This window comes from Hydra vulgaris, chromosome 15 (assembly GCF_038396675.1).
Source record: "Hydra vulgaris chromosome 15, alternate assembly HydraT2T_AEP".
NCBI classification, from domain to species: Eukaryota; Metazoa; Cnidaria; class Hydrozoa; order Anthoathecata; family Hydridae; genus Hydra; species Hydra vulgaris.
Genome location: NC_088934.1, coordinates 41,388,845 through 41,533,023, shown reverse-complemented (window position 1 = coordinate 41,533,023; position 144,179 = coordinate 41,388,845). Strand labels below are relative to the sequence as shown.

Genomic DNA, 144,179 nt, shown 5'->3' with positions numbered 1-144,179 from the left:
TATTTAGTACCCAGATCAGATTCGGCAAAAAGTTATTTGCTCTAATACATGAACAAGAAAAAAGATCTCGCTTAATCATAGTTTTAACACTATCACGATTTTTTTAAAGTTATTTTATATTTTACGCAACTCCGTAACCGCGAATAATGAAAAAGCGTGACAAAAATTTGAATTTACAGAAAAATAAAGTATGATACACTTTAATAGCAATATAATATTTCTCCTTAGGCGGCCGCCTAATGTGCAGTACTGTAAATCTGCCCCTGCCTCCTTTTATATTTATATGAAGACCATAATGGAAAAAACGGCAGAGTCACATTTTTATAATTTTTCAGTTATGGCCCTTGGGGAATAAAGCATTGAAAAATGCTTCTTTTAAGCCAAGTTTCAAATGAAAAAACCGACATAGTCTATGGTAAAATGGAATAAGAAAATATGGTATACAATGGAAAAAACAGCAGTGTCCACCAGTGACAAGGAAAGAAAAGGCAAGGTCCATATAATAACGTTATATGTGACTCTGCCGTTTTGATTTCCATTGTGATCTTCATATATTTAATTATTTCATAATTATTATTTGCTACACTTAATGGCTTTTTTATTTTAAATTAATACTTTTTGAGCACGTAAACACCTATGCCTCCGCCTTTTTTATTGCTTCCTCGTGGTTGGCTAATTAGTTTGTAATTTGCCAAACTATAATTAGAATTCAACTCTAGAGGACATTCTGAATCACGCCAAGTCTCTGACAGAGATATGACGTCGAACGTGTAATTTATAATAGATAGAAATTCTTTAAACTTTTCAAAATTTTGCCGCATGCTTCTTATGTTTAAGTGTAATATAGAAAGTAAATTTAAATCTTTTTTGATTTTAAATTCATAAGGATCAAAATAGGGTGTTTTTATTAAGCTCATTTGAGTTCCAGTACACAAGCTCATTTGAGTAACCAGTACACAAAGAATCTATACTAAAACAAAATGGCTGACTACGATGCTACACCTATTGTTACAGACAAGCCAAAAAAGAGAAAGAAAAATGGCAGTAAAAAAGACATAGCAAAGAAACAGAGGTTGTCATCTCATGTAACTGGCCCTGACTGTAAATGTATAAGACTTAAATGCTTTCAAACAGTCAAAGAAGAGAATAGAGCCTTGCTCCTCGAGTCATTCAATGCATTACCAACAAAGGATGCTCAGGTGAGTTCTTCTTTTAAGTTTTAAATTAAACTCTTTAAATATAGTTCTAGACTATTTTTTTATTTATAATACTAGCTCTAGATTTAGGTCTAGACCTAGATACATAATTTTAATGCACCTGTTATTCCACCATGAACATGTTGATTAAATAAGACAAAGAGTTTCTTATTCTCATTTTCTATCAAATTTAGTTAGGTCTAGAATAGCTAGACCTGTACATCTGAATCATAACCATGGTAGACATCTGGTTGTATTACTGTGTTATGATACCCAAGGCTGGTATTGTATGTTTAATAGGCATTTTTAACTTAGTTTTTTAGTGGGGTGGACCCAATATCACAGTTTATTGTTCTATTTGAACGCAGCATACCAACAAGCCTAGACGTCTATCTAATAAAAAAAAACTTCTTTATAAAATCGATAATTCCATTATGTTCAACTATCTATAGACAATTCTTGATAAAATCGATCATTCTATTATGTTCAACTTTCTGAGTAGGTCCTAGCACAAAGCAGTGAAATTTATTAATTCTAACAAAGTAGGTAGGCTTATATATTTTTAAATTTTATAAAAATGCTTGTGTTTCCAAAGATGTGTGACCGGTTGCGTTAATAATCTTATATTGCTTCTTTTTACAGGATTCCTATCTTGCTTCACTGATCACAGTCGCGGAGATTAGCCGAAAAAGACCTCGAAAGGAAGAGCCTAAAAGTGCAAACAGTCACAGCTATCACTATAAAGTATTCCTGAAGAGTACAGATGATGTTGACCCAGATTCATTTGCCTATGTTTGCTTTCAAGCCTTCATCTCCATCTTTGGAATTAAGAAAGGGAGACTTGAGACTATCAAGAGAAGTCTTGCTACTACAGGTAATTTATCCTATTAGCAATAGTTTTTTGTTTCAGTTTGTGGAATAAAAAAGCTATTTTTTCTTATCATAGTTAATGTAAAAAAAATGCACATTTTTCTATAATCCTTTCTTGTCTATATAATAATATTTTTCAATATTTAAAAAGAAATGTTGAAATTCATAAAGAGTGCTGTTATTCTCTGAACATGTATTTTTATAACTTTTTTTTAATTTTTTTTTAATTTTTTTTTACTCACCCCAGGTCTGCCTCCTGTTGATGGACGAGGAAAGCATGGCAGTCATCACAAAATATCTGATGAAGTGCGGCAGAGAATAAGAGACCACATCTCTTCGTTTAGGGGTCGGCAGTCTCATTACTCACAAGAGAAGACGAGACGGCTGTACCTGCCAGAAGAACTCAGCATCTCCAAGATGTTTGATTTATATCAAGAGAAGTGGCCAGGAGACAGTTTAGTGTATGAGTCATACAGGCTTATATTCAACAACGATTTTAACATTGGCTTTGGGTACCCAAGAACCGACACTTGCTCAGCCTGCGACCAGTTCTTGGCAAAAATAGAAATTGCTACAAAGACTCTTGAATCAGACCCAACAAATGAAGTCCTCATAAGGGACCTGAAGCAGTTAAAATTTCAAAAAGATCTCCACCAGCGAAAGGCTGACACATTCTACCGGAAAAAAAGAGACGCTAAGCGAAGGGCCAAGATTACACCTCATCTTGAGGCCTTTACGTTTGACTACCAAAAAAATGTCAACCTACCCAAAAAGTCCACCAATGACTTTTACTACAACAAAAAGCTCACATACCAATCATTTAACATTCACCAACTATCAACTGATGATGTTTTTCTTTACTGCTATGATGAGACTGTCGCTAGGAAAGGTTCAGATGAGGTGGCTTCTTTCCTGTATGACCACATCACAACCAAGGTCAGCGAAGAGGTTACTCACCTTGAACTATTCTGCGATTCCTGCTCAGGACAGAATAAGAACTTTACCCTGATTCGGTTTTTAGATTATATGGTGCACCATAGAAAAAGGTTTACCTCAGTGACAGTGACATTCCCTGAGCGCGGACATTCTTATATGGAGTGTGACAGGGACATGGGTCCAGTAAATACAAAGTCTAGTGCTAGTGTTCCAGAAGACTGGATAAAAATATTTAGTGAAGCACGAAAACATCCTACACCATTTAACGTGACTGATGTTAAACAGGATCTGGTCAAAAACTTCTCCGGCTTTCTAAGGCCATTGTATAAGAAAGACTGCCCGTTCCCCACGCGCCCCATTCGGGAAATGGTTTTTAACAAGGATGAAGGTCCAGGGACCGTTTGTCACAGAGACTCATGGAACGGTATTTTCTTGAAAACAAACATCATTGTTCCAACGAGAAAAAACAATTTTTCAGTATGCACAGCAGTGCCAGTAGCTTTGTATGAAGACAGACTGGCTATATCAGCTGCAAAGTACAAAGACCTCCAAGTCCTCAAAAAATTTACCACCAATGAGGCATTCTATGATGCTCTGCCGTATGACGATAAAGTTGAAGATGAGGGTCAAGACCAGTGAATGTTCATGCATTTTTTATTTTTTTATTTGTTTAAAATAAAATTTTTTTAAAATTTAATGGTTTTATATAGTTATTTCTTATGTGTTACAATAGAAAAACAGGCAAAGTCCTAATCAACGGAAAAAACAGCAGAGTCCAATCTGAACACATTTTGAAAAAACAAAATTTTCCATGAGCTAACATGATTCTCAGAATATTTATTTGTTAAAATTTGATGCTTAAATGGATGACCTTCCCTTGAAAATTAAAAGAATTGACAGTTTCTCACATAATTTGTAATAAAAAGGTTTCAAACCTTTAATTTAGGTTTTCTCAAAATGTGAAAAATGTGACTCTGCTGTTTTTTCCATTGTGCTCTTCATATGATTGTCGGAAGCAATTTAAATAACTTCCTGAATAATTCAGTTACCCAAACTTGCCCCGTTATCCCTAAACGTTGTCCCTAAATGTCCATAAACATCAAGCTTTGACTATGCTTATTTTTCTACCATTTTTAGTTTAACTAAAGTTATTGATCTTTTTTTTTGTCTAGTAATAAAATCATAACTTTATTTTAGGACATAAACATGGAGTTATAATTCGGATCAAATAAACTATCAATTATCATAGAAAAAACTAAATGGACGCTATTTCATCCAAAATCGCCAAAAAGAATTATGCCAAATGATATGCCTCTAATATATATTGACGATACTCAAATAAAACAATCAAAAGTTTCACTTTGCATTGATTTTCTCATCGACAAAAATCTCAAAGGGATAAATTCTATTGAAACCTTGGGCAACAAAGTTTCAAAAAATATTGAAATATTATACAAAGCTATAAGTTTTGTAAATTAACACACATCAATTCAACTTTATCGCTCACTTATCAAATATCGCAATTGCTTCAATTGCAATATTTGCACGAAGTCTAACTTGTCTAATAAACTTTAAAGATTGTATATTTATGACAAACCTCCTTTATTCGAAATGAACCCCTTGATATATATCAACTAAATGTTTTGAAAACTAAACCCTTATATCTTTTCAAAATTTATAAGCAAAAAAGTCCAAAAACAAATTTAACCTGAGAAACAATTTTTAGAATAATAAGAATTAATCATTATCCAAAGAATTTTATATGTTTTGAATTATGTTTTATGTTTTGAATTATGTTTTATGTTTTGAATTATGTTTTAAATTAAATTTTTATGTTATAAATTATTTATGTTTATTCAAAACAGTTTTGGTTCAAAAAAAAATTCAACTGAACATGCAATGGTTAAAATAGTCAATCAAATAACAAACGCATTAAGCACTAATCACTTTACATAAGGAGTTTTGTTCAATCTGTCAAAAGATATTGATACTGTAAAACACATACTAATAAAAAAATTTGAATACTATGGAGTAAAAAATAATGATTTACTCTGGTTGAAAAATTATTTGACTGATAGAAAGCAATATAAACAGTATAAACAAAAACAAACATTTCCGTATGCCGTCATTCGTGGGGTTCTCTGAGACTAAAATTTTAGAACCGTTATTATTCCTAGTGTACATAAATGATTTAAATTTAGCAACTAAGTTGTATTCTTTTTGAAGATGATATTGATTTTCATATTTCCCACAGAGATATTAAAACACTTTTTGAAACGCAAACGAACAGTTGAAACCATGGCCTTCTAGAAATACAGGCCTTGACATCGCGCCGAAATTTTTATTGACTGGAGGCCGAGCGAAGCGCTAATAAGTAATGTGGATGCGAACAAGGAGAGCAAAAAACTATAATAGTAACAATATATAAGAGCTGTCTTAAAATTAAAACTACAATAAAGTTAATAAACTATAATATACTTCTTATATTATATAGTAACATTTAAATTAAAACTCATTTTCATGACAGTTTTAAAACCTTTTGCCTGGACTCCTTGGAGCATCTTAGAGATTTTATTATTGCTAGATTTTTTATAAATATATTTGCTAAAGTGCGGCAATGTCGGTCATAAATACCAAATTGAAACTTGTTTGATACAGATAAGAATTGCTTCCTCAAAAATGTTTGACAAAATTCATCTGATAACTGCTCAAATAAAACCAAACAAAATATGCACCATTGAACAATATTGTCAAACGGAATAACAAGACCTCCTTTATTCAAGTTATCAATGTAGGCACCACATTTTTTATAATAAAATTGTGTATCAGTATAATCATAGCCATTTTTTCTTTGAACATAACCAGCAATATATATAATTTAAAGTAATGATTCTGCTTGAATTTTATCCTCGAGTTCTGGTAAGTTATCAAAATTTTCGCACTCCTGCTTGTTTAAACTTCTAAAACAGTTTTTACAGGAATGACCATTGGTACAATTATCAAAACTATCCATTTCTAACTGTAAAGAAAGTTTTGCATGTTGGATTCTAACTTTTTGTATGACAGATTGAGCAGTAATAAAATAGGTTTTCCCAGAACCCTGGCGAAGCTTGCTAAAAGTTTTTTCTAATGGATCAGTTCTGAACCACCCCAGGATAACATAATCATTTCCACAATCCAAAAGATATCTTGCAATGTTGACTAACCCCCTACACACATGAGAAATACATTCAGAGGCATCTTTTGTAAGCTGCTTAATACGTTTTGCACCTGATTTTTTCATTTTTTCAACCATCTCTGCCACATCTAATAAGAATAGCAGGCTTGTTTCTGTGTGTGATCTTATAACTACACGGAACTCATCTTTATAACGAATATCTGCTCCAACACCTTTCACATTACAAATTTTCTAAAACTTCACAAATATAGAAATAAATTTGATGGTGCCAATTACTTCATCTTTTTTAATGGATGGATGATTTTTATGTGCAGCAACCATTTCATCACAGAAAACTCGTAAACAAGTGTCAACCTTCTGTTGCTCAATTAGTCTTGGAGAGATGGAAAGTTCATTTAATTTGCTAAGTTTCAAAAGATTAGCAGATTCCAACTAATAAAGATTTACTTAATCACTCCATTTTGCTACATGTTTGTTACCTTTAAACTCAAAAACTAATTCTCCGCTTTTTTCAGTTAACCAATTATTACGAACACACTTCATGACATGAACATAATCAAACAACAAAAATGTGTTTCATTATCTCCGCACCAAGGTTTTTTTTCAATTTTGTTCATCATTTTAAACAACTTTTGATTTACTCTATTTCTATCAGTAATAATTGACAACAGTTTTGCATTGGATTGATTGTTAATTGTTTCAATAATTGGTTTGCATTGTTTAAAAAGAAAATCAGAATCTAAGTGACTAAATGGAATCATTTTTACTAAAAACTCTGGTCCACCAAATAAATATTTTACCATTATAGCCAACATTGTTTTGGCAAGAACACCAGGTTGATCAGCAGAATTTCCAAATAATACACCACCATGATAAGTTAATGTGGATTTAATATAAACGTCATCAACCAGCAAAATACATTTACGTTGTGTATTTTCAATACTCATCATAACATTTTTCAAAAATTCCTGACTATCTTGTGATCCAACTTTTGAAGTGATTCTTGTCAAAGTTCTAATACTGGATAATTTATAATCATTAGAAATTTGGCTGTACAGAGACCTAGATATAGCAAAATATTCAAATGCTCAAGTAATTAAATCAGGAGAGTAAGTAAATTTACCAACTTTCTTTTGAGACATACAGTCCATATGTTCGAGTAATACATTTTTTTTATGGCAAACATCTTATTTTTTAAGTAACGTATGATTTCATCAAAAACTGACCAATGCTTACAACATGATGATGTTGACATTAAAATGGGAATACTGCAAGATGACCCAAGATGAAATGAAGTTAATGGTAAATCCCTATTAATGATAACTAAAAACTTTGGAATACCACATATAAATTCTTTTGACTGAATGTAAACATTATCATTATTGTCATTTATGTTGTATACAATAAGATCATTATTATGCAAGAGTCTCTCTTTTATGCTATCAAATCGAAAAAAATCATGTTCTCTAAAGCTATCTAGTTCATCTGATGTTGTATTTCTTATACTGGACGATGACAATTTTGTTGTTCTGGGTTTAGAAAAAGGTAAGCTAAGACAGCTAGCTAGTATGTTGGAAAAGACAGTTGGTGGTTCTGTATGACGTTTTTTTCCACGATAAAATATAAAAGATTTGCAGTCTACAGGCCAAGAAGTCAGCACACTACTGTGTATTTATTTACAATCAGATTTTTTCTTGGGATAGCTTTTATTCACTTTTCTTTTTCGTATTCATCACAAGGAAATCGATAAGCGGACACCTTCTTAGTTGATGACGCATAAGCACTATTACAGCATGGAACACAACATTTTCGAGGCATAATTTATAACTTTTTGTTAGATAAATATGTTGCACTTTACAAAAAGATTAACCTTTAAACTGCCATTTTTTCGTTGTAGATTAAATAACGCTACACAGTCGCTAAAAATTTGTGTTTATACAAATCACATTTGATTATAACCATCGCAAAACATAAATATTTCATTCCATGTAAATCTTTCCATTGAGAATCTGCCTCCAGTCAAAAAATATTTTATCGCGATGTCAAGGCCTGTATTTCTAGAAGGCCATGGATGAAACGCAAACGCACAGTTGAAAAGCAAACGAACAGTTGAAACCCAAACGAACAGTTGGGCAAAGTTTTTTAAGTAATAATTTTTCTCTAAATGCGGATAAAATTAAATTTATTTTATTCCATATAGTAAATATATCAGAAACTATTCTCATAAAACTGCTAAACCTAACAATCAATAACGTTAAATGAATATTAATATTTGTTAAACTTTGTAAAACTTCGACTATTCGCTATTCGACTTGTTTAAAATTTGGTGAAATTTAACGGACTTTGCCGGTGCTTACATAATTTGTAGAACTAAAATATTTCAAAACAATAAACCTTTCAAAAATTTGTATTTCTGTATTCTTCATTGGAATTTATTTAATATTGCATGGGCAAGAGCAAATCATACAAATTTAAATAAATTGTGCAGTAAACAAAAACAGCGTGCAGAATAATATTTGGAGCTGATAGAACTGTACCTTGAAATCATACTTGGTGCATTAAATTTCTATGAAATCAATATACACCAAGTTTTAATGCTTACTTATGAAACAAAGATGCTAGCATATTCAATTAGGGGATTGAAACGGTGAGCAACATTTGGGCCAAGCTAAGTTTCGCTTACCGTTTAATGCATGGTCCATGCATGGCAGCCGTTTTTTTTGGCCGACGTTTAACCGTTACTTCGCCATTGCTTATTTGTACATTACTTTTTGTTCATCTTGTTTGTTTTTCACATATTATTATTAATGACCAATACTTAAACAAAAGCGAGAATTAAACTTAAGAGAAACCTCAATAAAAAACCGGAAGGTTTAGATGAAATAAGTCGACGTTTACCTACCTAAAAAATGGATTATACTTCATAAAAATTGAATTTAGGCTTTTTAACACAATAAAGTCTCCTTCAGTTTAGCAATAGGCTAAAAACTAATAAATAGTTTGTATTTTAATAAAAGTTCATTAACATCCATTTTATATATGGGATGTAAGGAACTTGTTTTACAAATTTCGGCCGGAACCAGATTAAACGGAATTATTAATAAAAAAAATCCAGCCTATACAACAAATATGTTGAAAGGAGATAATTTGACGCAAAGTTAAAAAGTCTTTAAAAAAAGCCACTAAACCGAAAAAATCAAAAGTAATTGCAGTTCAGTTCACTTAAAAATTTTAATTACAGTATTTTGGTGTTTGCAAAGAAACACTACATAAATCATTTTTTAAAATAAACTAATTTTAACAATAAACAACTTTGTTATTTAGGCTGATTTGGCGCTTAACCATCCATATTATATTCTGCCTTGAATATTACAAAATATTCTAGGCTTAGCGTCTGCATACATACAGTATTGTAAAACTTTTACCACACACATGCTTCACATTTATATGAATCGATGTATACAAAAACGTTCTAAGTCATAAAAACTATTTTTTCGGGGAACGAGAAAAAACTTATTAAATCCAAAATTATTACTTTAATAAATTCAAAAAAAAAATCTGGGTGCTATTTGATATCTTTAAATATTAGATTTGTTAAAAATATATCAAAATTTGTGATATATATATATGTGTTATACATAGTTAAAGTTGTCTGACTTAAAAATAGTTTTTATGACTAAGAACGTTTTTGTATACATCGATTTATATGCTAGGCATATTATCCTAACATAGCAGTATAGATAGTGCTAATTCCTAGCCAACCAATAATGGTTTTAAGCTTTTAATATCAGCTTCATATGCATCAAATTTAAGAAGGACGATCGCGAAGAAATTTCTTACTTGCTATGAGTCAGTGGAGTAGAGGAGAAGATTATTGGAGTAGCAGATAAAAAGATTAAAAAATAAATAAATTGTTTTATGGTTATAGGGAATAGGTAAGTTCGAAAATAAGGAAGCAATGTTAAAATAGTGAAATTGTAACAAGGTTACAATTTCACTATTTAATTAGTAAAATTATATATCTTCATATATATAGTATAGCAAGAAAACTATTATCTGTCTAATCAGAGAGACTATTTTATGAGGCAGGTAACGTTTTTGATGAAAAATTGTTGGGCTGTTGCCCAAAACTAAAGAGTAACTCTTATTTTTGCACCATAATATCTCGAATACAAGATTCTGTTATTAAATTCATATTTCAATTTTTAAATTAGATTTTTATAGAATCAAATTTTATTCTTCAACGAGTCTAGTTAAATACGGTGCATATCATGTTTTAAAAATATATAAGTCATATATGAAAAGTTTGGATTTAATTTTATTGGTTACATAATTGATTATGGCATATATCTATCTATCTATCTATTTATCTATCTATTTATCTATCTATTTATCTATCTATTTATCTATCTATTTATCTATCTATTTATCTATCTATATATCTATTTATCTATCCATTTATCTATCTATTTATCTATCTATTTATCTATCTATTTATCTATCTATTTATCTATCTGTTTATCTATCTATTTATCTATCTATCTATTTATCTATCTATTTATCTATCTATTTATCTATCTATTTATCTATCTATTTATCTATCTATTTATCTATCTATCTATTTATCTATCTATCTGTCTATCTATCTACCTATCTATCTATCAATCTTTATATCTATCTATCTATTTATTATCTATCTATCTATTTATCTATCTATCTATTTATCTATCTATCTATTTATCTATCTTTCTATCTACCTATCTATCTATATATATATATATATATATATATATATATATATATATATATATATATATATATATATATATATATATATAAAATATATAATATGTTTATATATAATAGTTTTATATACAAATACTGAATAATAAATAAATACTAACTTTAAAAAAGATAGAAATACTAAAATAAACAAAAACATATAATACTGAATAATAATTAAACAATACCTTTCAAAAAACGATCAATAAATATGTTCAACCTAATATCATAATAATGGTTATAATATAATAAAATTTACTTCAATATAATATAATCATAAATATAAGTTATAATATTATTTTTAAATTTTTTCAAAAATGAATATCTTATTATTTTATAAGTTGTGTTGAAAGAATGTTGATTTATAATTAATTTGATAATTAATAAATAAAGTTAATTAATAGTCTATATATTTTCTTAACCCACTCTATTTTATTCATCAATTTTTACATCTATTATATGTTTTTAACTTTTTTTTCTTAATAAAATGCTTTATGCTTTCATAAGGGATTGTCCATAAGTTATATAACACAAAAAAAACATAAGTAGGAGATATTAAGCTCTTTTACGCAGCGATTTTCATTAAACTCAATGGGCTATTTTGATTTTTTATTTAAAATAAGACTGTGCGAGGGAAAACTTTTGATCGTCCTTGTTTTTTTTATTGTGAAAGTTTGCGTTACGTAATTTCTGGACGATCCCTACTAAATGCAACTAAGGCATGGAACAAAAAAGTCGTAAAAAAAAAAGCCGATAATTTTAAACAAATCCTATTGGTTGTTAGTGGCAAACCGAACAACTTTTTATTTATTCGTATTTAATTTGTATGTAACAAAGAATTCGTAAATAATGGCAAAATATTTTAAACAACCAAAGCGTCTGTTCCACCCCGAGTTTGGTTTTTACGCAGAGCCTGGCTTGGGGTGCCGATCTCGGGGTAGGTACCCCGAGTTTGACACGCATACCCCAAATATGGATATTGAAAGTTTTTAAAATAATTATTTTTGCGGATATTGAAAGTTTTAACAGTAATTATTTTTTTGGATTGCTGATTTTTTTAAAAAATCTTTTTTTACGGTCCGTATATAAATTAAATGAAATTATTTCTGATTATTAAGGTACACATTTGTGATATATTAATTATTAAAAATACAGATACTTATTGTCGATGCCCTTTATCAAAAGGCTTTATCTCTAAGAATTTTAAACAAAATACATTATGACAAACTTATGTCAATGTTTCGGACCAACATTTGTCCGTGACTGCTTTTTATGTAGAGTTGAATTGATATAATAATAAAGTTATAATAAGAAAATGCTCAACTTTAGTATCATATTAGTTTTTGACCACTTTTTATTGAAACTTCCAGTAAATTGCCTGCATTCTTTACGCGCTCTTGATGAATTGTTACTTTCTACCGAGGAGGGAAACTATTAAGCTCAATATACGAAAAGTAAGCGCGATAAGGGGTCGTCCATAGAGTACTTTCGCAAATAGGGGGAGGAAGGGGGTCAAAAAACAGCGTACTTAAGCGTATGGGGGATGAAATATAAAAGTACGTAGGCAGTATTTATATTGTTATTATTGTTTGTTTTTCAATTATAACATACAATACTCAATGGTTTTTAAGTTTGAATAAATACCACGTTCTTTTTAAAATAATAGTATAATATCTAAAATAAATTTTAAAAATAATTTGAGAGGTTCTTTATTATTCTTATAATTTTTATTTTAATGATGGTGAGGTGTGTGATTGTGGGGGTAGGGTATCTAATAAATTGGATGCTTAGCCCGGGCATCATGAAGTCTCTGTGCACCTCTGTTAGGACACATCACTAGCGCTATACACAGGAAGTGTATAGCGCTAGCTGTATATAATAGGGCGCTATTATAATATATATTAGCTGTATATTATAGCACCCTATTACATTATGCTGTATTTTAAAAACAAGCGAATACGTTTATTTGGCACCTCAACGTATCCCCTAGATTTTTTAGACCTTTATACTAAGGGGAACTTAGAAGTATCAATTTTCAAAATTTTCGGCATACTTACTTTTTGGACGACCCCTAAAGAGAGCGCAAAAGCGAAAGGTTTTCCTACTGACAAATAGAACAGATTTAAACTGGAATGCGAATTCTTTATGAAAACGATATCTATTGCATATTACTATTGCATTATGAAAACGATAAATAGTCAAGTACATTAAATTATTGGAAAATATCTATTTAATATTGTGAAAACAGTTTATCAAGTTTAGTAATATTTAATAGAATGCAGATTTTAAATTTTTAAACTTTTATAACCTTAAGCACCATCAAGTTAAAACAATAATATTAAATTGTTATATTTAAAGATTAACACATTAAACCATTTTGTTTAAATTGTATTTTCTTGCAGCATATTGTTGGAGGGCAATTACTGTATTTAACTTCAAATGCTTATAAACACTAATAATTAATAACACCAACTCATCACCAACATCTATGTGGATATCTATCATCTTATCTTGACGTGTAATATCCCCATATGCAAATGAAAAATCTCGCGCGTCTTTGATGGCATCGTCTGAAGCTAGATATTGAGTAATATCGACATTATGAAGCATTTTTTTAAGTGGTTCAAAAATGAATTCTTTTCTTCAAATGTAATGGACAATTCAGTCGCTAAAAGTGCAGCAAATTAAAGGAATAAATATTTTTTATTATGATGTTTATGATGTAAAAGTCATTTATACAAAAAGCATAAATTAAATAAATATAAAAGAAAATACAAAAACATTGCCATACACATACAAGGCAATATGCTGTATTAAAAAAAAGTCAAGAAAAAACAAAAAAAGCCAAGAAAAAACAAAAAGCATGTTCATAAAACTTTTCACAATAATATTTTCGCTATTATAATAAATAAATATTATAAATACTATTTAAACTATAAATAACTCACTATTTGAAATTTTCACATTTGAGACTGGGTCATTACCGCTTAACCCTATAAGCCCCCGTAAATCAGTTTGATTTATATATTGTTCATACAAAATAGTAAAATCTAATTTTCTATCAATGGGTAAAATAAAAAAGTTCAAAGCTCCAGAAAATAATTGGTCTAAGGTTTCATTTGACTTATTTTCACTCTGTACTGACAAATAGGGGTTGTTGTTTTTGCAATTTTGTGTTTTCCTTTATGACATCGTGAAACACATGGTATTCCAACTTCAAAGCATCGACAGTGCTTGATTTGGCAAGCTTTTTTACATCGACAAAAAACTACTTTATTAGTGATTTCATTCAAAACCGCTTCACGCAAGCTAACAGTGGCATCACTTTTAACTTTGACAATATTAGTGTATGGCATCAAGTGGGTGGCAGTAAATCTCTTTTCAAGAATTCCATATGATGTCATCAATCTATAGGTTGGATTTTTCCCAAACAACTTATAAAGAACAACACATGGTAAACGCAACATATCTGAAGAGTTACGCAATGCTTTGGTATAGCCACACTAACATGATCACCTTTTTTAAAAACTACAACTATTATATTGTTTTGTTTATTGCACTTTTTAACCATGAGTTTTGCATTTTTTTCAAGATTACATGCTCTTTCATGACGATGGTTCATGCGAATTGGACAAGTTATCTAAAAACACAACATGATATAATATGATATTTTAAAAAACTTACTATTTTTATAAGTATTTGACATACTATGTAAATAAATATAATGTCAACCAATTTGAATAAAGTAAATTAATTCACAACTATTTTAAAAAGTCTTTTAAAAACTTTTTTATTGTACCTTCATTCTGTCTTTTGTATCTTCTTCAGACTCATAGTGGTACGAAAAGTCAACGATATCACAGTCTTCTCCGTGAGTAAGAGTGTTATCACTTAAGCCACCTTGATAAAAAAAATAAAGAAATAAAGAAGACCAAAAATGAACATAAATTTTGTTAATAATAATAAAGCATATTGTATATTGAGTATAAAATATTTCTAAATATTTGAAAACAAAAAATTCATTTGAAGACATGAAAACTGAAAGTTTTAATGGTTGTCAAAAATTTTTGTTTGACAATATTAATTAAAACAACAAATAATAATTAAGTAAACAGTAAGTTACCTTCAATGTCTTTAGTAGTTCCGCTGCATTCTGGAGTTTCACTTACTACCTGTACTACCTCTATCACCTACAATATAAATAACATGATACATTTTTCTAATTAAAATAAAAAATTTCTAATAAAAATATAAACATGATAAATTTTTTAAATATAAATATAAACATGATACATTTTTCTAATTAAAATGTACAATTGCTGGTCTAATTTAAATGTACAACATTTTTATTTTTAATATAACAAACATTACATTTTCATTTTTAATATAATAAACATTACATTTTCATTTTAAAATCTAATATTTTTAATCCTACACTACCTTCAATGTTATTGTAAGTTCCGCTGCATTCTGTCAATTGTACTACTGTCAGCAACATCTAGACAATAACAAAACTTTCAGATATTTATAGTCAAAATAAATAAAACAAGAAATATGTTGTAAAATAAACTTGCACACACAAAAAAAAGAAATTTCAACTAACTTATTTGATTATAAAATGAAAAAACTAATCCAGGTTTTTTATTATACAACCAACAGTTTTGTGACAGAAATGACAATAAATGATAAAAAAAATGAAAGTCGTTTTCATCCTGCTATATTGCAAAAAATGACTTTCATAGAAAAAGTCTTTAAAATAATAAATAGGTTTTGATAGGATTGACATTCAACTCATCTTAATTTTACCTTGTTCAGGATTCTCAGTTATGTTTGAAACATCGTCTTCATTAACCTCTTTACCCTCTAAAGAGAATTGTCGATTTGGTTTTTGGCCAAACACAATCTCAAAAGGTGTTGTTTTTATACTTCTTACATATGTAGTATTCATAACATCTTTAACATTTAGTTAGAATTTTAGGGAAAAAAAAAATTATTTTTTCCCATGTTCTTACAGTAAATTATTGTCAAAATGATAATAAAATATGTTATATGAAAAAATGCTACCATTGTAGTGGCAATAAAACTATTTAACTTTGAGCAATAGCTTTTCATTTTTGAAAAAAACTTGAATTTAAAATAAACTTACATTAAATTTCAACCAACCATTCTGACCAATTACTTTGACCAGAATCATATTCACGTGAAGAAATTAATCGTTCTATGGTAAAGTTGCCCAACTTAAGCAACCCTTGACTTTGGGAGTGTTTTGGTGAACCATTTATAATTTGGGTTTTCCCAGGCCATAATAATAAAAGTGATTTTATTAAATCGTTTACAAATTCATCCCCATTGTCACTATGTAAAATTGCTGGTAAACCAAAGTAACTCAGCACAAATCTTTAAGATAGTTTGCTGTTTCTACAGCTGTTTTATTTCTCATGGGAAACAAAATATGAAATTTACTGAAATGATCAACAACATGACCAATATATCTGAATTCATTATCTGGCTTAGATTCCATTGCAATCAAATCAATCTAAATATATTTAATATGTAAATATAATACAAATTAATTGCATTAAAAATAGTCTACCTTAATTAATAGCAGAATAACATACAAAAATTTAAATGATTATATTCATTTAAAATAATCATGGTTAGAAATTCAAAGTAAAAAACCGACTATACTTGAAGACGTTGTAAAAAACGAGTAGAAAATATTGGTTGTAATGCTTTTTTTAACTGTCTTTTATTTAAATTGCAAGTTGGGCAGAAACTGATAAAAATTTCAACAGCCTTTCTTGCAAATTTTGCGTAACCCTCAATAATCTATAAAAGATAAGTTTATTCATTTATAGAGCAAGCCCCTACAATGAAAACTGAATCTTTAAAATACGGAAAAATATAATAATATTTTGGGTAGTTAGTATTTATTTGAAGCAAGATAAAATTAGTACGATATCTAATATTCCACACATAAAAAAAGTAATTTACTTTTTATATTCTGATACCCATGGTATATTTACTAAATATACCATGGTTATCGCAAAAGGAAAACATTAGACATAAAAAAATATCAGTAAGTTACTAGTACTTTCTTATGAGTTTTTAATGCCCCAAGATGCAGACCATTCTGGCAATGTGCAATATTAATAGCAGAGAAAACATCTTTAGTACTCACTACACGACCGTAGTTTCCAAATGGCGACGATTCTCGCAAATTAATCTAAATAAATTTAATTAAATATTTATTAAAACTTTAAAACCAATTTAAAAAGACTTTAAATATACTATACATATATAATATTAATAAAAGTATATACCATATAATAATACACATTTACTTTTAAACCTACTACATAATGCACAGAAAAGCTAGTTTTGTTCAAAAGTATAGGCTAAAATCTATTCAAAGTTTCACACTGTATTAAGTAGCTGTAATATAACTAAAAGCATAAAATGTGCAGTATTGTCTGTTTACTTTGATTGTATTCTGACAGATCGAGAAGTATATGCAAATTGAGTATACTGTAAAACTTAAAACTTTGTGTCACAATATAAAATAGTATCATAAATTTGTTGTTGATGGAAAACAAATTTATGCGATAAATTTATATAGAAGATAAAGTCTACCTCTGTATTACATTTAGTTGGAGCACATAAAATATCTTTTAAACTAAAGGGTGGGTAATCAATTAGTTTAAATTTGTTTGACTTGATTCTTCGTTGAATATTCCGTGAAACAATATATTCAGTTTTTTCATCAGTTTTATCTTTCAAATATTTGATAATGGAAGTATATTCATACTCTGATAAAATAGAGCTGTTTGACTTGTTGTTAAGTCTTAAAACATTCAGGATTCATTTTTAGTTTGTCCTATGAATAATATGACTACAAAAATTAGACATAGACTTTATGATACAAATACAAATTTCAAATGATTATTTTTATAATATATCTAAAATTATAATATAATAAACGATATTTTAAATCGTGAAATATTTTTAAAATCATTATCTCTTGTGCATTTGCGTTTTGAAGGAGTAAAACTAATTTAAAAGCTCACTTCAAACAAAATTCTAAATATCTATTCACATTAAAAAGTCACTCAACCATGGCCGCCTGTACTAACAGGCCTCGTAAAAGCATACAGTTCATGTTCCGAGATCAGATCATCCAAATATGGTAATAATATGATGTCTTTCAAAAATTATTCGAATAACTCGATCATGAAAACTCCTCATTATTAAATTTTAAATCGTGGTAGTAGAATTTTTATTGTGTATCATTTTACTTCAAAATATACATAATTAGACTTCTAAAATTTTAAAGGCGGTTTATATTGAATATCGATATTAAGTAAGTTATTTTATATTATATAATCTTTTTACGAAACCATTTTTATTTCTTTTCTACCTAAGTTATACATTGAGTGATTATATGGGCTGGGCACTCAATCTAAATATGTGTATATATCTGCCTATATATATATATATATATATATATATATATATATATATATACATATATATATATATATATATATATATACGTATATATATATATATATATATATATATATATATATATATATATATATATATATATATATATATATATATATATATATATATATATATATATAATAGCCCATATATCACTCACTGGCCTACTAGAAAGCCAAGCCAAAAGCTGCTAATCACATAACAAATATGCCTAGAAATTCTTTACTGGTTATTTGAAGTAAAATATTTTCGGCTTTGTCTTAAAATAATAAGTTATATTCAAATAAATGACAAATTTACATCATGTAAATAAAGCTATATTGATTAAATTAACAAAACATTAAAAAAACTATATTGATAAAACTACATTAACTAAAAAGGTTTGAATTTGCTTTATTCATGATTTGTTAATAAATATTTTAAATACAAAGTTTCTTCAGATTTGCAAAGACTTTTGATATCTTCTAAAACTTTTACTGCTTGTTCGGCACAAATGTAAGATCTTTGCATATTTATAGGCAAAAGAATATCACACCAAAACTTTATGAATGCTTCAATAGCCTTTGGATGATCTTTAATGGCTTCCTCCAATTCTTTACCATTTTCAAGGTTAAACATTTGGTTCGAAAACCAGATATCTGGCCATTTTCCACTAACAAGTTTAACTGCCATCTCAATTTGTTGTCTGTCTGAAGGAATTAGTATATAAGCAAGTAGTAAATAAATTGCCTGGGAGTTTTGATTGGGGGATCTAGATTGGCTAATATTTGGTAAACTTTTAAAATTAACCTTTAGAAATTTATTTTCATTCCAAAAGTATTTCACTACATTAATCAGATGCTTCAAAAACTGCATGTAATCTCTCCATTTCAGATTATTCTCCTTTAATTGTGCACTACTATTGTTAAAGTTTAATGTAAAATAGTCATATTTACTACGTATTGGTTCAACAAAATAATATGAAAATATATGTGAATTGGTATTACCTTCGAAAAAGTCATCCAGACATAACTTTAATAATCGATTTAATTTATGATGTTGACAAGCAACATAGAGAGGTTTCTAAAAGTCAACACACTTAAAATGTATCAATCTCTTTATCACACCACTTATTTTCCCAGTGTTAATATTTGTAGTGTCTGTCAGGATCGTTTTTATAGATCTCCATAAATTATATTAATTCAAAAGTTCTAGAAGTCTTTCAAAAAATCTTTGACTTTCCATTCTTCAATACCATTGGCTTTAGCCTATCCTCTATTTTATTGTTCTTTATTACGACAACATGATGTTCCACCCCTGGTATCTTTTTTCCATCAAAATGTAAAGACCAATTCTCAACCTTCAATTCTTTTCTAAATTTATTTTGTAACTTTTTACCTTCCCTGATGACTGCCATATAGATTGCTGGTTGAGTTGGTGCAGGAAGATTGACACCAGCCATCTGAAGTTGTTGAAATATTGTGGCAGCTTTTTGTGAACTTAGCTTTGCTTGACAAACTAATTTAACAGCCTGGACTTTCCTCTGTTTAATTTTTTTGATTAATAATATTTATTGAAAGTTCATAATTACTGCCAAAAGTAGTAATGAGTCAGTAAGTGACAACACTTACTGACTCATTACTACTTTTGTGTTCCTCTCTGTATTAATTCCAAATTAAAGTTGATGGCATCAATGGAACGTTTTCTTTTTTAATTTTCTTTGAAGGATGTATTTTTTTAGGATCATCAAGCTTCATTGTACTATATCCAACTCTACCAGATGTCCAAAGTTGCTTTCTAATAAAGACTTTTTTCTTCAGAATGTAACCAAAGTTCTTTTTCTTTTGTTATATCTAATAAACCATCAACTACCTGGTTTTTTTATTTCTATTTGTCTCTTTTTAATTAATTTTTCTATCATCCTTGGCAATGATCTTTTATCACTTGTTGGAAAATTCAAATTAGCCCAAAGTTCGAAACATTCATCTGAAATTTTCTTTATTAGTACTTTCACATTTTTACAGTCTGATGCCAAGCTGGTGTAACACTAAATTTCACTACAAAAACAAAACAAACAAGTTTTCCCTTGCAGAGCATTAAGTTCAATCAAAAAAAATATATATATATATATATGTAATAGGGTGGCTCTTAAAACAACATTTTTGAAAAAAACCTGTTCCTACCCCTTTACTTTGTTCTATATAATACTAAAATACTAGGTTTAAAGTTTTTTTGAGCAAAAAATTATTTTAGGGGTAGCTCAAGTCCCTAAAATTTTGAAAATAAAAGTTCTTCTAAAGTATGTCAACCTGGTACTCAAAAGAAGCGAAATTATATAAAAACTTTAAAAATAATAATCAATTTACAAAAAAATAACTTTTTTCTTAAATAAATGCATAAAAACTATTGTTTTTAAGCTGAAAATAAAAAAAGTCATTATTTTCAAGTTTTAAAAAAATAGTTTTTTTAAACATGCTTTTTTTGTAAAGTGATTACTGTTTTTGAAGTATTTATATAATTTCGCTTCTTTTTAGTACCAGGTTGACATACTTTAGAAGAACTTTTATTTTCAAAATTTTAGGGACCAGTCAAATTTTTAAGGGTCTTGAGCTACCCCTAAAATAATTTTTTGTTAAAAAAAATTTTAAACCTAGTGTTTTAGTATTATATAGAACAAAGTAAAGGGGTAGGAACAGGTTTTTTTCAAAAATGTTGTTTTAAGAGCCGCCCTAATATGTAACTCCTGTTATATTGGCAAGACATCAAAACTGATTATGACTAGTATTTAATTAAAACTTTTTCACTATGAAAAAATTTGTCATTTTTTTAAGATGTTTATTTTTTACGTATTCATCATCTCATTTATTATGCAAAGTACTTATAATGCGATGCAATTGTTGTGTTAAAAACTAATATTTTAGTTAATTTGTTAGTATATCTAACTATTTAATGCTGATATTGTGTTTTTTAACCTTTTTTTGGGGCTCTATAATAAGTATTTTCTTTATAATTCAATAAATCATCTATTACTGACCAAAATATTTGACTTTAGATTGCACAGTATTTTTCACACAGTTCAAATACCATTCCACCCAATACAATATTTTATTAGGGAAAGCTTAAGTTAATTACATTTATTATTCTTCTGCAGCATTGAATGAAGTACTTTAAAGGTTCCCATCTATCAATTAATGGATATAGCAATATGATTATATGTAAAATAAACATTAAATGTTTTTTACATATAATCATAATGCTAATATCTATATATAAGCTTAGATTTTGTAAAAAAATCAAAATTTTATTAGAAAATTTAGAGTTGAATGGAATAAAATTACCTTTTTTAACTAAAAATGGAAAAAGTTAATTTTTATGATAATAATTCCAAATAAAAATCCTAATAACTTTTTTCTAAAATGATAGTTTTTTTTTTAATTTTTATATAATTTCTAAGTATTAAATAATTTTCAAAACCCAACATGACATACTTTTGAAATACTTTTTTTATATAATATGAGGGACCTGGTAAGCATTCAAGGATCTGATGCTCCCCCTAAATAAAAAAATTTTTATACAAGTTTAACAAAGTTGTTTGTGAGAACCAATAAAATGTTTCAAGAATATGAACAGATATTTTTTAGAATATAGGGGGCAGATGTCACACTCTAATATATCAGCCCTGGGCATTAGGAAAAATGAGGTCAGCAATTAACTACCAGGGATATGGTTCAGATTGAACTCGGAACTTTTTGCTTATAAGACAAGCGGTCTAACACTATACCACTACTGTATATAAATATATATTTGGGTAAAAAAAAATGTATTTTAAAAACATCTGCTTTTAACCCTAAAATGAAAAAAAGCTACGAGCTTTTTTTATTTAGGGGTTGTCAAATGCTGACCCTGGATCTGAGGGCTGATATATATAAATATATATGTATATATATATATATATATATACACACACACAAATATAAATATGTATATAAATATATATATATATATATATATATATATATATAAATATATAAATATATATATATATACACACACAAATATAAATGTGTATATATATATATATACACACACAAATATAAATGTGTATATATATATATATATATATATATATATATATATATATATATATATATATATATATATATATATATATATATATATATATACAACCCTCAGAATTAGGAAAAACGAGAGAGGTCTGCATCAGGTCGACATAGAAATGAGGTAGGCATTTTCTGTCGACCTCAAAAACTTTTAGGTTGGAAGTTAGGTCAGCATTGCCAAATGTCAACCTTAATTCTGAGAGTTATATATATATATATATATATATATATATATATATTATTGTATTAAAATATATTTAAAAAATAGTTATATGCTGCCTTTTTTATTGAAATCAATTCATACATATATATATATATATATATATATATATATATATATATATATATATATATATATATATATATATATATATATATATATATATATATATATATATATTATTGTATTAAAATATATTTAAAAAAAAGTTATATGCTGCCTTTTTTATTGAAATCAAGTCATATATATATATATATATATATATATATATATATATATATATATATATATATATATATATATATATATATATATATATATATATATATATATATATATATATATATACATATATATATATATATATATATATATATATATATATATATATATATATATATATATATATATATATATATATATATATATATATATTTATTAGAGTGACACAAAATGTGTAAAAAAAAATTAAAAAAAACCCGCATTACATTTTCCGGTTCAATCAAACTTAAAGACTCTACAAAAAAAATTTCTGATTCCTAAGTGATCAGGAAGAGCTACATGTAAATTGGACAAATTTTACGTTCCAAGCATTTTTTATTTCTTCACTTTATTTTATTATCTTTATTTTATTATCTGCAAACACTATTTGAAGGCTAAAAAGTTTGTAACTAAAACACTAGAACTAGAGATTTTCCCCAGGTATGTAACAGTTTTTCCATGCATACACTTTTTTTTAAAGGATATTAAACAAAAATAACAATGTTTTAGGAATGATTATAAGCATCTTGTTGAATATTTGGCATATTACATGAACGTTATATCTGAGAAATTAAATAATTTTCACATCTTTCAGCCTGGCGCCTGTTGCAATGCAAGGTTTATGGCCAATACAATATACTTTTTAATGCTTGATATGACATCCACAGTCATTGAATATCTGACTCCTGAAAAGAAACATGGTCGCAAGGGTAGCATTTATTGTTGCTATTTATTATGGATCTGCCTTTCTTAAATCAGGCAAAGCAGAGCATGCCGTTCTAAATGATTTTAATGCATTTAAAATTGCTGAAACAATTAAAACAAAATGGGATTATGAAGTTGGAAACTCACTTCATAAAAGCATGAGTAACCACACTTGGTATTTTTCTCCTTAAGTTGTCATACCATCGCTAGGTGATCCTCATAAGAACGCAGATGCTAAGCGTTTATTCATTGAGAAGTTTTTAAAATTTCCAGTTCCTAAGATATCAGAAATTTCGGTAGAAGCTCCATCAGCTGTTATTGTTTCCAGTGATTGTAGATTAGAGGACTTAATTACAAAAGAGAGTTGGTTTTTTTAAATACTCACAGGTCTTACCGAATCTGTTCAAGAGTGATGTACTTCAAGCGATTTCTTAGCGCTAGATTCATACAAACATTTCACTCAGTTAGTTCGCAATCTTAGTATGACTAACAACTGCGCAGAAAGAAATATTAGCTCAATTGAAAATTTTGTTCACACTTCCCACAATAAGGATCTGAGACAGAAAATTCTTTCAGTAGTAAGGGATCATAGAAAACTAATTACAAAAGATATGTCGCTTAAGGAACTGGTAAACCTGAAACCTAGAGTTGAAAAATTAATGTAAAATAATATCCATAAACATACTATAAACAGTGTTTTATTTTTTCTTAGATCAAACAAAACTATAGCTATAAACATATTTTAACCTCAATTTCTTATAAAATTGTCATCTTCTTAAAAAAAAGTCTTTTTTTAAAAGTGGGGTGTGGGGGCATGTGCCCCCCCCCCCTAAAATTATTAGATCACATTTCATTATTTTGTCCAATTCTCAGGGCCCACGACACTCTGTGTTGCCGGCCCTGAGAGTTGGAAAATTAATGTAAAATAATAGTTAACTGTAAGATACTACAGTGTTTTTTTTTCTTCTTAGATCAAAGATCAAACAAGAATTTAGTTATAAACACATTTTAACCCGTAAAAATAACATAAAGTTCAGGCAATCCTCAATATTTGAAAACTTACATGTAGCACTTCCAACAAAGAAAATTAAATAAAATTTTGTATTTAGGCTAACTGAATGTTGTAGAACAGGTTAAGCAACTGCGGTTTTTGATTTTCTAAAAATTTCATTTTTCGATCCTAATTTGTGTCACCCTAATAAATATATATATATATATATATATATATATATATATATATATATATATATATATATATATATATATATATATATATATATATATATATATATTTATATATAAATTAGTAGAAACACTCATCTAATTTTTTCTTTCTTCTACACAGTGTTTCTTCATCAGTAGGTTCATCAGGAAGAATTCTTCCTGATAAACCTACCGATGCAGAAACACTGTTTAGAAGAAAGAAAAAATTAGATAACTGTTTTTACTAATTTATTATAGCTCTGTTCTTTAAGAACATTGAGCACTCTGTTTGTAGAATACACTAACATAATTTATGTATTTATATATATATATATATATATATTTATATATATATATATATATATAAATAATACGTAGTAGTACACATACGTACACATACATACGTAGTATATACACAATATATATATATTTATATATATATATATATATATATATATATATATATATATATATATATATATATATATATATATATATATATATATATATATATATATATATATACACACACACTATATATACTTGAGATTTGTAATTCATGTTTTTCAATTACCAAATTAAATTTACCACATTTAACCCTTTCATCAGCCATAATCTCTTTATGCCATCTCTATATCACTAATGGTAGCACTATGTTGCTCTTCATCCATTACATCAAAGGTGCCTGTTAAGAACATAACTTGTTCTTAACAGACAGCTTGATTTACGACTACTTTACCACCTGTACATTCACCTTATTATTTACAAACCAGAAAAAAAAAAAATTATATAATAAAGTTTACACAATAAAAGTGACCTTATCTCATATGGTAACTCCTTTGTATCAAATTTCATTTTTTCACTTCATTTTTCCTTAATTTGAGGGCTGTATGTATGTATATATATATATATATATATATATATATATATATATATATATATATATATATATATATACATATAAATATATATATATATATATATATATATATATATATATATACATACATATATATATATATATATATATATATATATATATATATATATATATATATATATATATATATATATATATACATGAATACATATAAATATATATAAAAATATATATATATAAATATATATAATATATATATATATATATATATATATATATATATATAAATATATATAATATATATAAATATATATAATATATATAATATATATATATATATATATATATATATATATTTATATATATATATATATATATATATATTATATTGTGTGTATATATATATATATATATATATATATATATATATATATATATATATATGTGCAGAATGCATGATAATATGTATAAGTTTTACCTTTTGTGTCTTCATCTTTTTTTACATTAAAATCCACACTATATTTATCTTCCACTGGAATCTGAATATAATAATGATGCAATGATCAATTTATTGAAGTTTTATTTAGCAAAATTATATATCATCTATCTCAAAAAGCAAGGTAAAGTTATGCAAATAATAAAATTATTCAAAAAAAATTTTTAACAAGTAAATCAACACACAAAATACACTCATTTTAAAGAGCTAAAATTACATGATAATAATTATACTGAATAATAATGAAATAACTAAATAATTAATGTATTATTAACAAATTTTATCAATATAATTAAATAATAATACCACATGATCAATTATAGTCTGGCTAATTTTATTACTATTATCTTGAACGGCAAATATATTAATTGGATTATTGAGTTCCATTGTTAACAATATGAATTGTTAGTAGAAAATAATTAAAGATTAGTGTCAAACTAAAAATAAAAAGTAAAAAAATTATTAAAATAATTTTAAAAATTCTCTTTCAAAACCTAAATACATTATAATAGTTGATATTAATAGAATATCAAAAATTAATTATAACATCATAAGTATTATGAGAACTTGATTTAATTCAGTTATATAATGTTTGGAAAATCTATACAAACTGTTAACCTCTGTGACTGTAATTGAATTTCGGTATCCTAAGTTAGGATTCCTAACAATATCAACTATTATCAATATATTTAAATATTTAGAATAGCAATAAAGTTTATTGAAATTATGAACACGCAAATATTTAAATATATTAATAATAGTTGACATTGTTAGGATACCAAAAATTAATTATAACTTCATAGGTTTACAATATTATACATTATACCTGCACACCAACATGCGTCTTGCATACAAGAGCCTCTATTTACTTTTCTTTATTTTTCAAAACCAACCACTGCTTCTTCAAGAGGCACAGAGTGGTTTAGAAAAGTAATGTGGAAAATACTATAACATTGATTTTCGAATATCAAATGCCTAAAAAAACAAATATACATACTTTACTTGTAATCCTTATCGAAAGTATATCTTCTTGCTTTATACAGTAGGCTTTACCAGAAGTAGATAAATAATTATTTGGTAGATTATATTACATTTATCAACCTTTGTCAACAACTCGCGTGATAGACTCGCAAAACGAATTCGTTACGTAACTTCATTACCTTAAATGGATGATCCAATCTCGGAACATGAACACTCTCAAAGTGTTAATCGGGGTCTGGGGCTGGGGGCCATCAAAAAACAACAACAACTGCGGTAGTGGTGTAGTGGTAAAGCGCTCGCTTCATAAGCGAGAGGTTCCGAGTTCGATCCCCACCACGTCCCTGGTAGTACCGCGCTCAACTTGTTTCTCCGCGCAGCGGCCTTGTTCGTCAAGGTTCGTGTTTCGGAGTTGTAGAGTTGAGAGAGGGTTATAACCACTATTAAGTAGCCTCCTCATCTGTAGTGGCCTTCTTGGCCTTGAGGAGGTGAATAACAAAAAAAAAAAAAAAACTAAAGAAAAGTTTATGATTGCATGAACTTTTGCATGTAAAAAGCCATTTACATTTAGTATGCATGAACTATAGCTAGTTTTTTTTTATCTAACTAAATAAATAAGACCAATTTATAAATAACAAGTTGACACAAAAGTAAAAAAAAAGCATTCCCTAGCTATAAAGCTTTATCTACATAAACAAAACCTAGTAAAACATTCCCTAGCTATAAGGTGCTAAAAATCATACAAAATCCCATAGTCATTGATTGAACATATACATAGAAAATATAGGAAATATATCAAGGTGGCTACACCCAAAAAAAAACCTAGGTATATTTTAAAGAGCAAAAGTATAAATTGAATAGATTTAGTCAAAGTGTAAGTAACAGCAAGATTGTAGCAATTTTTAAAAAAACTCGCAAGCTATGAATTAAAGCTATAATTTTTACCAAAATCACATAATAAGTAAAAAATACACAAAACATATATGTAACATAAAAGTTGTTAAAAAATCGATAGGTTTACTTTGAAAGTTTCAAAATCTTTTGTTGTGGCTCTTTGGACGACCTTGGTGCATAGTTTTTTAAAAAAATGTTTGAAAGTGAAAGAACATACTTTCTTTCCATATTAAAGTTAAAAGACTCTGATATCAACATTAGTATATTGCAGAGTGACTTTCGGCAGACTTTACTAACAATTTCATGAAATAATATATAAGAGAAAATAGTCCACTGACAAACATTGTCATTTGGTATCTTCAAACCTCCACGATTTATTTCTACAGTATAATCACCAAATTCTCCATAGTAAAATTTAGCTTCATCTTGCTCTTCCACTTCATTTCGCACAATATATCCAGCAATATATACTAATCCTGCTTTTGTATCTATTTGCAAACTCTTTTCTAAATCAGGCAAATTGTCAAATATATCAATAGCATTACTGCTAAGAAAGTATCCACATTTTTGGCAGTTATGTCCACTTTCTGCAGATAAAGAATCAATATCTATACCAATATGGAGACTTAATTTTGCTCTTTGAATTTTAACTTTTTCTATGACATTTTGCACATTGATAAAATATGTGCCTCCAGATCCTAGTCGAAGTTTTCCAAATATTTTTTCTAGTGGGTCAGTTGTAAATTTTCCCAGTATTACATACTTAAAAGAATATTGTAACAAAAATTTAGTAATGGCTACTAAACCACGACATGTATGAGCTAAAGCTGCACCTGTATCTCTGGTCAACTGAAATTCTAAAGTTGATATAACTGCTCTGTCTGATCACAAAAGATTTGTAGGCAAGAAGAACACTTTTTGTCTCTCAATAGGTTTTGGTGCAACAGACACACTTATAAGTTTAGACAATTTTACAATGCTATTTCCTTCGAGTTTGAACAAGCTTAAGATACTAGACCAGCATGCATATTTCGTTTTCCCATCATATTCATAACGTAACTTTCGACTTTTTCTGTGATCCAGTTATTACGACCAGATTTAAGTAAATGTACAAAGTCATCACAAGAATATATTGTCTTTAGTCAACCATGGATCAACACAATCAAACTTTTTAAATAGTGCTTGGTTTACTTGATTATTGTCGCATATTAGGGCTACAGGTACCCCTCTAGCGCTCTTTATTCCTTCGAAGACAAATTGAGTTTGTTCAAAAAGAAATTTAGAATCAAGCTCACCAACTGGTAAAATTCTGCACAGATATTGCAGCCCCCCATAAAGTGACACTAACATAAAACTTAAAACAGTTGTTGCTAAAGAGTCTGGTTTTTTTACTGCTTTACTAAAGACTGAGCCAGCATGATAAGTAAGCGATGATTTAACATAGACTTCATCAATTAAAAGTATACACTTTTTTTGCATTTCATTGTCAAGCTTTGAAAAAACTGAGTTTAAAAACTCTATATTGTCCATTGCAGAATCCAGTTTTGAAGTTAGCTTTGTTAAGAGGGAATACTTGGAAGTTCGAAATCTTCCCTTAATCTTTTATATAATGATCTTGAAATCGCAAAATAATCAAACGTTCTAACAATAGTTTCTGTGCTGTATTTTTTCTTCCCAATTGTAGTAGAGCTCATTCCATGGATGAGCTGTAAAAGATTCATAATTTTTCTGCTTTTTGTTAAGTTATTCAAATAAATTAATAGCTTCTTGTAATTTCGAGCAAGATTCAATTATGAAAATCCTATTTTAAGATAGAGATGCAGTTTTATACTAACTCCACAAAAGTATCCCTCAAAAGTAAGATCATTCTTAATCCTAAGCATAAATCTGACAATCGAAGAGTTTTATTCAAAGTCTGTTGACTGAATGATTAGCAAATGTTCACCAGCAAAATACCAAATTACATCAACTACACCACAATCAATTTCTTTATTTTGTAGCTTCTGATGTAATGATTTAAAACATGAAATCTTATCAGCAGCTAAAAACATATCAAGTTCATCGGCTATAATGTTCCGGACAGATGAATATGCTTTAAAAGTTGTTCTCTATGGTGGTGGAAAAGTAGGTATCAAACTAGGCTTGACACGTGAAAACTGATGGAGGATCGCGAGGCCTTTTATGGCCAAATTTGGTAACTGTTGGATATGCAGGTGGAAAGTTTCTTTCGCAAACAACTGTATCTGGGCTGTCAGGTACATTATCTCGTGGAATGGCATTCATCCAACGATTATATTCTTTATTTTTAAAACTTTTTCTTTAAAAAAATTTAATTTTATTTTTAACTTTATTTTTAAAACTTTTTCTTTAAAGAAATTTATTTTAACTTTATTTTTAAATTTATTTTAACTTTATTTTAACTTTATTTTTAAATTAATTTATATTTAAATTTATTTTAACTTTATTTTAACTTTATTTTTAAATTAATTTATATTTAAATTTATTTTAACTTTATTTTTAAATTAATTTATATTTAAATTTATTTTAACTTTATTTTTAAAACTTTTCCTTTAAAGAAATTTAATTAAAAAATAATTAAATAAAATTAAAACTTTTTCTTTATTTTGCTTATTGTAATTACCATTACAGTTTGTCACGCAACATTTACTAGGCGTTCTTAATAGATTTTAGATTCAAACAAGATAATATTATACTTTATTTGAAAATTAACCAAGATATCGCTAGAACTAACAAAATAAGCTTAAGAGTATTGGATTAGCACCAGCCCTAGACCTTGATTAACGCGTTCACGAGGCCTGTATTGCAGACGGCCATGCACTTAACCCAAGTGAAACATGACCTACCCCGCGTTTCAACGAAAAACCGCACTCTGGATGAAACATTACTCCAAGCCCAGCTTCGTTTAAAAACAGACTTAAGGTGGAACACGTCTGTTATAACAGTTTTGCAGGAGATATATCAATATAACAATAAATGAAAAGTAACTTATGTTACTTTTAAATTATTGTTGTAAAAATAAAAGAAACCAAATGTCAATTAAAGTTTATTACTGATATAAAAACGAAACGAGTTTGAAAATAAAAGTAATTTGTTTATAAAGTTTACCGCCTTTGTTTTTTAATTGTTTACGCTTTCTGAATGGATAATTCCGTGTCAAAACAACAACAAAAATTCAAAAAAATAACCCACTATCTCTAAATGACTTAATTTTTGCAACGAAGATACTTAACTACACTAAAAAGAACTCCCCAAAGTTGTTTTAAACAAATGTTACTAAGTTTTGAATTGAAATTCAAAACTTAGTAACATTTTTACTTATCACGCTCCCCTAGCAACGCCCTTAGTTGTTACCTTAACTATATTATTTCATAATTTGAAATTTTCCACATATTATTAGATGCTAAACCATAAAATTATACTAAGAAATAATAATTTTTTATATTTGTTAATAAGTCAATAAGAGTAAATCGGCGTTTTTAATAAAATTTAAAAGTAAACATGCTTACTTTAAGAAGAATTACAGAAAAGGTTATGATCTATATATTTCCAAACTTCATATTCTTAAAGTATATATAAATATCTAAAAAAAAACAAACAAAATAACTGAGCTTTTATTTGACTTACTAATCTCAAAAATTTAATTTTCATTTTTGGTTGAAAGTATATTGAGATTGAGACAGAAGATTGATTGGTATTTATGTTTAGGCACAGCCAGAAAATAAGAGTTCTCACTTATGTGTAAAACTACAATATGCATATTTAATGAACTCAATTAAAAATATTTAAATATTAAAAACAGGTATATTCACTCCGAGCTAGTCAAAAAAATAAAAGGTATTTTCACTTAGGTGTAAAACTGCAATATCCATGACATGCATGTACATAAATAAACTCAATTTTAAATATCAAAATGCATTAACTCTTTGAATTCCGTGTTTTTATGAATTGACAAATCTTTATACAAATTAGTGAACTATAAATATTTTTTTGTTTTTCTTTGAACTGTAAAACAAAACAAAACTAGGTAATTTTTTTTTAACAAACGAAATATATTGTCATATAAATGTCATAGACATACACAAACTATCGATTCTAAGTAATAATTGATAAAAAGAAGCAAGCAACTGTCTTTCAAGATTCAAGGGCCATATTGGTACATAAATTTAAATTCCACATCAACTTTGCACATCACCGTGCACCTCACAATTTTTAAACACGTAAGTCAAACTAGGCATAGTGTCATCACTGCATCTTAAATTCATTTTGACATACAGGAATAAATTCCTGAAAGTCTCTTGTTCCTGGTATTGTTTTTACATTTTTATATTGTTCAGATTGTAATAATCTTGTTTCAACCAAACTTTCACTTGAAATAAAAATAAAGTTTATACCTTTGATGTTGTTAGTGCAATATGTAAACATATCAGGTGAGTTCAACATTTGATTTGTAGAAATTCTCTGCAAACTAGCATTAGCTACAAGCCGTTTAACTGTTCCTCCTATTCCATCACAAGGTTGCTTTCCATAGCTGGTTGCAAAGAAAACCCATTTTGCATCTATTCCAAAGTCTGATTTATGCTGACATAGGTTAAAAATGTTTTTGCAGTTTTTATATTGAGATGAACAGCCATTAGAAAAGTAGATCATAATTACAATGCTGGGTATCTTTTGCTTCAGATTATTGATAATCGATTTTTGTACCTCGTAAACCGTTGGTACATCATAATTGTTATCATCTGATATAATGCAATATGAAGTGGAATGCAACACTTGATTTTCTTTATAGTACACAACTACTGGATGAAGTGTGCACTGAAGATTATTCCAACCTTGCACTTCATCCTGCACAACAAAACTATAGTTTTCTACAAAATTTCCTAGAATTATTGCACTATTTGATGGCGTTTCTTCTTTATGATTTTTTAAATATTTAGATTGGCATTTAGAGATATATGAATGGGCTGTTAGCTTGACTAGTTTTTCCATCACCATATTTACATAATCTGGTATGCTTACAAGCTGTATAACTAAATCTGATCTATCAGTAGTAACCCATTGGTTAAATTCGATAGTATCTTCTTCCTCAAACTGCCCTATTAGTTTGAATAGCTTTTCTCCTAATTTAGATGTATTTTTTGGACATTGTGTACATCAATTTAACATTCATTCTTTGTTTTGCATATCACAAACAAATTTATATAGTTCATGGTAATCAATTTTAATGGGTAGGAGAATTAACTTAATGTTTTGATGGTAGATACAAACGCACACAGAATGGGTTCCTGATGAGTTTGGCAAAACACACCATTTAGGTCTTAAAACACAAATTTTGGAAAAACCTAACTTTACATGTGGATATAGAATTTTAAATGAGACAAATAACTCTTTTAGGCTTGATAAAAGTAGTCGCTTTTGCATGTGGACTTTTCAACTAACACTTACAAAATCCTTTTGACAGGCATCTGGCGAAAGTTTTCACCATCCTCATTAAATTTTTCACTAAAGAATTCATTTGATCAGGCAGCATTTTACCTTGTTTTGTTTGTGGAACTACAAGAACTCCTTTTTTGCTAAAGAGCTAGATTTTATTATTATATACTTTGAAACACCAAAATACTCACTAGCTGCTTCAATTGACCATTCTTGTCGGCACAAATTCAATACTTGAATTTTGTCCCTAAATGAACAGCATTTTTCAAGTTTATCTTTTATCAAAACTAACAATTTTTTGAACTGAACAATTTTTTTTTTTAAATCAAGAATATATTCATTATCGAAAACTTCAACTTCTGTCAATGGAATTTTCAAAGAACTTGATAACTTTTCTTTGAAAACAGTTGTAATGGTTTTAATTTTTTTTTCCCAATACTCATACAATTTGCAAATGGCTTTCCATGAAGCTTGACTGGTGACACACCAATTATACTGAGACAATTGGAAAGTTCTTGTCTGTTTTTATTTATATCAGCTTCTTGTTGAACGTTAAATACGTTTTCTTTATTTATACTTTCATTTGTGTAATCACCAGCAATATCAATGTTATCAGTATTAATTTCAGTGGAAACTTTTAATTTAACTAAGCAATTTGTACAAATATTTTGACCAGGTACAAAATTGAACATGTTGTTTAAAGCTATGGTCTTTAACGTGACTTCTCTGAGAGATGCTAAATTAAAAGATATAACTTAATCAAATAAAATGTGCCTAGTATTAATAAATATAAAGAACATAAAACTATGACAAAGTAACATTTATAAAAAAAATTTATGACAAGCCTTACTAACCTTTGCACGGTCTTTTGTGAACTAACAGCGGATCACAGCATTTACTCTGAAACACAGGGAACTTCTCAAGATAGAACTTTTGATGATGAAAGCATAAGTCAATAATCAAAACAGGAGAAACACCAGACCTCAGCGCAACTAAATTTTGCTCATCTGGAGCTAAATCTTGAAAAAATTTATTCCAATGTGGTTTGTAAATGTTAACTTGTGACAATTTGATTTTAAAATCAATCCAACTGAGCATTGTGATGTTCCAGCCATTATAAAAATATTTAATTTCAATATTTTATTTTTCTAAAACCAACATTAAATAATATTTTCTCACATGAGTATTATAATCAAAACTCAAATGTTAGAACCAACTGCTCCATTTAATTAATCAAAGAAGAAACCAGAAATACATTTTTATTTTAAACTAAATAAGTGTAATCGTACCTATGATTACACTTATTTAGTTTAAAATAAAAATGAATTTCTGGTTTCTTGTTTAATTAATTAAATGGAGGAGTTGGTTTTAACATTTGAGTATTAATAATAATACTTATGTGAGAAATTATTATCTTTTTGTGAGAAATTATTTTAGTTATAATCTCTATATGGAGATTATAACCAAAACGGTAAATAAAAATGCAAAAATAAAAATGCAAAATTAAAACAATAATAAAATAGATATGTGCATTAAAAAACAGTGAAATAATTTTTGCTTCTTACAGGTATTTATATATAAACTATTATTGTAAAGATTTAAAATGAATAGATGAATACCTTTTCTGCAATACACGATTTGCGAAATTGGATAGTTGACATGCGCATTGACATTGGATAGTTGACATGTTTTGGGAGGTAAACAAACATTTAACCGAAGTAAACAAGCAATGATGTTCTTCTAATTTTTTGTATTAATTAGTAAAGTATCGACTATTGATAACGCTTTTTTCCAATTTTTGTTGTTTATTCGTGGAAAAGGATATTTAAGAATGTCGGAAACAGTATTAAATGATCCTGAGGATGCTACACCTTTAATCAAAATGACATTGGAAGATTTTAAAATTATGTCTATTGAAGCACTTCAAGTATTTTTGTCGTTAAGAAAAAAATCATCTGAAGGTGATCACGAAACTTTAGTATATAGGTAATTATTTTTTCATCTATTTAATTGGTATTCAAATAAATGACAAATTGATTATCAAATATATATATGATTAACAGATTTTCATATTCTCATCATATATTAACATATTTTCAATAATTATAATTATTGAAAATATGTTAATATAAAAAATATATGTTATGTTAGGAAATATATTTTAAAGAAATTGTTTATTATATAATCAATAAATATTGATAATATGATTTCTAATATTAGTTTATATATTTTTTAGAGCTATGGCATCGTGGGAAGAAAAGGTTCCTGTCAACATTGAAGCAGAAGAGCATCATAGAATGTCATTAAATGAATACAAGAAGAAACTTATTGTTGATGGACACGTCATGCCAGATCCTTTATCATTAAAAAAAAAAGAATGGATAAGCGAATCTCAAAATGGTATGTTAAAATGGCCTCCTGTTTATTACAACGATATTTCTAACTACCTCCAAAAAATAAACACTTCAAGCGATCTTTTACACAGATTAGACTGTGAATATAAAGAAGGCAAAGGTTTTCGTTATTTTAAATGTGACTTTGTGAAAGAAATATTTTGGTCAGGTATAGACAAAGACTCAAAATTTTGCATGCTTAAAACTAGAGTTACTCCTTCACAAAAAACTTCTGATCAACAATATAATGTATGGGCAATAGTAAAAAAAGACAACCCAGGGGGTTATATTGCCAGTGCATATTGCTCATGTACAGCAGGCCTTCTGGGAAGTTGTAATCATGTTGTAGCTTTGCTTTTTAGAGTAGAAGCAGCAGTTTCAACGGGAGTAACAAAACCGACATGTACCGATAAACTTTGCTCATGGAACGTACCAAAAACAAATAAAAAAATTTTAGAACTAAAACCTTTACGTGAACTGGTATTTGTGAAAGACCATTACAGAAAAAGGTGTCATAAAGAAGATGCTATTGCAAACAAGAAAAAATTTAATGCTTTTTTACCATCTTACAAAGAACAAGATTTAGAATTAAAAAATCATGAAAAAATTAAAAAAACACTATATGATGCAATTAAAGAACATGCGCCAAACAGTCGCTTTGTCGAGTTGATAGAATGTACCCAGAAACGTTCAAATTTGCAATCATTCACAGAACTTCCACCTAACATATTAAATGTTGCAAAAGAATTTATTTGGAACAATGACCTAGAAGTTAAATCTAACATAGATATATTTACACAAAAAATAAAATTGACTAGTGATCAAATATCTTCAATATATGTGCAAAGAAAACAACAATCAAGTTCTACTACATGGTTTGACCAGCGCCAAGGTAGGCTTACAGCATCTAAATTTCATAAAATTTACACAAAAGTAAACACAATTCAAACAAAAGAAGTATATGACTTGAGAAAGATTTTTGATGAAATTTTGGGACAAAAAACATTTGAGACTATTTCTACCAAACATGGTATTGCAATGGAGCCACATGCAAAAACTGAAGTTACTAAAATTTTGAAAAAAAATCATAAAAATTTTAAAACTTTCAATCCTGGAATGACAATTGACCTTAAATATCCTTATATATCAGTATCTCCAGATTTAGAAACTTTTTGTGATTGCTGTGGAAATGGGATAATAGAAATCAAATGTCCTCATTCCATTTGTGAAACAAAACCTTCAGTTGAAAACCTAGATTACTTAGTTGAAAAAAATGGCATTGTGAGTTTAAAGCCATATCACACATATTACACACAAATTCAAGGCCAAATGGCAGTAAAGAACGTTCAAATAGGTTGGTTTTTTGTTTACACTCACCATGGACATTATTTAGAAAAAATTAACTTTGACTTCATTTACTGGAATAAAATTATTAAGAACTTAATTTACTTTTGGGAAAACCATTTGGCGATTCGAATTTTGAAAGGCACCGATCAAAATTCTGCCATCAAATCAGATTGTGCTGAAAACATTGCTGTGAAATCAATTAATACCACTATTACTGGTTTAGAAATTATTCCAATAAAAAAAAATAACAAGAAAAAAACATTAAAAAAATCTAAAACTAAAGTATTGTTATATCTGTGTGATGTATGCCATGAAAACTGTGAAGACGATGCTAAATCTTTCGATAAAAATTCTATCGCATGTTCGTTGTGTTCAAGATGGTATCATTTTAAATGTGTGGGTATACTGTTTAAATCTGACATTCCTAAAAAAAATAAACAATGGCTTTGCCGCATATGCGCCTAGTCGAAAACACCACAAGAAATTTATCAATCAGCAAATATTGGTGGTAATAAGTTGCACAATGCGGAACATATTAGAACAATATCATCTATAGAAGAAATTAATTTGATCGGAAGTTCATTTGCAAGAATCTTAAATGTTTTTAATTGTCTTATTACTTGTTCCACGAGGATTCTAAGATTAGCTATTTGCTTAGTTTTTTTTATTTCTGATGGTAGCATTTGATATAAACCTCTTTTTCCAGGTGGTACATACAATGTTATGTTACGCGTCAAACATTCACTTTGAATGTTAAAGCCTTTGTCAGCCATAACATAAGAAAATTGTGGTACCAAATCAAGAAACTGTGAATCTATTGTCAATTTTTTATCGGAAATTGATCCTGGGTATGAACTCGATACAAAGTTAATAAATGAATTAGGTGTGATACTGACTAATACTTTTATTGTGTTATGATGTTTGTATTCAGACCAAGTCAACTTTTGCAAGTCAGGATTTTTGGGTGTTTCTATAAATAATTCTGTTGCATCAATAATTGAATGTATATCTTTGATATGATCAAATCGTTTTGGTCTTGTAAAATTTAATGCTCCTTTATCAGGAATAAAAATTAAATGGTGTAAAACAGAAGCTAATCCTTTAACCCATGTTACAAATATGCGACTTGCTAGAGAAACCGATATATTGAATCTATGAGATAAATCTTTTTCTGTTAACGCTAACCTTATTTTCATTAAAGTTAGTAACATTTCATCTTTAGTGCATAACTTAGTTTTTGCTCCAAGTTTATTAGGAAACTTTTTAAATTTTCTGTTTATTATTGATTTTGTATAAGAGCCATTCCATTTTCTTCTTATGACTGGAAACACAATATTGTGTATGGCATTGAAAATTTCTTTATTTTGAATACCGGTGTAAAATAAAACATTTTCATCTGTATCCAATATTTTTCGATAAAATTTTTGGGATTCATATTTGGCTAGTTTTCTACGCAAAATTTTATTATTTTCTAGAAGCAGTTTATTTTTATTTACAAGCTCATCTAGAAGTTTATTTTTGTTACTAAGCTCATTTAGCAGTTTATTTTTATTGGTAAGTTTTTTATTGTTTTCTGTCAAAAATGAATCAATATTCCCATTATTTTTTACTGTAATAGTGTCTACGTTAAGCTTGTGCAATATTTCTGAATCATAATTTACTTTCTTTTGTGCTGGCTCATTTTGATTACTTTCCGGTAACAAAGTCACACCCTCAGGAATTTCATATATATTTTCAATTTTATTAAAGTCTATTGATTTAAAAGGCATTTTTCTTTTACAGCTATACGAAAGCGAATCTATTGGCACTAATCTTTGAATTCTTTGAGAAGCATCATATCCAAGATTCAATGTTGGGTAGTCTATACTTGATTTATTTAAAAAATGCTGAGAACAAACTCTGGATTTTGCACCAGGACTCCAAACCTTTTTATTATTTTCCCTATTGATGAGCAGTTTCCATACATTTCTTCTATCCAGCTCTTTTTTTTTTGTTGGAAAGGTATGCAACCTAAAAAAAAATTAATATTATTTTAGCTGTAAAAAATATTGTTGGCTAGCAACAATATATTAAAGATTTCGTTTTATTTTAAATTAGATATGTAATAATGTAAATATTTTAACAAGTAATGTTCTTATGTTTTAAAAGCTTTCGCAATCATATATTTTCTAAAGAGTAAATAACAAAAAAATATATATATACTTTTACCTGAACGGCGCTTCACAAGAACATTTAGGATCATCCCTACACACCCCATGTTCTTCACAAATAGCTTCGTTCCATTTTATTAACTTATATTGACCATTAGAACATCCTTTTACCGCACAATGAGTCGACATTTTACATTAGCTTTCTCAACTAAACTTGGATTATTGTTTTGTTTACCTCCCAAATTTTTGCGCATGACATTTGTAAATACTTGCGCATGTCAACTATCCAATTTCGCAAATCGTGTATTAATCTTAAACTAGTGTTGCTGTAAACGTATGGTTAGTGTAACTGTGTATACTTTAGCATTTTAGTGTTGCTATAGACGTTGCTAAGAGCGCGGAGATTAAAAAGTGTAAAAAATCTCAAACTTCAAAGACCCAAAACTCTTAAAATAATGAGATTGGCTCAAAATTATTTTTGATTATTCCTAACGACACTATTAACTGAATTTGTGCCAAAAATCAAGTATTTCTGGGATGGTGGGTTATTTCGACGCGTTGTTTTGACATATGGAATTACCCGAATATTCAAGATGGCCGAATAAGTACCGAGTATTTCAAAAAACGATACTAAATACCGAAAACAAATTCTTGAAGGGAGCTAAAATTTATGATTATTTATGCAAAAACAACTTTAGTTGAAGAATTAACACTACCATAGTTTATCTGAATCTAACGTGACATTATTGTTAAACATACTCATTTAGGTGTAGTATTGAAAATAATAACTTCAATTTTCATAAAAAGTGGTTTTTCACAGATAATTTTCCCAAATAATGTCTGATTAGAAATTTACAAGTTACATTCATTGAAAACAAACACCAATACATGCTTTTATGAAAAAATCAAATCCATAGAATTATCTATAGTCAAGCCCCGAGGTACTTTATGTTGAAAATTACATCTTTTCTACATAAAACTACGCTTGACAATTTGATAAAGTCGCATTACTTTTAACAGATTATAATAGTAGTTAAAATAATCTTTCCATACGTAGCAAATATGTCATACTTTTTGATGAAAAAACTTGCATATATTGTAATTGAAAAAACTTATATTTTTATTCGGAAAAACGTATACCACGCCTAAGTTGCATTGAGTAACAGATTATTCTTTTTATGTCACAGATCCGTAGCAACCGGGGGGTCAGCAGGGGCATATGCCCCCCAATAATTTTTCAAATAAAAAATTTTGAAGTAAGTTTTTAGAAAAAAGCAAACAATTACAAATTAAGATATAAAAGGAAAAAAAGGATAGAAAAGACCTAGTTTGTTATCCATATTTTTAGCGTAAGCTCTTTCGACAAATATTTGTGACCTATTACTATTTGACCTACCCAGTATAATTGCCCCCTCCCCCAACAGTGGCAGAGTGGGGCCCAGGGCTATAAAAAGAAAAAAAAAAGTTTCTAGCACTGCCCAAAATATAATTTTTGTTCCTTTGGGCCTGCGTTATAACATGCTTATGTAAAACATCTATATTTATGATGAATATTTGTTGTTTATTTTAAATTGTTTTGTTATTGTTAATGTTGAATTTAAACCTTTTCGTTGTTGATGTTAAAAACTAAACAAGAATAAGATGTTGCGGACCGGAAAAATGGTATGTTTGTAACCACAGAGAACAACCGAAACAAAAAAATATGATAAAGGATCGTCTATAAATTACGCAACGCTAAATTTATTTAAAAATCAGATGTAGGAGATCTTAGGCTAATCTACGCGACGATAATCATTAAAACTCAATAGGCTGTTTAGAATTTTTATTTAATTTAAGGCTCTGCGGGGGAAAACCTTAAATCGTTTTTGTTTTGTTTATAAGTGCAATTTAGCATTAGTTAATTTATGGACAATCCCTAATTTGCATTGAGCGCGTTAAGTTTGCAGAGTTATAAATCAAATATGCACATCTTTTAAAATGCCGCGTCAATAAAATTATTCACTATTTTATATACTGTCAAACATACTTTGTTATTTTCGGCAAATATTAACATCTAAGTAAACAAATTCACTTTTGTTAACAAACATAAAGATTGAGAAGTTTTTTACAGTTGATATTAGAAGTACTAATTTACAAATGATGTTAGAGATTCAAAAGTTATTTTCATTTTAAAATTCTTTATTAACAAAACCGTAGTTTAAAATCAAATGGAGGAAGATAGTGTTCGCAACAAATTCGATGATTTAAAGGGTGATTTTTGTTGCTATTATATAAATAGACAACATTTTAAACATTGTTTGACAAAACCATTTCATTTTTTTAGTTCAAAAACTTCCCCAAGAAGTGTTGAATACGCTTGCATATGAATTACCCAATGACTGGAGAAAGCTTGCTCGTAGATTGGATATTGGCGATGAAAAAATTGATTGTGTATTAAGTGAGTTTGCTACTGCCTTTGAACAAACCTATCAAAGTCTAAACAGTTGGATTAGAAAGTATCCTAACAAAGTATGGAAAGATATTAAAGATGGATTGGTTTATTGTGAAAGAAGCGATGTAATTGTTAAATGCAAAGGAAGTAAGTTGTTCTTATTTATTATAATGAATAAAATTATCACGTGTTTTTATCGCATGAGATATATATAAATAATCGCTTAAATATAATAAAATAAATAACACATATGAGTAGTATGAAATAACGTCATATGAAAAGTTAAAACTGTGACTTAATCATAAACTTTTTAATTAAGTGTAAGTAGCTTCAAGTATGTTCTTTCAAAGTAGATTTGTTAGTAAGTAAGTTCATGGAGTTTTTTTGTAAACTGCAAAAAATGCCACGCTAAATTGTCTAATAAAGCTGCCATTAGGGTGGTCCATTTTAAACTTTTTTTGTTGTCTCCAATAAGCTTGATACCACGCTCTGCAATATCGTTGGCACAAGAAAGATTGCTTACAAATTTTTTTGCGGCGTTAAAGTCCTCGAATTTGTTCCAATGTTCTGATGGAAGGTTTAGCCATTCTTGGGGACTGTTTAATTTTAATAAATGAAAAAGAAACCATGACTTTTCGCCAATAAAAGACAATAAAAAGGTTTTTCTTCAATGCGCCAAATAATCATCGGGTCTTCGGTTTATATGAAGTAAATACTTTACGTCTTGGAAAGTTTATAAGTTTCTGACCCATCATAGTCTTTTCTGTATAACTCATAGAGTCGTCGAACAAGGAAAAGACTACTAGCTCCTCAGATAAGTATTCAAGCTGTCTTTCAAAAGCTTCATGGTTTTCTCTGCACTTTCAAGGTCGATTGATTTAAATTTCCTTATTATTTAAAAGAAATGCAGGTTATTAGCTGGAGCAGCAGAAGTAATAGCAGATTGAAGAAAGTACTTTGCGTAAAAATCTATCTAGCCATCCTCTCAACCTTTCTTGTTTCTTCATCAGTAAGTTCAAAAGTAAGAGATAGTAAAAAGATTTATGTAGAATAAATGGCTTTTGACATCCACCTTGCATGATGATCAGAACCAGCATACCAAATGCAGAAACCTCTTTTAATATGTAATAATATATAATAGCATTGGATGTTGCTTTTATAAAGAGCTCTGGAATATGATGTCTACATTCATGTCGGAGTAGAGAACCACCAATTTGCTTTTCAATTAGAATTGCAGCTTCATTATATGCTCCGCTGTTTACATATGTTGTATCATAGACAAGTGCAACAACAGATGCTTTTAATTGCCATTTATCAACTAGATTCATCACTGAACAAGATTGGGTTTGACCAGTTCCGTCAGCAATTTTAGGAGGTGGCCCTGCATACACAGCAAGTTGCTCTTCCTTTTTTCCAGTAGCTTGCTTGAAAGTTTTTCCATCCCAATAAATTTTCAAATATTCAGGTGGAATCCAAGTTTCTTCAATAAATTTAGCTTCTTCAATTCTGTTAGCTAATCTTGCGCTATGAACTGATGATTTAGACAGTGTAACATCATTCAAAACTGCTCCACCTAATGCTAAAGTCTTTCAAAAAATAAGTAGCTGTTGTCTATCACTAATACCGGATCCATTAGCAACTGTACACATTTCTTTTAATAGTTCTTTTTTTGAATTTTTCATCGTTATCGCTGATTTGCAATAGGGTTTTGTTTTCTTTTTCACTGAAAATTTTTTATCTCTTTCATCTTCTTCCAAAATATCTGAAGAAAATTCATCGCCCTCGTTGATTTCATTATTATCAGTAATTGCTAAACATTTGAGTTGCTGTTTCCTAATATGAAGGAATTCTTTTCTTTTCTTTCTTTCCTGATACTGCAGTTTGATGTAGCGTTGTCGCTCTTTTTCAGCAAGTATTTTGAACTCCAGCCATTGAACCCTCTTGAGGAAACTTTGTTGGTTTTTGAGAAATTCCCAATCAATAAGCCACTCACCGTTACTAGAGTGTTTCAGCAATGTATATGTGTCTGTATGTGATATATCAAACACATTGTCTAGTTTAATTGTAAAAGATAAAGCTTTTTGCTTTACTTTTCTTTCTTGTCTTCTGCATTGTTTCAGTGTTTCATTTTCTTTTACCAAACGGTCAATCTGATCAACACAGTCCTTCTTGTTATGCTTCGTTGGAATACGAGCTGGTAACCAAAAGTTTTCAATAATTTTGCTAATTAGATGATTTGCAATAAGTCTTGTTTCTTTTTGAGGATTGTTTTCTCTCTCAAAAAGATATTTTTTCAATATAGCTCTATTCGATGGTAGCTTTCCTCCTTTAAAATTTTTTAAGGAAAAGCCAACAATCCAATGATTTAAAGGAGAAGAACGCCTGCTTTTTTTTATCGGCAATATTTTTTGTTTATAGCAACAGCTGGGATATGTATGGAATGTAGAGAATGTTTTTTTCCTGATCTAAATACTGACTCTTTTGCATCAATAGATACATTACTTCCAAAACGTTTACTAGGTCTACCAATCTTCTTTAGTATGGGAGCCATTGCCTTGGTTTAATACAAGACTGAAGCTTGTAATATAAGCGTTGTTATTGACTATACGTTTAGATATATACTTTGCATCCTTAAAATGATACAGAACAAGGTTCATTTAAAACGTTGTAAATTAAACTTATAAACGTTGCGGCATGTTTTTAAGAACTATTGTCGTCTTAAGAGAATTAAGACTTAATGGCTTCATTAAATGCAATTTCACATTATTAAATTCTTAATGGAACGAAAGTATTGATATTATAATGTTTGAAATGTATTGGAATAAGAGTAACTTAACTGAATTATGTTACGCAATATCTGTGGTGTTTTAAAACAAATCTCTTGTAGGATAAGTACAATAAGTCGTAAATTAATAAGTTTTTGTAGAATTATTCCTTAGTGATTGTTAAATAAATTGTGTGAACCCCATTAGGAAAAAAAAAACAGCTTGTTGGTAAAAATTTTATACAACACTTGCGCAATCCTTTACTTGAACTTCCAATGCCTTATGGGGGATGTAAAAGTTGTTCTAATTTTAAAAATTTTTGGTATTTAGCGTTTTTAGACAAAATGTCATGACTGGTAAAAACCCCAGTTAAAATTTCAAAAACAGTTTAAATTGGACCACTCCAAGCTGCCATATCATAAAGCCCAATTTAACTCGCGATATTAGGAATTAAAATGTCACGCGACCTTTAGATATTAGGTTTGGCGTCACATTTATAAATAAAGTAGTCACGAGACTTTTAGCTAATTAGGCATGGCGTGAAATTTATAAATAAACTGGCATTTTTAAATAAGTGCGGCGTGACGTTTAAATTTTTCATTTGTCACGAGACTTCTAAAATACTATCATGTTGCATGTCGCCAAGCCCGATTTTTTACGCCACAGTTTGGGAAATTAAATATTGCGCGCTAAATTGGGCATGGTGACATAAGACATGATAGTGTTTTAGATGTCCCGTGACAAATAAAAAATATAAATGTCACGCCATGCTTAATTGAAGACCTTGGAATAAAAACCTCAAATGTCATAAACGATCTTTTTTTTCAGGAGAGCATTTAAACTGAATTTCATGGTTCCACAAATATATATGACTATCTTTTAAATGTCAAATCATAGAACCACATTTTGCGCACTGAATAAGTATAAATAATATTATTATTTAAGTATGCATAATTAAATATTGATTAAAAAGTTAATGTGACATTTAAGGTTTTTCCAAAAGATTTGGACTTTTGCTGTTTTTGCTTTAAAATACGGAGAAATTTCACTATAAAAGGAGAAATAAAAACAACAAAATTGATCATTTTTTTTTTCTTTTAGTTTATAAAGTGGAAAAAAAAGATCTTATGAATATTTGTTACTTTTTTAAGTAATAAAAAAAATAAAAATAAAAATAATTAAAAGATAAAAGCATGAAATACAAGACATTATAACTAAACTGAAATAATATATTAAAAATACTGTCTCAATTAAATATGAATTTTAATTTATATCAGTTAATCTGATATTTAACAGTTTAACAGTTTCAAAATAAGAAGAAACAACAACACTTCACTACACTTCAGAAGACTTTGCATATTTTTAAACAAACCTTACTAGTGCAAGGAAATGGTAATTACAAGACATAATGCTGAATTAGCCCTAAAACTCTTCCAAACGATCTTCGGTGCGATAGGTCTATAATATAATAAAAAGCGATAAGTTTACAAGAAAAAATATTAAAATTAGAAGCACGTGTAGCGAAGTATTATGCCGATGACCATTGCTTTTACTTTCTCTTTGTCAAAAAATATTACTTTTCCTCCTAAAATAAATTTCCTTTCAGGTAGAAATATTATCGTCGGCCTCAAATTTTGCTAAAAAGTGAAATTAGGTTCATCTATCTTAACAACATAACATTGCAAAAATAAGTATTAAATTATAAAATTAATAAAAAGAAACAACTTTTCCTTAAACTTATACACGCAATAATAATAATTGGACACCACACCCCTATTCTGTTAGTGTTAATGCCCTCCCAGTGGGCATGTGTCGTCCAGGAGACTTCCTTTGGACGTGTCACGGATGTCTAGACAACTGTGAAACGTCCGACGGTCGTACCCAAGACAATGACGCATGCCAACTCGATTGTCAGGTAGTGTTCTTGTGTAATTGTATTAGAACAGACGGAATATCTATACCAGGATACAACTTTTAAAAAACTTGTGATAATCTATCTAAAGCTGCTTCTTCAGTAATTATGATTATTCTTTCAAATTAGTCCAAGATCTAAAAATGTTGTAACGCATATGAATAACAATTTGTTAAAAGTGCGCAAATAAAACATTTATTCACGAAATAAAAAACCCTCATTCTCATAAAACTTTCTAAAATTAATTTCATTGTAGGGTTTAATGTTTTGTAGTGTGTTTAGGGTTTCCTAGGGTTTTGGACAATGGTTTTTAGTGCAGAGTATCTAGGGGATTGCACTTTTAACGGGAGTTTAGGGTAGGTGTGTACCGTTTGAGTAAGGGTGGTGGCTCAAGTTTCAATGTTTCATGGTAGTTTTATTCATAAGTGCAGGACATCATATAACAAGCTATATTAAAACAAGTTTTAAAAATATTTGTGTTTTATTCATATACTCACAAATAAAAGAAATGTTCTGGCTAACACCCGTCTTCCCCAAGGGTGAGGGGTGGGACCACATATGCGGTCATGTGTTCAAACTGATTTTGATACATTTCTTTATCTGCACTTATTTAAAAAAAAGTGATTATAAATCTATATTAGAGTCAATGTGTCAATATTATAGAAATTATTTGCTAACAATTTCTGAATGTAACAGGTGCTCTTAGTGTTTAGAATATGGCAGAGAACAGTTCATATTCTTACTAAACAACGAGTGTATTTGATATTAAGAACTTTTATATCTAAGCAAACTAACATTCAAAAATATTGCATTAATACTAAATTACACCTTATTAAGTTGAAAGATTACTACATATATCCAACAGCATCTGTAGAGCAGTCTAAGATCATTTGTATACATTTGTCCAATGTCATCTGCATTTTATTTTTACTCTAACATTATCTGCCCAATATCATTTGGAAATTTAATGACCCCAGAAAATATCTTTAGGAAGCTGTAACTACATTTGGTAATTTCCCCCAAGTCCAATAACAATTGAAAGAATTTTCTCCAGATGATACTACATCCGAAAAAATCCGTATATAAAACTCCATCTGGTTAAAATAATGTATTTACATTGAATATTTTTTTCCATCTGTAAATATATCTAAAAATAACCATATGTGAAACTGAATCTGGTTAAAATAATGCATTTACATTGAATATTTTTTTCCAGATGTAAATATATCTAAAAATAACCACATATGAAACTGAATCTGGTTAAAATAATGCATTTATATTGAACATTTTTTTTCCGGATGTAACTTTATCTGAAAAAAGCCATAAAAAGTTTTTGACGTCGACAAAAAATCATTGACATTGTTTTTATGGTTTAAGGTAACCTTTTTCTGTGATATTTTTTTTGCCAACCTGATGCCAACAGTTTGAGGTCAGCAATTTATTGCCGACCTCATTTTATTCAATTCCGAGGGTTGCTTGACATAAATAAAAAGACGGAACTACATCTGTCAAATTCACAGCTGTACAAATCTAGTTATTCTTGACTTTATTGAGAAGATGTAACTACATCTGTAGTAATTAGTTTTACACAGATGTTATTAGTCGTTAATAAAATTTCAGATGTTGTTGGGCAGATGTTTTTAATGCTCATTGTATCTACAGATGTAGCTACATGTCATTTTATATACAGATGTTATTTGACAGATGTTTTTAAACCAAGCAAAAACTGATGTTGTTACCCTGACCCTATATATATACATATATATAAAACAAGAGAGAGAGATTCAAAGATAGATATGTATATTTAATATATTTGTTTTTATTTATGTTTACATTTACTTTTGTTAACATTTAATAGAAATCTCACAAAGATTTTTTTTATTCCTTAAGATATTTACGCTGTGATAAAAATGGCATCTGCTTATAGCGAGTTTACTATCTAAAAGTCTACTTCAGCATTCCAATAATTTGGATTGAACTGAACCCGGTGGTCAGTTAGCAAACAATTATTGAAAATATGATACAACCTCGGATACAACTGGCAATTTATTCAATCATTTATATCAATGCTTTGATTTGATTTTAGCAAAGTTTTCTATTTAAAATATGAAGTTCCTGGCAAAACATAACAATGTTTTGAGTTAATCAAGTTGGCCGTTAAATTTTAAAACTGGCTTCAGCGCATTTTTTATAAAGTACATAGCACAGCGACTCTTGTTTATTAAACCTCTTTAGTAGCAAAACTGAAGCTGTAACACAAATAGTCTTATAAAGTTTTTTTAATTAATAATAATAATTATGATTCCCAATTCCGAATGATATCAATATACACAACAGCATTGTGTAAAGCTAATCATTATCATAGTGTATAACATTGTTATAAGAGCCAAAATTACTCAATTATATAATATAAAGTAAAACTTGTTGCAAGGAAAGATTTACCTTTTGATTTAGGCGTGAACAATCTATCATCTAAAAACTACTGGCTTAAATTTTAACATATGTAATTTTTAATGCTTCATGCATTTTAGTCACAGATAAACCTCAATAAAATTAATTGTGAGAACACCTTTAGCTTTCACGCAAATACTTTCACAAAGTATATGTTTGAAAAAATAAAGAAGAAATTGTACGTGGGTGACGGGTGTAAAGCATACGTAAGCCATGTATTTAGCATTTTACTTTATAAGATGGCAATTGAGATACCACCCATGTCCACCATATATGGAGATACCACCCATGGAGATACCACACTACGAGATAGCCATGGAGATAGTACATCATGTACCAATCGAGATACGACCCATGTCTGGCTATAAATTGTATACATATCTTCGTGAGAACTCTAACCCTATCCCTAAAGTGAGGTGTAAACTAAAACTGTCATAATTTTTTTTTTAAACAAATAAAGTTTTAAGAAAAAATGGAAATTTACTACTATAAAAACTACTAATTTATAAAGTTATAAATTGTAGTTTGTATAACAAGTAAAAAACAAAAGTTCAAACCAACTGCCTTAATATTCTCCATTAAGGTTGTCTACTCTGAAAGTTAAAAAGGATGTATACTCTTCAAGATAAAAAAGGTGTCTACACTTTAAGGTAAACCCACTAAGATACTGAAGTTAACATTTTAGTATGAGTAGTTTTTTCAAATTTAGACACTTAAAAGCTGCTTCAAACAATATGGATTTATTTTTAATAAATGAAACGTATAAAAGTTCATACTATAATAATAAATGGGCATGAAATTTTAACACAAAAACATTTTAAACTAAAATCAGAAAGTACAGATTTATGGTGAAGCTTATTTTTAGTTTAATGAGCTATTTATCACAAAACCATCTTATGCTGTCACAGAAGTAACACTATAGAAATTGAAGTTTTTTTTAATTGGATTTATTTTTCCGAATTTGGTGAGGCTACTACAAACCTTGATGAAAAAATTTTTTGTATAAAGGGTTGATAAAATGTTATTATAATTTTGAAGTAAAATTCATGTTACATCCGTTTAAATTAAATTTAAAAGATATATTTAAAACAATAATTTTAAAATAATATAAAGAATTCATTTGTTAGTGAATATATATTTATGCATGTACTTTTGTGTACTTTTTGTGTCTATAAAATTTTTAAGTTACTGTAAATTAATAATATATTTAATTATAAGTAGTATTTTTATAAGTTAAAAACATCACGTGGAAAGTATAAATATATAAATAGATATTGTATGATTGGTCATACTGATGAAAATTTGTTTAAGAAAGCGTGTCACACAGAAGAAGTAGATTTTGCACTGATGAAATATCAGGAAGATGATGTGGCCTCACTGTTTAAACAGTGATGCTATTTCCCTAACCCTAACCATAAACCTGATTAATTGGTCAGTTGTGACCAATCAGGATATGTTCCACAAGATGTTTGTTTGCAAAAGTTACACATTTTACAAAATCTGATCAAAAAAAAAAAAAAAAACTATTCCAGATACAAATAATTCAGTGCCCTTAAAAAATAATGGCACAGCATGTTTTTTTTGAAAAAAAGTCATAAAACTCAATATTTTGTTTTCTGTTTTTTCAAACAACTAATGCAGTTTAACCTTCAATAAAGCAATACAAAAAAGTTAATTAAACTGTTAAAATTAAATTAAAAGAAACTAAATGCCATTGTGTTAAAAATTTAAATGTTTCACTTTCTGCAACAATCAAATTTAGTTTATTTAAAAAAATATATATTTTTAAAAATAAACTAAAATTGATCGTAGCATGAAGTTTGTTTTAACATTTGGCGTTCTATGTTAGATTCTTAATATATTTGCACTACTTTAATAAATAAAATTAAACAAAAATAAAAATTGAAGTCGGGCACTCAAATTAACAATAGGTCAAAGAGAAATTATAATAGAGTTATATTCTTTTGATTCTGCAAATACCGGAATTCAATCATCAATTAGTCACTCATAATTATAGTGTTTTAGAATTTATTTTTAGTTATACCATTTGCTTATCAGTTAAAGCTCTTCCTTTTGGGAAAAATTCGTACAAAAAGCTCGTACAATTTGGAAAAAACTTGTGTGAGAAAAATGCACCATTCAGATTGATCTTTGATAAATATTTCCAAAGAATTTGGATGTAGATCTACAGATCTACAAATTTTTAAACTGTAGATCCACATGTTATGTCTTGAGTTTTTTGTCTCGAAATTTAATTAGCAACAAGTTGAAATATGAAAGATAGCAAAAAGTAACAGAAAAAGAAGATTGATTGATTGTAAGGAAAATGATGAAGAACCGTAGAATATCAACCAGTCAGATAAAATTTAAGACTTGAAAAGTTATCAATACGATTGTTACTAGAAGGTAGATGAAGAGTTTACTTCAGAGTGAAAAATAAAAAAAGCTTTTTATAAACAAGAAAAATCCTGTTCAGGGACTAAAATGTAAACAATTAGATACAATAATCAATTTTGCCTATTTTTTTCCAAAAAATTAAATTTTCCAATTTCAATTGTTTTTTACCGGTTTTGTGGTTTTGTTTAAAGTCCAACAGTTTTGTTTACTTTTTTTTATTAATAATGCAAACATTCTGTTATAGAAGTTATTATTTGACATATTAAATATAAAATTTCAATAAAATTGAGAAAAATATTAAATTTATGTGCTATTTATAATAAAAAATTATGTTGACCTATTTTTTTGAAGACACTATAGTATAGTATATAAATTAACAGCTTTCTTACTTTTAAGTTAGTATTCAATGGAGGAAAATATGTATTCAATTGACTGAGTAAGTGGTGTGACAGTGTGAGCATTATTGATGGTCAGAGCAGTGTTAAGGAGAGGCAAAAATTCCTAAAATCACTTCAATAAAAAAAAAAATTTAAATAACATTTTTAGTTTCGTTACATTTTTAAATATTCTGTAATTTAATTATCTTTAGATCATATTTGTATAAAATGATTTGTGTATTAGTGTTAGTTATAGAATTTGGTAGAATGTTTATCTAATTCAAAAATATAAAAACTTACATTTACTGCTGTCATGGCATTTTAAGATGACCAGGACACCTTTACAAATAATATTTTTAATTTATTTTTTAAACTTGTTTTGATCAAATAAAAAAATCATTTTATAAGCTTACAGAAACATCAGCTAGCTTAAGAGATAAAGGTATGGAGAATCATAATCATAATCACGAGGCTTATTGCTGTGAACCTATAAAAAATTAATAAAGGGATATTCGTTTTGGCGCTATTTTATCACAACAGAAATAACACTCATATTCGAAAGCACGATTGCCTGTCTCTTCAGACGTTTAAATTTTTTTAGTCCACATTTCCTCCTTTTTCTGTCAAAAAGATTGATTTGGTATCTTTAAATAATAGTTAACCATGTATAATTTAAATGCATACTAACATATATATTCTAGGTATTAGTTATATGTATTACCTGAAATATACAAAAAAAATAAAATTGGAGTTATAAAAAAATAAACTCTAATCACTTATGTATATTAAAAATATATATATATATATATATAATCTAAAAATTATAATTATATAATAATTATAATATAAAAATATCTATCAAACAATTACCACAATTACAACTTTTTAATTAATAAAATGTAAATCAGCAGAAAATATGTTGAGTTAAAAAAAACTATATTTTTATGGGACTTTATGCATGTAACTTTAAATATAAACATAATGCCTAGAAAAATTTTTTTTAATACATTTTACACATGCATTTTTTTACAAAGTCATGATATTTCCATTAAAAACTATATCTGTAACAAAAGAAGTAACACACACTATTCCAGAAGAGGTGAGGTATATTTTGTCTAGTGAATGTGAAGATAAATAAAAATACTTATTGCAAAATGGAGATTAATAGAGGCATTAGCCTTGAAAACTGAATTACTGTTTACACAATTGCTGCACTGTTTGAAACAATTGGTATTTGAATTAATGCTCTTTTTAACATAAACTTCTTGAAATGAAATAAGGACCAAAAGTCAAGTGGGTCAAAGTATTTTACAAAATTGAGTTTGTTTATAAGTTAAGTTAGTAAAACTCAAGTTTTACAAATTTGAGCTTGTAAAATACCTTGATAAAAACAACTGCAAACATGAGTTATAATTTTAATGATAGGTATAGTTGTAATTAATCATTGTGAAAGAGTGCACAATGGAAAGATAAAATTTGGTTTAGTTTAAATTCATAGAGAAAAACAACCTGTTGCCATGTTGGATAAGGCATAAAGTGGACTTCTAAATACAAATGCAATTTTGATAAACCACAGTTAAAGTGGTTTGTCGAGCAGTTCAAGAAAAAACTAGTTGATAAATCAAATTAATAAAGAGATGGATTAATAGATGGAAAATGGTTGGTCGAAACCATGTGAAAAAAATGAAAAAATAGTGATAAAAGTTATTTTGTGTGGTAGGAATTGTTTGCAAAAGAGCTGAAAAAATGTAATGCTGCACGAGTGTTGTGTTTGCAACTATTAAGAAATGAATAGAACGAAGTTTGATGGAAACGTGGCAGTGTCATTTCAAAGTCACAAGATAATGAAAAATAAAAAAGAAAACGACAGAGACTTTTTGAATATATGCGGACACTTCATCAGACTATATCCTGTTGGAAGCTTGCTCAGATTTGACTGCAGTTTTAAAAAACCTCTTAGTTATGAAAATTTTTGGGACAATCTAATCTCAAATTAAGCACAGTCATATTGCGCCGTTTAGAAATTAGTGATCATGTCAGAGAAATGGGTGCTGAAGGGATTCAAATATGTATAAATGTGGATACATCAAAAAATGGGACTGCTGAGCGTAACCACTGCACATTAAAATATACTGCAAGGGCACAAATATATCCGCTACAAACGGTATTTTTGTTTAATGCAATACCATCGATTCGAACGCAAGAATAGTTTACACCTGCTTCTCTGAAAATAAGTATATCTGATGTCTATCAATTCAAGGGGGAATAACATAGAATTACGTGGTAGATCAAAACAGGTTACGGTACTTATAGAACTAAATGACAGGATAATGCTTGTTCCATTGACATTTATTTGGAAAACTGGTAGTTTAACCGATATACTCAAAAAAATAAATATTAAAACGGATGGTTTACTAAGACATGTGCGAGACGTGAGAAGAGCTCTTGCATCAAATTTACAAAGTTTTCATAATAAAATTAGTATTGGTGTAGAAAATGACAGCGATGAAAATAAATCTGAAGATTAAGGTATTTTAACGGTAAAGGCTGAGAAATCAAAGAGAAAGTTGGCGAGAGAAAAAGTGAAATGGTTTAAGTGTCACTGATAATTAATTACCATTAGTGAGACTGATGATCAGAGAATAGAAGAAGTCGATATATTTAGGTGAAACAACATAAGAACTTAAACCTTGGTGAAACATAAATAGCTAACCCGAATGAACTATTATCAGTTAAATTCTAAAACTAAATTAAGAAATAAATTATAAAAATATTAACTTCTAAAAATAAAACAAAATTTACTCCAAAAATTTATTTATACTCGATAAGATTAAATAAAGATAGTTTGCAGAATATTGCAATTAATGGAAATTTTTAGATATAAAATTTCTAAAATTTTGTCACCCTGCGCCTCAGATGTGAAAGCAAAAAGTAAAAACAATTGAAATAATATTGTTTAACCTCAACTTATACTATAAGATATTAAATTTCATACATTACCCTCTAAAGTGGCACACGATGTCAATCCAAAGTTGGACTTTTGATAGGTTGATTGACATTTGATAGCATTATCAACCAGCTAGAACTAACGTCGTAATAAAGTTAGTTACAATAACGTTATTTTTCATCGGAACATCGACATTGTAAAAACGTTTATAACGCTAAAGATTTTGTTCTATAGTTCGACAAGGTAAATATTTGTGTCAAAAAAAATATATTTTATTATAGGTTTTTTTGGTCTTTGAGATAGCTAACTTCCAAACATGGAGCAAACACCAAACATTTATATGTTTATACTTATATCAAATAAGGATGCTTTGCAAAAAATTGCGATGATTGGAGGCTGGGAACAAAAAAGCCCCAAAATTTGTGGCCCACCTGCCCCAAACGTGAGAGCAACAAATTGATGAAATATTTTTTATACTATTCTCAACTAGACTTATATTCATCGATAAATTTTAAATTTCATAGTAAAATATTTTAGCTTTCAAAAATCATGACCATACAAAGTTTAAACCCGCCTCAATTTGAAAGGGTTGTAAATTTTATATAGTCATTATTTTTGAACGCTGAAAGATAACACTATGAAACTTAAAATTTATCGATGAATATAAGTCTAGTTGAGAATAATACAAAAAATATTTCATCAACTTGTTGCTCTCACGTTTGGAGCAGATGGGTCACAAATTTTGGGGCTTTTTTGTTCCCAGCCTCTAACCATCGCAATTTTTTTGCAAAGCATCCTTATTTGACATAAGTATAAACATATAAATGTTTGGCGTTTGCTCCATGTTTGGAAGTTAGCTATCTCAAAGACCAAAAAAAGCTGGTTCCGGCTCTATATATACTTTAAATAAACAAAGTTCTTTAAGATTACCTAACAGCTAGAGTCGTCATTTACCCTTATTAAAACGTAGCGCGTGATCTCTCTCGTGAATTATTGGTATTAGCTCATTATTAAATCTCGGTATAAAATGTAATTATGAACTCCTTAATAAAGGTAGATGGAATAAAGAATTGTAGAAAAAACCTTACAATGTTTATTTATTGCATGGAAAAATTCTTGAACTATCGAGTTTCTTGAATATATAAATTTTATATAGAAATATAATATCATATGATAGTTAACAGTTTTAACTTTCTAGAAAAACATAATTTTTTATATAAATGTTCTTCAACAAAGTATAATTGCATAATTGCAAATATTTTTATACCTAGAATGAGTATGCAGCATAGAGGAAAGTGCAAAGTATACAAAAGCGTGTGGACGGGATGCAAGTCCGACAGAAGGCATTTTTTATATTTGATAATATGTCTTTGGTCAGACTCGAGTTTTACTAATATTTTTTTTTAAATCAATGCCAACAGATATACACGAGGAACAGGAAACTTTTCATTGCCCATAAAAAAAAGTCTCGAATTTTTTTATTGTATACCTTGGCCCTTACTTATATAACACTGTTATAACAAAATAATAACTCAAAATAAAGAACTTACTAAATTGGATAATCTTATTGTTATGAGGAAAAAACTTCATAATTACAGGAACCAATTTTATCGAGACTCCAAGTTATTTGCGTGTTTTATAAAAAAAAAATACATATAATTTTGTTACTTTATAAATTTTTAGTTTGTTTTATATTCTATGAAATAGATTATAAAACAACAATGGTATTCGATAAAAATGTTTTTCTTAGTCTACTGCAAGTTTTCTAACAACTATATTATTTTATTATAACTATATATATATATATATATATATATATATATATATATATATATATATATATATATATATATATATATATATATATATATATATATATATATATATATATATATATATAACAACCACGAGCAAATCCCAAGCAACCCAATGGTGTGACGGATTTACATTTATATTTTAAACACATGGGTAAATAACCAGCACTTTATATTAAAAGTTAAGAATTTCTATTAAATTAGTTATTTTAACCCGCTGTATAACGTGTGTGCATAACAGGACTTTTAACTTTTTTTAGGAGTTGTGAATATGGGTTTAACTATTATTAGTATTATTATTATAATTTTCTTCAACAGAAGTTTGACTTCTATGAGCCGAGTTTCTGAAAACACCCCCCTACAGCATACCACCTTGGAAGAGAACGAATTCATTTGTCATAATTGTTTTCAAACTCGTTGACTGAATTAGAAGCAATTAATGGCTTTACTCGATATTGAAAAAAATTGGATCTTCCACTGTTTTTAGTAACTTCTTGTTCAATTTTATGCCTTGCACAACGAAAACTACCTGCAGCACCATCACATGTCAAAGAAATTGCTCGTCTACATTCTTGATGCTAGTTAACTCTGTTAAAGTTTTTATAAGTTCTATAAAATTGAATTAGATCACTTCTTGATTTACGTTTAGCTAATGAGCTGAAATTAAGATTTTTTAGACGTGATTTATAGTTCACGTTGCGCAATTGCGGAACATATTTGGTTGCCCTACGTTGAACTGATTCTAACTTTTTAATGTCCTTTTGTAGGAAACGGCTCCATACTGTTCCACAGTACTTCAATATAGGGCTCACATGCGCTGTATAAAGCTTCACGAACATACTTGAATTCTATTTTTAAAGTTTTTCCACGGATATCAAGTTTTAAAGTTCTTTTAAGTATCTCAAGCAAAGAGTTTTCTTTAAGAGTAACTTTACTTATGTGCTTTAACCATTTGAGTTAATTATTAATTAAAATACCCAATCTTCTCTAGACGGATGCAGTTTCGAGAGTTATGCGACTACTATATGTATCCAACATGGTCAGGGGATGTCAAATTCTGACAAACCTCCGTGAAACATCAGAAGCTTGTATTCATTTATGCTAAACTGCATGCGGAAAGTCTTGATCAATCCCACAATAATATAATCGCATTATTTTTTTCATTATTTTTCTAACTGCTGAGGTGATGAAAATAGACCTTTTATTTCCAGGATCAGAAAGATTACCTTTTTTTAGATATAAGCGTTATACTTGCATATTTCCACCCAGATGGCACTTGCTCAGAAATCAAAAATCATAGTTTCACTCTCAAACTTTAATACTGCGTCAGCCACAAGCTTTTTGACTAGACAATTTTGTTTGTTGTAAGGCTCGAATATTATCTTTAAACTTACTAGAATCACAGCATAACTTCATAAATAGTGTAAATTTTCATTTTTGTAACTTAAAATGGTTTAATTCTTCTAGTAAAGCCATTTTAAGTTACGCTTCTTTAAGATAAAATACATATTGAACTTAGGAATGTGCTATTCGATAAAAAAATGTAGGTGTCTATGAACAATTCAAAGCTTTCGTCTGTTGATTTATTTGAGAATAAGTTTGCCATTTGGTTTCTTTTTGCCTCTAATTGGTTGAATTATAGTTACCTTTGTTATAGATATAATTTACTCCGTGTAGTTTGAAGTTCTATTCGATGTATAAATATGAAATCCTATAAGATTGAATTGTGAAGTTATTTTTTCTGAGTGCATTCAAGTGAAGGACCAAATTTAACATTATAAGTACAATCAGGGTAATCTGATAGCACTAGGTCAAGCGTATTATTAATAAAAGTTGGTTTGGTGACGAACTGTGAAAGGAACAATCATTGACAGTAAAGAAAAGTTGACTAGACTGTATACCATTTTTACATTGGCCACCAAAAACACTCCACCTGATATCACTATTATAAAAATCACAAACAACTAGAACATTTGTAAATTTTCAACAACCAGTTAGAGCTTTAGCGCATATGATTGACTTATCGATTTGTAAATTAGAAAAAAACAAAAAAAATCATAAAATTCCACAATTTGCCAACTAGAAAAAAATAGTATAAGTCAAGTTACGCCAAATAAATTCATCTAAAAAATGGTTTTAATTTGCCGACTAAATGTACAAAAAGGTCCCAAATGATTAATTTTTAAGAATGGTTTGGCTTACACCATCCTTTCTTTTCCATTGCGCCGGCGCTGATTAGAACGATTTGAATAATATTTAGAAAATATACAGATAACATTTTGAAATTATACCTTATTATTGGAATTAATTTAGAAATAATTGAGGTTGACAACATCTTTCATTATGGAAAACCCAAATAAATACAATATTAAAAATCTGATTTTAAGAAACACGAGTTTGAGAATTAACCGTTAAAACAAAACATTTACAATATTGTTCTTATTTTTGGTTTGAGGTTTTCATAAAAAAATTCACTTATATATGAATTCTCAAGAACTTAATAAACTCATTACTTTAAATTTTATATTTAAAATTTAAATTATATATTCGCTTTACTTCAAAGCTTTTAAATAACAAAATATTGTTAATTTATTAATCGTAAATTAGTTTTATTTCGCTCTTGTTAATAAAATAAGTTTATGTTATAGAATTGTTTTTAAATACAATGTTTTGTGTCCAACCCTCTATGGGAACTTTCCATCCACGTAACAAAGAACTTAATGAAATACATCGTTATTTAGTCGAGGAACAAGATACAAAAAAGCCTTTAGTATTATGCGGAATGTCTGGTGTTGGAAAGACGCAAATAGCCAGAAAATATTGTCAAGAACATAGGAAGTTTTATGAAAACATTATATGGATAGACGCAGCATTTGGAAAAATAAGAACTTCAGTGGAACTCCTTTATCAAAAACTAGATTTTATTGTTTAAATTTCAAAAAAACGTACGAAAAATAATTTTTTTGATATTAATGCAGCTATTGAAAAAATACATAACTATTTTAAAAACGAAAACACTTTGTACATATTTGACAGCATTAACAATGAAACGGTTAGGAACTTTAAAATGTACATTTCAACGAAACCGAAGTCTTTTACTTTGATCACCACTCAATGGAGAACGTGGTCAAATAACGTAAATCTGATGTCGGTAGATGTTTTTTCTCCTGAAGAAGCTTTAGTTTATATTAAAAACAACATTAGTACAAATTCAGACGAAAAGTTAATAGAATTAATAAAAGAGCTTGGTTTTCATCCTTTTGCTATCACTCAGGCAATAAAATATATAAACTCACACTCAGTTACAATTGAAAAATATTTAGATCGATATAGATTGCATCCCGTACAAATATTAGATGATGATAAATTTCCAACCGAAGAAGAATCGATGTCTGCTGTGCGAGCTATCAATTTAGTTTTATCAAAATTAGACAATGATGAAAGAAATACATTAAAATTACTGAACTGTTTATCACATTGTGATGGTGAAAATATCAGCAAACATTTTATAGTCCAAATCTCAAAATACATTGCAATAAAAGATGAATACTTGATTGATGACGCAATTAGATTACTGGTCAGTTATTCCTTATTAGATTGTTATGACAATGAAAAATATTCAATGCACGATCTCACACAGCTGTCATGTAAATATTTTCAAAGTAAGAATTCCAGTACAAAAACATTCTCCAATCTAATGGAAAATTATTTTAGTTTTGAGTTGAAAAATATAAACGATCACGCTGAATTTGGAAAAGATTTTGTTTTTCATTTTCTTCACATGTTTCGAAAAAATAGAAAAAGTATGACAGAATCCTTTCACCGCTCATCAAGTGTTATATATGTTTTTTTAACAAGTAAAGATTTATTTCAAGAATTAATTAAAATACTAAAAGCTATTCAAAGTTTTAATAAAAAAGCTTATGGAGAAAATAATGAACTAACTCTTGATACAGATTGTCATATCGCAACCTGTTTAAGCGAAATGGGAAAACATAACGAAGCTTTAGAAATTTATTATTCTGTTGATAAAATAAAATCTAAAATTTTAGGTATCAACCATCTGTCCACAATGGGTACAAAACATAATATCGCAATCTGTTTGAGCAATATAGGAAAATATAACAAAGCTTTAGAAATTTTTTATTCTGTTGATAAAATAAAAACTGAACTTTTAGGCATCAACCATCCGTCAACTATTGCTACAAAACATAATATCGCAAACTGTTTGAGCGATATGAGAAAATGTAATGAAGCTTTAGAAATTTATTATTCTGTTGAAAAAGTACAAACTGAAATTTTAGGTATCAAGCATCTGTCAACATTGAAAACAAAACATAATATCGCAATCTGTTTAAGCGATATAGGAAAATATGACGAAGCTTTAGAAATATTTTATTTTGTTGATAAAATAAAAACTGAAATTTTAGGTATCAACCATCCGTCAACAATTAAAACAAAACGTAATAACGCAAAATGTTTGAGCGATATAGGAAAATATAACGAAGCATTAGAAACTTATTATTCTGTTGCTAAAATACAAACTGAAATTTTAGGTATCAACCATCCATCAACAATGGATACAAAACATAGTATCGCAACCTGTTTGCTGGAAATGAGAAAATATAACGAAGCTTTAGACATTTATTATTCTGTTGATAGAATACAAACTAAAGTTTTAGGTATCAACCATCCGACAACAATTAGTACAAAAAATGATATCGCAATCTGTTTGAGCTATAAAGGAAAATATAACGAAGCTTTAGAAATTTTTTATTCTGTTGATAAAATACAAACTGAAGTGTTTGGCATCAACTATCCATCAACAATGGATACAAAACATAATATCGCAACCTGTTTGAGGGAAAATGGAAAATATAACGAAGCTTTAGACATTTATTATTCTGTTGATAGAATACAAACTAAAGTTTTAGGTATCAACCATCCGACAACAATTAGTACAAAAAATGATATCGCAATCTGTTTGAGCTATAAAGGAAAATATAACGAAGCTTTAGAAATTTTTTATTCTGTTGCTAAGATACAAACTGAAATTTTAGGTATCAACCACCCATCAACAATGGATACAAAACATAGTATCGCAACCTGTTTGCTGGAAATGAGAAAATATAACGAAACTTTAGTCATTTATTGTTCTGTTGATAAACTATAAACTGAAATTTTAGGTATCAAGCATCCGTCAGCAATTGGTACAAAACAAAATATCGCAAACTGTTTAAGAGAATCGGGAAAATATAACGAAGCTTTAAAAATTTATTATTCTGTTGATAAAATTAAAAGTGATTTTTTTGGTATCAACCATCCGTCAACAATTGGTACATAACATAATATCGCAAAATGTTTGAGCGAAATGGGAAGAAGCAACGAAGCTTTAGAAGTTTATTATTATGTTGATAAAATAATAACTCAAACTTTAGGTATCAACCATCCGTCAACATTGCGTACAAAAAATAATATCGCATGCTGTTTGAGCAAAATGGGAAAATATAACGAAGCGTTAGAAATTTATTATTCTGTTGATAAAATCCAAACTGAAATTTTAGGTATCAATCATCTGTCAATAATCTGTACAAAACATAATATCGCAAACTGTTTGCGCGAAATGGGAAAATATAACGAAGCTTTACAAATTTATTATTCTGTTGATAAAATAAGAACTGAAATTTTAGGCATCAACCATCCTTCAACAATTAGTACCAAGCATAATATTGCAAACTGTTTAAGCATAATGGGAAAATATAACGAAGCTTTAGAAATTTATTATTCTGTTGATAAAATAAGAATTGAAATTTTAGGTATCAACCATCCGTAAGCAATGGATACAAAACATAATATCGCATACTTTTAGAGTGAAATGTGAAAATGTAACGAAGTTTTAGAAATTTTTTATTCTGTTGATAAAATACAAACTGAAATTTTAGGTATCAACCATCCGTCAACAATGAAAACAAAAAATAATATTGCGTAGAAAGAAAAATAGAATTAGTTAACCTTTTTAGTTTTGATTATATTTGAATACATAACATGACTGTTTTACTTATTATAAGCAGTTTATTTAAAGTACTTCTTTGTTTACTGAGTATTATATGTTATATACTAAATCTATTAATTTATTAGTCTTGATTCACATAGAACGGAGATTTGTTTTATTTTAAACTGCATATTGATATTTCTAGAGAAACTTATTTGTTAATTATTTTAAGACTTTTGTTACTTCTTTTTTTTTTGATTAATTTTTGTATTATGCATAGCTATATACTTGTTAAAGGAATTAAGTGAATTAATAACTAAAATGATTCAAGTGTTAAGATTTTTCTAAGTAGTGAGTATATCTTTATATTATAGAACATTCCGAAATAACATTGTTATCACGCTTTAAATTCTCATGATAATACTTTCTATGGAAAAAACATTTAATTTTAAAAACTGTTGATTAACTTTTTTTCATTTATTGTTATTTTGTGAATCATAAAATTATAAATTTCATTTGTTGAATTATTTAAATAAGCAATTTGTTTATTAATAGGACGCGAATGTTAGAAGGGAGATTTTAACATTAATAATTCCATAAACATAATTCCTAGGTTTAAAACTGGTATATTAAAATGCACATGAAAAGGTCTTTTGTTTTATTGATTCACTCTGCCAATTTTTTCAAACACATACTTAAAAAAAGCAACCCAAATTTATTTAATTTTATAAGGGTTACATTCTAAAAACAAGGAAAGTTTGAAATCCTAAATTATGTTTTTTAATAGCATATATCGCTATATTTTTAGCTAGATGGTAGAGTTTTTTTTTTGAAAACATTCTTAATACTGTTTGTTAGAATATTTTTTGTCCCTCATAGTATTGTACAGTATTAGTTAATCAATGGCTTTAAAATTATTACAAAGAAACCGGAAACAAATAATTTTTAATATAAATTAAATTGTTGACAATGAATTTCGTGATAGTATTAATTATTGAAATGGGTAAGAAAACCTTCAAGCAATTTTATCAAAAGGCAATAAAATTAATTTCTTTCAAACTGACATAACTGCTTTGCACTTATGTCAGTTCGCACTTATGTCAACTCGCACTTAAGCCAGTTCGCACTTACGCCAGTTGCACTTATGCCAGTTCTCAATCATAAAAATTCTTGCCTCTTAATTCGTCCCCGTAAAAGATGTCATTAAATATAATACAAACAAATTGGAAAAATAAAGATAATGAACTCCAACATGGATTTTCAATAATAAATGAACACTAAGCAAAATAAAAAAATTTGAAATTATTTAAAAACTGTTTTTAGCTAATACGATTAAGAAAATAGTGCTAAGAAGTCTTTGTATATAAAAAAAATATATGCAATATAATATTTTGGATACCACTGGGTATTTCTTTGATGTTTTGGTTATTGAAAATATTTATTTTAGTTTTGATTTGAAACTATTTATGTTTGCAAGCGTTTTGGTGCTGTTTATGATTGTTATACTTTATAGTTAAAAGTGTCTAACGTGATAGAAATCTTGATAAAAAAACTTGCTAAAAAGTGTGATAGAAAACTTGGTGAAAAAACTTGGTAAAAAGTGCTTTAGCATGAATATAATTATTATTTACATATCTAGCATGATATTTGTGCTCTGTTTTTCAAATAGCATTTTAAAATTATTTTAGATTGTATCGTTATTAATTTCGTGCATAAAAGTTCGATTTTCATATTTATTGGTGAACGTTCAGAATTTATTAGAATAATAAATAGTAGTTGTGGATGTGAGAGTCGCTCTGCGCTTGGTATTATTCTAATGGCATGTTTTGTTTGTTGAATAGTTTTTTCGATTTTGTTTTTGTTTATTTTTATTTTATGAGCTTTTCTCAAACTTAAAGATTTTTTTTCTTAATTGGCATTTGGTTTCTAAATTTTCTGGATATGCAGAGAGTTTAAATAGGGGTGTGCTGTCAAAACCAAATTTTGTGCCAAAATTCTATGCCACGTTTCTTAAGTTTGTTTTGAGTTTGCGTGTGGAAGAAATTTGTTGAAAACCTTTTTAGAATTTCATATCAACATATTTTCATATCAATATGTTTTTAAAGATTATTACATGTGAAATACAAGTACAAATATCAAGTAATTTTAAAAACTAGAATAGTTGAACTTTATTACTGTGTGGTTTATAAATATATTGATTAGTTTTATCGCTGTGTTAATTACTGTCAAAAATTTGGTTGTACTTTTGTTGTACTATTTGGATGAACATAATGTCGAAATTATGGACGAATCCTTTTCTAACTTATCTTTCATTTTAATTTTTCATTTAGGCATTTGCCATACTTCACTGAATTTCTATTTGTCACAGGCACTCTATTTAGATTAAATGAAAAAAAATTGGAAAGTCGAGTAACTGAAGGTTTAAAGTGCTATTTAATTCATATCTTGTTTAAAATATGAAAATTTTGAAATTTATTTTAATATAAAGTCAATTAACTATTTCAAATGTTTCCTTGTATTATTTTAAATTTTAGTTTAAGTTAATAAATGTAAACTTTATCTTAGCTAAAGATGATCCTAAATTTCCTGGTTGTTGCTTTTAGGAAATGCAACAACAAATAAACCTCAAGATCATCTGTACATACCATTTATAGTTTAATTAAATAAAAAATATGTATTGTAATTTAAATATTGTATATTAAATATTTTTTATACAATACTTACTCATATTTTCTATTTCTATAAATAAGTATAATTACATATTTTTATTTAATAAATAAATAGATGTTTATAATAAATATGTATAACTACATATTTTTATTTCATGTACATCTTGAAGTTGCCATCAATGAGAGTTGCAAATTATATGGAAATAACTGCATGGCAACCTTGATTATTCTGGCTATAAGCAAAATGAGATATTAAGTTGTAAAAGGTAATCCACCAGGTTTTACAAATTTTTTAGACAATAACAAATTACCACGAGGTAGTATTCCAAGGTATTATTGAAACCAGCTTTGTGTTCTTTTCCGTACTTGTATTATTTTAATTAGGAATTGCAGCCACTTTAAACAATATCTTACAACTGGAACAGTAAAGTGTAAATGTTTACAAGAACTCTTCGAAAAGTATTTTTTAGTACAACTGCAATCAAACAAATGTGTGTGCTCTCAGTATTTGGGAAACTTTTTACTTGACCATCGATGAAAATGTTTTATATAACGTCAGAGCATGCAACTTTTGACCATGTTGCTGGTATTCAGTTTGTGAAAAATGTTATTCAAAAAGCTCAAGCTTGCAAATCCAATCCAGCAGGGTTGTTTTGCAGACAGACTGATTTTTATAAAAATTGATTAAGCCAAACATTTTAGAACCAGTAATAAATTTATGCTCTATTGATGAAGAACTTCTTGATAAATGACTTCTGCATGTCTTATTACAGTGGAGGATATTTTAAATAGACAATATAATAGATATTTTTTCACTAACTGTTACAGACACATTTTAAGAGGAGACAGTTAGTGCAAGCTTCAGAGTATACAGTGTGAGGTATTATAAATAGTCAGGAATTATTAAGTATGTTTAGTGATGCCAAAGTATGTTTCCTTAATGCAACAATTTGCTATATCTCTTGCAAATTAAAACAAAAAAAAAAGACTTATCTAGACAGTTTAGACTTAAGTTTGAGAGAAAAGGTAGTTTAATAGCCAATTAATGTAGCACATAGAAGTAGATTTAGAAATCGACTGCATCATGGTAATATTCGAGCTGAGATTTCCCAAAGACGAGCCTCTGAGCGCAAAAAAATGGATGAAAAAGATAAAAGAAAATTAGTGAGCAAGCTATTAAAACTGAGTCTTAATGAAATTAAAAACTTATACAAACACTTGTCCAACAATCAACTATATGATTTAGATGATGTCGTGTTAAGGAGAATTCTCAGGAAAAAGCTATACCATAAATGGTACTATCAAAACACATGCAAACGTGTTTTGCATAACTGTATATTTTTGTATAAATGTGTTTTGTATAATAGAAAAAGATAATGAAAGAAAAAACCTGTATACTTTATATACACCATTTCTTATTAGAAAGATGATGAAACTGATATTGAAGTTCTTGACCATTGCATAAAAAAGTTACAGCTTGCTGCTGATGTTGTTTCTGAAGAGTTGCAATTTTATTATTTTGATAACACCACAAAGATATAGCTTTCACCTGTTTTAAATTTTAAAGTTTGTAGAAAAATTATTTTTTTTACGATAATAATATTTTTAAATTAAATAAACAGTTTATTATAGTTTCATATATTGCGATATTTTATTCTGCTCAAAAAAAGTACTGCAAGTGTTGTGACTTGCCATTACCATACTGCAAGTGTTGTGACTTGACAAAAAAAGTACTGCAATTGTTGTGACTTGCCAAAAACATGTTACAAATATTGTGACTTGTTAAAAACTTTTGATTGACGGCTCCGGCTTACCTTCACGAGGTTAATAATGATTATTAGAATATTTTCATTTATGGAATTTATTATTTTAATCATTTGCTTAAAGCCAAGACAATATTTGAAAAGAAACTTTAAAACAATCATGAATTGTTATTTTTTGACAATAATACCAGAATTATATTTTTATGTTCAGGACACCTTTTTTTATAGCTTTTTATAACTTTTGACTAATTGACATATAACAATTATAACAAATCTTTTATTAAAACTTTTTAAAAATAAAAAAACTTTAAAAAAATAGTATTAAAATTCTTTTATATATGTATATATATACTTTTGGATATATGACACTGTTATATAGCGTAAAATGTGTCTTGTGTTTTAAAGCAGTTACGTTGTTTTTTGTTTTTTTTTTATTATTGAAATTTTTATTGAAGTTGTTTGGCGATAAGACCAAATTTATCTTCTTCTTGCCCCAGCCATGTATTTATATAATTGTATTTTTGTAACACTTTTCTTTTATAGGCAAAATACGTAATTAATAATATTAAAAAAAAATTAAAAAAACTTTTTTTTTCTCCATTTTCTTAAGCTGGATTTTAATTAGTTTTTGTTGTTATCTTAGTATCTAGGTCATATAATTGAAACGAAAATATTACAAATAAAAAAAAAAAACTTCGTACTAGTAATTCGTGTAACTTCGGTACCTAAGTTTAACGAATTACTACTCGCTATTTGTTTTACTGAAACGCTAATCGCCGGTTCTTCTTAGCGGTGGCATCTTATCAAACATATTTAAAAAATAACTAAAGATATAAAGATATTGCCTGGATATTTGGAATCAAAGATGGTTATTTTAGAATTTAAAAATTTATTGAGCCTGCAGCCAAAAAAAATGTGTCGGTAAAAAAGGATTGAACTAGGTGACAAAAAATATCTGCATTTTTTATAGCAACAAATTACTTATACAATAGAGCATGAGGTTCTTATAAAAAAGATTAAAAGTTATGGAATCAGTTGTAATTTTCAAAAAATAATAGTTTTTAAAATTGCTAATATTTAAATCAATCGTAAACAGTTTGTGCAAATTGATGTTTCCTCCTCTATAAGTTTGCTAGATTAAGTATGTGGTATCCCCCAAGGGTCCTGACGAAGATCACTTTCTTTTTTCATTTATTTTATTATTTTTATAATGCCTCAAATTTAGTGATAGTAATGTTTTCAAGTAACATAGAAAAAACTAAATGGTAGGGTCCATTTCCCAAACAAAATTTATGCGAAAGAATATGCCTCTAATATATATTGACGATATTCAAATAAAAAAATAAAAAATTTTAATTTGTTTTAATACACTCATTGATGAAAATCTCTAAAAGAAAAATCATATTGAAACCTTCACAACGTAGTTGTAAAAAATATTGAAATATTATAAAAAACAAAATATTTTGTAAATAGGCATAAGTTCAACTTTATCGCACACTTATCCAATGCCATGCAAATTAAGCAAATATCACAATTGCTGCAATTGCGATATTTGTACGAAATCCAGCACGTTTAGTAAACTTTAAAAGTCGGTATACTTATAACAAACCTCCTTTATTCGAAATGAATCCCTTGACATTTATCAACTAAGTAGTTTGAAAATTAAATCCTTATATCTTTTTAAAACTTGTATCAAGTAAAGCCCAAAAACAAACTTGACCTGACAATTTTTAGAATTATAAAAGTTACTCATTTATTAAAAGAAATAATTTCAAAACAGTTTGGGTTCAAAAAAAAGTTTAACAGAATAATGCAATGGTTAAAATGGTCTATAAAATAACAAACGCATTAATGTACTAACTACTTAACATCAAACTTTTTAAGACAAGAAGATTTTCTTGATCTGTCAAAAGCTTTTGATACTGTAAACCGCATTAACTAGATTATTTCAGAGTAAAAACAATATCTTACTCTGGTTTAAAGGTTATTTGACCGATAGAAAGCGATTTACACACCTTGGGCAAAAACAAACATTTCAAGTATGGCGTGTCTTGTTGGGTTCCCTAAGACTCTATTTTGGGACCGTTATTATTTCTAGAGTACATAAATGATTTAATTTTAGCATTAGACATACTAAGTTGTATCCTTTTTGAAGATGATTTCAATCTTTTTTATTTCCACCGAGATATTAAAACACCTTTTGAAACAGCTAACAAACAGTTTAATAAAGTTTTATAAGTAATTAAAGTTCTCTAAATGCAGATAAAACGAAATTTATTTTATTCCATAAAGTAAATAAACCAAAAAGTATTCCCATTAAACAGCCAAATCTAATAATCATCAACATAAAACGAATAGTTAAGCTAATAATTAAAAACTTAATAATCATTAACATTAAACTATTTGTTAAACTTTGTAACGAATGTTAGTTTCGTAACCAACGAATATTAGCAATTCGAGTTTGGTTGGTGACGTTCAACAAAATTTGCTGGTGCTTACATAATATCTAGAACTAAAACATATCAAAACAATAAATCTTTCTAAACATTTTATTTCTGTTTATTCATTGAGATTTATTGTATTATTACATGGGCAAGTACAAATTATACAAAATTAAAGAAGATGTGCATTGAACAAAAACATGCGTACAGAATAATATTTGAAGCTGATAAAACTGTACCTTGATATCCTCTTCAGCGTATACTTGGTGCATTAAATTTTTATAAAATCAACCTTATACTAAGTTTTAGAGTTCATTTATGAAACAAAGATTTCTATTAGCGGATTGAAACAGTGAACAACACTTGGGCAAACCCGAATGTCGCTCGCCGTTAAATGTTTAGTTCAATTAGTAAGGTAAATCTATTTTTTTAATTGAACAGCCTGGTTTTCTTTGTTATTGATATTGTTTTTACGTAATACGCTATAAACTGATAAATAACTTGTATTTTAGTAAAAGATCATTTGGGATGTAACGGAACTATGACGATTTTTAAGTAACAGGCCGTGAAACGCAAAATTTTGAAAAAAATGTGGGGGCTGTTATTAACTTCTATAAAAAGGACAAGAAGGATTAAAAAATTCGGTTTGATTCTTTTATGTTTCTACTTTACTTACTCTGTTAAATCAGTAGTGAAAAAATGATGTGTTTATGGCTGTTCTACGAATGGCTGTTCTACGAATGGCTGTTCTACGAATGGCTGTTCTACGAATGGCTGTTCTACGAATGGCTGTTCTACGAATGGCTGTTCTACGAATGGCTGTTCTACGAGTGGCTGTTCTACAAATGGCTGTTCTACGAATGGCTGTTTAACGAATTACTTATTAGAGAAAAAAAATCAAACGAATCTAAAATGTCAGTTTATAGATTTCCAAGAGACGAAGAAGAGAAAAAATTTTGGATAAAATTCATTTCTAATCCATATTTAAAAGTGACAAGCAACACTGTAGGCTGTGAACTACACTGGCCCAAAAATTTTAAAAATGTTAAAGTAAAAGAAAGAGAAAGAGCAAAAAATCCACCATCAATTTGGTCCAATGTTCTTTTAAGTCAAAAAGCAACATCTATACTCTCTTTAATATTAACTAAACGTGCATTATCCTCTAGCCAAAATTTTTAGCACAAGCTAATTTTAACTACGACTTTTTTTGTGATACATTGTTAAATTAAAAACGCAATTTCATTTCAGATAGTAAACTTTCTGTACAATCCACAGACTTTATTAATTATGCAACACCAAAATTTCTCATTAAATTTCATAGCTATTTAAAGTTTGAATCATATTTCAATGGTGTGAAAAGAAAAGTACATACTAATGTGTCTAATGTTGTTAACACATGGTCTAAATTTGAAGAAATCTTTCGATATCTGAACGTTTTGAAACCAAACAGTGAAGAAATAGTAATGAATGAGCAAATTGATTCCCTGAACACAAGTATGTATAGTCTTAGTGTAATCATCAGAGCATTTGAGTATTTTGCTAACCCTCGTAAACTTTATAAAAAATTGGATAGTGATTTTAAACTACCTTTTATTCGAACATTGACACGCATTGACATCAGATTTTGATACTTCAAAAGTATCAAAATCTGATGATAATTTGTTTTTTTTAAAGTTTTTGATAATTTATGTGATGATCAAAAAACTTGTATTATTCTCCACAATGAGGTTTGTGTTAACAAAAATGCTTTTGTATTATGAAAGTGCTCTTTTTGGAAAAGCATTAGATAACCCAGATTCTCATTCAAAAACTGTTTTCGGTGTCATGATAACTTGTATATTTAGTGGACCTAAAATTCTTTTGAAAATGTTACCTATAAACAAATTAAGTTCTCAATTTTTATATGATCAAATTCATTTGACTGTAGAAGCAGTTAAATAGTCTAATGGCAATACAAAGGTAATTATATATGATTGAAATCAAACTAATCAAGCATTATTTTAAAAATTTGACACATTTCCTGAAAAACCTTGGTTAACCACCAATGGAATTTTTGTTGTTGTTTGACTTTGTCCACTTCATCAAAAACATCCGAAACATTTCGCTCATAGAAAAAGAAAAAAAAAACTAGTTTTTTATGAAAATGGTGTTAAGAAAGCAGCCTATTCGAGTCATTTAATAAAACTTTTTGAAGATGAATCTAATTGTCTAATAAAACTTTCTGATTAGAATGAAGTTTCTGTCCAACTGAGTCATATTAAATTTGTTTCTACCTGTCTAAAAGTGTTTTCTGAAAAAACATATAGCGCTCTACTTTATCATCCCAAAACGTATAAAGTAGTTAACACATAAAACAAAGCGGGGCATTTTACAGGGCATTCCGTAAATCATACATGTAGAGAAATTGTTAAGCTGATAAAAACATTATCAAGAGAAACACACGAATTTGTTATATTCTGTAAATTTAATACAGACCCACTTGAAAGGGAATTCAGCAAGTTAAGACAAGGATCTGGTTTTACATATTTTTTAAGTGTCTTACATATAATTGTAAAGTTCAATATTTTAAAACTTCACTTTTGTTGTCATATAACATTAATGAGTCAACTCTTGATGCAGAACACTCATGCCTATTTTGTCGATTTCTACTTGACGAATCTTCAGCTGCGGTCTTTAATAATTTACCAACACTAGAAAAAAGTATAACTGTTCAATCAAAGGTGTATATTGTTTATATTGCCGAATGTGTTTCGTAGTGAAGATTTGCTAAACGAAAATGAACTTTTAACAAAAGCAATAATTTATTTTGAAAAGCTTGGTCAATATCTAAAATCAGTCAATTGAGGTGGGTTAAAAGTTCCTTTTGATTATAGTGTTCAATTGGTTTTTTTCTCATTTGTTCTATTAACAATATTAGAGATAAAGTTTGTTGGACATCCCTGTGCAACATTTTTATGCTCATATCGGAGAATTACTCTTTTGAAATGGAAACAAAATCATGGTAATATACTGTCAAATACTTTTATCAAAAACCACTGCAAATTTTCCGCACCAAAATCAAACAAAGAATCTATATAATATAACGACAAATCAAACAAAGAAAATTTTAAAGTTGTCTTGTTAAATTGACAGTTATTCATTAACACTTTTGTCGTTATTTCTTTGTTTAAACTTATTAATTGATTTAAAGTTTATGTTTTATTATTTTAAAAGTTTTCCCAATTCCTTTATATCACTAAAATATATTCTTATTTAAAGGTGTAGCTACACTAACAGTGTTTTATTAAACTTTTATTTTTTTTCTGATATAAAATCTTTTTATTTCATTATTTAAGCAATTTTATGAATTGAAACAATAAAATAAAGTTTCTTAATAAAAAATTGAAAAGATTTATAAATTGTACAAACTTTTACGCATATACATAGACCTTGCATGTAAAGATTGCTGGGATAGACTATCTCTGAAAAACTTTTTTTCAGATAATAACTACATTGACCTTTTGTATCAAATTCAAAATTAGTTATATTCTTAATTTATAATTGTAGACCAAAATAAAAATATAAAAAGTAGCACAAAAAAACAGTTTAAATATATATTGAAATAGATGTTATTACTCATGGATTTTAACATATCCAATTTTAAATGATACTTGTAAACTAAAATTCAGTTATATAAGATGTCACAGAATGCATCAACGTTTTCTTCATTAACATAGTTACGGTTTTATCACTAATCTAATCTCAATCTTTAAATTTTTCTTTAACTGTTAATAAATTGTTATTAATTTTACTTTTATATACAAATAGGTTTTAAAGTATACAAATAAGTTTAAGTTGTTTAATTTATAATTTATATATTTATATATATATATATAATTATATATTATAATTTATTATTAAATTTATATATATATATATATATATATATATATAATATATATATATATATATATATATATATATATATATATATATATATATTTAAAAAATATCTATTTAAAAATATGCATACATTGAGGGCTTTAACAAAAACCATTGTTTTACATTTTAATGTTTTTTATATAATAAGCTTCAACATTCATAATCCTTGAATACTATATGATCTAAATTCGTAGTTTGTTGCCTTTGTCTTTCTTACACTAAGTTAGTTTTTTCGCCTTTATCAGTACTAGTAATATAATCTTGGGCACATCTGAACATCAAAATTCTGAAGTAATATTCATCTATATAGCAGTTTTTATAAAAAGCAAAAGGAGGCATGAACTTGGTGGTTAAATGATATTCCGCGATGCTCTCAGATACAATAGACCTTAAGACTTTTTGGAGTACCTAAAGAAATAGAAAAAAAAGTGATACTAATGAATAAAACATTTGGCTGATGATTACAGAGAAAAGGCTCGGTCATTTTGATAAGAAATAACATTGAAAAGAGTACAGTACTATTACAAAAGAAAACAAATAAACTACATAAAACTATATAAAGGTGAATGAGTGAGTTCCTAAACGGAAGCTCATAAAAGAATGGTAAAATAATTTAAATTTAATTTTACAACAAAGGATAATATTCATCAACACTGAGATCTAAAAATCAAACATTTAAGTTCAAGTTAATCTCACATGTAAGCAAGTCTCACAAGTAAGTAAATCTGGTGAGTTTCGAAAAAGGTGTGCTTTAACTGATAAAAATTTATTTTGAAGATCTAAAAAATTTTATTATACTTTTTATGTTTTAAATTATAAGAGAATTTGAATCAAATAATGCATGCTGGGATAGCACATGACACCTTAAACAATGAACTATACAGTAGCCTCAGTCCTGCAAAACAACTTAAATTTGTAACTACGAGCTTTTTAGTGGTTTTGACCATGTACATCAAAAGTACACTAACATAATCATCCACAGTCCATGCGCAACATTTTTAAAACAATGACAAATATTTGACAGCTGTTGATGAAATTTTTAAATTGCATTTTTTGCATTTTTTGTATTTTTGTGATCTATTGCAGAGTTTCAAACCTCAATAAGAGTTGGCCTGAAAACCATTTAACGAAGTTTTAGAGCTGTACCCTCATTTAGAGATTGCAGGTAGTGTTGCATAGCCATTATCAGGGAAGAACAAACATAAACCACGAGTATCATCCACCAGTATTCATCATTCTAGGTAGGAAATAATGTAACACAGGCTTAGATATACACAAATCTAATCGATGAATAAATGGCGCCAGTCTGGATTTACAGAATTTCTGTGCTTAAAATTGTACATAAAATTTTTAATTCAATTTATTCAAGCTAAATCAAATTTTCAGTTATTAATGCCCCAGTAGTGTTGTTTAATAAACAACACCTTAAAAATATACTTTTATTACTACTGCAGACTCAAACATCTCACTATTTAACTGTTTGATTTAAAAAAACACCTCACGATCTCACTGTTTTCATTCAATAAAACATCTCACTGTTTGATTCAACATATAATCGAAATCATTGTTTGATTCAGCGTATAATCGTAGTCATCAGTTCAATATGACGCCTCTAATTAAAAATTATTGAGTAATTATTGCGGAAAAAGTAACTGTTGTTTTAACATCTCACTGTTTGATTCAACATAACGTATAACCGTAGTCATCAGTTCAAAATGACGTCTGTAATCAAAAATAATTGAGCAATTATTGCGGATAAAATAATCGTTGTTTTAATTGTACAAATATTCATATGTTCCACAAATTGCCATTGAGTGGCAAGTACTCTGATCAAAAAGAAAAAACATTCCAAAATTCACCACCAATATTCTTCTTCTTCTTTGATATTCTGATGGTAAATAATATCAATTGTAAGGGTTGCAAATCAGGAGGTTTTACCCTATCCCGGGATTCCGAAATCAATTCCGGGATTAAAAAGCAGTATAACACCTACATAGTATTAAATAGAATAAAAACAGTGCATTTTTAACCAAAAATATGTTTATTAAATGAAGGCAGCTTATATTTAATAAATGTATTTTTGGTTTGGAGAAAAAGGTGATGAAGTTACATGTAAATGTGAAGGTTACATTATAAATGCTACATCAACACCTTTCATATTGTTGTTATAATCAACAACGCATATTGGCCTAAAAATTCTTTCCTTTGTCAAGCAATCAATAATGTGGCTTTCTACAAAATTGGCTGAATGTATTGTCGAAATAATTTGGACGGGTCTTTTGATCGCCAACATTGTGATAAAATGTTTTGCGGACGACAAAAGATAGAAAATCCGACAAGAAACATTTGATAGATGCTGAACAACATATTTAAGATTATATTATATAGATTATTTTATACTATATTTTACTTAAACGCTAATTCACGCATGCAACAGGCGCTAGAGCTTTATCCTTCTCTAAACTTAGAACAAATTATCCGATAGTAGTACTTTGGCTTATAGGTAATGTGGTTTGTCCTCCTCCGGCTAGTTCCCATTCAGATGCCACATTACCCGCAAAGACGATTTCAGCTCATTAAAGAGCATCATAACCCAATTTGCAGGCCAAGAGTAATTGATTTTGAGAAGAACGATGGAATTAGTGTGAAAAACAGAAGAAGTCAAGTCAGAATGATAGCATAGAGAAAGCGGACAGATATTGCGCAAGATGTTAGAACGTGTAGTTTTGACCCATAAGTTTATTTTTTATGGTTGTTTTTTTTCATAACTATATCACGGATTTAAATTAATAAAAAGGATTTTTTTACTTGTGACTTTTTTTTTTTTGAATGAGTTTTTTTTGTTTTTTCTTTTTATACCCATTATGCAATATCGTTACGCTTATTTGAGTTCCGGCTTAAAAAGTGTTAAATTAAGATGTAAATTAATGTTAAGAAATTATGTTAGAAATAAGGAAATATATTATGTTTTATATGATTTGAATTGCAACATAATGAAGCACAACGCGTCCAAAGTGTTATGAAAAGTCCAGCGGAAGAAAATGTCTGGCCAGCCTTGACACTTGTCGGTTTCAAGGTCATTAGAAATAAATAGCTCTTCTAAATAATTGCCACGCGTACAAACGTTTTCAAGTAGTGTCATTTCTTTTTGAACTTTTGATAACAATGTTTTATGCATAAATGATTGTATTGGTGATTGTCCTTTTTTAATAACACAATGAATATCCTTTTCAATACTTAATGGACTATTTACTGACTCAGGTACTGTTTCAGGTTCCTCAATCAAATTCAGCATATCGGAATCAACTGAGGCTTTTACTAAAGCAAGATTGAAAGCGTTTAATATATCCGGAAATTCTACTAAAAGTTTTCTACATTTAAATGAAGAAGGCACTGTAATTATTTCATCATAGACGTCAACGAAGCTTCAACCGTTTTGCAGGTATAGCAGAAGTTTAAACGAACCATCAAAGCTACATTTGTTCGCTTGTTTTATTGTTATCTTTTAATCGTTTTATTGTTATCTTTTATTCTGTTTTGTAAATATAAAATAAGCAGCTATGGTTATAAATAGTTTAGAATCTCGGTGACAAAATGCTTCAACAATTGCTTTAATGGGAATTAAGTTGTAATAACCCCTGAAAATATTATCACTTTATCAAGTGACAAAGCTATAGAATTATCTTGGAGTAAGTAAATATCAATTAATGATTTTTGTATACAGTTTTTTACTTTGTAATACAGTTTAAGCATTAACAGAAGGCTGCTCCAAAGTGTCTTGCAGTCTATTATCAAAGAGAGTTGTTTTCTAAAATCAGCCTTGATATATTTTTTTAAGATGTTCTTGGAAGGTAATCGTCTTAATATAGGTAGCAATTTGCGTTTAATTTTAGGTCTTATATATATGAACGTCAATATTCATACATGGCTGGCCCATGCTAGGGGCGGACAGAGTCGCAGAAAAACAGTGGGCGCAAAATGAAGGGAAAAATGTACATAAGGCGGTCAAAATAAAAACTTATTTTATAATTTATTTATTTCATCTTTGCCTAGAGAAAAAGGGACATTTACAAAAATTTAGGGGAAATTTGAATTTCTAGGTTTGTTTGAAAATAGAGAATTTAGGATCTAGGGAATTTAGGATTCTAGGCAATTTAGGATTCTAGGCAATTTAGGATTCTAGGTAATTTAAGGTCTAGGGAACTTAGGATTCTGGGCAAAAATTTAATTTCTTGCTTTTAGAACAGGGTGTTTACTTTTTAGGTTCTTTCTAGGGAAAAAAAACCGTTTGAAGTTTCGATTTTGTACAATAAATTTGCAAATTTTTCCTTAAGTTTTTAGTGTCATTTATTAACCATGAGCGAGACCAGGTTTTTTCAAACCGAGACGAGACCGAGACGAGAAGTTAGTACTTCTCGTGAAACGGAGAACGAGACGAGACGAGAAATTTAACAATTTTTGAAAACAAATTTATTAAAATCCAAGTAAAAAAAAAAATGTAAACATGGTTTTGACAAATAGACACAAATGACATTTGTCAAATGTAAACAACTTTTTCAAATATTAATTCAGAATTTTTTTGCCAAACTTTTCCAACAAGACAATGTTTTCTCTGATTAAGATGATTTGTTCTACTTTTTCTGGGTGTAAGTTGTGTCTGGATGATCGGACAACATTTCCACCTGAGCTAAAAACTCTCTCTGATTTAGTTGAACTTGCTGGAATAGCTAAAATTTATCTAGCTAATGAAGAGAGTTCTGGCAATGTATTTGAATGCAATTTCCACCAATCAAGAATCGGAAAGTCTTTTTTGGCATCAGGGAGATATTCATACTGGCACATTTCGCTCAAAATAGGATTCAGTTCAGATGTTGGCTCTTGTGTTTCAAGTCTGACGTTTAACTTTCGCTTCAGTTTTGAATTAGGGGATAATCTGCTGAAAGGACTCTGGCAACAGGTTGGCGCTCAACATTATCCTTAACCTGTGAGGCTAGCCATTCTTTTGTTGTTTGAAATTTTTTGAAGAGCTTCAAGTGAAGTCCCTTTAAAGCAGAATTTAAGTAGTTTTCTGCAGCACTCAATAAGTTTCCAGTGTGACAAAGAGGAAATCTTTTCTCAATGCAGCTCTTCAAGTTTTTTGCATACAAGACACCGTAGCCATTTTTCATGGATTAAATAAAGAGAATCAGCCGACCACGTTTCTGTAGCTTCTTTAAGTGGTGCCAAAATTTCTTCTGCTCCCTCGATTGATTTCCACTGTAATGCACTGATGGTCTTTGAAGAAAAAAATATCTTCATTTGCACATAAGCTGATAATTGCACTTTTTAGATGTAGGACAGAAGCCATGCAATCCAGTTCACTATTCCATCTTGTGTCAACAGATTTGCGTAACTGTCTAAAATTGATTCCTTGAGCGTCTGATTCTGATTCAAGCAACTCAGCTGCAACTGTTGACTGGTGAGTTAAAGAAGCCAAATCTTTGCATGTTTGCAACGCATCATCCATTCCGGCAGTCATTCCAAATGAGTCTCGAACTGCATATTGCAAAATATGATTTTTGCACAAGTATTGGTCAAGGCGCTTTGACAATTTGACTGCAAGTTTCATGTTTCTTGTCTGGTCGTTCACGCAGTACATTGGCAAATCAGCAGGCAAATTTAGTTCTTCTAAGAAAGAATCCAGTTTTCCTTCAATTAAGATACCTGTGTGCCTGCCTGGGAACTGTTGGACATGGGGTGTCCAGTGATGTAGTCTCCAATTTTTGTCAATAGCATGAAAAGTCCAAGAGATGTAGCTCTCCTGAGCTCTAGAAGTCCAAAGGTCAGAAGTAAATGCAGCACTTATTAGATTTGGCGTTATCTCCGTTATTATGCTCTTCATTCCAGCTTGAACTTCTCTTGACCGAATTAAAAGCTTTCTTGAATATGTTGTTCTGTGATGAAGGCTCAGTTTAGGGTTTGCAATGTCAAACAATTTCTTGAAACCTCTTCCTTCGACTGCTGAAAAGGATGCCAGATCAGTGCAAAAGTAATCCAGCATTGCAGAGTCAAACTGCTTTTGAATGGAATTGCCTTTGTCATATTTGGACTTTGTTTCAAGCATTTCGACCATGGTTCGTTGTTTCTTCTTAGGAGGAGGAAGAAGAGAGTCGTCAGTTTTTTCAGAATACTCAACGTAATCTTGGCTGTGTTTTTTTTCGAGGTGACGATGAAGTCCGCTTGCGTTTCCATCTTTTGTTTTCAAAGACTTTTTGCACGCCTTGCATTCAGCACCGTCACTTGTTTTTTGAAAATATTTCCAGATTTTGTTTTTTCTTGGTGACATTTTTAATCGTTGAAATGAGGCAAGAATATTTCTTTTCAATATGAAGAATATGTGTCAAGTTGAATTCCACTGGTAAACTAATGAAATTAAGTCGAAAGTGCACCATTTTATACAAAAAGTTTTTGTATTTAAAATCTAATTAAAAATATTTAAAATCTAATTAAAATTTTTTAATTAGATTTTTTAATAAAATCTAATTAAAAAATCTAATTAAAAATTTAATTTGTTTTTGTCAAAAACAAATTAAATTTTTAATTAGATTTATTAAAATCACGGAGTCAAAATATTAATTAATTAAAAAAACAAGTTATTAAGCATTTTGTAAATTATAATAATTTTTAATTTTAAATAATATAATATTTAAGTCTCGTTCTACTTCTCGCGAGAATTTTCTATTTCTCGTTTCTCACGAGAAGTCCCATTTCTCACGAAAAACGAGAACGAGACGAGATCTCGTTCATGATTATCATTTATGTTTGTATTTTAAATATTCATTAACATAAAATTAAAGTTATTCCTACTATAAAGATTACTAGAGTAATAATCGCCTAAAATCGCTTACGAATATAATTAACAAGTCATACTGTACAACTGTGATTACTACAGTAGTAGTTCAATATATCGCTTAAAATCGCTTACGATTATAATCAAACAACGTGCGTCATGAAATGTCATGGAACGTTTATAAACGTTTCCGTTGAACGGGGGTTGACAGCATAGCCTAAATATAATCTGGCATAACTGCTAGTTGTCTTTCATCTGTCAGTAACGCAAGCTCACGCAACAATTGCTTCTATCTCATTTATTTCACAATGATGATTCAAAATAATTTTATTAAGTGTTAATAAATGATAAATGCATCTTTTGATTTTTGATTAATATAAATGTATTAATTTAAAAATCAATTATGTCCGCAAATAAAACATGGGTGCAGCAAACCGAAAAAGACGATTGCAATTTAAACGAGAAAATGAAAAGTCTGCAAAAGTATTTACGAAGTATTTTCAAGTAGAGCTTTATTATTCAAATAAACCTAAATTATGATTAGCCCCTATTGGAATCAATAACTTGTTACGCATTACTGAATATTTAAAATTGCATAAAAAGTCACCCGAACATTTAAGGTGCAATTGGTTTGATGCTATTCAAAGGCTTAAACAAATAAAAAAATTGTAATCTTTAATTATTATAGAAAAAGATCACTGGCGACTAGTGTTAGATCGCATGTGCAAAATGATTTTGTACCTATCAAAAAATAACTTATCTTTTTGTGGTTTTTCAGCCAGATTATTTCCTCCTCAAAATGAAAATGTTTTAGGCTTAGTGGAACTGTTGAGCAAATACGATACAACTTTAATATGCCGCAAACTGCATTTACCACATATTTCTTCTAAAGAATCTCATGTAACTTATTGCGGAAAAACAATTCAAAATGAGTTAATTTCTTTATTAGCATCCTGAATTAAAAACAATATTTGAAGACTAGCAAGAGATGCGAAATGTTTTAGTGTAATTCTAGACTGCATCCCTGATGTCAGTCATAATGAACAACTCTTCTTTACATTAAGATTTGTTGATGTTTCAAGCGATAAGATTGGGATTAAAGAACAATTTTTAACTTATCAAACTGTTAAAAAATTCACTGGAAAATCTTTATTTGAAATTTTGCAAAAGTTGTTGGAAGATGTAAATTTAAGTTTAATGAATTGTAGAGCAAATATGAAGGGTAAAAATAGAGGCGATCAAGTTCGAGTTTGTGAACTAAATCTAAGAGACTTTTCATGCTTTGTGGATGTCATTCTCTAAGCAATTCTATAAGCAATTGTGCATTATCTTGTACTGAGTCGGTATCATTTTTTGGAATTGTCTAACAAATGTATACACTGTTTTTAGCTTCAGTATCTAGAGGGAACATACTGAAAGGTCATGTATTCAAGTTTACTGTTAAACTTCTTTGTGAAACTTAATTGGAAAGTCAAATTGAATGTTTAAAACTAATATGGTACCAAATAATGGAAATTTACAATGCTTTTGTAACTTTGAGTGAAACAGACTCTTCTGATATTTCCATTAAACATAAAGCTTTTACATTCTCTAAGCTTTTACATTATCTGATAAGCACTTTTTCTTTTTTGGTAATGCTTTGTTCATGCATTTTTTCTTTTTTGGTAATGCTAAATAATGGTTTAATATTTTATATTGTGTAAATATTGTTAGCAAATCTATGCAACCTGCAGCCATGGATATAGCTTCAGTAGTTTCTTTTATGAAATCATGTAAAAAACTTTGTGACAGAATATAGGGTAACTGGTTTTGAAATTCTCTCGTGGATGGAAAAGAGTTCGCTGAATGTTTGGAAGTTGAACTAATTTTTATTAAAAAAAGATTACGCCTTTAAAAACAAATGTTTGCTTATAAGAGTAGAGATGCGATTGTAATAAGTCCGAAGAACAATTTTAAGAACAACATCTTTAATGTAGTTTTAGATAATGCCTTAGGATCTCTTCAAGAAAGATTTCAACAACTGAACGAGTTTCACCAAACTTGGGAAATTTTATATAATCTGAAGAAATTTATCTACGCAATGACTTACGTAAGATTTGCAAAGATCTGCATTTGAAATTAAAAATGAAAAATAGTTGCAATATTAATGGCGCAAAATTATTTGACGAGTTAAAATCTGCATCCACCCTTTTGCCTAAAGATACTCTTGGACGTCCTTTAAATGTTTAGAACTTTAGGAAACCCAGTGGATTGAAAAATGTGGTTCCAAATATCTGGATTTCATCAAGAATAATGCATACCATTTGAATTACTGTTGCAAGAAATGAGAGAAATTTTAGGAAATTAAACTAATAAAAAACTGTTTATATACTATGAGTGACGAACGATTGAATAACTTAGCTATATTATCCATCAAAAAGGAAAAGCAACACAAATAGATATAACCAAAAAAATTAGGAACTTTGAAGATTTAAAGGCTAAAAAAATTAACTTTTAGTATTGTATAAAGATTAAATTGGTTCCAGTTTATTCTTTTAAATAATTGATTTATAATTTGTATTTGGACCTTAACTTCCTTTGTTAATTAATCCTCCTTTCAAAAGGCAAAACGTTAACCTTTTTTTTCTGTGAATCAAACCTTTTCAATAATTTTTTCATTGCACAGCTGAAAATACAACTATTTTCTGCAATTTTAAACTATTTCTAAATTATTTTATTGAGACGCATAAATTGTTGTTGTTTATAGATATTTTTTCATTACGTTTTTTTTTTGCTCAATTTTATAGGAAATCCCGGAATTGATAATAGACAATCTCTTGATTTCGGAATATGTTTAAGACCGGTATACAGGGATTGCAATCGCTAATCAATTGTTTTTTTCTGTTTTTTTTTTGGATATACATATGTCAACCTCTTTGCTGGTCCGATTTTTGTCTTAATGGAAAGTGTTTCTTTCATTGAAAAAAGAAGAAGATTGCTATAACATTTTTCTAGTGTTTTAATTCTAATTTTTCTACGGTCGACAAGCTATTTTTGTTAAACAACTAGTAACAAAAATATTTTTATAGTTAGTTGCAAAGTTAGAATTATCTTGATCATCTCCACTTTATGCAAAATTGAGTTATTGTGTTATAATGTTTTTCTACTGTATGAAACGTAAGTAAAAAAGTTGCGGTAGATACATAAATTATAAAAATATTTTTATATGTCGTCTCATAAAGTTTTCATTTTTTAAATCGTTTTATCTCTTTTGGAATACCATCATAATATTCAAAAAGAGATAAAATAATAAACGATGAACTTAAACTAAACTAATCAATCTAAACTAAATCAATCTATAGCAGCGTTATTTTACTGTGCTTTTACCTCTCTGTCCTCTCTATTGTTCTACTGTTGTTGTTGACACCAACTTCGTAGATTTAACAAATAGACAATAGCAGTTGTGAGTTAACTGTGAAACTGCTTTTATTTTGTTGTATTAGATAAAAACAGTTATCCATAAACTGTAACATTTAAAAGTGCGCTTTTTGCAGAAATATAAATAGAAATTGCGCGCCTTTTAAAATGCCGCGTCAAGAAATTTATTTACTATTTTATAAGCAGTCAAACATGCTCTGTTTTTTTTTTTGACAAATATTTACGTCTAAGTAAACAAATTCAATTTTTTTACAGTTGATATTATAAGTACTCATTTACTGATGATGTTAGAGATTCAAAAGTTATTTTCATTTTAAAATTCTTTATTAACAAAACCGTAGTTTAAAATCAAATGGAGGAAGATAGTGTTCGCAACGAATTCGATGATTTAAAGGGTCATTTTTGTTGCTATTATATAAATAGACAACATTTTAAACATTGTTTGACAAAACCATTTCATTTTTTTAGTTCAAAAACTTCCCCAAGAAGTGTTGAATACACTTGCATATGAATTACCGAATGACTGGAGAAAGCTTGCTCGTAGATTGGATATTGGCGATGAAAAAATTGATTGTGTATTAAGTGAGTTTGCTACTGCTTTTGAACAAACCTATCAAATTGTAAACAGTTGGATTAGAAAGTATCCTAACAAAGTATGGAAAGATATTAAAGATGGATTGGTTTATTGTGAAAGAAGCGATGTAATTGTTAAATGCGAACGAAGTAAGTTTTCTTATTTGTTATGATGAATAAAATTATCACATGTTTTTATCGCATGAGTTATATATAACTCCCTTAAATATAATAAAATAAATAACACACATGAGTAGTATGAAATAACGTCATATGAAAAGTTAAAACTGTGACTTAATTATAAACTTTTCAATTAAGTGTAAGTAGTTTCAACCATGTTCTTTCAAAGTAGATTTTTTAGTGAGTGAGTTCATGGAGTTTTTTGTACACTGTAAAAAATGTCACGCCAAATTGTCTTATAAGAATTAAAATGTAACGATACTTTTAGATATAAGGTTTGGCGTAACATTTATAAATAAAGTAGTCACGCGATTTTTAGCTAATTTGGCGTGACATTTATAAATAAATTAATAACGCGACTTTTTTTAAATAAGTGTGGCGTGACATTTAAATTTTTTATTTGTCGCGGGATATCTAAAACACTATCATGTTGCATGTCACCAAGCCCATTTTTTTACTCCACGTTTAGAGATGTTAAACATGGCACGCTAAATTGGGCTTGGTTACATGCGACACGATAGTTTTTCAGATGCCCCGTGACAAATAAAAAAAATAAATGTCATGCCATACATAATTTATAAAAAATCAAATAGTTTAACAGTTTCAAAATACGAAGAAACAACAACACTTTTTAGAAGACTTTGCATATTTTTAGCCGAAGTTTATTAGTACAAGCAAATGGTAATTGCAAGACATAATGCTGCAATAGCCCTAAAACTCCTCTAAACTATCTTGGCTACGATAGGTCGATAATATAATAATAAGCGATAAGTTTATCAGAAAAAATAATAAAATAAGAAGCACGTGTAGTGAATTATTATGCCAATGACCCATTGCTATTAATTTGTCTTTGTTAATGTTAATGCCCTCCCCAGTGGGCATGTTTCTTTCGTGAAACTTCCTCTGGACATCTTACGGATATCTAGACAACTGTGAAACGTCCGATGGACGTACCCAGGACGACGCAATGCTATTGGATCGTCTGGTAATGTTCTTTTGAAATTTTATTAGGATATGAAATTTCTATGCCGGGATATAACTTTTAAACAACTATATAACGCTGCTTCAGTAATTATGTTCATTTTTCCAAACTCGTCGAAGATCTAAAAAAGTTGTAACGCATATGAATAACTTTTTGTTAAAAAAGCGCAAATGACTAATTTATTCAAGAAATAACAAAAACCTCATTCTCATAAAAACTTCTAAAATTAATTTCAGTGTGGGGTTTAATGTTTTATAGCGTGTTAGGGCTTTCTAGGGTTTTGGACAGTAGTTTTTGATTGCAGAGTATCTAGGGGATTGCACTTTTAACGGGAGTTTAGGGAAGGTTTGTGCCGTTTGAGTAGGGGTGGTGGTTCAAGTTTTAATGTTTCATAGTAGATTCATTCATGAGTGTAACGCATTATATAATAAACTATATTAAAACAAGTTTTAACAATATTTGTGTTTTATTCATATACTCACAAATAAAAAAAATGTTCTAACTAACACCCGTCTTCCCCATAGGTGAGGGGAGACACCACATATATATGCGATCATGTGTTCAAACTGATTTTGATACACTTTGTTAACTGCACCTATTTAACAAAAATGCGATTTATATTATAGTCAAAGTGTCAATATTATAGAAATTATTTGCTAATAATTTCTGGATGGAACAGATGCTCTTTGCGTTGGGAATATGGCAGAGAACAGTGCACATTCCTAACTAAACAACGAATGTGTTCAATATCAGGAACTTTTTATATCAAACAAACTCACATACAAAAATATTGCATTAACACTAAATTACACCTTATTAAGGTGAAAGGTTACTAGATATATCCAACAGCATCTGTAGAGCAGTTTACGATCATCTGTACACATTTTTCCAAGATCATCTGTATTTTATTTTTACTCTAACATTATCTGTCCAATATCATCTGCAAATTTAATGACCTCTGACAATATCTTTAGGAAAATGTAACTGCATTTACAATTTTCCCCAAGTCCAATAACACCTGAAAGAATTTTCTCCAGATGTAACAACATCTTAAAAAAACCATATATAAATCTGAATCTTGTTAAAATACTGCATTTATTTTGAATATTTTTTTTACCGATGTAAGTACATCTGAAAAAAAACCATTAAAAGTTTTTGAGGTCAACAAAAAATCGCCGATCTCGTTTCTGTGTTTTATGGTAACCCTTTTACGTCAAATTTTTTTTGCCGACTTGATTCTGACGGTTTCAGGTCGGCAATTTATTGCCAACCTTATTTTTTCGAATTTCAAGGGTTGCTTAAGATAATTAAAAAGATGAAATAACATCTGTAAAATTTACAGTTGTTCATATATAGTTATTCTTGACATAGTTGAAAAGATGTAACTACATCTACACTACACTACAGATTCTGTAGTAATTAGATATGTTTTACACAGATGTTATTAGTGGTTAATGAAATTTTAGATGTTGTTGGACAGATGTTATTAAACATGGCAAAAACTGACCTCATATTTATACATATATATAGCAAGAGAGAGAGATTGAAAAATAGATATGTATATTTAAAAGAATTTTTTTTTATTTATGTTTACATTTAATTTTGTTAATATTTAATAGAAAACTCACAAACATTTTTTTTATTCCATAAGATGTTCACACTATGAAAAAATGGCATCTGCTTATAGCGTATTTTCTATTTGAAAGTCTACTTCAATATTCCAATAATTTGGAATAAACTGAACCCGGTGGTCAGTTAACAAACAATTATTAATATATATACAATACAATTATAATATAATAAAACCTCGGAAACAACTGGCAATTTATTTAATCATTTATATCAATGTTTTGACAAAGTTTCAGCAAAGTTTTCTATTCAAAATATAAAGTTACGCGCAAAACATAACAATGTTTTAGGTTAATCAAAATGGCCGTTGACTTTCAAAACTGGCTTCAGCGCGTTTTTTTTTTAAATATATATCACGGCGACTCTTGTTTATTAAACCTCCATAGTCGAAAAACTGATAATGAAACACAAATAGTCTAATAAAATTTTTTTAAACAGTAATAATAATGGTGATTGCCCACTGCGGACGATATCAATGTACACAATTGCATTGTTTAAAACTAATCATTACCATAGTGTATAACATTGTTATAAGAGCTTAAAATACTCAATCATATAATATAAAGTAGAACTCGTTGCAAGGAAATATTTACCTTTAGATATAAGCGTGAAGAAATTATCATCTACTGCTAAAACCACTGGCATAAATTTTAATATATGAAATTTTTAATGCTTCAGATATTTTGGTCACAGAATAACCTCGATAAAATTAATTAATGTGATATTCCTTTTTTGTTGTTGCAGACACTCATAGATTTAATAAGCAACGCGACATTTATCTTGTGGCGAGAAATTTATTAGTATGGCTTGACTTTTTAACAATTATACTCTTCGTAACATTTATAGTTGCTTCTGAACTTTTATATGTCGCGCGACTTATAGCATTTCTTCGTTAAGGCTTAAAAGTGACATGAAGTTTAAACATTTTGATGGGACATTTAAGAATTTAGCATGACGTTTTTTACAGTGTATGTTTTGTAACATAACTTTTGTAACACACTGGCCCTAATAAATTCAAGATCAATGAAAATGTAATCAAAAGCTGTTTGCAGATAGTTTAAGAACTTAATTGTAGATCACAGATGTTAAAATTTTTTTTTTTATATACCAAAAAACGTATATAAAAGAATTTAAAATCAAAAAGTATACTATTTTGCCATTTTATCTTTTGTAACTGATATTTATAACTACGCATATACATTTCTATCGTAAAAGGCAGCACATTGTCCTCCATTTAAAAACAATGTAGTTTTCCTGAAATAACAGCAACGCGATTTTTTTTTTTTAGTATTGTATTTGCCGATTGAAAATAATTTACACTCGTAATTTATAAAAACAAATATTTATATGACTGGGGCTTGAAGAAGACAAAATTCATCTTATCATTAAGCCCCCCCCCCAAAAAAAAATGCATATTCATCAAATAAAATGTTTTAACAAAATGCAAAAAATAAAATATATAACGTTTAAAATATTTAGTAATTCAAAGAGTATTTATATTTAAGAACTGATTAGTAAAATAAGATGATATATAAGTATTAATATTACAAAAAGAATTACAATAACTTTTTTTAATAAAAATTGAAATTATAAAATTTTACAATATTTTTAGTAATTAGTATTTCAAATAATAAAACTTAAAAAAATCGTTTGTAAATTCAAAACTTATAAGATAAGAAATACATTTACAATAGCAGACTATTGTTTAGAATATTAAATATAATATTAAAGAGTAATTAGTAGGTTAATTTTTGTTTTTGTTTGCTAGTTTAAAAAGCTTTTTAGAAGAACTTTAATTCATTTTCATGTATCATCAGTAATTGCTTAAGTTTTGTTTTAAACTGGTTTAAAGAATAATTAGATTTCAGCTCATTATTTAATATTGTATTCCACACAATATTGATTTCATGAAGGAGAGTGGTGAATATATTATTAACATAAGCTTTTTACACGCGGCTCACGTGAAGCTTTCACGCAAAAATGTACTTTCATGAAGTATAAGTTTGAAAAAATAAAAAAGAAGGACTAACGGTAATTGGTCATGTATATATCTATATTCATCAAGATGCAAGAAGAAAAATAATATATATATATATATATATATATATATATATATATATATATATATATATATATATATATATATATATATATATATATACATATACAATATAAATATATATTATTTTTCTTCATTTATCTTGATGAATATGTACCCAACAAGAAATTTCATTTGTAAACCATATATGGCAGTTTCATATTAATCATATAAATACCACTCTTCTTTATGAGATGGTTTTGGTGCGATCCATTTGTAGTAATAATGCTCATAACACTGAAAACCACACTAAATAATGTAATTAATGAACGCTACAGTATATTTGTGCGTAAAATTGTTACGTTGGTAACGTGTGTAAAGCATACGTAAGCCATGCATTTGCAATTTTACTTTATAAGATAGCAATGGTACCACCCATGCGTAGCTATAAATTGTATATATATCTTCCTGAGAACTCAAACCCTAACCCTAAGTTGTAGTGTAAACTAAAACTATAATAATTTTTTTTAAACAAATAAAGTTTTAAGAAAAAATGGAAATTTACTACTATAAAAACTACTAATTTATAAAGTTATAATTTATAAATTGTAGTTTTTATAACAAATAAAAAACAATAGTTTAAGCCAACTGCCTTAATATTCTCCATAAGTGTCTACTCTGAAAGTTAAAAAGGATATATACTCTTCAAAATAAAAAAAGGTGTCTACACTTTAAGGTAAGTCCGCTAAGATACTGAAGTTAACATTTTAGTATGAGTAGTTTTTTTTAAAACTTAGTCAACCACTTGACAGCTGCTTCAAACAATATGGAGTTATTTCTAATTAATGAAACGTTTAAAAGTTCATACTTATACTAATAAATAGGCATGAAATTTTGAAACAAAAAAAATTTACACTTAAATCAGAAAGTACAGATTTATGCTGAAGGTTATTTTTAGTTTAATGTGCTATTTATCACAAAACAATCTTATGCTGTCACGGAAGAAACACTATAAGAATTAAATATTTTTTTAATTGGATTTATTTTTCCAAAGTTGGTGAGGCTACTAGGGTCAAGGAGGCTGCATTTTTTTTTGAATCGTGATTACAACCTCTATTAACTCTTTATCTTCAAAACACAAACCTTTATGAAAAAATCTATCTTATAAAGGGTTGAACAAATTTTATTAAAATATTTTAAGTAAACTTCAGGTTACATCCGTTAAAATTAAATTTAAAAAGTATATTTAAAGCATTAATTTAAAATATTAGAAAAATTCATTTTTTAGTAAATATATATTTATGCATGTACTTTTGTGTACTTTGTGTGTTTTTAAAATTTTTAAATTACTGTAAGTTAATGATATATTTAAATATAAGTAGTATTTTTATTTGTTTGTATGTGGATAAACTAGGTAAAAACACCACGCGGAAAATACACTGGTCAACAATGAATTTGCACCAGCTTTAATTTTAGGCGTACTAGCTGTAGTTTCTCACGCTGATTCCAAATCTGTGTTTAGCTTTTCTCCAGCACGTCTGAATCTTGAGATAATGTATGTGTGTTTTTTGCACTAATATATAGTTTCAGTGTGAAATATATATTTATATATGATTTTCGTCGAAAAATAAGCACCAAATTGTGTACCCGAATTTGGATTCGACCATGAGGCCTGTTCCTCATGACAGCGCCCTGCTCATTCTAGTACCACCAGCTGATGAATTAGACTCTGTTGAAGACGAATGTGTTGTTAATGTTGAACGTCAAGATGCGGCTGATGTTGACTTTGATCCAGATATTGACGGCGAAGAGCCCAAAGTTTTCACACAAGGTGAACTGAATGATTTGATTAGAGACTTGTCCCTTTCCAAGGAAAAAGCTGAAATTTTGGCCTCAAGACTGATAGAAAAGAATTTGTTAGCAGTTGGTATCAAAGTATCCCACTTTCGAAAGCGCAACAACGATTTATCTAGGTTTTTCACCATTGATGGACCCTTGTGCTACTGCAATAATGTCAATGGTCTTTTCGAAAATTTATCCAAGTGCATTCGCCTCGTTATTGGCGCCTCTTCATTGATTCATCTAAGAAGAGTTTGAAGGCGGTGTATTAGTATTTTTTTGTTGACCAGTGATATAATGGTGTTGACCAGTCATACTGATGAAAGTTTGTTTATTAAAGCGTTTCACACAGAAGAATTAGATTTTGTACTTATGAAATATCAGGAAGATGACATGGCCTCACTGTTTAAACAGTGAGGCTATTTCCCTAACCCTAACCATAAACCTAACCAATTGGTCAGTTGTGACCAATCGGGATATATTCCACAAGATGATTTATATGTTTGTTTGAACCGTAGAATATCAACCAGTCAGATAAAACTTAAACCTTGAAAAGTTATGCACCAATACGAAGGTTACCAGAAGGTAGACGAAGATTACCAGAAGATTGTTACGAAGAGTTTACTTCAGAGTGAAAAATAAAAAGAGCTTTTTATAAATAAGAAAAATCCTGTTGAGGAACCAAAATGTAAAAAATTAGAAACGATCAATTTTGCCAATTTTTTTCGAAAAATTAAATTTTCCCATTTCAATTGTTTTTTTACCGATTTTGTAGTTTTGTAAAAATTAAAATTATGTTGTATAGTATATAAATTAACAGTTTTCTTACCTATAAGTTAGTTTTCAATGGAGGAAAATCTGTATTCAATTGAGTGTGTGAGTGGTGTGACAGTGTGAGCATAACTGGCGGTCAGGGCAGTGTTAGGGAGAAAAAATTCCTGAAATTACTTCAATAAAAAAAAAAATTTAATTATTATTTTTTAGTTTCGATTTATGAATTAATTATCTAATTTAATTATCTTAAATTATATTTAAATAAAATAATTTGTAAGTTATTATTAGTGTTAGTTATAGAATTTGGTTGAAGTTTATCTAATTCAAGGATATGAAAACTCACATTTACTGCTGTCAAAGTCATTCTAAGAAGACCATGACACCTTTACAGTTGATATTTTTAATTCGTTTTATAAACTTGTTTAAATCAAATAAAAAAATCACTTTATAAGCTTACATAAGCATCAACTAGCTTAAGAAATAAAGATATCCAGAATCATAATCATAATCACAAAGCTTATTGCTATGAACCTGTAAAAAAATAATGAAGGGGATATTCGTTTTGGTGCTATTTTATCACAACAAGAAGAACATTCATATTCAGAAGCATGATTGCATGTCTCTTCAGTCTTTTTAATTTTTTTAGTCTACATTTTCTCCTGTCAAAAAGATTGATTTGATATTTTTAATAGTAATTAACCATGCATAATTTAAATGCATACTAACGTATATATTCCAGGTAATACATATATGTAAAACCTGAAATATAAAGAAATAAAGTTCGAGACTCTAAAGAAATAACACTAATCAATTGTGAATGTCGAAAAAAAGAAATTATAAATAATCTAAGAATTATAATTATATAATAATTATAATATAAAAATATCTTTCAAACAATTACCACAATAACTTTTAAACTAATAAAATGTAAATCAGCAGAAAATATGTTAAGTTAAAAAACAATTTTTTTTTCATGGGACTCTATGCATATAACTTTAAATATAAACTTAATACTTTAAAAATATTTTTTAAGTATATTTTTCAATATGTTAAGTTAAAAAAAATATTTTTTTATGGAACTTTATGTATATAACTTTAAATGTAAATAACATAATGCCTAAGAAAAATTTTTAAGATACATTTTACACACGCATTACTTAATTATTGAAACAATGCATACACTACAATTTTAGTGTTTATACAAATTTATGTGCATGATGAAGGAAAATTTTGGGTAGATAGATATTTCTTTGTATTAAGTCATGATATTTCCATTAAAAACAATATCTGTAACAAAAAAAGTAACACACTCTATTCCAGAAGAGGTGAGGTATACGTTGTCTAGTGAATGTGAAGATAAATAAAAACACTTATTGCAAGATGGAGATAATGCCTTGAAAGCTGAATTACTATTTAAACAATTGCTGCACAGTTTGAAACAATTGATATTTGAATTAATGCTCTTTTTAGTATAAACTTCTTAAAATGAAATAAGGACCAAAAGTCAAGTGGGTCAAGGTATTTTACAAACTTGAGTTTGTGTATAAGTTGAGTTTTTAAAACTCAAGTTTTACAAACTTGAGTTTATAAAAAACCTTAAATAAAACAACTGCAAACATGAGTTATAATTTTAATGATTAATATAATTGTAATAAATCATTGTGAAAGAGTGCACAATGGAAAGATTAAATTTGGTTTTATTTAAATTTATTATTATTAAGGTTTATTGAGCAACGTCAACCAGCTATCTAACGTTTTAATAACATTAGTTACATTAACGTTATTCTCCATCGATACTTCGACATTGTCATAACGTTACTTACGCTAAAGTTGTTTTTCTATTGTTCGGCAAGGTAAATATTTGTGTCAAAAAAAAAAAAAATGTAAATTAAAAAACATTGACTTTTTATATATATATATACACTTTAAATTAATAAAGTTCTTTAAGAGAGTAAATGTTACATAACAGTTGGAGTAAAAGAGTGCTCTTTTACAATTATCAAAACATAGCGCGTGATCTCTCTCGTGAGTTATTGGCATTAGCTCATTATTAGATATTGGCATAAAATGTAATTATGAATTCCTTAATAATGGTAGATGGAATAAAGAATGGTAGAAAAAACCTTACAATGTTTATTTATTGCATTGACAAATTCTTGAACTATCGAGTTTTTTGAATATTCAAATTTTATATAAAAGTATAATATCATATGATAGTTAACGGTTTTAACTTTCCAAAAAAATATAATTTTTTATATAAATATTCTTCATCAAAGTATAATTGCATATTTGCAAATATTTTTTTACCTAGAATGAGTGTGCAGCATAGAGGAAAGCGCAAAGTATACAGGAGCGTCCGACCGACCCAGCCAGCCAAAAAACATGGGGCCCACATGGGGCCTGCGTTGTTTAAAGTATGGGACCCGTTCGGGAATCCCAGTTGGGGCCCACGAGGTTTTGTCCAGGGGGCCCACACGGGAACCGCATGGGAACATTTTTGGAAGGGTCCCGCACGGGACCCGCATGGGTACGTTTTTAGAAGGGTTGATCGCGGGATATGGTAATAAAACTGTTTTTAAGCTTAATTGTCTATACTGATCAGATTACGACTTGCCTGACCACACGCACGAGTATCACCGTACGGCAATCCTCAAATCTCCTAGAACGATAGTAAGTCTTATATATTTTATTTAATAGCCGAATATTTTTTAAGTTTAACTATATTTCTGATAACAACAAATCAGCATTATCTGATAAAGATTTTTTTTTCCGGCTGTCTTGACCACGATCTCGGGCGTTGGCAAACCATTTGCGCAACTCGACCTCGATCTCCTTTTGGGTTGCATTAGCTGTCAATGCATTTCTTTTAACTGCACCTAAACACAAACGATAATAATAATAAATGTTAGTAAATATAACTTAAAGGTTTTAAATCCTTTTAAAAAAATTTACTAACATTTAAACCAATAGGTTTACAGTAAAAAATAGTAATTTATTGTAATGCCATAAATTAAATAGTCTATGACTAAATGTCTAATTATAAACGTGTAATTGTAATGTCAACATATCAGGATTTAAGCATGTCAATCAATATGAATATATATATATATATATATATATATATATATATATATATATATATATATATATATATATATATATATATATATATATATACATTACATTAATTTAAGCTAATATATTATTTTTATGCTTACATATTAATTTAAATATATTCAAATATATTTAAAATAATATAGGATTTATTATGTGAAAAGCAAAACTTACCGCAGACTACTTCAAATATTTCCAGTTTTGAAAAACATACTTTTCCAGACTGTCCAGAGAGATTGCACAATCTTCCAAGATTATTAGAACAAATTTCATCAATCTTTTGATGGCATCATCCAATGAGCTTCCACCAATATTAGACACAATACAAGTCTTAAAAAAGTAACAAATTTGATTTTTTTAGTAAAAAAAGTAAATAATAAATGGAATTAAATTAGGAGATGATTGAATTATTAGTCTTATGACCGATTGCATTGCTAGTCTAACATTGTACAAATTTTTTTTGGTCAAGATATAATAAAGGGAAGGAGGTCTTAAAAAAAGAGGCAAGGCAGGTCTCATAAGGATTGGGGGCAAACATAGATTAAAATAAACCAATAAATTAAAAAAAATTTTTTCTAAGATACATAAAAAAAAATCTTTATTAAACACCAATGCTCTTTTGATTGATCGATCTTTTAGCTGCTCCTCCAAATCATTCATATCTTTGATACTGGAAATTTGAAGGTGAATGCCTATAAGCAATTCATTATTTTTTTCCACCTGAGGTGTATTTATTTGTTGCATAATCAATTGCAACATAACTGAATTAATTTGATTTTCTTTTATCTTTAAGGGTTGTTATCAACCTCTCCAAAAGATCAGCTAAATCATATATATATTTTTAAATTTTCAAATGTAAATAAAATGTTAAATAAAAATTATTATTCAGTCAAAGGTTAGATAAACTAATTTTAATGAACTTATAAAAAATTATTAATTAAAGAAATGTGCAACTTTTAAAAACAAGCTTACATGAGTTGATCGAACTTAATACATGAGCTGGTGTTTCTACAATAGTTTATGATTGGCTGGACAACACATAAGGTTGTAATACACTAGGCTGGCCATCAGATGGATTAAATTGTGCATTATTTAGGTATTTAGATGCATTTTCCTTAATTTTAACCTGAGACATATGTGAGCTTGATTGCATTGCCCTCAAGTGTTCAGGTGGTGTTGGTTTTGTAATACCACAGGTGTTAGTATTTCTGAAATAACAATTAGAAAACAAATTAAGTGTAAATGTTATAGGCTATATTAAACTTTTAAACTATTACTCGCAGGTCTATCCACACTCAAAATTAAACCATTTTATATTTCCTTTATTCAAATATAAATTTTAACAGCCTATGGGTATTAAATTTCCCATTAAACTTTACCAATCGTCTATTAAATCCACCTCACTATTAGTTTTTCAAATTTAATGACACCCCAAACTATTCCACATAACCACATATCTCTTAAAGACAATATTTACATCTCTCTTCTATAAAAATCTGAAAATATAAATAAAAATAAGAAAATCATAATACTATTTTAATTATAATTTTTTTCATAATATTATATACATTATAAAAATAGAACTTTATCTTACCTTTTTATTAGGCTTTCTTGAAAAAAGTCTTCAACATATATCCTCATCCACTTCACTTTCATAGGTGAAAGAATGTTTTCTTTTTCTATAAAACAATTATTATTTTAAATTATAATTATAAAATATATAAAAATAAATTAATTAATTAATTGGTTTCATTATTAAAACAACTAATATACAAAAAGAAAAAATAAAAGTCTGAAAATAATCTGTAAATCTGAAAACCACCAAGTATATTTCTAAAAGTTAAAAATAAATTTGAAATAAGCATATGCTAAATTTTTTTGTAACTCTGAACAAAAGTAAATCTTGCTTGAAATCACAAATCTAATTTTCCGTGTTTCCATATCTACAATCACCAGAATCATCTGTATCATAATTAACATTGGATGTCTCTTCAGCCAGCTTGTCTTTTCTTTTGCACTTTTAAGAGCGTCTAGAAAAATTACTTATACTTTGTGTACATTGATTTGAATATTCAGAAAAATAATATAAACAACATTAGTTAAATATTATGCTCTAGACAATTTTAGTTTTAACTTCTTGCAAGTCTATGTATATATTTGGCTGTTGAAAATTTGCACAGACAATATATTTTGGAAATAGGAGAAAGAAGAGATCTTCTTTCTACCATTACCTAAGCATTTTGTATATGACTAATTGATAGTCCCTGAAGGACATTTAAATTTCCTATTAAAAGAGAAACACTAAGAAGCTCAAAAAATTTAACAATACTTACTTGCAGTTCCCAGAATTCGTACTTTGTATAAAAGCCAGTGTTCTTCTGGATTGCTGCATGTTTTTTTGGCATTCAACACTTTGTTTGCTGATTTTGCTGGTGGATAGTAAAAATTTAATACAGTTTTATTTTTGATTAAATTATTAACATCCCAGTTGAGTCTATCAACCATCCAGTTGATGGGCAGAAAATCAATCTCTTGAGTCTCAATATATTCGAGAATAGCATACATTTTTGAAAATTTATTATTGTAAAAAGTACTGCAGAAATTAAATAAACAATAATAAGTCATGTAATCATAAAGCTTATAACTTACTCTTTCTTTAATTTTTTAAAATCAAATGAAAATAATCCAAAATAATTTTTGTCAAAATAGAAATTTTTGTATATTTATTTATTTATGGAATAACAAATCGTATATTAAACATTCACACTGTAAACTATATTAATATGAAAAAAACTTGAAAACAATTTTATTAAAAATTATGAAAAATGCATTTGAGGTAAAGCAACAAATCCTTGTTTAAAAGGGAGTAGAATATACTTGGTCATCAGACTAGCAATAGGAAAGGTTCGTCTTATGTCAGTAAGTTTGGTAACAAAGTATATTGAAAGCGGAATGGAACTAACTGGATCTGAAAAAAATAGTTCCATATCTTCAAACTCTTCAAACACAACTAAAGCGTCATTAGGCTCAGCAAAGGTGGAATTATGCAGAATATTTTTTACAATTCCTAACTTATTTTCAACCTTGAAACAATTATCTCCAATTGATGTGGAAACAGAATAATCAGCTCCATGGTAATGTTTGAATTGGATATAAATTTGGTATTCAACAGGCATAGGACCATCTAAATGAATTTTCTTCAAGATTGGTTCTTTTTTATTGGAAGCGTCTTGATTAATGTTGCAGTGCCCTTCAATAATTTAGCGTACCACTTGACCAGTTAGATTTTGAGGCTTGCGAACTAACTTTTTCAATCTTCCTAGGTATTTTTCAAATCTAAACGCTGACACATTATCAAGAACACCATAGCAATTAGCATCACTTGGTAAATGTATTAAAGAATGGATATTATATACAAGTTGATTTCCACCATATAACTTTGAAAATGTGACCACAAAGTATTTTAATAGTTGTTCGGCATAGTCAAGATTTTTTGACAACAAATTTGGGCTGAGCAATATTCGTATGGCAACAGACAAATCAAAGAAATTTGAATAAACTGTGTCTTTTAAAACATTTTTTAAGACAACAGGCCCAGTGTACAATAAAAATTGTCTTAATTCAGTCGCCTTCCATTTTTTATATTCTGAAAGAGATCGTGGCTTTCGTGAAAACTCTCTAGGGATGTGTTTACAAATAACAGCTAAGTTGTCAGATATCATGAATAATTGTAACTGAGATAGCTTACAATCCCCACGCGGTCCATGAATCCATTGAAACAGAATCCTACGCATAAGACCTAAACACACAAGGTGCATATAATCTAATGGAAATTCTGTAACCATACCACAACCCAACTCCTCCAATGGTAAAGTACCTACATGATGCTCAAAATATTGACGCTCAGTAAAGATTAAGTATGTAATTAGTGGTGCTGCTATATTGGGTAGTGTAATTTTGTTACACCATTTGCCACACTGCATACATCTCTCACATGAATTATAACCAGAGTGAGGCTTAATACATTTAATGAAAGCCCTTGCTGGTGCATTGCATATTATAGCATCAATTTTCACTATATAAGTTTAATTATTAAATAAAAAGCCATGTTGCTTTAAGCTCTTCATTGAAACAAAGTCATTTAGATATTCATCAAGAGAAGTAGGTTTTTTTGTACTACTATATATAGCAATAGGAAAAGTTCCACCTAATGGGCACTCTTTCAGTGAACCAAGAATTGGCCAAAAAGAAATAGAATTGCTATTAAAAAGTGGCATACCATCAATGTTAATATTAATATGTAAAAGTTCAACTTGAGAATTGGGAAGATTGAATTTAAAAATATTTTGTATCCAATACTGCACCCCAAAAAAATAATATTCTCCACCTGCAACATGCTTGATATCAATATTCCGACGAGTATTTAAAAGAGTTCTTGAATTAGTAGGAAGCTCAGTGTGTAATGGACTCAATATACATAATAAACCTCCTAAAGCTGAATGAGATACACGATAGGTTATTGCCCAATCCTGCAACATATTTCCTAATGTACAGTCATCATTTTTATTATTATCATCAATATCGTCACTTAAGGTGCTGTTAACTTCATCAGCTTCCAAATCACATCTACTATAATCAAAATCAACACTTGATTTATTTTCAATACTATCAGAGAGCATTTCTGAATACTTGGTTTGTGATCTATCAAAAGTAGTTAAACGTTCATTTCGATTTTTGTGTCCATTTATATTCTGATCAAAACCTTTTTTTAAATTACTAAAGCTTATGTCATCCAAAGTCCTCGAAGTAATAGCAGGATTGTCTAGCATGGAAATACTTTCATATTTATCTTTTTGAAATAACTCTGTCAGTATATTTGAGACTCTTAAATAAATTCTTCTTCTTTTTGTTCTATCGGAACACATCTTGAAATTAACGTTAAATGTTGCCATTATAATTTTTAATTGTATTTAATATTTTCTGATAACAGCTATTACTTAAATAATAAATATGTAAAGATAATACAAATAAAAAATTATGGTTAGCTAAGATGTGCAAGAGTTATAAATGTTTCAGCTAACCATAATTTTCATCATCATAATAACTATCATCAAGTAATCTGTTGTATGATTCATCAGATATATTCTAATGGAACAGTGAACAGATTACCTGATGAAACACGAATTTTTGCGTAATAAATAAAATATAATTAACATATACAATGATATATATATATATATACAATGATCATTATAACAAGTACATGGGTTATACAAAATAGTTTAAACTGTTTTGTATAATGAAATATTTCATTATACGAAATAGCATAAATAAAATTTAAATGTTTTTAAAATTGTATAAACATTTCATACAAAACATATAAACGTTTATATAAACATTTCATATAAATAAATACTATGTATTAATAAACACTATGTATATAAAATAGATAAATCTATAAATTAAAACCCCAAAATGTTCAAGTCGCTAATATAAGTAAATTAAATGGTCGCTCTCCTCGATTTAGCCTAGCTATATGAGAGTGAACCATCCAGAATGTAGACTGTACAAATATTTTTTTATAACGTATAACATTCTTATGTAAAACATCTATATTTCTGGTGAATATATTGCTTTTTGTTGTTGTTGTTGTTGTTGTTGTTGTTGCTTTTGTTAAATTAATTATGTTAGCGTTGGAATTCATGCTCACGATGGTTCGGGATATCTTCACGGGACCCACACTGAAACCGACGCTAAAACCCCGCCGAACCCAGGCTGGGTAACCCAGACTTGCTCAGACAAAAACGGCGCGGGACCCGAGTGTCATGGTTTGCTGGGGAAGGCATTTTTTATATTTGAAAATATGTCTTCGGTCGCATCGAGTTTTACAAATATTTTATTTTAAATCAATGCCAACAGATATACACGAGGAACGTGAAGCTTCACATTGCCCATAAAAAAAAAGTCTCGAAATTTTTTATTGCATACCTTGGCTGCTACTTATATAACACTTATATAACAAATCAATACCTCAAAATAAAGACCTTACTAAATTGGATAATCTAATTGTTATGAAGAAAAAAATTTCATGATTACCGAAACCAATATTTTCGAGAACCCAAATTATTTGTGTGTTTTATAAAAAAAAAAACACAAATTATTAGGGTACTTTTTAAATTTTTAGTTTGTTTTATATTCTCTGAAATAGAATATAAAACAACAATATTTTTCAATGAAAATATTTCCCTTAGTCTTCTGTAAGTTTTCTTACAACTATATTATTTTATTATAACTACATATATGACAATCATGAGCAAATCCCTAGCAGCCCAGTAGTGTGACGGACTAGCATTTATTATTTAAACTCATTGGTAAATACTTTGTATTAAAAGTTATGAATTTCTATTAAATTAATTATTTTAACCCGCAGTCTAGCGTATGTGCATAAGAGGACTTTTAACTTTCTTTAGGAGTTGTGAATATGGTTTTAACAATTATTATTTTAATAATTTTCTACAATAGAAGTTTGACTTCTATGAGCCGAGTGTCTATCAACACCCAACTACAGTATACCGGCTTGGAAGAGAACGAATCCATTTGTCATAATTTTTTGTGCCTTGCACTACAAAAGCTAACTGCAGGACCATCACATGTGAAAGAAATTGCTCGTCTTCATTCCTGATGCTGGTTGACTTTGTTAAAGTTTTTATAAATTTTAAAAAATTGAATTAGACCACCTCTGGATTTACGTTTAGCTTTTTTTTTTTTTGTTCTTTATTACAATATTCATGATACAGATGCAAATAATAAAAAAAAAAAAGAAAGAAAAGTTAACAAGTCAAGATATCGTTAAGAAGTAAAGAATAAAAATAAATATAAAGAACGCGGATACTTAAAGAAGACCATCAGGTCTTGTCACAGAGAAACCGCTATTGAAAAAATTAGAACGTTTTTTTTTTTTTTATTAATATTAAATTTTTTTTTAATGTTTTTATTCTTGTTATTTATTTATTTTTGTTCAATTTTTTTTTATTACAAAATTAAATTTAATAATAAAAGTATTAAAGTTCGTAATATAATATTAAAAATTAAAATAAAAATAAACTTACACTATTACATTAGAAGAGTTCTAAAACTTAAAAACTAAAACATGTTAAATAATTCACTAAAATTAAACATGTTATATAATTGCTTGTTGATAAGAAAAAAATAAATAAATAAATAAAAAAGAGTATACATTAAATATATATATATACTAATATAAATAAGGGATTTTCAAAAATTTAAAAGTAGATTAGTATATTTTTAGTAGAAAAAATTAGTCTTTTAAGATTTTGTTTAAAAGAATCAAAATTACATTCTTGAGAAAAATCTTTAGAAGTATTTACCACTATACTATTCCTTAAAATGGTCCGCGAAATGAAATAAAAAATTTTCTAAAATTAGTTTGAGAAAATGGTTGTCGAATTAAGTTATCGTTTCTTAAAATATATTTATTTCTATCTCTTTGTATATACAAGTTTCGAAAAGAAACGGGTGATAGGTGGGTCTTGCATTTATACATAAATCAAAGAATATTAAAAGCATTTAACTCATATATATTGAGTGCATTCATAACATATAAAAGAGGCTTGGCGTGAGCAAAACGGTCCTTGAAATTTATAAGGCTTGCTACATGGTTCTGTTGCCGATAGAGTGGTTTAAGTTTACTTTTATAAGTGCTACCCAAAGCAATGTTTGCATAGTTATTATGGCAATGAATTAGGAATCAATATAATTGAATTAAGGTATGTTTATCAAGAACGTTTCTTATTTTGTATAAAATGCCTATACTCTTTGAAATTTTATTGCATAAGTTAGCAATGTGGCTTTTCCATGTAAGATTTTCATCGATATATACACCTAAAAATCTTGTCACTAAAAGAAAAAGAAAAGGTAAGTTGCTAAGCAGCTGGTGCTTTTTACCATAAGAATGAAAAAGAATCCATTTAGTTTTATCAATATTTAATAATAGTTTGTTTAATCTAAACCATTCGGAAATTTTAACTAGTTCATATTGCTAAAAAGTGTAAAAATGTTGTTATGAGAAAGAAATAAGTTAGAATCATCAGCAAATATAATTGACATTAGATTAGAAGCTTTTGGTAGATCATTAATATATATTAGAAACAAAAGGGGTTCTAATATGGATCTTTGAGGAACTCAACATGAAATATTTAACAAATTAGATGATACTTTATCATCCGCATAAATAAATTGTTTTCGATTATTTAGGTAACTTTTAGCCAAATTAGTATATTTCCAGTAATTCCGTACCACTCCAACTTTTTAAAAAAAATTTCGTGATCAATTGTATCAAAAGCTTTTGCCAAGTCAATGAAAACACCTAAAGTAAATTAAGAATTTTCAAATGAGTCAAATATATTTCTTGTAAATAGTAGAATGGCATGTTCAGTGGAATTGTTTTTTTAGAATCCATATTGATTGCTGTATAATAAATTGTTTAAAGTAAGGTGATAATAAATTATGTTTTACAAAATTCTTTCTAAAACTTTAGAGAATACAGAAAATAGTGAAATTGGACGATAGTTACTTATATTCTCAATGTCACCACCTTTTAATATTAGTATGAATTTTGCTAATTTTAGAGCTTGTGGAAAAGTTTCCTGTTTAATTGATACTGAAAATATCTTAAAGAGTACATCTTTTAAAACATCAAATGAACTTATAATAATGTTGCCGTTGATACCATCAGGGCCTACTGCTTTGTTAGATTTTTAACATTTTAAACGCAATTTTAAACTCTTCGAAAGATAATTCAAAAGAGTTCAAGTAAGAGTTTAGAGAGAAACACAGATCATTCATTAAACTGTTAGCTATAGGAATTCTTTTTGCAAGATTTGGTCTTACAGTTACAAAATATTTATTAAATTCTTCCGTAATTTGTCTTTTATCATATAAAAATTCAGTATTATGTTTAACCGTGTTTGGCAAAGAGTGAGATGTACATTTTTTGCTGCCAGTAATTTCTCTTATTATAAACCAAGCGCGCACTTTGCAGCGCAAAGCTCAAAAAGTTGCCATAAGTGGAATTTTTTTAATACACCATTTTCATTAATTTTTTTTTACAACTTATAAGATAAAATATCAAATGATAAAAAAATATATATATTTTGGTTCTCTCATGTCTACTATCCTAGTCAGAGAAGCATTTTTCCTACCTAGTAGAAGGTAAAAAAAATTCGCTAAAATTCGCGTTCCTCAAGTCGAGAGAAGAGCCTTCTCTCAACTTGAGGTACGCGAGAAGGAATGGCTGGCTTTGATGCAAAATCCGAATGTTTTCCATAAAATCTGGAAATTTTAGAAACATCTGCCAAATGTTATGTTCAGTCAATAGTGAACCACACTTTATCAAGAATTATAAACATATCTAATACAGTGTGTCTAGATGGATCGGAAACAACTGGAAAATTCTATATGAAAGCTGGAATGGAAGGAGCCTCATCTCAAAGTATATGCAATCAAAGGTTTGATGACACAGATCTTTTAACAGGAGTTGAAAACAAAAAATTCTTGTTCCAAACTGCAATTGTTGCGTTGAAACTGGAAATAGGGGCCATCACTGTATGGTCAAACCCAATGCCTTCAGGCCCCCACTTTTGCAGGCCTCTTCACCTGCAATACCAAAAAGAAACAAAAGAGTCAATAAGAGTTGAAGAATGAGATGTTAGAATAAAAACGTTTATTACTTTACAAAATTTTGAGTATTCAAAATTATTTCGCTTCACTATGGTGCGTTTAAAGTTTAATTTATATTTATCTAGTAAATTTAAATAATATTTTTTTTTTTTTTTTCCTTGAGGCTTTCAAAAAGTTTAGCGTAATTTGTATATAAAATTTTTTTTCATTTGTTTTACATTTTAAGTAATTAATGTATAATTTTTGTTTAATTTTTGAAGACTTCTGCAAACCCTTTGTAATCCAAGGCGATTTAAAACTTTTAGCTTTGAGATTTAAATTAACTTCAGGGAAATTAGTGTCATAAATATCATAAAAAGTTTTAAAAAAGGAATTATAAACTAAGTTTGTATCATCAAAGGTGTTAATAATGCTCCAATCGATTGGAGATAATTTTTCTTTAAAATATTCAAGGTTTTCATTTGTAAAAATGCGCTTTTTGATAACTCGTTTTTCATTAGGAAGGAATTTATTATCTATGTTTATAGAAAAGAAAATAGGAAAATGATCAGATATACCATTTTTAATTATGCCCATTTTTAAGGATTCGTTAAAAATATCAGTGGCTAAAATATTATCAATTAAAGAAGCACTTGATTGAGTAATTCTTGTCGGTTTGCTAGTCAAAGGAATCGCACCATTTTCAAAAACTCCAGTATAAAACCTTTTAATGTTATTATTGACGTGGTATTGAAAACAATCTAAATTCAGATCACCCAATAAGTAGATAAATTTATTTTCGTGGTTACTTTTTTTAATAACGTCATTACATAAAAACGAATTAAAATTTTTAATTTCACCTGAAGGTGGGAGATAACAACAACTTAGAATTTTATTTTTTAGTTTATTGGTTAAAATTTCAATTGTTAAAACCTCTTTATCAGCATCAGTGATGCTCATGTCATGCCAGGTAAAATATCGTAAGTTATTTTTAACATAAATAAGAACAACTCCGCTACGCTTATTTGTTTTTCGTGCCAAAGAAATTACATTAAAACCCGGCAGTTCAAAATTGGTAAAAGAATTTACGTCATCCGAACTGCACCATGTTTCTGTTAAGCAAATTATATGAAAAAGATTACAAGTTTCTTCAATAAAATTACTAAAGATTTCAAAATTTTTTTTTAAACTTCGGATGTTAATGTGAATTGTGTTAATATTATTTTAATCAAGAAATCCTTTAATTTCATGGGTATAAAAGTAGTTGTATTTATTTTGCAAAACACCAGAATCAGTAAAATAATTAAGATCAGGATCAGATTTATTGTCTAATAAAAAACCATTAGTTCGAAAAAAATTATAAAAACTAGACTCAAAATTTAAGGTTCCGTTAGAATCCATTTAATTTTTTTTTTTTTCTATAAACGAAATGAGATTAAATTATTTCTTTTATAAATCCCATGTGATTAATTTATTATATATAACTTTAGCGTACTTACCCGTTGCCCTTAAATCGTTTGCCTCATTCAAGAGTTTTTTTCGCAATTCCAACGTATGATCGCTATAATCTTCATTTATATAAACCTTTTGAGTCCACGATTTCATCGTCGTGTATTTTCTTAATATCGTGGCTTTGTCTTTGTAGTTAAGAAATCTGACTACGATCGATCTGTTTTTTTTATTGTTTTCAGGTAATTTCTTTCCAACTCGATGCGCTCTTTCAATTTCAAAGTTTCCATACTGAATTCCAAGCTGAAGTTTATTATTTAAAAACTCTCTTACTTTATTTTCATTGTCTTCCCAATTTTCATTTTCAATTTCTTCAATCCCAAAAAATCTTAAGTTGTTGCGTCGACATCTGTCTTCAAGTTCAGCCAATTTGTTAATCACGTTAGTATTTGCATATTTATTTATCAAAGATGTTTTTGATATTTGATGATCAGCAATTATTTTATCATAATTATTATTCACAAATTCAAAAGCTTTATTAAGTTCGCCTACTTCGTTTTTTAGTTCCTTATTCTCGTCAATTACTGAGTTTAATTTGTTTTAAAGCTTTTCAAACATCTTCATAATAGTATTTTCTCGAATTTCCAAAATATCTTTTAATTGTGCAGATGTAAAATTTTTAGTAGCCATTTAAAATTTTTTTTTTGATAACCAGTAAATAAATAAAAAAACACGTTTGCAGTGAATACAAATGATGTTAATGAGCTGATAATTTAGCTAATGAGCTGAGAGCAAGATTTTCCAGACGTAATTTATAGTTCACGTTGCGCAATTGCGCAACATATTTAGTTGCCCAACGTTAAACTGATTCTAAATTTTTTATGTCCTTTTGTAGAAAAGAGTATATTTTATTTAAGTTAAAACGGATGCAAGCACTAAAGAAGAAAGTAACGTTACAAATTGAAGCAGACTTTTATAACGAATCATGTTGACGATTGGATATGAATCGCAGAAAAGCACCATTGTCGAATGGTTGTGAATCAAATCTTTGTATAATAATTGCTATTTGTCGCGTAAATATATATTTTGAAATTTAAGCCTGTTTTTTAAATTTATTCATAATAATTAAAATTGTCAGTAAACATTTGTTTAATACATTTTATTGTCCTTAAACTAATCAAAAATACGCCAATTTTTAACCAAAAAATTACAGTCGATTCTGCTAAAGATAACTTTAAATAATTAAGAAGTCTAAATATAAAGGAAAATATAGGGACTTCTAATAGGATTGCCCGAAGAAAATCTATAACAATCCCATGCGCGACCCAGTTAGTTAACAAAAATCAACAAAATTAAGACAAAATCACAATGGTAGGATGTAAAACTGGCTAATCGTTGTTCTGCCACTTCTTGTCCTGCTCTGGCTACCCGCTGTTTTGCCATCACTGGCAAGCCACCGCTGGTCCTTTAAAAATCCTAAGAGCAAAACGGAGCTTTGCCAACGTCGGCAGCCATAGCCGGTCCTGCGCGGCAGCCTATACAGGTCCAGTGCGGGACCATTATATCCTTGATGTTTGGGGATAGTCAAAAAAAATTTCAACAAGAAAAGCGGATAACTTAGTATCTAATAGAGACGCTTCTCAGAAATAATTGATCTTTATTTTGAATGCGTCGCCAAGCAATATCAACAGAGTGGTATAACTGCTGGGTCGCATATTTGGAATTGTAGCGAAACAGGTTTTTTAAGTGATCAAAGCAAAGTAACCGTAGTTACTTTGCCTTGATCAAGACAAGACCGGTCGGGAAAAGACGTGCATTTAAACTTACTGGCAACAATGAAAAAATTCATTATACTGTAAACGATTGCTGCAACGCTGATGGGCATTCTGCACCACCATTTGTGATATACAAAACCAAAAGAATTTTTCGTCCTGACTGGGCAAAAGGTGGTCCAGTTGGGACCAAATATTCACCAAATAGATTAAATATTACTTTTTGTAAGTTTAATTGGTATTTGGTTTCCAAATTTTCCGGATGCGCAGAGAGTGTAAACAGGGTTGTGCTGTCTAAAAACAAATGAAAGAGAAACAAGTCGCATTTATTGTATTTATAACAAATGTATTTTTATTATTGTATTTATAACAAATGTATTTATATTATTGTATTTATAACAAATGGATTTATTTATCATAAAATAAACAATATTAATAAAATAATAAAGAAAATGAATAATTTTTCACGCATTAAAAAAAATGAATAATTTTTCACCTACTTTCCGAAACATGTGTTTAATTACTTTTTAACTTTTTTTTAACTAAAACAATAAGCAGAAATATTAATATAACAACAGTAATAGTAATGTTCCAAATCATCATAATGGTATGCACCCCAAAAGACTTCTTTAAGAAAAATCTGAAGCTGAAACATATTTTTTGAATCATTTTCTTTGAATCTTTAGATCAAAATATTTATTGTCAAGTATTAAATTTTGTTACTAGATGTGTCTTATTAACATCTAGCCTTGCTTTTATGTAGCATTTTTTTAGCGTAAATAAAGTATAAATAAAGCATATTTTAACAACAAATTTTACTTTATTCCCATTGATAAAGTTAATGCCAAAATATCTACAACTAGTCTAAAACGCTTGCCCGAAGGCGCATAGGTCGAGGAAGAAATTCTTTTGAGATTTGTGCTTGCCCTGAACCAAGGAGAAATGTAAAATTTGATATTTGGATTTGGATTAACGTACATCTTTTGCAGTATATTCATAAAATATGTATTCCATTTGGATTGGTTTTGAGTGACTAATGGATAAGTTATCAACACATTTTAGTTTTGAGATGTATCGTGGTAATGTCATTTTCTTAATGTTGAATATTTCAGCAGCTGCACTTGGACTTATTTTTTCCTCTAAAATAGATCTTGCTGCATTACTAAGCTGCTGACTTGTAAAAGCACTTCTGATATGTTCTGGGAATTTCCAGTCTTGTTGAGCCATTATTCTAAAACTCATTCATTAAGTTTAAAGTTTATTAGAGACCGTGTAAGCTGCTACACAGCTTTTGATAAACATCTTAACTTGTTTCTTTGTGCAGCGGCCTTGTTCTTCAAGGTTCGTGTTTCGGAGTTATAGAATTGAGAGAGGGTTATAACCACAATGAAAGTAGCCTTCTCGACTGCGGTGACCTTTTTGACCTTGGGGAGGGGAATTAACATAAACATATGTTAATTCCCATATGTATATTTATATATATATATATATATATATATATATATATATATATATATATATATATATATATATATATATATATATATATATATATATATATATATATGTATATATATATATTTAATTTGTGCATTTGGTCAGTAAACCAATGGTCTGCCCATTTATAAGAGATAAATCTACAAATGTCGAGTAATGAGTCTCCTCTCTCTTGTAAAGGAATACATGTCAAAAAAGCTGGTATTGCTTTGAAATTTGACCTTGCATCATTTAATTTAGGTTTTTTCTAAAACTTTATTTTAGGAAATACTCCAGATTCTTCAAAAAAGCAAAATACCCAAGTTAAATGAAATAGAAATTAATTATCACGCTACCCTGCTGTTTCAATAATCACTTCTTTACCATTTTTCCGGGATAATTGGATATTCGATATTGGGTGACATATTGTTTTTTCGAAGTTCTTTGTTCATTTCAAGTGATCAATCGAGAACTAGTGTTGGCAACTAATAAATTGTTTTAAAATAAAAATTTTCGAGTTTCTTTTCAGTAAAACATCTGACAATCTCATTGTTTTTTCCAGTGTTTACGTTTGCTGTGTCCGTTACAATAATCTTTATACTCTTTCATAAATAATTCATTTCAATCAGCTAGCATCAATAATAGCTAGCATAACATCAACAGGTAGTTTTAAGCTGATTAGTGCTTATAATTTAACTTCTCTCTTTTTTATATTTAAATATATATAATTTGTTCAACATTAAAACTTCATATTCTTGATGACTATTAAGTTTTCCATAAAAGTGCAGTGATTATCTTTCAAAACGTAGTGTTTTCCTTAATTCTCCTTTAGGTTTAACAGCTTCATTAACAGTTGATTTGAATATACCAGACTGTGAAAGTATTTGGATGACAATTTCATCTTAAGATAACATTCGAAAAATGTTTGCTAGTTGCTGTTTTTAATTTTGAAAATGTTACTAATTTGGTTGCAGCTTTGGATTTGATGTAGTTCTTACGGTACTAGTGGAATGTTTTTCAGAACCTGAAAACTCTTCTAGTTTTTGAACTAGAAGCCTTTCCAGTTGTATACTAGACCTGTTATTTATTTTCAATCTAAAAATGATTGAATAATAATTTTTTGTCCTCACTACAGAGCCTTTAATCATCTTTTTTATAATGTCAAAAACTTCATTCAATCGATCATATTTTCAATGTTTTACATATTTATCGCACTTCTTTAGCACTTGATGCAGAAATATTTCTAAAGCAGAGAAAAATTTTTCAAATTATGAAATATGAATGAATGACTATGAATGTTGTTACATTCTTGAAAGCTGGAGTGGCCTGGCTCGCAGAAATTCAGCTCGATGACTCTATTTGTGGGTATAATAAATATTAAAAACGTATAATAAATTCACGCAACGCTGCTAACTGAAACTATTGCGGTTTATGATACATATCAATCGAACCAAAGTATGAACTTATTTATGTCAAGGTCATGCATGATCCAGAAGCATACACCTTCCAGTGGCTAAATCATTTTCTCCACGGACAGCTATGGCTATGTGCAAAAGAATGAAATTACTTTTCCTGTTAAGCGAACCAGTTACAATTTAAAACGAAGCGAACCAGTTAAGTTATAATTTAAAAGTTTTTGTTTGTAATAAAAGTTTTTGAAATTAGCTCGAGGCTCAACAAAGACATTTTCAACATCAGCACAACAATTGCAGTTTTAAGATCAGCATTTTGACGATCTTTATCACGTTTGGTTTTGTTTTCAGTTTTGATATCATTTCTTGATGTTATATGCTTATTATAACTATCCGTTTTCTCATTGCTTGTATTAACAATGTCGGAATATTCATAGCTTGTGTCACATGAATCTTTTTCGGTTTTTGGAATACATAAGTCCAAAAGTTATCAAATACTACTTGACGCTCAATCTCAGTTATATTAGTAGAGCATTTGAATTTAAAATTTTTGTAAGTTTTTAGCGTTACGATAGATCTTTCTGGAACTTGTTCTCCTTTCGAACTCTAATAAGCTTTACTCGACTGACGTTGTATTTTGTTTCCAAGTATTAATATCAGCTTTACGTTTCCTTGCTACTCCACCATGTGTTGACCAACAAGAAGGTGTATTACCGAGCGGTTCTAAAGATTAAAATACTCCATTACCTTTTCTATTTGATTAACCAAGATGCATAAACAAAAAATTCTCTTTTACATTTAATCAAAAACGGCCTAAGATTATACAGCTTAATTCTACTTTTTCAAAATCATTACATAAATTATGTAACAAATTAACTTCGTTTTAATTTAGAACACATTTCACTTTTTAGTCAATATTTTTAGCAGTCATTTTGAAAACGACACATTATTTCCGTACAACTATGTAGTTATACTGAAATAATGTGTTGTTTTCAAATATATGTAGATTGTTTGATCTAAAAAAAATAAGATAATATCTTCAAATTTGCTTACTTAGGAGATAGAACAATACAATATGACATTCAACACCGTGTTAAAAGTTTCATATGTTTCAAAATAAGTAAATTAAAACAAAATACTGCTAAATAATCCGAAAATCTTAAAATTTAAATTTTTAAAAAAATTGGAGATAAAACAAAATAATTCTAACGTCAGGAAATAACTACCAACAATTTAGATTTTGAGTGGTATACTACAGTTTTTTCTGTGATTGTTCTTCTAATTTAATAGTTCTTTCTTCCCTATGTGACTAATAAAATCGTAATACTTCATACCGATCGTCTTGTTTTTCTAGTAGCGAAAGAACTATTCTTATATGAATTTATGGTTAAAGATTGAAAATATTTTTTAAAATCAATAATAATAAGTAAAAGTGCAACTTCTGTTTTCTTTGACTGCAATCTAGCAAATACTAGATTCATACATAATTACTAGAGTTGCTCAATCAGGCAGCTTATATAATTTCAATCAACACACCTAGTTTTTTGTTCGGATTTAGAACATGTGTAGAAACGTGTTTATCACAATGCAGGCTTAAACCAAAAACACGTGTATATTAAGAGCAGTTTTGTTTAAATGTCATATGTTTTTATCAGTGGTTTCATATTCTTTAAGAAAATTTATTATAACATACGTCTCCGTATGGGTGAAACAGTAAATATTTTAACTGCTATTTATGGTTAATACAAATATTTAATTTCACGGTATAAAACCAATTCTTGGCTTATGATATTCTTTTTGTTTTATATGGTTTTAAACACGCAAGAGAAACCAAGCGTAACTTTTTCAGAGTTGTACCGTCTGGGGTCCAAATCTATCTAATTTCTTAATCTACCTAGAGGACTCCAGAAAAATCTAGAATGTTTCAGAGATTTTTTTACAAATATTTTTTTTTTTACTTTAGATGGCCTAAGAAGTCCTTACGATACCACTGAGCGCCGCGGAAGAGCAATTAAAAGGAAGTTAACGTCTCTTTCATTACCAACGTTATAAAACTTGCCTAGAGGTAGTCTTGAACTATGGATCTCTAGTTTTCGAGGCAAGCGCAATAACCACTGCACTACGGCTGCATGTATAATTTGCAAGGACTTCTAGAAGATTATACGATCTTATCATAATTCCATCTATAATATCAAACATAATAGTAACAAAAAGTTAAAAATAAAGCAATAAAATTAAACCAACATACATAACTATTCATAAAAATTATAATTATACTGGATAAAGTTTCTGTTAAAAAGATGCCTTTATTTAATTTCCATTTAAAAGAAGTAAAAGTGCATTTCAAAGACAAATAAAAGTTGGGCAAATTTAGGCGCGGTCCTTTTTATTCAATAACATTATGAAGGTTTACAAATACATTTTGAGATAAATGGTTTCTACATTTAAACATAAAACATAAAATATGAAAAGCATTTAGTTCGTATATATACGAACAAAGTTCTTAACTTTTTCGGGTATGTCAATTTGTCTTGCTATTTCCTTTTCGATGGATAACATAGCTAAGTTATTTAATTGTTCGTCACTCATAGTATATAAACAGTTTTTTATCAGTTTAAATTTCTTAAAACTTCTCTAACTACTTGCAACAGTAATTCAAATGGTAGGCATTATTCTTAATGAAATCCAGATATTTGGAACCACATTTTCCAATCCACTGGATTTCATAAAGTTCTAGACATTTAGAGGACGTCCAAAAGTATCTTTAGGCAAAAGGGTGGATGCAGTTTCAACTCGTCAAATAATTCTGCGCCATTAATATTGCAATTATTTTTCATTTTAAATTTAAAATTCAGATCTTATTTTTTATTTGCCATTTTCAATTAAACTGAATTATATTGTCAAAAGAAGGTACATTGACGGTAACTTTAAGACCTACTATTAATATCACGTCAAAATGCTTTCTTTAAGTTAATATATATTAAATTAAAAAGATTAAAATCTCAAAATCTTTAGCAAGTTAAAAGAACTTACAATAAATCTTTTTGTTGATTTAAAATTGTGTAAATAAATAAAAATGTACAAACCGTCTTAAATGTAATTAAAGAACAAACATTTTATTTCTTTGGTGACTGGTGATGTTAGTAATATGTCGGAATGTTAATCATTTTTGGAGAAAAATCTTACGAAAATTGAAGGTGCTTAAGACAAAAAATTGGAAAAACACTATAAGGATGTTCAATACTTTAAGTATCAATTTAATTGGGTTATAAATTTCATTGAACCTGGTTAGAACATTATTTTAATTTAAAGAAATTATCTGGAATCTCTTAAACGTATCCGAAGGCCAGATTTAAAGAGAGGGTTTTTATCGCTTTTTTATCGTTTTTTAAAGACAGAAGATAACAAGCAAATAGAAAAGCAATTTCGAATCTGTCTAAAAAAGCTGAATACTATACAAAGTATAAACTCGAAACAGCAAGATACACAGCCAAACAAGTAGGTAATAAGAACTTAGAAAAAATTATCTTGTGCATTCTACAAGATCAACAACTGTTATATAATATCAATAGAAACATTGACAAAGAAATTTTAAAAAATGTCTCTAGAAAGGAGAGTTGCTTTTCTTATAATTTATAGTTGTGATAAATCTAAGTACATGGCAATAAGATCGGAAAGTAAAGAGAGAGGTGTAGATATTTATCCGCTTTACAGCGATATTTTGAAAAAAATGTAGACCAAATAATATGCACATCTCTAACTAGTATTCAAATTTACTATTACAAAATTTTCTAATACACACTGTTCAAAGAATAGTAGAATCAAATAGGCGCAAATCACATCTAAAATTACTAGTAAGAAAAGCACTCGATTGAGTTGATTTTTATTGTAAACTGAGGATTTAATGGAGCCAGTAATCATTTCCAATTTAATTAAAAGTTCGATAAATTATTATAAAGTTTATCCAACAATTCGCTTTTTTTTGTTTTTACAATTGTACTTTTAAAACTTCAAACATATAACTGGGCAAAAGCAACTTCTTATTCTGTTAAATTTTGAAGACCGGTGATCTTAAAGTATGCTTAAGAAAATAAAGGACTTATTCTCAAAACAAAAAACTTTGTTAAACAACAAAATATATAAACTTCCTGATATAATAAGTCAGCTATCAAATGGAAAATTTGTTAATATCAAAAGCTCTTTATTTTTAAAATCCATCGATGGAAAAGTTTTAGCTGAAATCACTGAAACAACCGTCTTATAAGTCGTGTACGTTTCGTAAAGCAACACGTACTGAAATGAGTCACATTGAAAATTACACGAACAAATTATTTAACACTGAGAAAGCATTTTTACTCTTTGGGATAAGTCCACTTCATTGCTAGATTTATTTCATGGAATATGTCCTTCATTTGTCGTATAAATTGGATATTAGGCAATAGTATGCAAAAGAAAAAGAAAAAAAGTTTTTGTGAAAGCTCGAAAAAGTCTTAGACAAAAAAGATTTTGAGAAAATATATATTTACACGTAGACGAACCCCATCCAGGTGGCACTGGTTCTTCTAATAATTGCAATACTGCACGGGGACCTTTTTCCAAATTGTTCTTAAATGGACAATCTATTATATAGATTGTTCATTTAAGAACAATGTATTAATGAACAATGTAATATCTTTTTCCTGTTAAATTTCATTTGATCCTATCAAATTTAAAAATTATTATCTCCAAACAGTTTATATCATCAAGAAGAAAACATTCATCGTATAAAATTCATACTAGAATTCACAAAGTTTTTGCTTATAGACCTCAAATTATGGTTGAATTAATTTTGCCATTAAGAACTTTTTGTGAAAATACTGGTGAAAGAATTCACAGATGTCACAGAAAAAAGATCGTTGGGTCATACAAGTAAAACCTTAAGAATAAAGAAAATTCTGCGTGTCTTTTTTTTTTTCATTCCGCAAGACAGATGAATACGTACAAATGTATACATTTGTATGTACACGTATACATCCGTCTTGAAGATTTAAAGGATAAAAAAATTAACTTTTAGTATTGTATAAAGTTTAAATTGGTTCCTGTTTAATCTTTTAAATAAATGATTTAGGATTTGTATTTGGACCTTAATTTCCTTAGTTAATTAATCCTCCTTTTAAAAGGCAAAACGTTGACCTTTTTTTCTGTAAATCAAACCTTTTCGATAATTTTTTTATTGCACAGCTGAAAATGCAATTATTTTCTGCAATTTTATACTATTTCTAAATTTCTTTATGGAGACGCATAAATTGTTGTTGTTTATATATATTTTTTCATTTCTTTTTTTTTTGCTCAGTATTATATGAAATCCCGGAACTGATAATAGACAATCCTAGAATTACGGAATGTATATAAGACCGGGATCCCGGTATTGCACTCGCTAATAAATTCCTTTTTTTTTTTTTTTTTTTTTATATATACATATGTCAACTTCTTTCCTGGCCCGAAAGTTGTCTCATTGGAAAGTGTTTCTTTCATGGAAAGATGAAGATTGCTATAACTTTTGTCTAGTCTTTTAATTCTAATTTTTCTCCGGTTGACTAGCTATTTTTGTTTAACAACTTGTAACAAAAAGTTTTTTATAGTTAATCGCAAAGTTAGAATTATCTTGATCATCTCCACTTTATGTAAAATTGAGTTATTGTGTTTTAATGTTTTTCTACTGTATAAAGCGTAAGTAAAAAAGTTGCGGAGGATGTGCTTTTACCTCTTTGTCCTCTCTATTGTTCTTACTATGAAACTGTATTTATTTTGTTGTTATAGATAAAAACGGTGATCCACAAAACAAAACATTTAAAAAAGGGTTTTTTGCAGAATTAAAAAAATCGAAATTGCACGTCTTTTAAATGCCGCGTCAAGAAATTTATTTACTATTTTATAAACTGTCAAACATACTCTTTTCTTATTTGACAAATATTAACATCTAAGTAAACAAATTCAATTTTGTTAACAAACATAAACGTTGAGAAGTTTTTTACAGTTGATATTAGAAGTACTCATTTACAGCTGATGTTGGATTTTTAAAAGTTATTTTCAGTAAAACATTCTTTAGTAACAAAACCGTCGTTTAAAATCTAATGGAGGAAGAAGGTGTTAGCAACGAATTCGATGATTTAAAGGGTGATTTTTGTTTCTATTGTATAAATAAACAAAACTTTTAAAATTGTTTGACAAAGCCATTTCATTTTTTTAGTTCAAAAGCTTTCTAAAGAAGTGTTGAATACGCTTGCAAATGAATTACCCAAAGACTGGAAAATGCTTGCTCGCAGATTGAACATAAGCGATGAAAAAATCGATTGTGTCTTGAGTTAGTTTACTACAGCCTATGAACAAACCTATCAAATTTTAAACAATTGGATTAGTAAATATCCTAACAAAGTATGGAAAGATATTAAAGATGGATTGGTTAATTGTGAAAGAAGCGACGTAGTTTTTAAATGCGAACGAAGTAAGATTTTTTATTTATTATAATGAATAAAATTATTACATGTCTTTATTGCATGAGTTATATAACTCGCATAAATATTACAAAATAAATAACACACATGAGTAGTATGAAATAACGTCATATGAAAGTTAAAACTGCGACTTAATCATAAACTTTTCAATTAAGTATAAGTAGTTTAATGCATTTTCTTTCAAAGAAGATTTGTTAGTGAGTGAGTTCATGGAGTTTTTTGTAAACTGTAAAAAATGTCACGCCAAATTGTCCAATAAAGCTGCCATGTCACGAAGCCCGATTTAACTCGCGATATTTAGAATTAAAATGTCACGCGACCTTAAGATATTAGGTTGGGCGTTACATTTATAAATAAAGTAGTCACGCAACTTTTAGCTAATAGGTATGGCGTGACATTTATAAATGAATTAATTACGCGACTTTTTTAAAATAAGTGTGGCGTGACATTTAAATTTTTTATTTGTAACGGGATATCTAAAACACTATCATGTTGCATGCCACCAAGCTCGATTTTTTATGCCAAGTTTAGAGAAATTAAATGTGGCGCGCTAAATTGGGCTTGGTGATAAGCGATACGATAGTTCAGATGTGCCGTGACAAACAAAAATATGTCACGCCGTCGTAATTTTAAAAAAAAGCGTGACTAATTTAATAAAAAAAATTGACAAAAAATGATTAAATGGCACGCTTTACTTAAATAAAAAAAAAAGAAAACCAAAGTAATAATAAAAATTATATTTTATTTTGATAGTTTAAAGACCATCATCAAATATAAACATTTAATTTTAAATTGTTATTTGTATATTTGAATTGTTATAATAATTATTATATTAAGCTAATAGTTTAACAGTTTCAAAATACGAAGAAACAACAACACTTTTCAGAAGACTTTGCATATTTTTAGCCAAAGCTTATTAGTATAAGCAAATGGTAATTGTAAGACATAATGCTGCATTAGCCCTAAAACTCCTTCAAACAATCTAGCGTACAAAAGGTCGACAATTTAGTAATAAGCGATAAGTTTATTAGTTGAAATAATAAAATAAGAAGCATGTGTAGTGAATTATTATGCCGATGACCCATTGTTATTACTTTTTCTTTGTCAAAAAATGTTACATTTTCTCTTAAAATATGTTTCCTCTCAGGTAGAAATGTTATCTTCGGCCTAAAATTTTGTTAAAAAGTGAAACTAGGTTCATCTATTTTAATAACATAACATTACAAAAATTATAAAATTAAAAAAAAGAAACAACTTTTCATTAAACTTACACTAGCTATAATAAATGGACACCACACCCCTCTTTTGTTAATATTAATGCCCTCCTCAGTGGGCATGCGTCGAAATACGTTCAAATAAAGTCCAGGAAACTTTATTTGGACATCTTACGGACGTCTAGACAACTATAAAACGTCCGACGGACGTACCCATGACGACGCATGCCCACTGGATTGTCTAGTAGTGTTCTTATGAAATTGTATGAAGACAGATGGAATATCTTTACCAGGATACAATTTTTGAACAACTTGCGATAGCCTATCTAATGCTGCTTTTTCAGTAATTATGATCATTCTTTCAAATTAGTCCAAGATCTAAAAATGTTGTAACGCATATGAATAACTTTTTGTTCGAAGTGCACAAATGACAAATTTATTAACGAAAGAACAAAAAACCTCATTCTCATAAAAATTTCTAAAATTAATTTCAGTGTGGGGTTTAATGTTTTATAGCGTGTTAGGGCTTTCTAGGGTTTTGGACAGTAGTTTTTGTGTGCAGAGTGTCTAGGGGATTGCACTTTTAACGGGAGTTTAGGGTAGGTGTTAACCGTTTGAGTGGGGGTGGTGTTTACCGTTTGAGTGGGATGGTGGCAAGTTTATTGCTTCATAGTAGCTTTATTCATGAATGTAACTCATTATAAAATAAACTATATTAAAACAAGTTTTGAAAATATTTTTGTTTTAGTCATATACTCACTATTAAAAAAAAGTTCTGACCAACACCAGTTGCCCCCATAGGTGAGGGGAGGGACTACATATATATGCGGTCATGTGTTCAAACTTATTTTGATACATTTCTTTAACTGCACCTATTTAACAAAAAACAATTTTAAATCTATATTATAGTCAATATGTCAACATTATAGAACTTATTTGCTAACAATTTCTGGATGGAACAGGTGCTCTTTGTGTTAGGAATATGGCACGGAACAGTGCATATTCCTTACTAAACAACAAAGGTGTTCGATATCAGGAACTTTTTATATCAAAGCAAACTAACATACAAAAATATTGCATTAACACTAAACTTCACTTTTTTAAGTTAAAAGATTACTACATATATCCAACAGTATTTGTAGAGCAGTCTAAGATTATCTGTACACATTTGTCCAAGATCATCTGTACTTTGTTTTTACTCTAACATTATCTGTCCAATATCATATGGAAATTCAATGACCCCTGACGATATCTTAAGGAAGATGTAACTATATTTGGTAATTTTTCGCTAGTCCAATAACACCTGGAAGAAGTTTCTCCAGATGTGACTTCAACTGAAAAAATCCATATATGAAATTACATCTGGTTAAAATAATGCTTTTATATTAAATATATTTTTCCGGATGTAACTACATCTGAAAAGAAATCATTAAAAGTTTTTGAAGTCGACAAAAAATCGCCGAATTCGTTTCTATATTTTATGGTAACCTTTTTATGTTAAATTTTTTTTGCCAACCTGATGCAGACAGATCATGATCAGTAATTTATTGCCGACCTTACTTTTTTTTAATTCTGACGGTTGCTTAACATAATTACAAAGATGAAACTATAACTGTATATATAATATACAGTTGCACAGATGTAGTTATTCTTGACATAATTGAAAAAATGTAACTACATCTGTAGTAATTGATTTTGTTTTATGTAGATGTTATTTGTCGTTAATGAAATTTCAGACGTTGTTGGACAGATGTTATTATAGCTCAGTGTATTTACAGATGTAGTTATATATCATTGTATTTACAGATGTTGTTGGATAGATGTTATTAAACATAGCAAAAACTGACGTTGTGACCCTGACCCCATATATATACATATATATAACAAGAGAGAGATTGAGAGATAGATATGCAAATTTAATATATTTGTTTTTATTTATGTTTACATTTAATTTTGTTAACATTTAATAGAAAACTCACAAACTTTTTTTTTATTTCTTAAGATGTTCACACTGTGAAAAAAAAGGCGTCTGCTTATAGCGTGTTTAATATCTGAAAGTCTACATCATTATTCCAATAATTTTGAATAAGCTGACCCGGTGGTCAGTTAGCAAACAGTTATTAATAATATAATACAACCTCGAAATCAACTGGCAATTTATTCAATCATTTATATCAATGTCTTGACATGATTTCAGCAAAGTTTTTCAATTAAAATATAAAGTTCCACGCAAAACAAATAAATGTTTTGGGTTATTCAAGATGGCGGTTGACTTTCAAAACTGGCTTCAGCGCATTTTTTTAAAGAATATACAGTATTGTGAATATTTATTGCATCAAAATTGAAAACAATAATAATCCAGAAAATTTTAAGTTTTCTTGCTCTGATAAAATAAAAACTCATGCACTAATATTTTATGCGCCCTCCTCGTGCTGCTATGACTTTCTGCACACGATTTGGCATGGAATCCACTAAATTTTTACAAATGTTTTGGATTTCTGTGTCTTCAATCCAAATCTGAAGGATAGTGGTGGTAAGCTTAGTTTTAGTTGTGCAGTCATGTTTTCGCAGTCTTTTTTTTACAATTGCCCAGAGATTCTGAATTGGATTAAGATCAGGGAAGTTGCCAGGCCATTTAAGGGTTTCAATATTATTTTTACAATGAATTTCCTGACCTTTTTGGAAGTATGGCATGTGGCTAAATCCTGCTGTAATATTCTGTTTCCATTTGAAAATACTTTTAACATCTCTGGAATTAAATGTGTTTAATTCGATGTAAGTGTCAGAGTTCATCGTTCCAGTAACTGGGTAGAGTCTTCCTGGTCCAAAAGCAGAGAAACAACCCCAAAACATCTTTCGTTTTCGACCACATTTTCCTTGTCTTAATGGTGATAAGCTGCCTGTTGCAATGTAATGCTTCTTAACCTTCTAACTATAGATTGGTTTACTGAACATAATTTGGCTCCCGTTAATCTCCCGTTGAGATTTATCAGAATATTGAAGTAAAGTTAATATTTTAGATCTTTTTCTTGGTGTAGTGTCCATCTTTATTTATTTACTTTATTTAAATTTATTTATCCTTCTAATCACAGTTAAATTATAGAAAGCACAGTATAAAACAAAAAAGAAAAGGAAAAAAATGTTTGATGCAATTAATTTGCACAATACTGTAATACGGCGACTCTTGTTTATTAAACCTCCTTTGTCGGAAAATTGAAGCTGTAACACAAAGCTGGTACATTGATATCATTTGTCATTTGTGGCAATCACAACTATTATTATTGTTTAAAAAAACTTTATTAGACTATTTAATAGTCTAATAAAGTTTTTTTAAACAATAATAAAAATTGTGATTGCCAATTGCGAATGATATCAATGTACACCACAGCAAAACTAATCATTATCATAGTGTAAACATTGTTATAAAAGCCTAAATTACTCAATCGTATAATATAAAGTAAAACTCGTTTCAAGAAAATATTTACCTTTATATTTAAGCGTGAACAAATTATCCTCTATAGCCAAAACCACTGGACAGTGGGCCAGCTGGCGGACAAAACTTAAAAAAATAAATATTTATTATATTTAAAACCACATATTAAAACATATTTGTAATACTCTAATTTAAAGTTTAGAAAATTGTTTTGAGTATAATAGTATCTTTTAAAGCCACAAAAATTAGTTGCGGTTTCATGTATAATGGAAAACTTTTTTTTTTTAAAAAAAGCGTGAAATTTTTTTTTAGACATAGCTATAATAAACAGTAACTTTTAAAATTTTATAAGCTTACGGAATTAGTTTATATATTTAAAATATTTAACAGTAAAGCTTTTCGAAAAAAATCTAAAGTAAAGATCAGTCTTTATAATACACTTATAATCTGGCTTTAAAAAACAAGATGAATTTTTAACATTTATTACTTTTATTTTGTACAAAAAGTGTCGTATACTTTAGGGAACCTACGAGAAGCTATATTAAATACTTGAACTAGTAAATGTAATAAGCATACAACCAATTTGAACTAAATACATTGCCCCTAACTTTCCTTTTTGGGTTTCTTAAACATTTTAAAACAATGACTTGTAACTTATGTTATTTGCTTGAAATCAACTTTTACTTCTTGTAAACAAAAATACATGTTATTTTGTGTGTTATTTAATTCAATACAAATTGCACTGTTTACTTAACAATTTTTTTACTTTTTTGTTTAGTAATAAAATAAAAATTGGTGACATTTACGGACTTTTACAACAAAATAAACTAGTTCATAATGATATACCATTCTTTTCATTGAAATTAACTGTTCTAGTTTCTGCAAATATTAATCTAGAGGATTCTGAGTGAAAAACTTTATAAAATTATAATGTAAAAAGTTAATAGCTGCAAACAATGATAATACTCATTTTGAGAGAAGTAATGAAAATTGGCTAGCTCAAGATTTTCAATACACCTACGGTACATTAAATGCCACATCATCAGCTAATAAAGTTGGGAAATCATGTGGCTCTTTTGAAAAGCTTGTAACAGAACAAAAAGAATAAGCCTAAGAATGTTATTAAAATTTTATTTAGCCATAAATTCCTTCATGCAACAAAATTAAAACTAAGAAGTGAGTTTGAGTACGAAACTGGCACAAAAATTTCTGAAATTTGATATAAAAACCCCATTAAACCTGCTTAGATATATTGACCTGATGAGACTTTATCATTAACTATTGATGGTGATATATCAAAATCAACATACCAGCTTCTAAGAAATGGTGCTGAAAAAAAAGGCTGGCACATTTCCTTTATATAATGGTATAAGATCTTCAAAAGCTAAATGCTATCCCAAGAACATTCAAATAGATGGCAAGTCAGTACAAATATCGCTAAAAGCTCATCAAAAAAATACTCTTAATAAGCTATGTTATATACAAACTACTGTGCTAATCACAATGCTAAGGAATTAACTAAACAAACCTTTATATGCAAGGCTGGTTTTGATGGTGCTATAGGATATAGTGTTTACAAACTGGTAAGTTAAAATGAAAATAGTAACGTATGAAGAGTGCCTGTTGATTATTTGTAAAGTACCTTTAGAACTCAGTAGACTTTATAATAATAAAAACGTTGTAATATCATTCACCCAGAATCTGCGGCCAATGTATTAAAAATAAAAGTAATACATTATTATAAATAGAGATGATAAATAATCTACAGACTTATTCAAAACGTCGTGAACATGTAATAATATCAATAACAGAGTTTGAAATCTATTCACTTATTTATATTTTTTATTTATTCCTATATATTTATTTATATATTTCAAATCGATTATATAGTAATATCGATAATAGAGTTTTAAATCTAGTAATAAATTTTCATTTTTTCCGAAGTAAGTGCGCATTTTTATTTTTAAAGTGTGTTGCATCAATTTTTGCAGATACTTTAAGAACTTTATTTGTAGATCACAGTATGTTGAAATTTTTTTTTGCCAAAAAACGTATATAAAAGTATACTAAGTTGCCATTTTATCTTTTTTAACTGATATTTATACATTATACAAACTACATTTATACATTTCTATGGTAATAAGCAGCACAAATGTCTTTCATTTAAAAATAATATGATTTTCACGAATTAGCACCAACGTAATTTTATTGCGTTGGTGCTAATTCATGAAAATCATATTATTTTTAAATGGAAGGCATTTAAAAATAATATGAAGGAGAGTGGTAAATATATAATTAACATATGCTTTTCACACGTGGAACACGTGGAACTTTCAGGCAAGAACATACTTTTACAAAGTATATGTTTGAAAAATAAAGAAGAAATTGTACGTGGGCAACGTGTGTAAAGCATACGTAAGCCATGTATTTACAATTTTACCATATGAGATAGCAATGGAGATGCCACCCATGTCCACCATGTCCACCATGTCCACCCATGTCCACCCATGTATGGAGATACCATCCAATGGAGATACCACCCATGGAGATACAACACCATAAGATAGTTATGGAGATATTTAGACAACCACCTAAAAGCTGCTTCAAACAATATGGATTAATTTTTAATTAATGAAACGTATAAAAGTTCACACCTATACAAATATATAGGGATAAAATTTTAAAACAAAAACATTTTACACTAAAATCAGAGAGTACAGATTTATGGTGAAGTTTATTTTTAATTTAATGATCACAAAACCATCTTTTGCTGTCACTGAAGAAACATTACAAGAATTAAAGTTTTTAAATAATTGGATTTATTTTTCCGAGGTTGGTGAGGCAACTACAGTTAAGGAGGCTGCATTTTTTTTTAAATTGTGGTTACAACCTATTTCAACTCCTTAACTTTGAAACACAAATCTTAATGAAAAAATTTTTTGTATAAAGGGTTGATAAATGTTGTTAAAATTTTTAAATAAATTTCACGTTACATTCGTTGAAATTAAATTTAAAAAACTACATTCAAAACAATAATTTTAAAATATTATAAAAAATTAATTTATTAGTAAATATATATTTATATATGTGATGATAAAGTATATTGCCATTTAGTAGTAAGACGCCATCCGGTCCAAGTTGAAAAAAAGCTCAAAAAAAACTGAGATACCGGTCAAAATCCGAAAGAGTGAAAGATCGAAAAACCGAGACACTGAAAAAAAAATAGGAGATGAAAAAAAAGGTTCCGAGTCATAAAAAAAAGAACGACGTCACGCGCATGCGCAGATAGAATAGAGGAGTGAGAAATTTTAATTTGTTAAATGAAGCATGACCAAAAGTATATAAATAGTAAAAAAAAATGTATTTATTAATTATGAGTATTATTGATTGTTACGTTGCTGTTGAATTGTATATATATTCCTTTTATCGCATTAGTATGTTTTCTTTATGTTATTATAGTTGAAGGATTACCCACGTTGTTTACTATAATACGTTTTGGAATATGGTTATATTTTTCTATTGTATTTTATGCGATTGTTTCTATTATTGAAAATTTTAAAGATGATGAAGATGAATTGAATAATTAAAGAAGCGTGACCGAATGTATATAAAGAGTGAAAAAAGTGAAAATAGGTTCATAACGAATGGAATCCAAAAACAAACCGTTACAACAATTTCAAACTCCAACGACAGTAGCAGTAGTTCAACCTTATAAACCTGATCCTCCAATAGATAATGGTGGTACACACGACTCGCATGGAAATCGTATTCGATATTTTAAAGTGTATTAATAAAGAAAAAATACTGACAATATTAACACTTTCGAGCTTGCTCGTTGTTATTGTAGTGGGAGGATATTTATTAGGAGCGTTATTGGGAGTTTTTATATTGCTTGGAACTATGTTGGGATTATATATTTGTAATAAAATAATAAAAAACGAATTGTAAAATTATTATATATATTATATACTATAAATATTATTTTCCAATTTTATTAATTCCGTAAGAAATTCTACCAGAGAGAGCTCCACCTAAAACAGCTTTTCCAATTGTAGGTAAAAGAGGTATAAGACGACTTCCTACTGTAGCTAATAAGGGTCCTATAAATTTTCATTTTCGTCCTGCACCTTTTAAAGGTGGTAAATAAACTCTTCCTTTTCCTATTCTTTCTCCAGCTCCCTGTAATGGAGGTAAATATACTCTTCCACAACCTCTTTTTTTACCTTTACTTTGCATAATTGTTTTTAATGGAAGTAAATAGGGTCCTCTTCCTCTTTTTTGTCGCATTTTATAAAGAAGGATGAAAAAAAGTATAATTATTTTTTATAAAGATCTATTTAAATAGTTAACAAAGATTTCTAGATGAGTTTTTTTCATGTATATCATATGTTTAATTTGGTTAATTTATTACGTGTTAAGTCAAAAGCGTATTTTTGCCAAGTGGGTAATTGTTTTTGTATGTATTTAGCAGCTGCAAAGGTTGCTAAATCTTTTACAATGTCTCCTTCTAATCCAAAACCTCTTCTTTTTTTATTGTTTCCACGATAATGTTTTAATATTTTATAGCTTTTTTTGTAGTGTCTTTTGCGATTTTTATACATTTTTTAATGCGGTAAAATAGCAGATATTAAAGACGGAGCTAAAACTGCTGCTAACAAGGGTAGAAATTTACCTCTCATACGTCTTTTTAAATGTCTTCTTAAGTGCTTTCTACCAGCTCCTTTTAAAGGAGTTAAATAAACTCTACCTCTTCTTCTTTTTTTACATGAACTTTTTTTTATTTTGCAAGTGGTGAAACAAAATTTTTTACGCATTGCGTTGCTTTTGAAGATAATCCAAAGCGTAACCTCCGGCGCTTGATTTTAGTAGACGTCTAGCAAAATTTTTAACTTTGGTAAAAAAATTTTCTTTTCCCTATGATGACTTTTATGATGACGACGATGATGTCGTCGGTGAGCGCTTCTTCTTGTACGCCCGCGAGCCATGAACGCAAGAAATAAAATAAAAATTATTTATGATTTTCAAGATTTTTTCAGAAATAAATCGTCGTTTGCTTATAAAATAATAAATACAAATAGGGTTCGTTTAATAAAATTAAAAATGTTTTTATAACAAATTAAGACGATTTAAATTTGGCAGGAATATAGTTGAGTTCGGTGTCTTCTCCTGCCCCGCTTTCTATAATTTGAGCTGGATATTGCAAAAACATAGTAAGTACTCCTCTAAATTGTTCTGTAAATTGAACATTGATTTGAAACGAATTATTTCCAGCAATTGTAGCAGGAGGTTTATCGTTGATGAAATTAAAATCGCTGGTGGTGTCAATGACTAAAGGTTCAGTAGTTTTGATAATTGGGATAAAACTTGACAGATTAATTAAAGCATGAATAAAGTTGTTGCAAAGACACACTTTTTTTACTAATTCATCGTCTGTTGTAGGTGTAAATCTTGTTTGCGGGCTTAAATTTTTATAAAGAAATAAATCAAAATCTAAATACCAATCTTGTGGATATGTCCATTCGTTAAGTATTGTGGTAAAAGTAATTAAATTAGCCATGTCTGAAGTAAGATCGTAAGAAAATTTTTGATTATTAACAGCAATAACTTCATCTTGAGCTTGAGCTGTTTGAAAACCAGGATATTTTTCATTTAATATAGCTTTATAATCAGCGCTAATATTACCACTTGTTGCTTCTTGTAATAATCGATTTTCGTGGTCGGCTTGTGCTAAAACATCTTCAATAGTAACATGTCCGTTTGTATTGGGTGTATAGCGATTGCCGTCACCATCTCTCATATATTTAGCTAACGAACCCATTTTTTGAAAAAAAGAAAAAAATAATTTTTTTCTATTTATTCATCTTCTGATTCTGAAGTGTTTTTTTTTAAATGGTATTTTTTTATTTTTAACGTCTTTTAAAGCACGAGTGTAACCAAGTTCAATTAAACTTTTTTTATTCAATTTTTTTTTCTTTTTTTCGTTGTTATTCTGTATGAGCGGACATGATAAAATGGCTTTTTGTTGAATAATACAATTTTTACATAAACCATTTATTTTGTCGACTGCATTGACTTCTTGAAAGCATTGTGAACAGATGTGTAAAGGAGTTGATTTTATTTTAGGCTTTTTTTCAACAATTTCTTCTTCTTCTGAACTTTCGGTTTCAGATTCTGAATATTTTCGTTTTTTAGGTTTGGGTTTGATTTGAACATTTTTTTTTCATTTTTTTGGAAGGTTTTTCTTCTTGTATTTCTTCTTTTTTATTATTTATTTTTTTGATTTCATCCAATTCGGATTTCATGTTTTGTAATTCTGATTTAGTAGAGTATTGAGTAAGTTGATTTTGTAATTGCTGCATATGATTTTTAATTTGATTAAATTGATCTTTAGGATTTATTTTTGTTTCTTGTAACATTTTTCCTTCTAAATTGACTAAATTTTTATGATATCTTCCTTTGACATGGAAGAGACTCATTTTTTTGTAAAAAAATGAATAAGAGAAAAAATAACAACTTTTTTTTTCTTTTTATATTTTCTTAAACATAATAAAAAATAAAAGACATTATTTTATACTAATCAAACTAGTTAATTGTAAAACGGAACCATTTGAATCTTTAACGTAGGATTAAAAAAAACGGTAGAGCTAAGATTACTAAAGGTGAGCGGTTCAGATTTTGAATTGAGAAACGACCATCTTGTTTGTTTCCAATCGTCTACATCGTTAATATCAAAGGTGGATAATTGTCCTTAAATAGAAGTGTTTCGGTTTTTTGTAAAATCAATATTGGTGGTGATTTGTGTAGAATTGCTATAGTCTAACAAATTGAAAAAAGCAACAATTCCAGGAACATAAACTTTGTTCATATACATTCCACAATTTACAGCTTGATCGCATTTAATAAAAATGTAAGCGTCTGTAGTTGTAGGAAAATTGGGAACAGTGTTATTAAAGTTACTTATTTGAGTGAGGGTACATCTTAAAAAGCTAATCTTTTTTTTTGAATTTTAAAATCTAGCGTCATGCCGTTGGTCATATTTTGATCCACTTGCATAATAAAGGGATTGATTTGTTGAGTTAAACTATATTAATCTCTTTGTAAAAGTAAAGTATAAGGTATAGGATTGTTTCCAATAGGTTGATACATTTTTAAAATGATATTTTTTAATGGTAAACTGTCTGTCCAAGTTTGAACAATAGTACCGTTGCTCTTTTTTTGATAAATAAATTGATTATTGAGAGAAGTGCAATAAAATAATATTTCTGTTGTAATATAGCTTTGATATTGCTTAACCATGTTTTATGACTCGGTGTAGTAGCCCTTTCTAAACTAGTTGTAGTGACAAGAGGTACTTTGATACTGTTTGAAAAAGTTGGTTTGATTTGATCGCAATATAACAAAATTTCAATAAATGTTTCTGCGTTGTATTTAGCAATTAAACCTAAATCTGCTGTCATTATACTATAAATATCGCTAGGTAAATTGGAAGGTAAAGTTTGAAAAGTAACAGTTGATCCAAATTGTTGATGATATGAAGAAATATCATTTGCTTTCATTTCAAAATAAGCGTTTTAAGAATTATTTGAACCAATAATAGCTTTACTTATTTCTAGTGGTGATTTTAAACTAATATTATTGGTATTTCTTTCAAAAGAAGGTAAACACCATAAAAAGTATAATTGTTTACAGAATTATCAGTAGGAATTTGAGTTGAAAAAGGGTATTTATTGAGTAATTTTTCTAGATTAGGTATATTACTACCTTCATAAACAAATTCGCTAAAAGTAAGATTGTTTAAATTTAAATTAAGTAATTTGTTAGATGAATTGTAATTTATACTTTCAGTAAAAATGTCTAACATTTTCCTTTCTCGTTCGGGCCATATAATTTGTTCAACGTTAAAAAAAGGTATAGGTAAAGAAGAGAGTGTTATGTTTTTTAAAGTAAAACGATAATATTTTATTTTGCTTGTTTTTTCAAAAAAAATTTGATAAAAATTTGCAAGTACTTGTGCAGATTCTGCTCCCATAGAGTTACCACTGATATATAAATATTTTGTTGATATATTGCCGATAGCTTTTATAATAATGTCTGTAAAAAATGATAAAAAAATAAATTCTTCTGTAAATCCTCCATCGGGTGTTCTGACGCTATCAACTTGTCCGTTCCAAATTTTCCAAAGAGCGTTATTCTAATTGGAATATTGTTGAGTTCGGTTTCTATGTTAAATACATTTCCTTCTGCTTTTATTGTGTTTAAGTTGGTCATTATTTTTAATAAAAAAATGCAATTTGCCAAGGTACAAAGTGTCTTATTTTAACTGATTGTAAGTTTTCTGCACTAGGTAATATATTGTTAACATAAACATCTAAATCAACACTTAAAATATTAGCATCGCGTGTGTCTGAAACATAAGGACTTGTCTGAAAATTTTGAACAAGAGCTCCACCATATTTTGGTGTTACCATGATATGTATAAAAGGGCTAACAAAAGTTTCTTCTACATTGTTTAAAATGACATCTCTTTCGGGAGTAAGATTTGCTATGTCTCCTGGAGCAACTTCTGGATGTTTTACGTAAATTAAATAATTTTTGCTAGTTCGTGTTGATAATGAAAAATTATATAAATTATCATATCTTGATTTATAAGTAAGATAATCATATTGCACCAAAGATGAAAAATTTTCAGCGATATAATTTGTCGCAGTGGTTCTGTTTGAAAAAAAACCAAAATTAAATAAACTTCTTTCATTTGTTTTAGTTCCAATAGCAGATCTTATAGGGTAAATATAAGATGGATTATTAATAGTATCATTTGTTTTATTTTTAAAATACCATACGAAATTATAATTAGGTACATTAATGTAAGAGTAATTTTGTATATATTGTTTGACGTTATTGTTTGTATCGATACTTAGTTTTGAAATTATAGTATTTTCGGTGTTAGATATATATCGAAAGTGTGTATTAGGATCGAATAAATATTTTAAATTAAAATATTTTTGATTTGTAATATTGCTATTTTTATTTTTATAGGTTGAAAAAAAGTCGGCAAAAGTAAGTCTTCTATTTAAAGTAGTATTAAAAAGTTCTAATCGTTTGATTAGAAAATCATCTTGATATGGACTTGGAGTCGATATATTGTAGTATTTCAAGTAATTTAATCCAGTACTATAATACATCATAAGTAAATGTTCGTTTAACATATTTTCAACTTGTAAAACGTCATAGTTTGGAAAAGTATCACCTGGTAAAACTGCATAATTTGCATACAAAACAATTTTTTTGGTAACAAGATAAAATGGAATTTTTCTATTTGGATTAGTATTCATGTCGTTTTGAATATCTATCATCATTTGTTTTATAGCTGGTTTGGATTCCATTCTTAAACCATAATTGTTTTCTAAAAACGATATATTTTCGTCTACTCTCGTTAAATTAGTAGGAACGTCCATGCTTGCTAAATGTAAGATGGTATTATTTTTAAATGAAGGTTTGTCGATATCGTTTGGAGTCAAATGTAAAGTAAAATCGTTCAAAACATTATAATGTGTGCTCGCTTCATTTTTATTTTTAATTTCACTAAAATAATACGTACTACAATCATATTTATTTACATCTAAAACATCGTCAAACGTTAAATTGTTCATTTTTTCTTTTTTTCTTTTTTTCTTGTAGTCTTTTCTTCAAAGGTTTTAAAAAAATATCAACATATTCGCTAAAGTTTTTATAATAAATGTCTTTATCTTCTTCGTTAACAGATAATAAATCTTCTCGTTTTATTTAAAATGTCGTATTTAAATCTCCTACTATTCCCACTTTATAAATATAAACGGGTAAATAACCTTCTACTGAAGGGTTAGTGCGCTTAGAGACTTTGATAATAATAACTTTTTTGGTAGTGTCCCAATACGGTTGATCACGAGTAGTCGATTTGCTAAAGGTGTCTTTGGGATCTATTTTATATTTTTTCAAATAGCATTCGGTTCCAATGGAGAGAGGTTTGTAAATTTTTAATTTTTCGATTTTGTATTCTTTTTCTATTCGATGTAACATGTTGGAAGAAAAATGAAGTCCTCGTCTTTTGTCGTCACGGTATTGATCAACTAAACGAAGAGCTTTACCTTTGGCGTCGTCAGCATCCAATTCTTCTGGAGCGATTCCACTCGTCACTCTTTCTTTTTCGTTAAGTTTTTGATCCATATCCTCGATATAAAAACTCCAATTGTTTTTTTGAAGTTCACCTTGTTTTCTTAATTTTTGATAAAGTTGTTTTAATCGTCCTATTGTCGATTCGGCTAAGTAAGCTTTTCCATAATTTTTAGAACTAAAATGATAAATGTTTTGTTCATAACACCATTCTTCTATTTTGTTGTTAAAAAATTCGCCACCTTGATCGGTTTGCAAGTAGATAAAAGTTTCATCAACTCTTTTAATATCTTCAAAAATATGTTTAAAACTACTCAGCACTTTATCGGCGGTTTTTTACTAGTAACTCTCAAATATACTCTTTTAGATACTCCATCTACCACAACTTTTTGGCATAATTGGAACTTTCTAAAAGAGCTCTTAATTGATCATAAAATTTCAAATCGGTTGGATTTTTTTTAAAGTGTCCAATTGAAGTAAAACTTTTTTGATTTTGGGCACGTCTGTCAAAGCAAACAAACGACTCGATAATTTAGTCAGTTGATCTTCTTCAAGGTTGTCAATAGCATCTCTTAAAACATTGTCCATTTTTTAAAAGTCGGTATATTTTGATATCGGAGTTTTTCTTTTTCTTTCTTCTATATGATGATGATCTTTCTTCTATATGATGATGATCTAGTTGATGGTTTTTTTGCTCTTAATTCTAAACGACTACTTCTAGTTAACATTGGAGTTTCAGAACTAACACTAGCAGTTGTTGGTTCAACAGTGGTTTCAGTGGTTTCAGTTGTTTCAGGTAAAGCAGTAGCTCCTAATGATTCAGGAGTAGTCTCAGGTTTAGTAGATAAAGGTTCAGCAGGTTCTTCTTCTTCTTTTTTAGTTTCAATCGTACCTAAATAAGGATCGGACGCTCGTGTTCGTGATTCTTTTTTGGGTGTAGGAATTTCTAATAAGGAAGACCTTGTTAAAGGATAAGTGAATAAATTTCTTTTTTTAAAATGGGTAAGTAGTTTTAAAGCGTTGGCAAAATTTTTAATATTATTAGAATCCATTTCAAAACATTTTTTATAAGATATTAAAAGTGAATTTAAACGAGCAAGTTGAGAATTATACATTGCACCCATTATCATCATCATTTCGAGTAAACTTTTTTCTTTGATTGTATTTTCTGTGCTATAAAATTGATTTGAATTGGATTTAATATGCTGCAATAATCCCGACGTACCTCCTTTAGCGCAAGTTTGCTCTACGTCTTCTTTTAATAGGACTACATCTGCTACATCTCTAAAAGGTAAAGAAGGTACAGGGTTGAAAAAACTTTTAAATGCTAAATAGAGCATAGTTTCTCCGACGGCTCTGTTGGCTAACGCGTTTTCGATATAGTTGTTAAACATTCGAACAAAAATATCTTTATTGGGTAGTAAATAACTGTTTACTTAAATGAATTCTCTCAAAATTTCAAATTTATTACCTCGAAACATTTCACCATATTGTATACATCTTTGTTGAATAATGTCTTTTGTTTGTGTTAATATTTCAAAAGCTTTCTTTCCACCAAAACTTTTGTCGCTTATAGATTCGCTTTCTATAAAACTAGAAGTCATAACAGTGTAAGGATCTCGAGCTAGAGCACTAGCATATACACCTTCGGAGGTTAATTTAGTTTCGTTTCGGAAAGGTATGTCGTATTTTTTAATAAAACTCCATAATTTGTCAAAAGTCAGTTGTCTTATTTGGTAGTAATCGGCTACTAATCGCATGTTGGCTACAGAATGAGAAGAAGTCAACAAAGTTAAAAATTCATTAGCATAATAGGAATATTGTTTTGGATCGTTTATTTTTTCAAAAGCAAAGTTGCTAACATTGTTAATAATACTGGCTATGGATTCTTCTACATCTACAACATTGGCTTGATATAAAATATAAATTTTTAAATTGTTTAAAATGGCTTTTTCGTTTCTCGGTTTGTAAACGCGTAAAAAAATTTGATGTGATCCAAAGCGATAATTGACTTGATTTTTACACATGTCTACGAGATGTTTAGGTAAGTTGGGAATTTTTTTACAGATTCGTTTCTATAAAGCTGTTCTAGAATTTCGCTCGAATTGGGTGTTTCGTGAAAAATTAAAAATTTATTAAGAGGCGTCAAGGTATAAAATTTATTATGACTCGATGGAATGGTATTTAAAGTAGTAGAACGTGGTAAAGTGCTTAATGTAGATTGAATAGAAGAAGGAGGCGTAGTAGTAAGAGAATTGTCTTGAATAGGAAATCTTTTTAAATTTCTCATCATTCTTAAAGATTCGCTTATGTTTCGTTGATCAATTTGATCGTTGAATTCGCTTTGTTTATTTAAATTTAAAATGGATTTAAAAGCGTAAGCATCTCCTCCCACGTTAAGGTAAGTTTTCCATTTTTCTTGATCGCTGATTAAACTTGTTGCTATATCGCTGTTAAGCAGAGTATCTAGAGGCAACAAAGCATTTAAATTTTGTTGAAAACTCACTTCGCCAGCAATTTGATTTTCAAGATTGATGGGATCGGCATAATTAAGAGTAGAAGGCAATTCATATCTTCGAATAATCTCAGACACATTTGAAGTGTTAATTTCTTCAGATTCTAGGTTTACTTGATCGTTTACTTGTTCGTTTTTTTGTTCGTTAATTTGTAATATTTTTTTGTTAAAAACATCCATGTTGTAGGCATTTTTGGCTAATACTTTACGTAAAGTCAATAAAGGAGACTCGTGATAAGGTTTATATCTATTCATGTTTCGTAAAAATACAAATTATTTTAAAAGTACAATTCTTTTTGACAATAATCAACGTCAAACTGTTGTCTTAATAAATCGATTACAGTTTTTGTAGGTTGTATAGTGTCGAATGAGATTAATTTATTAGCATAATAATTTATAATTTTGTGATAAAGTTTAAAACGAGTAGAGTTGAAATATTCGTTTAAAACGTTATAATTGTTATAAACAAAGTCTGATATAGCTTGATTTTTATCTTTCATTTTTTCTTTTTTCATGATGACTTTTACGTTTTCGTTAAATTTTGGATACGGGTACATATATTCTTTGACAAAGAGTTTAATTTCTATACAAATGTATTCTTGAAAAGCGTTTTTTATTTGTAGTCGTTCGTGATCCGATAAAAGTTCGCATTTTAACATTTTTACAGCATTAAAACGTGTCAAAATTTCTTTCATCCATATTTTAATTTCGTTTTCGTCAATGTCTTTTCTTCTATTCATTTTAGGGATAAAAATTTGTCCTCTAACAGCCAACTTTTGTCTCATATCTTGACGTTTGCTCGCTTTGTTGGAAGAATTGCATAATTCGTAATCGTTTTGTAAAATTCGTAAAAATTCTTCGTTTTCCCAATCATTCAGAATCAGAACTGGATCCACCGTCTGAAAATTCGTCTGAAGATTCGTCTGTAGATTCGCACAATCCATATCGTTTTTGTCTTTTGATTTCTTCGAGTAGATGTGTTGCTCTTTCCCTTCCACTCCATTTTCTTTTTTTTATCGGATTTTCTTTTTCTTTATTTATATCGTTTTTATCTTCTTCGCCGGGTTTATTCTCCTTCTCTTGGTTATAGTTGTTGAGATGTGACTTGAGATAATAATGATTTTTTAATTGGGGAGCTTTAACATAGGGAAAGGATTGAAAACTAACAATTTTTTTGTTCACGCTCATATCTTTATAATCAAAGTCTAATTTACCTTGAGCGTCTACTGGAATAAATACTTTTTGTACTTTACTCGTAATTTTAGTTCTCAAGCGTGCTACCAAAGAGTTTCTTTTAAATAAAGCCAAATGCCCGTGTTGGTTAGAAGTTTCTTTATTTAACAAATCGCTTATAGGGTGATGGTGTATTTTACCAATTGAAGGAAAATCAGTTTTAAATATTTTTTCAATCTCACTGTTGTTATCAAAAGAAATGATACATTTGTAATGAGACACTAAATTGTTCCAACATTGAGTAGCTTTAGAAGGAATGGAATGAAAAACGGTAATGGTACCTACTCCATGATGAGATCCACTAGAACATGCGCTAATATATTGTTGACTTTTGAAGCATAAAGCACTAATATCATCAAATAAAAGTATTGTTTTTTATAAACGGTGATAGCTATTTTGAAAACCGTTTTTATCTTTTGAAAAACCAATGGCTCTCTGTATTACTGAATCTAAATTTTCTGGACTATTAACTGTTAAAATATGATACGCTTCTAAATTATTTTTAGAAGATTCGATAATATTTTTCCATGTTTTGTGTTGACATTCGCTAGGTTCTCTCATTTGTATTACAAATAACATTTCTGCATCAGGAAATTTTCCCCAATTTAATAACTCTCTAGCCATAGTTGATTTTCCGCTGTTTGTAGGCCCTGTTATAATTGTGTTTTCAGGATAGACATTTTGAGAAGGTTTAAAAATATTAAATTTTGCTTGTGAATTAGTTTCTTCTTCTTTGAGTTCAGTTTCTTTCGATGTTCCTTTTAAATAAATATCAGGGAAACCTTTTTCGTTTAATATTTCTGTTATAGATTTGTCATCTTTTTTTCAATAGGTTTCTCTATAGGTTTTTCTGTAGATTCTACTTTTTGTTCAATAGGTTTTTCTTCTTTTTCTTTCATTTTTTTATGAATTAAAAAACAACAAAAACAAGTTTTTTAATTTATATTTTTTTTTACAAAAAAAAATTACAATAAATGGTCTAAAATAATTTTTTTAATGTCCATTCTTGGTATGTTGTTCATCGAATAAATTAATTGTTCTTTGGTTCCATTACGACTCCATATTTTTAACATTTGAAAAGCTTTTTCTTCAATATATCTGTAACCTGCTTCAATAAGATCCAGTTTGCACTCGTTTACTTTTAAATATCTTCCACATGTTTTCCAATCTCAATTAAATCGTCTTGCGATTTCTGTTAGTAATATAGTATCAATCATTTTTTTATTTATCTAAATAAAAAGTAAATTTTCTTTTTAACAATTTATTTAAATATTCAAGAAAACGTTCAGTAGAACCCTTTAAAATTTCTTCGGGAATTAATTGAGTACTATGAGGAGCAAATAAAATGATACGTGAACCACGTAATTCTCCTGTATGTTGTAAGTATTCGAGTAGGTTTTTTGTATTTTCCACTAAATAAAAATCATCTAAACCCATTTCTTTTAATTTATTTTCAAGTTGTTGGGTTGTTATTTTTTAATGAAAAAAATAAAACTCCATTATTTTTCTTTATCTAAACAAATGCAATTATAATGAATTCTATTATAATTTTCACAATAAACACAATCTTCTTAATAACATCCTACGTGATGTGTAAAACGTAAATAATCAATCAAACAATCGATACAACAACTTAAAAATTCTTCAGGAATTAAATCTCGACCGTTAAGAGTAATGAGAATCAAACGTGAAGTATAAGAATCTTTATTTTTAAAATAATGAATTTCGTTTTCTGTATTTTCTACTAAATAAAAATTTTTAAAACCAATTTCTTTTAATTTGTTTTCAAGTTGTTGTGTTGTTAATTTTTGATCTAAAAAATAAAACACCATTTTTTTTTTCATAAAAAATTTTTTACAAATTTATATTCTATTTAAGATCGTATATTAAAGGAATCAAAACTTTTCGATTAAACATGCTCATTGTTTGATAACGTTCTGATTGTTTTATAATATTTTTTTCAATTTCAAGTAAATTTTGAATGTGTTCATCGCTACAAAATTTTTCCATATCGGGTAAAACTTTTAAATTGGCTTCTCGTATTGGTTGTAAAAGATAATGATCTCGAATTTCGGTCATGACTCCGTCATCAAAAACATAATTTTTTTTGTGTAAATCTTTTTAAAAAATCGAAAGTGTGCGTTTGTATTTTAACTTGTTTGTAATTGACACTCATTCTATTTTGTTCGATAGGTTGATTTTCTTTTATCAGTGGAAAAGGAACTTGTCTACACAATCTTTTTGCGGCAAAAGTATCAAAACCGTTAACATAATTTGAAAAAAAAAGTTTAGAATTGGGTACTCCTTTAGCTCTATTTTTGTAATAGTTATCTTTTTCTTCATCTCCATTAACGCTGTGAACACTATAACATTTAGGTCCCATAGCAAAAGCCTGAGCAATGTAATAAGGAGGGGGTATTTCGTTTTGAAAATGATCTGTTTCTTTAGCGTAAAGAGCTGAATAAAAAGGATGAGTTTTTTTTTCTAATTGGAATAATCCATCCAACGATCTCCAAATTTTGAAAAATAAATCCATTCTTCTACTTTTTGACGAAACGTTGAAGAAAGCATATTGTTTCTCTTTTGCCTAATAAAAAAACAACCAGAATCTGTATCTGTTACTATTAAATGTTTTTCAGCTCCATGATTTCTTAATACTTGTCCCAATTCCCAACTAAAACGTCCTACGTTAAGTTTAGCATAAGATAAAATTTATGAAGCTACAATACGTAAAGATTTATTAACAAGTTTGCATTTTTCGCTGGTTGTTAAAATAAGAGCATTTTTATGATCTTTGATTTTAAGAGTTCAAAGGCATCCTTCATTTCATGATGATTGTTTTCATCGTGAAATAAAATACTTTCGGTTTTAACATCGGTCATTAAACTGAACAGAGTCTCTTTAAAATAATCATCATAACTAAAATTGTCCGTCTCATAATCATCTAAACATACTTTTTTTTCAAAAACATCCAATTTATATCTTTCAGGTTCAACACCAATAAATTGGGATCCGTTATATAATAAATTTTGAAAATAAAAAGGAAGTAACAACTTGATATTTTCATCTGTTTGACCTTCTAGAATTAAAACACGGCGAATGTTTTGAAAATTTTCAATACTATTTTGAAATGGTTTTTCTTCGTGGTTGATAAAAGTAGTATTAATTTTTGTGCAATTTGTTGACTTAATGTTCCGTAATGACCGTTAATTTGCAATTTGCAAGAAGCATCGACTACCTTGTCACCCTTTTTAATGGCTTCTTTTCTTTTTTCCATATTTCTTTATACCATTTTTTGAGCTAAAGGATAACGCAATAAAGGGAGTACTTTGTAAATTTTTTCAACAACGCAACCACAGCATGTAGTCAACCATATTAAAGTGTCTAAAAATTCATAAGTTTCATGTGAACTCAATTTCATGATCAATTTAATAGTTTTGTCTTTTTCTATACCATAGGTTCCATTGTTTTTGAGATAACGTTTAGATACAATTTCAGTTGGAGAATAACCTTGTAAGGATATAATTTCTTTTTCTACCACGGGTGAAAAACCTCCAACTTAATCTTGATACTCTGGTTTCATAGTAATTTGACAATGCACTAAAGCGCTAGTTGAGAATCCGTTTAAATTAACACGATGATATTTTCGAATCACATCGTCTAAAGTAATACATTCCAAATCGAAAGAATATTTCATGTGAAAAGGTAAAGGTTTTAATTGAGCTCCTCCATATTGACCGTTTTCGTCCATAAAAAATAAACAACCTCTCAACTCGCTATTTAATTTGAGTTCTTTTATTTTAGGTTCATAGTAATCTGTATCAATGCCGAATTTTTGTGTACCGTTGGTTGACATACCACCTCGAATACTCTTTTCAATCATTTTTTGATGTTCGTTGGTCGCCGGATATTGGACAGGAATTAAACTGATGGCAGAATTTAATTTACTTGTATTGCTAAAAATACTAACATGATTAAGAATATGAAATTTTGTAAATTCAAATGTTCTTTCATCAAAGTCAATCATGACAGAACCCAATACGACCGTGTCGAGCACTGTATAAATATGCAATAATGATTTTAAAGTTTTTAAATTTAAAAAGTTCCATAATTTTTGAACACCTTCATAAGCTTCTTTAATTTTTTTCATTTCTTCTTGTAGGTTTTTAGACTTCATTAAATCGTTTTGAGCAAATAATTCAATAAGTGGAAATGTTTTATATTCAATGTTTAATAGTTCGTCTGTAATTTGAGAGAAAGGAAATAATGTTTTTTTAGTAAAACAGTTTTTAAACTCTTGATTGTTGATTAAATGAATCAATTCAGGATGAAAAGGACGCAAATAATGCAACATGGTGTTGAAAATTTGATTTTGTGCTTTTCGCGATAACATACTACTGGCTTACTCTAAAGAACAGTTTAATATTTTTAAGCTGTCTTCAATTTTAATATGTTTACCGATGCAAAAAATATTGACTTTGCTCACATTTTTAGATATAACAAAAACATCTTCCATGTTGCTATATTTTATAAATGCGTTAAAAGGTGTAGTTTCAGATTCACTCAAATGACCGTATAACTGAATATCCAAAATTTTTTTTAAACCTTCAACAATCATAATGCGGTTATCAAAAGAAGCATTGTGAGCAAAAATATGACAAGACAAATGTTGACTATATCTACCTAAATTTTTGTTGCAATAATCATGAGCTAATCCATAAACTTGTCCTGAAAAATGATCGTGATCGATAACGAGATAATCTTCAAAAGCGTTGAGAAAAAAATTGCATTTATTCAAAACTATTTCTCTATTTTTTTTATCTTGAATAAAATCGGATAAACAAAATTTTTTTTCAAATTGATTATTAAAAGCAACCAACATGGCATTATACCATAATTCGTGGACGGGTTGCTTAAATTTTCTCATCAGAAACAAAAAATTAAGGTTATCTGTATATTGACCACCACTTTCGTTGATACATTTGCGAAAGATTTTGATTAAAAAGTAGGGATCTTCTAACAACACTATATCTTCTTGATCAAAATAGTTTTCGAATTGATGTTCGGTCATGATAAGGGAAGCCAATTGTTTCATGTAATCTACAAGTTCACCACTAGTTATTCTCACATAATCACTCAACAAACCGTTAGTGAAAGGTAGGTATTCAAATTTTTCCCACTATCTACAACAAATGTAAAACAAGCTTGATACTCGAAATAAATCATGTTTTATTTTTTCAACGTCGTTATTGATTAAATAACTTTGAACGTTACAAGGTAACATGAACAATTCTAAACGTCCTACTCTTTGAAAGATTATGTTGATAACTTGAATTCGTTTGTCGTTGTAAATACCAAATTCATTATGATTCAATCTTTCTATTTCTTGAAGAGTCTTGTGAGAAAATTTATTTTTATAAACATCAGATTGTCGTATTTTATCTGCGGGATATCTGCAAATAGAACATAAAGGATTTTCTTCTTGCCATATTAAATTTCATTCTTCAGTTGATAAATTTAAATTTTTAAAACGCGGTAAACATATTTCATAAGCAAATCGAACCAAAGTATCTGCTAAAGCTATTAAATCGTTAACTCGCAATTCCATTTTTAATTTCTCACTATTTTCAATTCTCAATTTTTCCCATAAGATACGTCTGTGTGTTTTGTGAAGTAAAGAAACTCCTGGTTGGAAATAGGCAGGTAAAGACGTTAAAGGATTTCTTTCTAGACTTTCAATAGTATTTTCATAATAAAAAATCCATTTACCAGTAATCATATGTCCTTGTTCATCCAAACCAAAACATTCTCTTGCCAATCTTTCATGAATGCATTGAATCACGATGGAATGACAATGATAACTCAATTCAGATAAAGGTTTGACTTTAGAAGTGGCATTTTCTTGAGATTTTGTTATACTCGTTTCACAATCAAATGTCATTAAAAAATGAAATAAGTTTCTACTTGTACACATGAACGAATTTTGTGGTCGATAGTGACTAATGCAATCGCCGTATGTAAATTTGTCCGGTTTATAATAACCTTCACATTTGTGTATCTCTGTAGAAAATTTTTGTCCACATTGTGAACATTGAAACAAATCACGCGACCTAATAGAATAAAAATGCATAGTAGAAAATTTTTCATTCAACATGCTTATAGCGTGAAAAGAATTGTTTTTTTGAAAAATACAAATTTTTATAGTATTGTTTGTTTTTTTCCGTTGATTGGCTTTATTTCTTTCTTCATCATTAATAAAAACTCTTTGAGAATTTTGATCGTCTTTGGTAATGTTTGCACTTTTGTAAACCACTTTTAATAATTTTGTAAGAGTACTTTTATATTGTGATTTTAATTTAGAATGTAACAAACGAATTTTGGTGTTACTTTTGTTAACAGCAAAAATTTTAATGTTAATACGATCAAAAGTATTTTCGTAAGCAAAACAATGACAAAAATCAATCAAAATTTGAAATGACATATTTTTAGATTTTTCTTTTAAATTTTGTAGAACGTTTTTCCAAGCTAGAATATTTTGCTCTTCTTGATCTTCAAAAAGGAGTTGTAAAATATTTTCTTCAGAATGTTAATCGGTTGCATTTTTTTCCAAAACTTTTTTATTTTATTCTTTAATGGTACACACATTCCATTGACGAATCAACAAAGAGATGAAAAAAGCAGAATAAAAACCTGGTTCAAACATAATAATCTAGAAACATTTTTCTTTTTTGTGCATAAGAGAGTTTAGTATAAAATAAATTTTTTAGTGAATTTTCCTATTGTGTTATAGAATGAGGTCTATACCATTCACCAAACCATTCGTCAATTTCTCTCCTCTTTTGTTGTTTTTTCTTTTTTAGTATTTTTTTATTTTTTTCGTAATAGGTTTTGCTGCGTCTTTTCTTATTTTCAATTTCTCCATTTGTCATAAGCATTTTTCTTTTAAAACCAGACAATTCAAAATTTCGTAAATTCATCATTGATCATTCTGTTAAATTGGATAAAGTTTTAATTTTAAAATTACATAATCCTATCAACCTCCATCCACTATCGTTTTCTAAAATATTAAAAACAGCTCTCACATTGGCATCTTGAATAAAACGTAAATTAGTCGGTCCTTCTAAAGGTTTTATAAAATAAACAGGTGAATTGTAACAACGTTTCATTATTTTACAATAACCATTTTCAATAGATTTACAGCACAAAGTAACAATATTATAACCAATTAAGAAATTTTGAAACAAGTCACCAAAATGAATACTGTTTTTCATTTGTGTTTCAAATCCTTCCATTGTTTTTTGTTCGACGTGATAAACAATTTCATCAGGACTCTGAGATCGTGAATAAAGTTGTGATTCTTCCACAATATCTTTATCTTTATAATCATCTTTGATGTAAAAAAAATGTTCAGTGTATATAGTGTTATTACTAAATTTAGCTTCCTAAGTTTGATATTCAAATTTCATTTTTTTATTATCTAAAAAAAATTTTTTACATGTATTTTTTATAAAATTCTAGAACATCAGAATCAACAGTAATATTTTTAAATATTTTTCGTAATTCTAATTTATTATAATTAATTATAAACATATCATTAATATTACAAACTCGTGATAAAGAAACATAATAAAGACTATTAATAAAAGCCTTTGAAATAAATTGAACAACTGCTTTATTCATTGTACTTCCTTGAGCTTTATGAACAGTAAAAGAATAAGCTAATTTTAAAGGTAAACCAAATCTTGAGCCTACAACAGCATGAGAGCAATCTAAAATTTATTCTTTGACACATTCAATTTTGACTTCTTTTTTATTCATAATCACCCAAACTGCATTATTTTCTATTAAAATGACAGTACCAATACTACCATTACACAAACCTTCTTCTACATTAATATTTCTCACAAGCATAACAATAGCACCTATTTTAAGATAAACAGCTGCTGGAATTTGAAACGAACATTGAATATTTGGATTTTTAATTACATCTTTAGCATAAAACCAATACCCTTCTTGTTTTATAGTTTCCATTTTATTATTGTTATAACAATCGACTTCAATATTTCTAAAAAATAATCTCGTGTATTTACTGTTTAAACTTTCATCTTCTTCAAAACAACGAGTCATAAAAGATTCAATAGTTTGGTCTGAAACTTGACCAAAACGTATTTCATTTAAATCTCTAAAAAATTGCTTATCTTCGTTTTGTCTAAAACATTGAGTTAAAACCAAAACTTCCGTCATGTATTGTTGCCATATTTTAGATTTAAAAACAAATTCTCCTTTAATTGGTGGTAATTGAAAAAAATCACCACAAGCAATAATTTGTATACCACCAAATAATTCATCGTAACATTGTCTAATTTCACAAGCTATTAAATGTAATAAATCAAATGTTTGAGCGTTAATCATTGAAATTTCATCAATAATTAAAACATCAGTTTCTAACCACGTTTTTTTAATGTCTGGATGCATATGACGTTTATAATAATTTACACTTTTAACACCAGTTTCTATACCAGCAAAAGCGTGGATTGTGACACCATTTATCAA

The 144,179-nt window shown here is 28.4% G+C and overlaps 6 protein-coding genes and 1 non-coding gene across 13 annotated transcripts; 3 read left to right on the top strand and 4 right to left on the bottom strand.

Moving 5' to 3' along the window:
• Nucleotides 1-13,805: 13,805 nt before the first annotated feature.
• LOC136091388 (SCAN domain-containing protein 3-like) lies at nt 13,806-27,477 on the bottom strand. 6 transcript variants are annotated; one of them, XM_065818882.1, is made up of 11 exons: nt 27,425-27,477; nt 27,160-27,308; nt 26,640-26,770; nt 26,316-26,376; nt 17,057-17,188; nt 16,651-16,791; nt 16,109-16,498; nt 15,403-15,460; nt 15,086-15,152; nt 14,762-14,862; nt 13,806-14,602 (listed from the first exon to the last, which is right to left on the bottom strand). In XM_065818882.1, the coding sequence occupies exons 4-7, from the start codon at nt 26,328-26,330 to the stop codon at nt 16,349-16,351; spliced, it is 438 nt and encodes a 145-aa protein (XP_065674954.1). In that variant the 5' UTR covers nt 26,331-26,376; nt 26,640-26,770; nt 27,160-27,308; nt 27,425-27,477; the 3' UTR covers nt 13,806-14,602; nt 14,762-14,862; nt 15,086-15,152; nt 15,403-15,460; nt 16,109-16,348. The 6 variants fall into 6 exon arrangements, with proteins under 6 accessions (XP_065674954.1, XP_065674957.1, XP_065674958.1 ...); XM_065818885.1 differs by having other exon boundaries at nt 27,160-27,234; nt 27,331-27,454; XM_065818886.1 differs by lacking the exon at nt 26,640-26,770.
• Nucleotides 27,478-32,191: 4,714 nt separating this feature from the next.
• On the bottom strand, nt 32,192-35,304 carry LOC136092137 (uncharacterized). Its single transcript, XM_065819857.1, has 2 exons — nt 34,511-35,304; nt 32,192-34,392 (listed from the first exon to the last, which is right to left on the bottom strand). The coding sequence occupies exon 2, from the start codon at nt 33,216-33,218 to the stop codon at nt 32,469-32,471; it is 750 nt and encodes a 249-aa protein (XP_065675929.1). The 5' UTR covers nt 33,219-34,392; nt 34,511-35,304; the 3' UTR covers nt 32,192-32,468.
• A 2,580-nt stretch (nt 35,305-37,884) lies between these two features.
• On the bottom strand, nt 37,885-39,735 carry LOC136091960 (uncharacterized). Its single transcript, XM_065819680.1, has 2 exons — nt 39,605-39,735; nt 37,885-39,406 (listed from the first exon to the last, which is right to left on the bottom strand). The coding sequence occupies exons 1-2, from the start codon at nt 39,733-39,735 to the stop codon at nt 37,885-37,887; spliced, it is 1,653 nt and encodes a 550-aa protein (XP_065675752.1).
• Nucleotides 39,736-41,438: 1,703 nt separating this feature from the next.
• On the top strand, nt 41,439-63,087 carry LOC136091290 (uncharacterized). 2 transcript variants are annotated; one of them, XM_065818659.1, is made up of 3 exons: nt 41,439-41,796; nt 41,870-42,124; nt 59,382-63,087. In XM_065818659.1, the coding sequence occupies exon 3, from the start codon at nt 59,708-59,710 to the stop codon at nt 61,811-61,813; it is 2,106 nt and encodes a 701-aa protein (XP_065674731.1). In that variant the 5' UTR covers nt 41,439-41,796; nt 41,870-42,124; nt 59,382-59,707; the 3' UTR covers nt 61,814-63,087. The 2 variants fall into 2 exon arrangements, with proteins under 2 accessions (XP_065674731.1, XP_065674730.1); XM_065818658.1 differs by having other exon boundaries at nt 41,442-41,796; nt 59,289-63,087.
• Nucleotides 62,012-62,473, top strand: LOC136091959 (kinesin light chain-like). Its single transcript, XM_065819679.1, has one exon. The coding sequence runs from the start codon at nt 62,012-62,014 to the stop codon at nt 62,471-62,473; it is 462 nt and encodes a 153-aa protein (XP_065675751.1).
• Nucleotides 63,088-83,939: 20,852 nt separating the features above from the next.
• LOC124814954 (uncharacterized) lies at nt 83,940-84,334 on the top strand. The gene is made up of 2 exons (XR_010644066.1): nt 83,940-84,067; nt 84,141-84,334. It is a non-coding gene; the product is annotated as an uncharacterized LOC124814954 (transcript).
• A 10,057-nt stretch (nt 84,335-94,391) lies between these two features.
• Nucleotides 94,392-99,801, bottom strand: LOC136091534 (uncharacterized). The gene is made up of 7 exons (XM_065819206.1): nt 97,135-99,801; nt 96,709-96,831; nt 96,396-96,480; nt 95,774-96,009; nt 95,411-95,623; nt 94,976-95,131; nt 94,392-94,563 (listed from the first exon to the last, which is right to left on the bottom strand). Exons 1-4 carry the CDS (start codon nt 97,424-97,426, stop codon nt 95,820-95,822), a joined length of 690 nt encoding a protein of 229 aa, XP_065675278.1. The 5' UTR covers nt 97,427-99,801; the 3' UTR covers nt 94,392-94,563; nt 94,976-95,131; nt 95,411-95,623; nt 95,774-95,819.
• Between the last annotated feature and the right edge of the window lie 44,378 nt (nt 99,802-144,179).

What these genes read in the sequence shown, in the direction of transcription:
- LOC136091388 (XM_065818882.1), bottom strand. An exon ending in CATTAAAAACTCATAAGAAA is followed by an intron (nt 16,792 to 17,056) that starts GTACTAGTAACT and finishes TATCTTTTATAG; the next exon opens with ATTATTGAGGGTTACGCAAA. An exon ending in GTTTTTTACAACGTCTTCAA is followed by an intron (nt 16,499 to 16,650) that starts GTATAGTCGGTT and finishes AAATATATTTAG; the next exon opens with ATTGATTTGATTGCAATGGA.
- LOC136092137 (XM_065819857.1), bottom strand. Translation starts at nt 33,218, where the DNA reads ATGGTGATGGAAAAACTAGTCAAGCTAACAGCCCATTCATATATCTCT.
- LOC136091960 (XM_065819680.1), bottom strand. Translation starts at nt 39,735, where the DNA reads ATGTCGACTCATTGTGCGGTAAAAGGATGTTCTAATGGTCAATATAAG. An exon ending in TCTTGTGAAGCGCCGTTCAG is followed by an intron (nt 39,407 to 39,604) that starts GTAAAAGTATAT and finishes ATTTTTTTTTAG; the next exon opens with GTTGCATACCTTTCCAACAA.
- LOC136091290 (XM_065818659.1), top strand. Translation starts at nt 59,708, where the DNA reads ATGTACATTTCAACGAAACCGAAGTCTTTTACTTTGATCACCACTCAA.
- LOC136091959 (XM_065819679.1), top strand. Translation starts at nt 62,012, where the DNA reads ATGGGAAGAAGCAACGAAGCTTTAGAAGTTTATTATTATGTTGATAAA.
- LOC136091534 (XM_065819206.1), bottom strand. Translation starts at nt 97,426, where the DNA reads ATGACTTATTATTGTTTATTTAATTTCTGCAGTACTTTTTACAATAAT. An exon ending in AATTAGATTTGTGATTTCAA is followed by an intron (nt 96,481 to 96,708) that starts GCAAGATTTACT and finishes ATTGTTTTATAG; the next exon opens with AAAAAGAAAACATTCTTTCA. An exon ending in CAAGAAAGCCTAATAAAAAG is followed by an intron (nt 96,010 to 96,395) that starts GTAAGATAAAGT and finishes TTGTTATTTCAG; the next exon opens with AAATACTAACACCTGTGGTA.